This window comes from Neolamprologus brichardi, chromosome 8 (genome assembly GCF_056152115.1).
Source record: "Neolamprologus brichardi isolate AB-2024 chromosome 8, ASM5615211v1, whole genome shotgun sequence".
In the NCBI taxonomy this organism is placed as follows: Eukaryota; Metazoa; Chordata; class Actinopteri; order Cichliformes; family Cichlidae; genus Neolamprologus; species Neolamprologus brichardi.
The window spans coordinates 16,997,766-17,125,545 of record NC_142111.1 but is presented as its reverse complement, the minus strand read 5'-3'; the positions used below and the strand labels follow the sequence as shown (position 1 = coordinate 17,125,545).

The 127,780-nt window shown below is 38.8% G+C and overlaps 8 protein-coding genes across 10 annotated transcripts; 3 read left to right on the top strand and 5 right to left on the bottom strand.

The window, feature by feature from the left end:
* Positions 1-17,324: 17,324 nt before the first annotated feature.
* chatb (choline O-acetyltransferase b) lies at positions 17,325-29,363 on the bottom strand. 2 transcript variants are annotated; one of them, XM_006791077.3, is made up of 15 exons: positions 29,204-29,363; positions 28,563-28,683; positions 27,706-27,897; positions 27,104-27,222; positions 25,759-25,812; positions 25,468-25,648; positions 23,306-23,483; positions 23,023-23,192; positions 22,846-22,946; positions 22,608-22,736; positions 22,391-22,513; positions 22,153-22,294; positions 21,854-21,916; positions 21,297-21,434; positions 17,325-19,481 (listed from the first exon to the last, which is right to left on the bottom strand). In XM_006791077.3, exons 2-15 carry the CDS (start codon positions 28,605-28,607, stop codon positions 19,215-19,217), a joined length of 1,902 nt encoding a protein of 633 aa, XP_006791140.2. In that variant the 5' UTR covers positions 28,608-28,683; positions 29,204-29,363; the 3' UTR covers positions 17,325-19,214. The 2 variants fall into 2 exon arrangements, with proteins under 2 accessions (XP_006791140.2, XP_006791141.2); XM_006791078.3 differs by having other exon boundaries at positions 29,257-29,363.
* A 592-nt stretch (positions 29,364-29,955) lies between these two features.
* On the bottom strand, positions 29,956-32,821 carry slc18a3b (solute carrier family 18 member 3b). The gene has a single exon (XM_006791079.3). It carries the CDS (start codon positions 32,269-32,271, stop codon positions 30,703-30,705), a length of 1,569 nt encoding a protein of 522 aa, XP_006791142.2. The 5' UTR covers positions 32,272-32,821; the 3' UTR covers positions 29,956-30,702.
* Positions 32,822-38,650: 5,829 nt separating this feature from the next.
* Positions 38,651-44,744, bottom strand: rgrb (retinal G protein coupled receptor b). The gene is made up of 7 exons (XM_006791080.3): positions 44,368-44,744; positions 43,900-44,056; positions 42,236-42,357; positions 41,660-41,813; positions 41,396-41,513; positions 39,148-39,261; positions 38,651-38,903 (listed from the first exon to the last, which is right to left on the bottom strand). The coding sequence occupies exons 1-7, from the start codon at positions 44,441-44,443 to the stop codon at positions 38,763-38,765; spliced, it is 882 nt and encodes a 293-aa protein (XP_006791143.1). The 5' UTR covers positions 44,444-44,744; the 3' UTR covers positions 38,651-38,762.
* A 4,380-nt stretch (positions 44,745-49,124) lies between these two features.
* lrit1b (leucine-rich repeat, immunoglobulin-like and transmembrane domains 1b) lies at positions 49,125-52,461 on the top strand. The gene is made up of 4 exons (XM_006791081.2): positions 49,125-49,340; positions 49,660-50,120; positions 50,369-50,674; positions 50,808-52,461. Exons 1-4 carry the CDS (start codon positions 49,219-49,221, stop codon positions 51,884-51,886), a joined length of 1,968 nt encoding a protein of 655 aa, XP_006791144.2. The 5' UTR covers positions 49,125-49,218; the 3' UTR covers positions 51,887-52,461.
* A 1,006-nt stretch (positions 52,462-53,467) lies between these two features.
* On the top strand, positions 53,468-56,163 carry LOC102779169 (leucine-rich repeat, immunoglobulin-like domain and transmembrane domain-containing protein 2). The gene is made up of 3 exons (XM_006791082.3): positions 53,468-53,577; positions 53,795-54,576; positions 54,784-56,163. Exons 1-3 carry the CDS (start codon positions 53,468-53,470, stop codon positions 55,569-55,571), a joined length of 1,680 nt encoding a protein of 559 aa, XP_006791145.3. The 3' UTR covers positions 55,572-56,163.
* Positions 56,164-63,183: 7,020 nt separating this feature from the next.
* LOC102779453 (cadherin-related family member 1a) lies at positions 63,184-77,468 on the bottom strand. 2 transcript variants are annotated; one of them, XM_006791084.2, is made up of 17 exons: positions 77,283-77,468; positions 76,738-76,833; positions 76,236-76,381; positions 76,092-76,142; positions 75,737-75,826; positions 75,506-75,592; positions 74,181-74,297; positions 72,915-73,058; positions 72,748-72,826; positions 72,519-72,619; positions 71,293-71,496; positions 70,509-70,661; positions 69,781-69,945; positions 69,046-69,113; positions 67,521-67,749; positions 66,586-66,840; positions 63,184-64,606 (listed from the first exon to the last, which is right to left on the bottom strand). In XM_006791084.2, the coding sequence occupies exons 1-17, from the start codon at positions 77,341-77,343 to the stop codon at positions 64,064-64,066; spliced, it is 2,589 nt and encodes an 862-aa protein (XP_006791147.2). In that variant the 5' UTR covers positions 77,344-77,468; the 3' UTR covers positions 63,184-64,063. The 2 variants fall into 2 exon arrangements, with proteins under 2 accessions (XP_006791147.2, XP_087701231.1); XM_087845105.1 differs by lacking the exon at positions 63,184-64,606 and adding an exon at positions 64,614-65,246.
* A 3,862-nt stretch (positions 77,469-81,330) lies between these two features.
* ghitm (growth hormone inducible transmembrane protein) lies at positions 81,331-86,833 on the bottom strand. Its single transcript, XM_006791085.3, has 9 exons — positions 86,720-86,833; positions 86,285-86,446; positions 85,067-85,169; positions 84,396-84,507; positions 84,152-84,293; positions 83,843-83,951; positions 83,443-83,631; positions 82,111-82,282; positions 81,331-81,995 (listed from the first exon to the last, which is right to left on the bottom strand). Exons 2-9 carry the CDS (start codon positions 86,414-86,416, stop codon positions 81,908-81,910), a joined length of 1,047 nt encoding a protein of 348 aa, XP_006791148.2. The 5' UTR covers positions 86,417-86,446; positions 86,720-86,833; the 3' UTR covers positions 81,331-81,907.
* A 1,546-nt stretch (positions 86,834-88,379) lies between these two features.
* On the top strand, positions 88,380-93,116 carry chst3b (carbohydrate (chondroitin 6) sulfotransferase 3b). Its single transcript, XM_006791086.3, has 3 exons — positions 88,380-88,599; positions 91,528-91,738; positions 91,883-93,116. The coding sequence occupies exons 2-3, from the start codon at positions 91,659-91,661 to the stop codon at positions 93,096-93,098; spliced, it is 1,296 nt and encodes a 431-aa protein (XP_006791149.2). The 5' UTR covers positions 88,380-88,599; positions 91,528-91,658; the 3' UTR covers positions 93,099-93,116.
* Positions 93,117-127,780: the final 34,664 nt, after the last annotated feature.

Sequence of the window (127,780 nt, the reverse complement as noted above, 5' to 3'; positions counted from 1 at the left end):
TTCAACATTGGTTTGTTGGGAACCTGAATGTGTCATTATTTACTGTTTATTATTCTAATACATAAAACCAACATATGATTTTAAAGCTGGGACTGAAGAAAAAAAAACATCTGTAGGATTCAAACTGTAATGATACTTTTTTAGGTTGAAACAAATTATTAAAAGATTAAAATCCTGTATTTTGTGTTAACCCCCATTCAGCCATTGTTAAGTTTAATAAAGCATCAGTAATATTCAGTAATATTCAGTAATATTCCTTTGCGGACATGTCTGCCTTTTAGTGCTGATCTTGCAATGTAAATGCATATGCTCTGCCCTTTAATCAGATTTGAGCCATCATGATTCACAGCTGTATCTGTAAATGCCCTCTCACACAGCTGTATCTGTGTGTGTGTGTGTATGTGTGTGTGTGTTTGAACTCAGTGTGACCTAAATGTTTGACTACTTCTTCTGCGTCCTGTGTGGTGCCTCAGCAGTGGCATAGTTGCCATCGTTTGATGGTAATTCTGTCTCTCCTCCGGCTCTACACATGCTGAGATGGTTCCTCGTCCAAAGGCAGTTCCTTTGCTGCCCAGAAAATTTGCTTGCATTGTCTTTTATTTGGCCTAAACAGCCAGCAGCCAAAATAAATATGGGCTGTTGTATAGAGCGTGGAGGTAGTGGATAAATCCATTTAAACAGTTTTTATGTATTAGTGTCAGCTTTCTATGACCATTTTTGTACAGCAATTGATCCAAAAGAAAAATCAATTTTAATTGATAGCCAGCAGTAATACCTAAACTGACTGCTCGTTCTGTAAGGTCAAGGAGTGAGTGAGTGAAGTTATTTTTTGCTCCTTGTGTTATTTGATTGCCTATTTGTCACTGGAGTGTCATGTGATTGATACTAACTCGGCTTCAATGAAAGATGAAGGAAGGCCATCCCTTCTCGCATGCAGGAGTAGGAATGTGTTGGCTTCAACTTGTGTTTTGCGAGCATTTCTTTTTTTTAAAACCTCATTAAAGACATTTGCTGTACAATCATTCCACGCTGGAAAAAGAGTAGTTCTTCTGGCCATAATTGTGTATGGGAGAAAATGCATGTGTTAGCTTCCTAGCATTTCTATTGAATCCAGTGTCAGAGTTCTTAAAAATCTGCTGGATAGGCCTTTGCAGAAGAAAGAGCACATTCAAATGTGGGTGTATAAAACTGAGAGAACCTGCAAAGTGCTGACCACTTAAAATTGTATGAACTGTTCATTAGTGCCCATGTTTGCTGATTTTCAATTTTTGCCATGCATTTGGATTCACTACATCAAATTTAACTCTCTAAATGCACCATACAGGAAGTTGTCTTCTTCTTCTTCTTCTTCTTCTTTTTTAGTTGTGCTGGTTTGCTTTCTGGAGTTTGTGTTTTTGAATGAAGTAGTTCCTCGGGCCTTTAATTGCACACTTGTTGCTCCACTCACCCGTGAGGTAGATAACACCATCTGTTCCATATCCGCACAAGACCAATCATAATTTCAGAAAGAAAAAAACATATTTCGTTCCTTGGCAAAAATTTCAAAGCAGTGAATCTTATTAGGGAATATGAAACACACCTTTAAAATAGGCTTTAAAAATATTTCAAATTACTGTATTATTTGAAAAAAGCCACACGTTCAAGTGAAAAGTATTGATGTACATGTCAGTGTTGATCTTCGGGTACTTCGGGCATGTTACCGCATCAGACAGATGTCTCTATCGGGGTTTCAAAGGTGCCGGAGGCAGATGCTTCCCAAACATTTCAAAGGAGACATTTTCCTGGCTTTTGGCCTTGATCATTTTCAGGATATGATTAGATTCCAACACACGGTCACTGGGGAGAAAACAAAGTAACAAAAATAAGTTTAAGTAGACTTTACTCACTAAGACGTAGATAATGGATCAAAATATGGTGGGTTCTAATTTAAACATGAGAATATGTTGCACTGCAAATTGAAGATCTTTACAGTTTTTCACTGTTTATCGGACAAACCTGCAATTTTACATTTTTTCAATACTGAGATTAACTTTCAAACAGTTAAACCTTCAATAGAAAGCCATAGCTGCAGTTTTTCCTTTAACGTCTCCCATAAAATGCTTGATATGTTGTTTTGTGCATGTATGTGAAGGGTCTTTGACAAGGTGGGGACCATGGAGAATAGCACTGCGTGGTGACTCGAGGCAAGGACCCGTCACGTGTCGCAGGTTGACTCTGTTTCTGTCTGTCCATTGAGTGAAGGGAGTTGTCTGAAAGCGCTTTCAGGGCTTTTCAGAGTAGCTTTGGCAGAGTGAACCCCAAGGCTCTGCTGTGCACTGGGCTTGTTACAAAACTGTCACTGTTAGGGTGGCAGCACACAATGCAGTGGTCCCTTTGCTGGATGTAGGACAAGAAATGCATAGCTGACTGTTATTCACAGATAAATTAAGAAACCAAATGTAGTACTTGTCTTTGTTCCCACAGGGCGAGGGTTAAGGATTTCCTGGTTAAAATGTAATTTCCTGCTCAGCCTTTTTAAAGCCATCCGGTCCTTTAGGAGACATATTTTTTTAATCAACACATAGTAAATGAAACATAATAACATCTAGCAGCTACCTCAGATAACTCAGGGGATTTATGGCTTCTAATTGAAAAGAGCATCGAAAGACTCTTTTATCTTTGCTCTCTGCTTAAGATTATTCATGACTGAGTTCTTACCATGAGGTTAATATGATATATTAATGCGCATCACAAAAGAAAAAAGTGGATAGATTTACAAATTTTGGCAGGTGTTCTCGTTCTTTTTCATGCGACCATAATATAAAATCCTTATTCTCTTATTTTTTCTTTGCATAGCTGTCAGTGTTTTAATCATGGAAGTAAAATTTTATGATGTTTGGCTTCTGTCTGGCATAAGCAATGGTGAATCTTTGCTAGCATATATTTCTGAGTCAGTCGCCATATAGTTTATCTCAGTGTTGGGTAATTGTAAACTACAGACACAAAGCCTATTTGTTGTGCCCATCTGCGCTGTCTTGTAGGCCACTTCCCTTGACAAGTGTGGCTTGAGGAGCTATAAAGCAGCACTATTGTCATCCCTCAGCCCTGTCCTCTATTACATATGAACCTGTGGCTAAACTGACAAGCTTATTTACACCAGGACACATGTAGCCCAGATAAGGCCATCGCTCCAGTGCCAAACACTGCAAGTTCACAAACACATCTTATTGACATATTCCTAAAAGGCGACAAAGAGATGGAGAGTGGGATCCCCATTTCAGTTCACCAGTCATTTAGTTTAGATACACTTCCTTCACGCATAAGTGAATGAGATCTTTTCCGCTGTTGCTGCTCAATTACCTGAGCACCCATAAAAAGCCGCAGCTTCGGTCTTTGGAGTGAGATATTGTTGTGCTGCTTGTAGAAATCAGAGGATGATTTAAGATGAGCCCTTCCCTTGTGAGAGAGACTCGGCAAAGGGATTCTCTGTGTCACCAGATATTGCAAGCTGCAGCTGCTCATTTACCTCGGGACCATTACTTTGCGACGCTGACTCGCCTTCTCGGCACCTCCTTCATGTGCCTTCACGGCCCCTTGGAAGTAAATAGACACAAATGAGCCCAAGAATGTACAGGAAACACTTAAGCTGTATCTGTGAAAAGAGGTCACGCGGCATTATTTCACAGCTGTGCCGTCTGTAAAGTTTTTAATGCTTCTCATCTTATTTCTCATAAGAACTCTTCATGGTTGGATTAAGTTTATATCACAGGGAAGTCCCCTGTGAACTATATTGCATAATGTGTTCGTTGATCACAGCATGTGCATTCCCTATGGTATTGTCTGTATTTCAGCTGTGATATTTGCTTTACCAGCAGGGGAAGAATGATAAACAAAAATCTAAATTCCTTTCTGCTAGTTAGGTTCGTGGATTAAACGAGAAACTACTTCTACCAAAATTCCAGGTATCAGGTAAATGTAGCTTTGTAAAAGCTGACGAAATTAGCTTATATCCACAGTACTTATTTGGGGATTTGGATAGAAACTAATGGGAATGTATGGTCTTTGTTGATATAGCATAAACTATATTTATGGTAAGGTCACACACAGAAACATCGGTAACAGTTGAAAGATGAAAAAAAAAATGAATAAACAACAATACCGGTACATGTTAAAATAGCATTACCAAGTTTTTTTTCTTAGAATTCACCTTAAAATCTTTTTTCTTTCTCAAAATCTGGCCTTAATTATCTAATTTTGGTGAGCTGTGTGTGGTAGAGATATCTGGCTTTTCATGAATATAAGGATACTTGCTCTGCCTTTCCGGAAAACCTGGATCTGGATAATCAGAAAAGTCCACAAGCCTTGAGCCCCTTCATATAGGACTTTTTTATTTCTACAGAATGACAGAAGAAAGTATGCATCTACCCATGATGAGAGGCTCATGGTAGTGCATGACCAGTGTCCCCCTTATGTCAGTTAACTTCATGCTTCTGCAAAAGAAAATACTTCCTGCTTCAAATTGCACACAACAAGGTGTGTGGATTTCTTTTCAATAACTGTGCCATGATTTCTGGAAAAAAAAACATACATCAATGAAACTGCTTTTTCAGATGTACATTCCTGGACAATGCTGTTAAGTTAGGTTGGTAATGTCCCTTTAAAACACCCTCTGGCATGTTAAGAACTAAAATGTTACATGAAAATAAGAAAGTAAAGTTCAGTTAGATGAGAGGTTCAAAATAAGTTTACACTCCTCTTTCACAGAACAGGCAAATAAACACATTTATTTTCTTCCATCTGCTGAAGCAGCAGTTGTTTTTCTTAATGGGTCACTGTAATTGGCAGCGGTCAGGGAGCGAGCGCTGCTTCGTGGTGTGTGGTTTAGTTACTGACGTCTTGAGACCGATGGAGGCATTGGCAGCTGTGGGCTCGAGGATGCTGCTTCTGCTGACGGGGGCCTCTGTTCATCTCCTCTTCACCCTACACACTTCTGCTCCACAGGGACAGTGCTACTGGGACAAATGGCCACCTGGGATTTGAGCACTTAATGAAGCACACCTTTTTTTTGCCGCTCTTCTCCTCAGTCAACCTCTTTTTCCTAAGGCCAACGATCCCCGCACCTCACATCTGGCCTGGCAGCTAAGTAGATCTGTTGGGGGAATTTAGGGAATGAGAGAATTGCCTTATTGGAAAGCGTGTCTCACATGACCAGAGCCACAAAGCCTACATGCATGCGAACTCATGCCTTTTTATTTGCCCTCTTGACAGCATAGCCATTAGCTGCATGGTGGCGATTTTCACTTGTCAAGTGTTATGAGATATCCTTCAGAACTCATGGCCAGTTTGCAAATTTCTCTGCATTACTGAGATAGGGTTTGTGAGGAGAGTGCAGCTCTCCTAATGACTTCCTTCCATCTAACTTTTCTCCCTCCTGTCGCCTTGGATCCATTCATATTTTGCACTTATGCAACCAGCTCTCATGCTGAACTGGGAGGTCGTGCAGTCAGACGAGCGGTTGTTACTCCGATGTGAGGAGAGCATTTAAGCGTTTGTCTCTTCGCAGCGCTTTAGTGTATGATTGACTCTGGTCTTAAGATGATGGCCTGGCACAACCATTTACCTTCTTAACTTGCTCAAGTCATGGACTAAGACTTTCTGTTTCTTTTTGTTTGTCTCCTTAAATATAATAAGCGCATGCAAGTGTTTCAAAGACATAGAGACATTTTTATTGCTGTGAGGTGCTTATAGTAATGATTATGCTGATGACTGCAATGCTCAATGACTCTCAAGGTTTTTTCCTCCTCCCCGACACACAACTTTCTTCACTTTTTCTAACTGTAAAACCCTTACACTTACCGTCCCCACTATTCACGCCGAAACCTCCTTTATCGAGGCCACTCAAATTAGCCACGCCTGTTCGATGAAAGCACAACCACTGCTGGACTCATCGCAGGGCCGAGGCATAAATCATTCCCCCGGAGCAGGAGCCCGTGGCAGACCTGGACACACATCCACCAGCCGAGATTTACGCCGCACATCGGAGCATAGCTTCGCAATCTTGATCCTCTCCACCAGGTCATCTTCAAATTGGTTATTGATCTTCCAATCACAAAATGAATCATACGTTGCCAACACTGTTTAGGTGCTACGTTTACAGTAGCCCGGCTTGGATAATGTGCAGTCTGGGGATGGATTATAGTTTAGAAACCACGAGAAAACAAGTACCTGGGCTGAACAGAGTAACTAGGAAAATAAATTAGAGGCAGTGTGCTTTGAGATGAATGGGTGTCATACTGTCATCCAACAGAGCCTCATTATAACATTATCACAACAGCTGAAGAAACTGTTGACAGTTGCTGAAGTGAAGAGCTTGAAGTTAGCTGCTCTACTACAGTGAAATTCAAGTGTGTGATAAAGACTGGAGTCATTTCAACATTTTCATTCAGTAATAATTATTGCTGTTATTCTGCAGTCCGTCAGAAAATATGAGTAGTTAGTTCTTTATTTGATGGAAACAAATCCTTCGCCTAGCTTTTAATGTTGTCTTTCCTTCTCTGAAAAAGCTACTTAATCTAAGCTGAAATGCACCAAGTTTGGAATTTACTGTGAATGATCCTCTCACATCTACTTTAAATGGGACCGGTACTGTGGAATTAGTTCATTTCAGCTCTTGGCACATACTGTTCTGTGACATATTATTTAATGGGACCTCACTTCTCACCCAATTAGGCTTCAAGAACATGTCTAAATGTAGCTCCTGCCCTGGGATCAGCTTCCCCATAAATGCCAGTATGACCATTATCAGTATACCTTTGTGAGGGAAAACAGACAGCTAACTATAAACCCAGCCTTAATTGAAATATTGTAAGAATGGCAGTGGTAATGTCTTTGAATTCCCTCATAAATGTCAATATCTGAGACACAAGACAATGGGACATTTCTTTCCTGTCCCATTTTGGAGGGAAAATGTCAAGCTCATTTTCATTTTCAAAGCAGGCTGCATGAGTACTCAGGTTTCTGAATTACCTGATGATAATATTAACAGTGAAAGGACAAGTTCAGAGTAACTAATTAGCTGCTGAATGGAGTCATGTAATCTTGTAGCTACTTTTTTAAATATACATGTTGCATATGTCCAATTACTGATCCTCGTTATGAGCACGGTACACCGGGATTAGTGATTACAACAGTTGCATGATTTGTGATCCTCAGTGCTTCTGCACTCTTAAAGAAGTAATATTTGAAAATACTTTCTCAGTTTTCAAGAACTCTTCTCCTACTTTGCCTTCGTGTTTCTCTGTTACAGAGAGTTGCTTTTCATTTCTCTTGTACTCTGCCAAGCACACGAGCAGAAAAGAGGATATGTGAATGGACAGCTCCGCTCTACTCTCCCTCTCTAGTCGATAGCAGCTAGCAAGCAAGGTCCTGACTCTGTCGGCAGTGTGGCAGAGGCTTATTAGTGGTAATGTTCTCCCATCATCCATCTCCAGGTGGGCTTCCGCCATTGATCTCACCGCCAAGTCTTGTCACAGGCTGCTCCTCATGAAGTGAAAGCGCTGGTTGCCATCAGCAATCACTTTCCACAACCAATCGTAGTGTTCTGTCAATAGACCTTTGAGCTGGACAGCCAATATTGGACCTTTGAGCTGTTTGTCCCTTATTGTGGAGCTAAATTCAGCCAATAAACAGCTCAGAGTTTATTGAAAGCAAGCATATAGGCATAATACCATATAGCGTTTAGGTTGAAGAATTTACACCTGCATCCTCACTCAGTTAATTCATGACGTCATGTCAACAAACATAACGGGAAAAAAAGTTATTGCTTTAGTTGGTGCAGTTTACCAGCGTCCTGAGCTCTTTACAAACAATGCTTTTTCTGTAAGCACTTTATTTGTCAAGCCACTGCGTTGGCCTGTCAGATGCAAGTACAAATTCCTGTTTAGTCACTCTGTGTAAACAGTACATTTGTAGGATTATTGTAAGTGGTGCATTCATCAGACTGGGAGTGCATGTGTGAATGTTAGACACAACAAGTGCTTGCATGAATCTCTTTGAGATTCAGAGTAGAAAAGCACTGCCAAAGTACAAGTCCATTTACCATTAGTAGGAACTGGGTGATGTCAGATAGCGGACTGTTTTTAAGCCTTGTGCTGGTCAGTGGCATTTTAGTGTGCATCACTTTTTAGACCATCAACAGGGTTACATCCATCTGTATCCATATTTTATACACTGCTCAAAAAAAATTAAAGAAACACATCAGATTTCAATGTAAAAAAGAAAAAAAAAAGATAATAGATATCTATACTAAAATGCATTCGGAATGAAAGATTGTTTGTTTGAAATGAAAATTATCAATCTACAGAGGGCTGAATTTAAAGACGTGGCAAGCTAGTTCATTTTGGTAAAATTTAATTCCAGCAACTCAAAATAGTGCTCAGTAGTTTGTATACATGTGCTTGTATGCATTCCCTTCATGCATCACATCCCCACACCATCACAAACCACCATTCTGGTCATGCTGAAGGACGTTACAGGCAGCATTACATTCTCCAGTCTCTTTCACGTCTGTAACATTTGTGAAAAACACAGGGTGCCAATGGACTTGCTAATTTGGGTATTCTATAGCAAATGCCAAGGCCAGGCTTCATGGTAACAGGCAGTGAGCACAGGGCCGACTAGACACTGGGCTTTCAGGCCCCCATGAAGTCTTTTTCTGATTGTTTGGTCAGAGACATTCACACCAGTGGCCTACTGGAGGTGATTTTGTGGCTCTGGCAGTGCTCATCCTGTTCCTATATGCACAAAGGAGGAGATACCGGTCCTGCTGATTGGTTAAGGATCTCTACGGCCCTATCCAACTGTCCTAGAGTAACTGGCTGTCTCCTGGAATATCCCCCATGCTCTTTAGACTATGCAGCAAACCTTCTGGCAATGGCCTCATGCCACCATCAGTGACCCTGACAGTAACCAAAAAGAAAAGATGGGGAGAAAATGCCACTGGGCTCCACCTGTATTCCTGTTTTGGGGGTTGCCTCATTGTTGCCCTTCTAGTGCACCTGCTCTTAATTACATTAACACCAAAGCAGGTGAAACGTATTAACAACCCCCTCTGCTACTTAACTGACCAGATCAATATCCCAGAAAATGAATTGACTTGATGTTATGCTCTGATTAAAAAAGTCTTCCTTTAATTATTTTGATCAGTGTAAATACAATATGTGTGAAAAGGTTGTTCTCTCACAGCAAGAGAGAATTTCCTGTATCCCTGTCTCTGGTTTTCTCTGGGAATGCGAGAGGGAATGGTTTGCTGTCTCTTTGTGTTAACCCTGAATTGGACTGGCAACCTTTCCTTGGTGTATCCTGCCTCTCACCCTGTGACAGCTGGGATAGGGTCCAGTTTCCCCCTTGACCATAAAAGAGCTGTTTCATCCACATGAGTCCACATTTTTCTTTAGCCTAATTTTTATTCCAGATTTAATTGGACCAGTTCATGGAAGCTTTGCTAAATGGGCACTTGGTCGACCTGGTTCAGTGGTTTAACCAATGGAGAATTAAATGTGTCTCTCTCCCTAAAGACCTCGTCTGATGCCAATGAAATTAGGCCATCTGTTGAGAACGTGTGACTCAAGTGGCAATGCTGCAAACAGAAAACCCCATGCAAATGAGTCCAGTTACATACAGCTGTAATTGAGACTAATCATCATTGTTAGGGTTTTCTTTACAGCTATGTTAGCTTTGCACTAACAGAAATGAAAGCAAGCTCATTTGTATTTGTCTGTCTGACATTCTACTTCAAGATGAGGCTGTTTTGCTCAACTGTTAAGACTACTGGACCTGAAACCATTCACAGCATCTGAACAGTAATAGTTAGTTATCTGATATTTAATTATTAGACTGTCTAGTGCCAGGCATTTTGGTTGTTGATTAAACAGATTTTATTGCATGTTTGGAAGATTGAAAAAGCTACAGCTGCATCAGTAATCGAGATGATCAATTAATGTTATAGCAATTCGTGGCATACTTATTGGATTTTAGGGCTCAGTTTCCGAGTTTGCAGTGTGGTCACATTAACAGAAAAGAAAGGACGGGGAGGGCAGGTGTGGATGACAGTATCCATTCCCATTTACAGCAGCATAGCAACATATTAACTGTGCAAAGTAAATGTTTAAATTAGCAGTTCAAGAATATGTTAAACGATACCCCATTTAAACAATTCTGTGAATTTCAAGGCTTTTCTCTTTTAATTGAGGTTCTCCAGTAATGTGAAAAAGGAAATTTACTGTATTGCCACAGGAGCTGAGCACCTTGCAGTCATTGACCATGAGCTCCACTGTTCACAAATTATACAAATGTGAGACCATCTGTCAGCTAAAACTTTGGCAAACTGGGAAATGATCCCACCATAGCAGCTAATCTATAACAGAATGCTTGAAAATGAAAAGAATCAAGGTGTTGTAATGGCTCACTCAAAGTCCAGACCTCAAGCTCATTGAAATGCTGTGGTAGCTTTGCATAAACAAATGCCCGCAAACCTTAATGAACGCAAGCAACGTTGTGAACTAGTGTAGGTCAAAATTCCTCCACAGTGATGTGAGAGACTGATAAAGTCATGCAGAAAATAACAGACTGCATGCACTGATTGGCCAGTGAGTGGCGACACTCGATGAGTCACGAGAGCGTCTCCTTCACAAAAGTCAAAACAACCATAAAACCTGGCAATACAAAAGCTATAATTTCCTCATGGCACCTACACCACCAAAGTAAGGATAATTAGCAATACACAACATCAAATTTCTAAGAAAAAAATAAAATAAAATACTGACGCGATTTTAGTTTTAAGTTATTTTTATTTATGGAATAGTTTCCAGTTTTACTACATGACAGTTTTATTACAGCTTTTACGTGTATTTTCTTCTGTGAACAAAATATTGCTACTGCCTTTCAAAATAAATTAGCATAGGGTCCAGTTTCCCCCTTGACCATAAAATAGGGCGACCGTGGTTCAGGGGGTTGGGAAGCTCATCTTGTAACCGGAAGGTTGCCGGTTCAATCCCCAGCTCTGTCTGTCTTGGTCAAGGGCAAGACACTTCACCTACTGGTGATGGCCAGAGGGGCCGATGGCGCGATATGGCAGCCTCGCTTCTGTCAGTCAGTTCAGTTCAGCTGTGGCTACTCCACCAGTGAATGAATAGTGGAATTGTAAAGCGCTTTGATATATAAATATAAATGCAATCCAATGATAAGTGGTTAAAACAAATATGGGTGAGTAGAAGACTTGTTAAGAACTGCATCAGTAATCGAGATGATCAATTAATGTTATAGCAATTCGTGGCATACTTATTGGATTTTAGGGCTCAGTTTCCGAGTTTGCAGTGTGGTCACATTAACAGAAAAGAAAGGAGGGGGAGGGCAGGTGTGGATGACAGTATCCATTCCCATTTACAACAGCATAGCAACATATTAACTGTGCAAAGTAAATGTTTAAATTAGCAGTTCAAGAATATGTTAAACGATACCCCATTTAAACAATTCTGTGAATTTCAAGGCTTTTCTCTTTTAATTGAGGTTCTCCAGTAATGTGAAAAAGGAAATTTACTGTATTACTGCATCCATAGGAGTTAAGAAGGTAAGTAGCAGCCAGGCATTGCTAATCAAATGCAGTTGTTTAATAGATCATTGGAAGGAGTGACCACCTCTAAAAGCAAAAAAGTCAAAGTTGACATTTTGCAAATCTGGGGCATTCAGCTGTATTTTAACCCAATGACAGCAAATTCAACTTAAAGTCAAACCATGCATTGCTCAGTGAAACTGCAAAAAACCCAAGAGCTACATATCATACTCTACAGTCCTTACATTTTAAATTGGGTGACAGTACAATAAATTAAAAAAAACAAAACAATGCCAGGATAATTACTCTTCTATCTAAAAAGGCAGCATGACTTCGGTTTGCAAAGCTGCATGCAACAAACCATAAGACGTCTGGAGCAATGTCCTTTGGACAAATCAGACCAAAATGAAGAAACACAAACACAGAACATTAGCACAAACACCTCATGCCAACTGTCAGCACGGTGGTGGAAGGGTGAGGATTTTGGGTCTGTTTACAGCCACAGGAGCTGAGCACCTTGCAGTCATTGACCATGAGCTCCACTGTTCACAAATTATACAAATGTGAGACCATCTGTCAGCTAAAACTTTGGCAAACTGGGAAATGATCCCACCATAGCAGCTAATCTATAACAGAATGCTTGAAAATGAAAAGAATCAAGGTGTTGTAATGGCTCACTCAAAGTCCAGACCTCAAGCTCATTGAAATGCTGTGGTAGCTTTGCATAAACAAATGCCCGCAAACCTTAATGAACGCAAGCAACGTTGTGAACTAGTGTAGGTCAAAATTCCTCCACAGTGATGTGAGAGACTGATAAAGTCATGCAGAAAATAACAGACTGCATGCACTGATTGGCCAGTGAGTGGCGACACTCGATGAGTCACGAGAGCGTCTCCTTCACAAAAGTCAAAACAACCATAAAACCTGGCAATACAAAAGCTATAATTTCCTCATGGCACCTACACCACCAAAGTAAGGATAATTAGCAATACACAACATCAAATTTCTAAGAAAAAAATAAAATAAAATACTGACGCGATTTTAGTTTTAAGTTATTTTTATTTATGGAATAGTTTCCAGTTTTACTACATGACAGTTTTATTACAGCTTTTACGTGTATTTTCTTCTGTGAACAAAATATTGCTACTGCCTTTCAAAATAAATTAGCATAGGGTCCAGTTTCCCCCTTGACCATAAAATAGGGCGACCGTGGTTCAGGGGGTTGGGAAGCTCATCTTGTAACCGGAAGGTTGCCGGTTCAATCCCCAGCTCTGTCTGTCTTGGTCAAGGGCAAGACACTTCACCTACTGGTGATGGCCAGAGGGGCCGATGGCGCGATATGGCAGCCTCGCTTCTGTCAGTCAGTTCAGTTCAGCTGTGGCTACTCCACCAGTGAATGAATAGTGGAATTGTAAAGCGCTTTGATATATAAATATAAATGCAATCCAATGATAAGTGGTTAAAACAAATATGGGTGAGTAGAAGACTTGTTAAGAACTGCATCAGTAATCGAGATGATCAATTAATGTTATAGCAATTCGTGGCATACTTATTGGATTTTAGGGCTCAGTTTCCGAGTTTGCAGTGTGGTCACATTAACAGAAAAGAAAGGAGGGGGAGGGCAGGTGTGGATGACAGTATCCATTCCCATTTACAACAGCATAGCAACATATTAACTGTGCAAAGTAAATGTTTAAATTAGCAGTTCAAGAATATGTTAAACGATACCCCATTTAAACAATTCTGTGAATTTCAAGGCTTTTCTCTTTTAATTGAGGTTCTCCAGTAATGTGAAAAAGGAAATTTACTGTATTACTGCATCCATAGGAGTTAAGAAGGTAAGTAGCAGCCAGGCATTGCTAATCAAATGCAGTTGTTTAATAGATCATTGGAAGGAGTGACCACCTCTAAAAGCAAAAAAGTCAAAGTTGACATTTTGCAAATCTGGGGCATTCAGCTGTATTTTAACCCAATGACAGCAAATTCAACTTAAAGTCAAACCATGCATTGCTCAGTGAAACTGCAAAAAACCCAAGAGCTACATATCATACTCTACAGTCCTTACATTTTAAATTGGGTGACAGTACAATAAATTAAAAAAAACAAAACAATGCCAGGATAATTACTCTTCTATCTAAAAAGGCAGCATGACTTCGGTTTGCAAAGCTGCATGCAACAAACCATAAGACGTCTGGAGCAATGTCCTTTGGACAAATCAGACCAAAATGAAGAAACACAAACACAGAACATTAGCACAAACACCTCATGCCAACTGTCAGCACGGTGGTGGAAGGGTGAGGATTTTGGGTCTGTTTACAGCCACAGGAGCTGAGCACCTTGCAGTCATTGACCATGAGCTCCACTGTTCACAAATTATACAAATGTGAGACCATCTGTCAGCTAAAACTTTGGCAAACTGGGAAATGATCCCACCATAGCAGCTAATCTATAACAGAATGCTTGAAAATGAAAAGAATCAAGGTGTTGTAATGGCTCACTCAAAGTCCAGACCTCAAGCTCATTGAAATGCTGTGGTAGCTTTGCATAAACAAATGCCCGCAAACCTTAATGAACGCAAGCAACGTTGTGAACTAGTGTAGGTCAAAATTCCTCCACAGTGATGTGAGAGACTGATAAAGTCATGCAGAAAATAACAGACTGCATGCACTGATTGGCCAGTGAGTGGCGACACTCGATGAGTCACGAGAGCGTCTCCTTCACAAAAGTCAAAACAACCATAAAACCTGGCAATACAAAAGCTATAATTTCCTCATGGCACCTACACCACCAAAGTAAGGATAATTAGCAATACACAACATCAAATTTCTAAGAAAAAAATAAAATAAAATACTGACGCGATTTTAGTTTTAAGTTATTTTTATTTATGGAATAGTTTCCAGTTTTACTACATGACAGTTTTATTACAGCTTTTACGTGTATTTTCTTCTGTGAGCAAAATATTGCTACTGCCTTTCAAAATAAATTAGCATAGGGTCCAGTTTCCCCCTTGACCATAAAATAGGGCGACCGTGGTTCAGGGGGTTGGGAAGCTCATCTTGTAACCGGAAGGTTGCTGGTTCAATCCCCAGCTCTGTCTGTCTTGGTCAAGGGCAAGACACTTCACCTACTGGTGATGGCCAGAGGGGCCGATGGCGCGATATGGCAGCCTCGCTTCTGTCAGCTGTGGCTACTCCACCAGTGAATGAATAGTGGAATTGTAAAGCGCTTTGATATATAAATATAAATGCAATCCAATGATAAGTGGTTAAAACAAATATGGGTGAGTAGAAGACTTGTTAAGAACTTCTGAGACCAAATTGAAACTCCTATCTGTGGAAGAAGCAGACCCAAAAAGACATGGGGGCTCTGCCCGTTTCTCTGGTGGGTGCCACTTAGACTAAAAGCCCCTCAGTGGTTTGGCACAGTTTGTACTGCAGATGATCATCATCTCAGGCTGCAGGAGGTCAGTCAAATGGAAACTCAGATACTGGCTGTCATAAAAATAAATAAATAAATAAATAAAATAAACCAGGAAACACTTCTCCTTCCCTTAGCAAGATAGAAGACATGGACCGATTAGTTCTGTACTGTTACTACCAATAGTAGTATTTGCTAGATGTAAATACTTCAAGAAAGAAGTTGCTTGCAACTAATTTATTTCTTCAGTATGTAACCTGGAGACATTTGAGGCACAAGAGTGCCTCCTGTATTCCTGGGTGCTTTGATTCAATTAAACATTTTTCACTGTTTCACTGAATACAGAGATGATGATTTGCATTATTGTGGAACTGGACAGCTATGAGTGTGCTACCACTGACACATTGAGCTGTTTCATCCACATGAGTCCACATTTTTCTTTAGCCTAATTTTTATTCCAGATTTAATTGGACCAGTTCATGGAAGCTTTGCTAAATGGGCACTTGGTCGACCTGGTTCAGTGGTTTAACCAATGGAGAATTAAATGTGTCTCTCTCCCTAAAGACCTCGTCTGATGCCAATGAATTTAGGCCATCTGTTGAGAACGTGTGACTCAAGTGGCAATGCTGCAAACAGAAAACCCCATGCAAATGAGTCCAGTTACATACAGCTGTAATTGAGACTAATCATCATTGTTAGGGTTTTCTTTACAGCTATGTTAGCTTTGCACTAACAGAAATGAAAGCAAGCTCATTTGTATTTGTCTGTCTGACATTCTACTTCAAGATGAGGCTGTTTTGCTCAACTGTTAAGACTACTGGACCTGAAACCATTCACAGCATCTGAACAGTAATAGTTAGTTATCTGATATTTAATTATTAGACTGTCTAGTGCCAGGCATTTTGGTTGTTGATTAAACAGATTTTATTGCATGTTTGGAAGATTGAAAAAGCTACAGCTGCATCAGTAATCGAGATGATCAATTAATGTTATAGCAATTCGTGGCATACTTATTGGATTTTAGGGCTCAGTTTCCGAGTTTGCAGTGTGGTCACATTAACAGAAAAGAAAGGAGGGGGAGGGCAGGTGTGGATGACAGTATCCATTCCCATTTACAACAGCATAGCAACATATTAACTGTGCAAAGTAAATGTTTAAATTAGCAGTTCAAGAATATGTTAAACGATACCCCATTTAAACAATTCTGTGAATTTCAAGGCTTTTCTCTTTTAATTGAGGTTCTCCAGTAATGTGAAAAAGGAAATTTACTGTATTACTGCATCCATAGGAGTTAAGAAGGTAAGTAGCAGCCAGGCATTGCTAATCAAATGCAGTTGTTTAATAGATCATTGGAAGGAGTGACCACCTCTAAAAGCAAAAAAGTCAAAGTTGACATTTTGCAAATCTGGGGCATTCAGCTGTATTTTAACCCAATGACAGCAAATTCAACTTAAAGTCAAACCATGCATTGCTCAGTGAAACTGCAAAAAACCCAAGAGCTACATATCATACTCTACAGTCCTTACATTTTAAATTGGGTGACAGTACAATAAATTAAAAAAAACAAAACAATGCCAGGATAATTACTCTTCTATCTAAAAAGGCAGCATGACTTCGGTTTGCAAAGCTGCATGCAACAAACCATAAGACGTCTGGAGCAATGTCCTTTGGACAAATCAGACCAAAATGAAGAAACACAAACACAGAACATTAGCACAAACACCTCATGCCAACTGTCAGCACGGTGGTGGAAGGGTGAGGATTTTGGGTCTGTTTACAGCCACAGGAGCTGAGCACCTTGCAGTCATTGACCATGAGCTCCACTGTTCACAAATTATACAAATGTGAGACCATCTGTCAGCTAAAACTTTGGCAAACTGGGAAATGATCCCACCATAGCAGCTAATCTGTAACAGAATGCTTGAAAATGAAAAGAATCAAGGTGTTGTAATGGCTCACTCAAAGTCCAGACCTCAAGCTCATTGAAATGCTGTGGTAGCTTTGCATAAACAAATGCCCGCAAACCTTAATGAACGCAAGCAACGTTGTGAACTAGTGTAGGTCAAAATTCCTCCACAGTGATGTGAGAGACTGATAAAGTCATGCAGAAAATAACAGACTGCATGCACTGATTGGCCAGTGAGTTGCGACACTCGATGAGTCACGAGAGCGTCTCCTTCACAAAAGTCAAAACAACCATAAAACCTGGCAATACAAAAGCTATAATTTCCTCATGGCACCTACACCACCAAAGTAAGGATAATTAGCAATACACAACATCAAATTTCTAAGAAAAAAATAAAATAAAATACTGACGCGATTTTAGTTTTAAGTTATTTTTATTTATGGAATAGTTTCCAGTTTTACTACATGACAGTTTTATTACAGCTTTTACGTGTATTTTCTTCTGTGAACAAAATATTGCTACTGCCTTTCAAAATAAATTAGCATTTTGTTTTCCTTGTCAAAATAAAGAAGACTGGACTTTTCACTGCACTTCATAAAACACCATGTCTGATCTGCCAGAGACATGTTACACATTAATTACTTTTATAAAAATGTTATCATGGATGAGTGCAACATTAATTAAACAGGCTGCTTTGCTACAAATATATTCTTTTACATGTATCACCCAGATTAGACAGCAAACACCAAGAGGAAACACATCAAATTAACATCAAAGCTTTGAACATCAATAGATTGTAACAATTTATTGAAATTATTGAAAACAGCTTACATGACTTTAGTTTTAAGGCATTTTTTAAATTCTCTTTAACAATATTTCACTATATTATAAGACTTTCCACACAGACATATAAAAATACAGCTATTATTCTAAGAATAAACGTGCATGTGTCACCAAGTAATTTTTCTGGTCATAGTCTTGGAAATTGTGACATTCACTTTGGCTGATGATACACAGATACATATCCTATGTGTCATTTGCACACGACTAATATTCTCACACACCGCACTGCTAAGTAACCACGGATTTGCTTCGCTGTAACACAAGCCACCACACGAGATTAAAAAAAACCACTCACAATTTATATGTGTAGACAAATCTACATCCCAGTTTTAGTGAACATTTAAATGCTATAACATCATGCATGATATAGATCACCAGAATTGACTGAAATCTTACTCTGTTTTGTCTGAATATTAAAAATAGTCACTGTAGTTAATTTAAAATTACACAAGCTCCATGCATTTAATGAGCTGTTTTGGCAAATTGCACATATACCCTTGAGCGTTGATTTTGTGTTATTGCACAGAGAACCTACAGTGTAGCTAACATCAACTTCCTTCTACCTCCAAGTGCAAATAAAAAGCACTTACATAAGTGAACACAGTGGTATGCCTCAGTCATTAGTGGACTGTATCTTGCTTATAATGCGGCACTGTTTATAACACTTTACACATAATATAACTATTGCTATTAAATACAGTACATACATTATAGCTAGACAACTTTGAATGTGCCACTGAAACCATATCACATAACTCACTTACAGCCACTTTTCTGTGTTTGAAGGTATTCACACACACGTTGACATAAACATCTTAAAGTTCATCATCACACAGACTTCACATTTGCACAGCCTCTTTGGCAACCTGATGGCATCAGAAGAATAAAAACACATAACTTTAGAACATTTAAATCTTACAGCACACAACAAGTGAGGTTTGCAGAATCACATTTACAGGATGTTATGATTGTTATAAGTGACTTTTATTTAGTGTTTGTATTTTTTTTTTTTGCCATGTAAAGTATGTTACTAGTCTAAAATATACACTAGGATCATTCGGCTGAATCTCTCACTGACTGAGGAATTGACCCTCAGATCAGTGCTACAAAGCGGACATGGCTTTAGTTTCCTAAAGGCAGCAGACCAGTTAATGTCAGTCTACCAAGTCAAGCAGGGTCAGTGCTGGACCAAAATCATTCTGTTGTCCACACAGATCCAAGAGAAAACTTTTTGTTTCTTCTTTTAGTTTTCATATATATATATATATATATATATATATTTAAATGTACATGTTTTATATACAGTTACATGTGAACTTTAAGGCTTTAATTTTTGTTATGAAAGTAACACTATTGCACAGACAACAAAGACATGTGAAGGCATCTTAACTACTGAGTCTAATGCTAAAGTCTAACAGTGGTGAGTGGAGCAGCTGAGTGGGCGTACTCCCTCAGTATGGCTTACTTCCCTGATTTATGAGGCTGACTGGCTCCCTGGCTGGAGACAGCTAGTTTGCTAGTTGTAGCATTGCTTCTATTGCACAAGTCCCTGATTTCCAGCAGGCCCTCGTTCAAGGCTTTAACGAAAACGACCGAGCTAGTCTCTGTGTTGTCCCAGAAACTAGAAATGCAGAAGATGATGTGGTCTGACTGTGGGTCGTAACAGGCGCCATAACCGTTGGGCACTACTGGGCCATAGCAGCAGAACATTTCCACAGTGGTAGGAACCTGGAGTCAAGACCACATAATTATAATCATCATCATAATAATACTACATTTTATTTATAGGTGTCTTCTAAAACACTAAAGGACACAGTTGAAGACATCATAGAAAAAAAAGCCAGTACATCATAAAGTTAAAATCAAACAAAATAGAATTTTTTTAAAAAAAGATGTGTTTTAAGGCTGGCTTTATAGATAGGTAGAGAATCAACATTGCAAATTTGGCGTGGGAGAGACTTCCAGAGATGAAGCCCATTGTGGTCAGGTAATCAGATGGTATAATGAAAGTAACGGAGGCAGAGGATCTGAGATTATGTGAAGGAGTGGCCATGTGCAGAAGTTTAGAAAGATGTGGAGGTGCGAGATTACGGACAGACTTGAAGGTAAGAAGCAGATTCCTAAAATTAATGTGATATTTTACAGGAAGCCAGTGAAGCTGCCGAAGGACGGGAATAGACCAGATTAATTTGCTACTGTGGGGTGAAAATGTTCTGAGGGAAGCAAAAGCTAAATCTAAAGATGGTCTAACAGAATAAATTCACTATCAGGGGACGTCAGATTCAGGTGAAGTCTAGCAAAGAAACAAAATCAAAAAAAATGTTTTGGTTGGATAAACAACATCGTCATCATCATCTTCCTTTTCTTCTTCTTCTACTTTAAGCTGTTGAACTTAAGGGTCACCACAGTGGATCATCTACCATCTCACTAAACACCATAGCAGGTCTTATTACCGTCTTGTAAACCTTCCCTTTCACTGTTGCTGCTATCTGCACCCACCCACCTTGCATTCATCCCTTCTCTATCTCTTTTGTGGGCTGTCCATTGGTTTGGAGGGTTGACCATATAGGTATTTAAACTCGTCTACCTTAACCATGTCTCCTTGCAGCCTCACTGATACACCTGTCTCCGTCTCATTCACACACATCTGCTTCTTTTCCTTTTCATTCCTATTCTCAAACGCATACCTCCACCTCTCCAGGCTCTCCTCCACCTGCTCCCTGCTCACGCTACACATCGCAATGTTGTCTGCGAATATTATAGTCCACGGACACTCCTGCCTGACCTCATCTGTCAACCTGTCCATCACCACTGCAAACAAGAAGGGGCTCTCTCTTATTAACCTAGCTTCAATAACTCTTGCCCATTTATTTATGGTGTTGTTCATCAACTTTATCCCTCTGTAGTTATTATAGATGTCCACATAATTCTTGTTCTTGAAAACTGCTACCAGTACACCTGTTCTCCATTCATCAGACATCATCTCAGTCTCTAAGGTTGTGACAAACGATGTGGTGAAAAAGTCCACTGCCCTCTCTCCTCCGCATCTCCTTAAACCTAATATCTTTAATTAGGCTTCTGCAGTTTGGAAATTGGCACGTGCACATTTGCAGACTCCATTACTGCTTTAAAATAATTACTTTATGGTTTAGTGATTCTCTTTAAGAGGTCTCTTCATTGTTCTTGATTGTCTTTGTTGGTTATAGAGTGTGGTACTGAATGACAATTTGCCCTTAAAAAACTCCACAGCGGCTTAACTTGAATTAAATGCACACGAGTTTCCTCAAATTGCAGAAAACACAATAGCAGATTTATTTGTGCTTTACAGGTATATTAACGCATCATCTTTTTCTTTTTCATTCTTAGTTTGTGGAAAAGCAGAGAAACATCTGTATTTCTCTTTTTGTCTCCATGGAACATCTGGTGTTTCATCTGTCCCGATAAAGGGAAAAATGGTAACTTGAAGAGTGCAAGTTCTGCAGAGGATTTGTATTTCTGGTATCAATTATATATATATTTTAATAGCATATGATTATGTGGTACCTGACTAGTAGAGAGGATGAAGTGGTTACTGGCCAGATATGTCTCATCACAAAAGATTTCTGGCTTTTCCATGTTGAGCTCCTTTGAGATCCTCAGAAGTCCAAGGAGGTGATTGTCTATCGCCATTCCTGTAATCGCCTGAAAAACATATTTCTGACAATTTAAGGGTTTTATGAATAGTTACTTTTCCACCTCCATTCACTAAAACGGACTTCTTTGTCCCAGAAATGTGGCTCACTGTTCATTGAAATACAGCTGAGCCACAACCAGAGCTTCATCAAAGCTTTCACCAGCCTCTTACAGTCATTTTGGGGCAAAAAAAAAAAAGAAGAATTTTGGAAGTAAAACTTGTTCTAATTTATTTATTTTTTTGTCAAAAATTAGATGAGGAAATTATTGTAGAATTTCCATCTGTGCATTATAGATATCGAATCTAGAATCTAGAATCTAGAATCTAGAATCTACCAGTACTTTTAAAGCTAATTACATAGCATGCTTTATTGCACATGTCGACCATTTCTTGGCTGGTGTGGTGAGAACTTTGGATTAATACTCACTGCAATTGTATAACTTGTCTGGGCTTTAATTGCATCCCCCAGTCGCTTCATCTTTTCTGAGTCCTGCCAGAGAAGAAAAGTCATTCAATGAAAAAAAAAGTGGACACAGGACATTTGTTGCATCGAGACAGCAGCAAAGCCAGCCATTTTTCATAGATCCGCTAAATCTTCAGGGGGATCATCTGGTTGACTGACTTTTCCTTGCCAAGGTTGCCAGTCGCACCTGTTTCATTAGTGAGGCGCGATGAGCAGTAAAGTGGGAGTTAGTAATTAAGGCGGAAGTGAGAAAAATGACTCACAGAGAACGCTCCCCTCTCATCTGCCATAGACTTTACAAAGGCCAGGGCCTCGGCGGTCGCTGAGCGAATGTTATCTACGCGACCTTCTTGGAAACGCCGAATTGATGCACTCTCGTAAGTGGACACGAGCCTTCCAGTGCATCTAAGTGCAGGGCAGACATGATTTGAAACTGCACCTTGATGGCAAACAGTTCAATTAGAGATATGCTTATGATATCACACATTGAATATTTGTTACTTGAAAAATGCAAGCTGCAAGGAAACTTGTATGAAGGCATCTGGACTCATCTTCTGCTGCTTGATAAATTCTTTCCCATAATCTTTGAATTTGAAAACATTCATGTCGAGATTATTCATCAGCCTGAAGAAGAAAACAGTAGATTTTTGTGACTTCCTGTCTCAAAGAAATCTTGTACTTATTTATAATTGTAGTTGTGTGTTTGTGTTAGTCTTGCCTCTGCAGTCTCTCTGCAGATGCTGCTAAGAGTCCTTGGATATGTGGGTTAAATTTCCAGCGTAGCCTCCTTGGAGGAGGAAGCTCTCTATAGCTGGAGGACTTGACCATCTTGGAAGAACTTTCCATTCTGTTCAGAACAACAACACGTTTCTTTCAGACACTTCTGGCCTCATCAGCATTCATTTAGATGACCATATTCAGTGTGCGGCCTGTCTTGCTACAGTGGGCTAACTTACATATATTTCATTATGTATTCGCAGCACTGCACCAGAACGATCCCTTCAAATGGCGAATGCTCACACACCACTCCACATATCCCATCCATGCCTACAACAAACTGAGAAAATGGGGATTAAGTGATTACCCAAACTTTACAGTCATGGAAAACTGAAGCACCTGGAATATCGTCTTACCTGCATTGACTTGTCATACCAGCGGTTTGCACCGTTCTTTTCATGTCCTCCACCATGTAGCATCAACAGGGCCCTGTTGGTGTCACTGGGTTGCAGGCCGCTGGGCTCATCAAGACACACCACACAGATGCAGCTCTCAATCAGTGCCAGAGAGTCCCTGTTGATCTGATCTGGACAGATGAAAGAAGGAAACCCATGCCCTGGATTTGCTTTTTCTAAAAAAACACTTTTTTAAAATTTGATTAAAATGTTAAATTGAGTAAGAATGAAGTTGTGGTAAGACCTTTTATTAGTGCCTCTCTAGCTTGTGCCCATTCTGTCCTTCCATCAGAAGTCAAGATGCCAAAAGGGGGGAGCCTCTCCTCAGCGTTTTCAGACATTTTCACAATCTTCTCCAGCTGGGATAAGATCTCCTCCTCACTGAGCTGCTTGCTGTTTGCGACTACATCCAACACGAAAAACTAGTGAGAAAAATAAATTACAGCAATCACAAGTCTCTCAACTGTTCCATCAAGTACAGCTTCACCAGGATGATTCAACTCGACAGGAGAATATTTAAGTTAAAATATTTCCTTGCATGCTAATTGCACTTTATAGCTAACCTTACGGCTACTGTTTGAACAGCTGAGATAATAACGACATTAGTAATAATGGCAGGGACTGAGAAGGGCCAATTACCTGCTTCTCTTCCACGATCAGTTTAACATGCGACTCAAGGAAGCTCTCAGACAAAGAGGCCGATTTAATCTGCAGTAATTAAGTTAACTCCCTGTATCTCCATAGGGACGGGCCCTTAGAGGCTACAGATTGATGGCTCCCAGAATCATTTCCAGGGGAGAGTTCCTGAATTTTTCCATGTTAATTTGCAGTCTCGTTCTTAACCTTCATAAAAATCAATATATTAGCCATGGGCTATAGATGCTGCAGATGTTGGTGGCATGTGCTTGAATGTGGATCGGTGACTTTGATGTGACTCTGAGATGAGATGGTAATGAGTACAGGCTGTTTTGTACAGGGGATTGTGTTAGATGATAGGTAAGGAAAAGACCACACACACACATACAAGCCCGTTCAGCTATCTTAGTGAAGACCTTCATTGACATAATGGTTTCCCTAGCCCCTTACCCTAACCCTAACCATTAAAAATGAATGCCTAACCCTAACCCTTACCCTAATACCTAACCATAACCTAATTGTAACCCTGACACTAACACCACATTTTGAGCCTCAAAAAGGCCTTCAAACTTGTGAGGACCGGTGAGTGTGTCCTCACAAGTGACTGTTGGTTCTCACAAGTATAGTAGAATGCAGATTTCGGTCCTCACAAAGATAGCTAGACAGGAATACACACACACACACACACTTGTTTTAATATCTTAGTGAGGACATCTAATTAACATAACATTTTCCCTAGCCGCTTATCCTAAACCTAACCATCACAATTGAATGCCTAAACCTAACTATAACCTAATTGTAACCCTGACACTAAAACCACATCTTGAGTCTCAAAAATGCCTTTAAACTTGTGGGGACGGGTATTTTGTCCCCGGGACTGTTGGTCCCCACAAGTATAGTAGCACAAGTATAGTAGCAATTATAGTTTTTGGTCCTCACAAAAATATCTAAATGCGCGCACACACACACACACACACACACACACACACACACACATACACACACACATATAATTCTTACCTGCTTTATTTTAAAGCTGGGTTAAAAGCTGGGTTTAAAATAAAGCAGTTAAACTATAAAAGTCAAGTAGGAGAGCCTTATTGGGGATTTAAATGACTTCTGTCACCTGGCTCCTGCTGTGAAACTATAGCTTACCTTACCGCTACATGCTGTCTATTATGACAATTCCTGTTTAGTACTTCCTGGTCCGTCTTGTCCCAGTATGAAACTTTGGCCAGTTTAAATATTCAAATAGACACTGTCAGCCACAGATAGTCACACTTTCATAGCAGGCGCTGCTTTTTGAGAAAGAACTGACTCCCCTGTTACAGCAGAATTAAAATTAGTCAAATAACTAACAGGTCTAATTCTGTTCTATCTGTCCTTCATGCAAAAGGTCTATAAGATGATCCTCAGGAGGTGCAGTAGTGGGTACATTGGGTAAGTTTCTCAGATTCCTTTCAATAATGACTTTACTTACAATTATTATTTTTCTTAGCTTTTTTTCTGTATTTGAGAGGGGTGTAGAAAAGGGAGTCGGTTGTTTCTTTATTTACTGTTACCACAGGAAAAACAAAGGTATAATTTATATTTACTCAAGTAAAGGTGCTTAGACTAGTCCTTACTTTAAAATCTGACTTGAGCATCTCTGCTACATGGAAACTGACTTGTATGTTACTATATGTGTATTCTCTCAAGTGGACAGAAAACACTCTTTAATCAGCAGTATTACTGAGTGTGAGAAGTCTCCTCAACGGCCAGTGTCCTGACCTGATTCTTGCATGCCACAATCATGTGCTCCGGTGCTGAGGATGCTGCTTTCATCTGGACCTTCAGCGTGTCTGTCTTTAACCCCGGATAGCGGTAGGAGGTGAAGAGGCGATAGTACTGCTCCATGCACATAGGCATGACAGCTAGCTGGCCTCGAGTGAAATCCACTGGCAGCGATCGCCTGAGAGACATTTTTACACACACCAGATCACCTATGAAAAGACTTGTGATTCATTATTATATAATTTTGGTTTTAATCTTCAATCCACATAGCTTGCAGGTTGAACTTACGCATCAATGAGAGCCTTGTATTCCAAAACTCCACTGATGAGACGGGCGGCAAATCTTAAAAGAGCAAGAAGGAGGGTGAAATTTGAAAGTGGTATTGTTGTGAAACACCAAGGTTATACAGCAGAATGGCTTGTGATTGTAATTACATATACTCCCATCTCTCAAAGAACTAACAGTAACCACATTATGGTGAATTACTGGGATACAGTGTGAGAGTTGCGTGTGTTCATCTGCGAGAGGGAGAGAGCCGGTCTGTATGTGTGAGTGGGCAAAGGGGGAAAACGCAGCGGCTTGTCAGGTCTCATGTTGTATATCATTTGTCTTGGTGTTATTACGTTCAAAGCCAGATCAATACAAAGGAGGCAGCCTCAGTGCACCACACCCCTAAATGAGGCCTGACTAAGAGTCTCCGCGGAGAGCTTGGCCCTGTCACTCCCAATCTAATAAGTGGCCGTGTCAGTAGATTACCAGCTGCTTGGGGTGCTCTGGAAATATTGACTTAGTGGCTGTGCAAGCTGACAAAAGCTAATGTTGAGCTACAGGGCTGGATGGACCGGTGTAATTTCTGGCAGACCACAGCTCATTTAATAATGGTCAAAGATTCTTTCCATGACTGTAAAATTCAGATAATAATCTGAGTCTGCATCTATACAAAAGAACATAAAAATCTGTCAGCAGCTAAAGAGCTGATTATGTGTTTGCGCAGTATTGTGTGCAACATTCAGCATGTGAACTTACAGCGCACACTCACTTTATGCTCAGTCATTGTGTGACATATTAAGTGAGTTACTTTGTAGCTCTCCCACATTTGCTTGCAGCTTGACAGAGAATATTGGTTTTAAGGATAGATGATCAGAAAATAACAGTAATAATAAGTAAAAGAATATTTTCATTTACATACATTTGAAACAACTATTAAAAGGTTCCAGCTTGTGTTTTCTGGATCATATAGATAAATAAACTCATGATTTCTGATGGTTTTCAGATTACAAAAAAACTGTTATTTAAGACAGTAATTGAAAGGTAGATTCACTGTTAATAAAAGAAAGCTGTATTTATTTTTGTTCTGACCTATTGAGGCTTTTTCCCTCTGGATAAATATGCTTCTTTGACATTCATTCCCTTGATACACACCTAGAAAGACAACTTACAGAGAATCAAACTAAATTCTGATGTTTATCTGACTCAAATATCACCTGCTAAAGAATTTAAATACGGAAACGGAAACATCTGCATCTTCAATTTTGATTAGTTTGACCTTTTATTCTAAAAAAAACTTTGGTTTTACAACCTCAAAAAGAAGGGTGAATAAAAAAAGTCAGCATAGCAGAAGTCCAGAACATACCTGAGGGCGTCTTTATGATCTTTAAACATCTGCTTAGGAAACACCATGGCAGGACTGGAGTTGACTGGCAGGGCCAACCTGTTGTTCAGGTACATGTCCTCCAGCCAGTAGTCATAGACCTAAATGTGAACACAGGGACAGTTTTTGAGAAATGTTGCTTTGTTAAATGTGTTTGGACTCAAGTTATTACTTTCAGAGTTGAGACCTGTGCAGTGAAGTAAAAAGCCATTACAGTGTATCACTGCCAGATGAAAAGGAGAGTGGTGCTAGTGTGAGAGTGGGAGTGTGATAGATTTCACTGAGCTGGATGGCTAGTGGACTGACCGATCACCCAGACAAAGCACAAGCGGAGGCAGGGATAAATCTTTATCACAGAGTTTAAGACTTTTTTAACTAATTTTTTTTATCCTAAATAAAATAATTTACAGCTGCTTTCAGCAATTCAACTATCTAGCAAACAGTGCAAAAACACATGCAGGTATTTATATAGTCATAAAGTCAAAACAATACAGAAGCTCTTTATTGATAGAAGTAGGATGCGCACTGTAATTTTTCCTGTTCATGCACATAAACAACTTTTCATCTGTTAGGTGTGTGTTTACCCAGTTTGCCATCTTGTCCCTCCTCTCTAAAAGCTTCTTCTGGAGAGTCTCTCCCACGCCCCCAGGAGCCCCAAACTTCTCCACGATGGCCCTTGTTTTCTTAAACTGCTCCTCCTTCACCAGGTGTTGAACACACTTCAAGTAAGTGTCAAGGGTTTGTTTCAGCAGGGGAACGGGGACCTTTGGCAGCACCTGATATCACAAAAAACATCACTCGAAGAGTAACGGAAGGAAAGCAACTGTCAACATTTTAATGGGATTCAGTGTTCATTAGTTAAAGCAGTCGTTTATTATTAGAACCTAAGTTAATAATGCATTTTGACTGCTTCAAGGCCAATTTGAGAATAAACTACACAGTCTCCTGTGCATTGCAAATTACCCATGAGGTAAGTTCAAATTGATAATATTATCTGTGTGATGTTTGGTCATTTGCATGCTGTTGGTAAGCCAAGATTATAATATGGAGACGTGCAGTGCAAATGCAGAACAATGTATCTGCAAATTCTTGGAAATCTTTAGATATTTTCAGAAGGTCCTTAATTGGTATTTAGAAAATAAAATTTAATTAAGCACTGGTTTGACCCTGTAAACGCAACATTGTCTCTGTTATATTATAGTCTGCTGCATCATTTTGATCAAATTTCTGCACAAAATTAATGTGTGCTATAGTGTCTTGAACATACTTTCTATGTTCTCGAATGAGGGTTTTTTTTTTTTGCCCCTAGCGGCCAGTTAGGCAAATGAAGCTGGCGCTGTCCGTGGTGCTGAAATCCAGTACCGTTACTTTGCCAACTTTGCACGAAAAAGTAAAGCTGACGTAAAGAAGACAAGAAAGAAGCAGCGGTGTGTGTTCATACTTGACTGTCTTGGTCTCTCGCCGTCCCTCTCTCCAAGATTGGCATGATTAGTCCAGTCTCGACCAGTGAATATAACTCGGAATCTCCCCCCACCCCTAATAGGGTCTGGCTTCAGCCGTTCCTGCATGAAGCGTGTTCAAGGAGAGAAAAGAAGCAAAAAAAAAATAAAAAAAATTAGGCCTGTTGATAAAATGTAACTACACAGTTGTGTGCTGTCTGAAAGTGAGCCAGCAGGCTTCCATTTTTGATCAAGTTGCAGCCTAACGCAATTTACTTCTTGTGCTTGCATTCCAGCTGCGCCTCCTGACTCACTGCAGACAGATAAACATTTTAAAAAGCCCATTCCTATTTCCTTCCCTTCAAAAAATCCAAAACAAAATAAAGAGGTTTTTCTTTTACATCAATTTTAATATTAAAAGTGCTAAAATCCTAAAGAGACACAATGAAGAGGAGCATCATTAGATGCAAGTCTTTTTAGGGGAAAACAAGTGGACTGATTAACTAAAACTTAACTTGAGCAAAACTGTAAAGTAAAGAAATCTCCCCCCGCTGTGCGCCAAACAGGCTCAGAAAACTGAGATGATGATAACTTTTGAAATGAACACAAAGTCTCCGTTTGTTACAGTTTATCAGAGCCTTACCCGATCAGCGAAGCGATCAAAAGGTCAGAGAAGTGTGTGAAAGTTGGCATCACCTCCCACGTCCAAGCGGTGAAAGCCCATGTTAGAGGAAAACTCCGTTTAGACGCTGGACTGCTCCCCTGTCCCCACGCGTCGCCATACGGCTGTGGCTCCACATTAAAGCACGCCTTGGAAAAGATGCTGAAGGTGTTTGCGTTTACCTACCCCCTTGAGGCAAGAAACTCCTCCCATCGAAATCTATTCGCGGAACATATTATCTGACAGCTTGCTTCCCCCATCCCACCCACACCCTATAAAAACTTTAATATATATCAAAAACGGACCGAGCGTCTGGTTGTCATTCAGGTGTCCTGTGATCACCCTGCGGGGTCCACAGTTTTGTTTTTTTGTTTTTTAGATTTAAATGCTAAGCTTGTCTCATGGTGAGGTTATAATCGAGAACTAAATCAGTTTATGTGTGTTACACTTGAATTTGTTCGATTTTTATTTACGCCCTGTGACTAATGTGCGCCTCCTGTGTCAGCAAGCAAAAATTCAAAAATAAAGATGATTTTCCCGATCGTTTAAAAAAAAAAGAAGTAATGAAATCAAATAACACTTTTCTTGTGTTTTTATGTTTGCAGGAGGGGTGATGCGGATTTTTAGCCACTTTTATTGTCTATAGTTCCTATATTAATATCAAAACAAATCCGGCATTTATGTTGTTTTATTCATTTGAAATTAAAATTATGAAAATGAAATCACCACCGTCACACTGATCCAAACAGAGATTTATTAAAACCACAATTATTCAATTAATACACATTAGTTCATCTTAAGGAGACTGACATCATTAGCTACGTCTTGACAAAATGTTTCATACACACACACTCGCGCAACGGCATACACACTTTGTAGAGATCCACGGATATATATATTTTTTATTTGAACAATTTACATTGTGCGTGTATCCACATATGTACAAAATCCATTTATTATGATACATTTAATTTCAAACAAAATAAATACATAAAACAAACAGGCCTACTTATTAAAATCCACAATTTTTAACAACAAAAAAGAAAGAGGCCTTTGATGTGCAAGTGAAAAAAGTTTCCTCCGAGACTAAAAATATAGGCTATTTTGTGAAGGGGAGAAATGTGCTGCTTACAGTTGGTCCCATATAATTTTGTACGCACATTATATCTATTTATATAGTTTGTATATATAATACTGAATAGTACACACAAATTCAACGGTAGCTGAAAGATCTCTCACAAAACTCGAGTTATACATCCTTGACAAACGCTACATAGACTTGTTTGTTGACACAATGAAACCACAGTCAGAAAAAAGATGAAAGAAAACTTTGAAAAACGAGTCACACAGTTGTGACGTTGGTGACTAGGTGTTTATATTGCACATCGGTACTTACATAAAAGTTTAAATCACTAGGTTGTAATTTGTCTGCCTCACAAATCTCACAACTGTTTTGATTTATCGGTCGGATTGTAACCGGTCTAAGTGCACTCCGGGCCGGAGGACTCTTCTGACAAGGACCGCTGTGCTCTGAAGGGGTCAAACCCATTCTCATCTACCGACAGGCAATTCCCTGCCGAACTGTAACCCTTCTTCTTCGCTCTCCTCTCCTCCATCTTGATTGTGTCGTACAGCCCCTGCGGAGCTTCGTCTAGCAGGTTATCTCTCTCTGAGTAGGACGGTTTCATTTGGCACACGTTGCGCAGCAGCAGCAGGGCTGGTGCGTAAAGCACATTGACAAGACCCATACCAAGATTAAGTTGTACAAAACCGAGACTGTGCACTATCTGCCCGGCTACTATGGGACCCATAGCATAAGCGACAGAGTAGGAAATATCTGCAATAGCATAAACACTACCATACACAGAAACATGACGCACATCAACTAAAAATGCAAGTGTGGGCAGCAGGGCAGTGTCTACCAGCGCTATGCCAAAACAGATGCCGCACAGCGGGGCGATAAGCTGCCCAAAAGTTTTGCATGCGGGAACTGTGCAGGAGCTCGCCCCTATGATAACCATGCCCACAGCTCCGTAAAACCACTGCAAATTTGGATGTTGTGCTGCCAATTTAACCGTTATGTAAACACCGAGAACGTGAGGGAAGAAGGCTGGGAGCCAGGTGAGCCCCATTTCCCACTGAGATGAGTGCATGGTGGTTTCCATCCAGTTGGCTATAGTTGGCTCTAGAAAGGCAAGGGGGATGTTACACACTGTCAGTGCCCCGGCCACCACAGCTATGTAGGGATCAATCATGAGTCTGTATATGGGGGTGCCGACTGGCATGTTCTCTCTAGTCCTGTTAGAGAATGGCTTGATCACGGTTAGTAGCATTAAGCCATCCGCCAGGCAAATGCAGGCGAGCACGATGAACGGCACTCGTTTGCCGACAAACTCGTATAGGACGCCCCCGAAGGGAGGCGCCACCAGACTCCCGAAAGAGATGAACGCCAGAGCAATGCCGAGCGCCCTGCTTCTCTCTGCCTCCTCCGTGTATTTGTCAGCTATCATTGCGAGTCCAGAGGTGTCTGCGAAAGCAGAACCGAGACCCTGCAAACTTCTGGCCATAAAGAGAGTCGCGTAATTCTCCCCGAAAGCGAAGATGCAGGTAGAGACAAACATGACAGTCAGTCCAATTAAAAGTGGAATGTCATATCCCACCCGGTCTATGAAAGTTCCCGACAGGGGGTTAACTAAGAGCTGGAGGATGGCTTTTGATGCAAAAAGTATTCCTATCTGGATATCTAAATTGTCCTTGTTGCTTTTGTCCTGGCTTGTGCTGTTTGCCGAAGTGTTGGAGTGCATCACAACGTGGACGTGTTCTGACTGCTCAAGCTCCAGATCAGCAAGATAGTCTGGAATAATTGGCACGATTACCATGTAGAGCATATTGTCCAACAGGAGAGCCACGCAAACAATCACCAGTATGATCCGTCTTTGCTGGTGAGGATCCCGCATCGCGGTGCCTAACTGCTTGGTTCTTTCGCCCATCTCGGACAGTTTTACAGCGGCTGATTTGGCCAGCCCCGAAGAGCCTCCTTCTCCATCCATGGTGTGCTTTTCTTTAAAAAAAGGATTTTCGATTCAAAACTGTATTTGTGCTTCTTCCGTCTGATGCCGATCTTTTTAACACCTCGGATGACTCATTGGTGCTTTCTTTACACTGAAGTAACGCTCTCCGTCCTCACCTCGCCTGTGCGTAAAGGGAGAGGCGCAGATGAACTTGGCTGCCTCATCTGTGAAGATGGTTTTCTTCAGCTTTCTCCTCTTGTCCTCGGTTCAGCCACGTCCGATGATGTTTCATGATCTCCCGAGAAGTGACGTGGTGAAATCGTAGATTTTCTGCACCTTGCAGAGGTTTCAGCTTCTATTCTTACATTTCAAAGTTTTTGTTTGGAGAGATTTTGATTATTTGCACAACAGAGAACACTCAATCTCGCTTATCTCTGTTGTCATACCTCCTATCACCTGTGGCACTTTTGCGCTCTGCTCCGAGACTACGAGTGACTCCGTGGCCATTGGTGCACATTAACCCGCAGGTTCGGCGCTATTTTAGTCCCTTTTTTTGTCTCCTCTTTTCAGCAAGTGCTATGACGCATCACCAGCTTGCCCCCAAGTGGATCCCTTCTCCACTTGTCTCTTTTATGTTAATCTCCAACCATTGGCAGCAATCACTTCAACCAATAAGAACTGGTGAGCACTATTACAAAGGCGCAGAAGAAAAATCGTTTCGTACTCTCAGTGTGTGACTCTAGACTTTGGAGATATAGAAAAATATATTGCGCTTTGTCATCACCAGTATATACGCACAAGAGACGGTACATGTTTTCAGAATAAAAGTCTATCCATATCAATCGCACAAAACACAACATTTATGACATTTCTTAGACTTGCCAGTAACGTCATTGACCTTATTGTTTAAAGTTACTTTGTCGCACTGCTCTTTTCTGCACCCAAAAGACTCCAGTACCGTGGAGAGATTCCGCCCCCACGGGCTCTTTAAACGGCTAAGTTTGAGTCTCTCACTCATTTTTTTGAAGCAAAGATACTTTTTATGGCCTTCTTAAAAATGTTGCCTAAACTCCCAAAAGTCATGGCGCTTGTTAGCGTTTGCATTTACACGGAATAATGTCGCATGCAGCTCTCTGAGCAGACACTGTGCAGGGTACAAGTTTAACATCGGCGACACCTCGTGGAGAAAATTCATTGGTACAAACAACAGGAGTGGAAATCACTGCATTACCTTTACTAAGTACTACAGTCCTGACATTTTATACAGTTGTAGAATTATTTACAGGCTATTACTACCCAAAGGACCCATTAAAAGAATTTCAATTAAATGCTTTAGTTTCGGTTTCTTTCAAATATTTGTTTTGCGCAGTCCTATTGCTATTTAAGTCTGTTGTTTGTTGTATGACGCTACAAAAGAAACTGCAAAATAATTTTTTTTATAGTTGTTATTCTTACTTTCTGTCTGTGTGTGATTCTAATATATGCATTTTAACAAGACTTCTCTCTGTTTGTCAGTAGAGGGCGATAACGACCTACAAATGATTAAAATAACTCTATTAGCCTACAGTGAACAGGGTAGCGCACGCTAAAGGACAGACCACAAGACTGGCACCTCTTCGTTGCTACTAGAAAACTAATATTAATTGAAGTACAGCAATCTGGGTTAAAAAAAAAAGAATAACATTTAAATTTATTAAATTAAAATTTGCTAATACAACAACAACAATAGTAGTAATAATAAGAATAATAATTAGGCTCAAATAGTTCTTGGTCATTCCTTTAAAAAATAATTCTGCTCTATCCCTTGGAAACAGGGAATGAGGAGATGGGAGAGGTGGCTCAGAAGTTTTGCACAGGAAAGTGTATGAATATATATGTATGCACGTGAGTTGGATTATTTATTAAATATTGAAGATAAAAAGATAAAAAAAAGATTAAGCAGCATGTACTTTATGTAAGTGACTGTGACTAAGTGATTTACATACATATATGTATGTGTGTAGGCACACACACACACACACACACACACACACACACACACACACACACACACACACACACACACACACACACACACACACAGAGAGAGAGATAAACATACATATTACATAAACACTTTAAAAAAATGTATAATATTATTGCCTTATACTTCATTCATGCATAACTTGGCAGAGTTAAGAGTTTCAGCCTAATCCTCAGAGCTGAATTATGGATGATGACTCGGCCTCTGACGTGAAGACAGTACAACAGAGAGGCTTAATGGATGAGACTAGGGGCAAGGTTTTCTAGATGCCTAGTGACGCAGGCGTGATCTAATCCTTTAAAAATCGTTGCATGAAAAATCCACTTGAGATATGTTACATCTTTGACACAGTTCGTGGTCTAATGGCATCAAAATTTATGATAACACTTGTGACCCAGAAACTATTATGAACAGATAGTATTATGTAACACTAAGCCAAGCATCAGAGGTTGGGTTTTACTACCTAACGTGCTTCCTTCCACTCTCTGATATGATCTGACCTCTGGACTGTAGTGTGTAATATTTAATGGAGGGTTTAGTTGCCCTTTGGTTTTCTTCTTTGACAGGCAGCTTTCACCTTTGTCTCTTACATGAGTAAACACATGCTCAGTATTAATGCTGTAAACATGCAGGCTCTTCTTTAAACATCTTGGACTTTTATTTTCTAGGGATGTATTTATTTATTTATTTTTTTAAATTGAAGTTATTATTATCCTCATCCTTATATTAGAGAAAGCTGCCAAATAAGGACAGGCATCATTCTGTTTTCTAACATTGTCTGTGAATAGTAATACATTTAGCACACCTCTATTTTCTATTAACCTTCAGCTTGCCTGGTGGGTGGATCCCAAATCTTAACGTTTCTATTGGATGAAAAGGGTTGTAATCGCTTATTTGTTTTGGGGGAAGGCTCAGTCAGGCTTTATCTGTCTGTGACAGGTTCTACTTTCTTCTTGTGAACTTTCTGCTATTACCACTAGGGATGGGTATTGATAAGATTTTCACGATTCCGATTCCATTTTCGATTCTGTTTAACGATTCGATTCTTTATCGATTCTCTTATCGATTTTTTTTAAAAAAAAAAAGGAGAACACTAAGGTCAATTAGCTTAGATCTTTGTTTTATATCTTCTCTTTGAACAAGATAGAAATTTAGGAATAACATGGCCTTACAAACCCAACAGTGAGATCTTAAGAGATCCAGCATACGGCTCTTCAATGGGGTGTCACAGGGTCCCCAGGAAAAAAAATTGTAAATGTAAAATAATAAAATAAATATTCTTCTGTAGCAATAACAAACTATAACATAAATTATTCTGTAGCAATTACACAAGAATATCCAATAATGTCCCTGCCTACAATTAAACACATTCACTTACCTAAAATCGGGGCATCTGCTGTGGCAAATGGGTTCAAGCCTTTTACCACAAACTTAGTCACTGCGCGGTGACATTCGTCTATCCTGGCCTGAATGGAGACGGTACCGGTAGACTGCAGCGACAACTGCCAGCATCTGAGCCAGCCAGACTCTGTCTGTCTCTCTCATCATGATCACCTAAATGCACCTAAAGGCAGGTTTTGTAATAAGGCAGATCGCGCTAACATATTATGCACTGTTAGTTGATTATTTACCTGCTGCATTAACAGGAGAGGACGTGCAAACGTTACCGCTGCTGCTGGATTGAGGTTCACGAGTCCGGAGCGGAATTAAAAACATGACATTCATTTAAGGTTATAGCGTGTTTTGTGAGCAAATGCTTTTGCATATTCGTAGTGTTTCCTCCCTTAAATGAAATATCTACTTTGCAAGTATTGCAAGTTGCCCTGTTGTCATCCATTCTCGTAAAGTATAACCAAACTTTTTAGCGTTTGAGCCGCCATGTTTCCTGCCAGGTAAATGACGCTCCGCAACATGGTGACGTCATTTGGGGCGACTGGAATCGATAAGGGAATCGTTTGCAAAAATGGCAAACAATTCCAAGGAATTGAAACAGTGGGAACCGGTTCTCAATAAGAACCGGTTTTCGATACCCATCCCTAATTACCACAGTGTCTATCTACAGCTCTGACCAAATTAGATCACTAGACCACACACACAATCAGCCAACTGTTTCTAAGAACTTGATGCTGATCTTTTAGTTCTTTAATCTTTCTCAAGAAAAGTCCTGATCGCAGCAGGAGACGTTGGAGGAAGGACATGATTATGCCAAACATTTAACTCCTCCTAATGAGCAGACCTTGCTCATATACTGGAAGGAAATCCGATGCTAATGAGCAGGCTGCATAACAGCATTCCCGAGGCAGCTTCTGATTAGGCGATGCATTTTTTTCCCCTGCTCAAGCTTTTCAACTTACTTTTATCCCCACTTGTCACATTTTTACATTCAAGAAAAGATACAGAAAAAAAAATTCAAACTCACAAAGACATTTCTAACTTAGCACAATGTTCAGCCTTTTTTTTTTTGGTTAGGCATGCTACTCAAAGTGCAGCTGAAGCAAATGGGAATGTCATTTAATTTGCAGGTATTGTCACTGTTCATACTGTACATTAGTTCTGAGTTGACTCGAGTCTTCTGTCTGTCTGGACTATTAAAAACAAAAACGTTCCAATAGCAACTTTAAGAGATGCCTTACTGGGGTAAAAATTATCAGGGCTATGACTTCATGCAATTCAACATTTAAATACAGGGGTTTGTCATTCTAATTTAAGCAGCCAACAGTCTAATTTCAGGACTGCTTCACTGTTGCTCATTAGGCTGAGTCCTTCTCCCTTAAAGAAGGCTGCCATTGATGGTGAGAGAGTTTAATCCCCTTACGACCAGCCTGCGGGCAACAACGTCACACCTCGGAGGTTAGTGTGACAAGGATCGTCTCACAGTGGATTATTTCTGCTGTGGATACATTTAGCATCAGAACTGGAGTCGTTTCTTCTACAGCAGAAATGGCAAACTAATTTTACATCGTGGGCCACATATAGCCCACTTTGATCTGAAGTGCCTTGAGGCGACTTTTGTTGTGATTTGGCGTTATATAAATAAAATTGAATTGAATTGAATTGAAGTGGGGCGAACCAGGGAAACCCCTCCATTTGTCAGTGTAAAGAAGTTTATATGGACATTTAATCCAATTTAATACAGGGAAAAGAAGTGCAATTTCAGCAGTACAACTCAAGTTTTTCTACACAATAAAGAAATGCTGACATCTGTAAGCATGTCTAAAATGACAGAAAAAGCTAAATCTAAATTTACTCTAAAGCTTAACATAAATTTCTTTAGTAGATAGCGATTTTGTGTTTTGTTATTGTTTATCTATTACTTAATTACTTTGATGTAGTATGAATGACAGTAAAGGAGGTCCCTTATTAGTAGGAAAAACTGTAAAAGAGTTAAAAATCCAAAATCTATGCCCTCCTTCACATTTTCCAAAGTCATCAAGTGGGCCGGAAAAGAGTCCTCGATGAGCCAAATCTGGCCCCCAGGCCTTATGTTTGACAGCCCTGCTCTACAGTATGTGCCCCTTCTGTGGTGATCTTTGGAATATACGTGGCTTAGTAACTCAACCCACAAAGACATTTCATTGCTGGTATTATGAAATTGCCAAACCAATATAGCTTAAGGGTAACTGCAAAAAAATCACTAATTTAATCTGTTACAGGTAGGATTATGTGTTCCTGCTCTGAAGCGTCTATTCATGTGCATGCAGACAGAAAATGCAAACGCTTGCCTATTTACTAAAAAAAACTACAGCATTTGTTTTAGAACTATTCGGTGCACTGAAAAGTAAAAACAAAATTGTTAAATATGTTTAAATATATCTGAATATGTCATCAAATTTAGCTCAGTGTAGGTTAATATGAAATGAAGACAAAACACTACCAAACTCTGTGTGGTTTAGTGTATGCATTTCCTAATTTAGACAAGTAGCTATCCTGAAATGAGATTAAGTCCACGTCGCCTAAGAAGGAGCTTAATTGCGCAACGGGCTTAACACAGTAAATATTTCCTCACTGTACAGAGGGGCTGTATTATTTAGCTGTCTACAAAACAAAACCACTATTAAATAATCTGCTTATTAAAATACTTTAGATTTGACACTGACATGTGATAAAAGGCACATTTCTGCTTGCAGCAATTAGGCTTCTTGCTTACAAGCATCTCCATTAGTCGGATTAAAATAGAAAGCGCAAACAGCAGAAGAGGAGCAACATCTGTGTTTATTGTCAGTGGATTCACGTGGATGCTTGAGCAGTGCAGGTTAAAGTCAAGCTGCTGAAAAAAAGAATGCATGAACATTTAAGCTAAGTCCAACATGAGGTATGGTGGCTCCAAGCAAACAGACCGTCCTGTAATGTCATGTACTGTACAAATATGAAATATGAAAATAACACAACTGTACATCTCTGACCTGGCAATGTTTATTTCAAAACATCCTACTACATTTGAATGAGGAACCTATCATGAAAGCAGTTGATGATCTTGGATTTTCACCCGATTTTGCTGGGTTTTCTTTTACTTTGACTTCTTAATATCTGGTTCAACAATCTTCTGTCCAGTGAGGAAATGCCAAACTCCCCCTCGGTAGAACTCATTTCCAAATGAGTAGAGGAGAGCGTTAAATATAGGATTTGTCTTTGCAATAACTGGAAGCATCTACAAGGGAAAAGGCACACAAAAAAGCAAAGGTTTAAGTTGTCTCACATACTATGGCAAGTGTGACATTAAAATGATTGACTCCTTTCATTTTCTTGCTTGTGGAATAAGTCACAAGAATGACGACTGAAACTGCAACTAAGAAACTGTTAAACTAAAAGTCAACAATAATAAGAAGAAAGAGGTGTTTAACTGTTTCATTTTCACATAGTGTTAGGTTGCACAAAACAAAATAAATACATACCATTCTTAGCTTTGGAGAGATGAGCTTCACATTGTCAAAGCAGGCATAGACACACATGATGACATATGGGCCCCAGCACATCAGCAGTACCCTCACAGGCAAACTGGTGTTAAACTGTAAAATAAAGTCCATTGTGTTACATACAACAAGGCTTCAAAAACAGAAAGAGAGTGTCACAATAAGTCTAATAATGGTAGTGATAATGATCTTATCAAGCTTATGTGTAGTTGCTGAAACAAGACATGAAGTAGAGATGCATTTCAGTGGTTTCGTGACCAAAAGTATGTGGTCAACACAAGGTTAGAATGTGGCATAACTGCTGGATGAACAATTAATAGATAACAAATCACACTTGAATAGGATGGAAACCAACTCAGAGCCTTACGTGGGTTGCTTTTCAGACATTCCAACTTATGATTGCCATCTTTTTGAGATCCCCTGCATGAATCGCCACCTTATCACGGTGGAGGGGCTTGTGTTTCCCATTGATCTAGGAGCTATGTGGTTGGGGCAGTCTGCTCTGGTAAGGTCTGCCATGGCAGATTGCCTGACTCCTTACCTATGACACAAGAGTGGTACACATAACCTATGCAGCGTAACAATCCAGGGGTCCAGTGCTCTCTGCCCGGGATAGGGTTACTGGGGTCCTACCCTGGAGCCAGGCCTGGGGTACAGTCTCGAGGACAATTGTCTGATGGCCAGGCCTTAAGCCATGGGGCCCAGCTGGCGTCAGCTTGAAAAAGCAACATAGGTCCATCCTCCTGTTGACCACCCACAGGAGGGGCCCACAGGAGGTGTTCAGTGCTTAGTGGATTGACTGGCAGTCAGAGCAGAGGTCCTGGTACTCTGATCCCTGGCTCCCAAAACTGGTTTGTGGTAGATTCAATATCACCTCACTTATGAGGGACGAGTCCAAGCTGATATAAATATAGTCGGGCTCACTCAACGTACAACTTGGGGTATGGAACCAGTTTCCTTCTCACTGAGGGGTTTAACTCTGTTCCATGCTTAATGTTGTTTTTTATACTTGTATCCCTGTGGTTTGCTGCCTGTGTTTTGTGGTTTAGATTAGATCCAGACCGTTGTTTATGCCTATATGCCAAATGACAGTTCAGAGGACCCAGCCTTCTTAGAGTCCCTTGGTGAAGCTCTCTCTAAGTCGGACTTATTTCTGATTAGTGTTGGACACTGCCAGGGCTGCCCTCTGAGCTTTCTCTCAGGGTTGGTGAGGAGCTTGGTCATTCAACAGGGATTTGGAATAGAGCCGCTGCACCTCCACATCAAAGGGAGCCGGTTGAGGTGGTTTGGGCTGACTAGGATGCCTCCCGGACACCTCCTAGGTGAGGTTTTCTGGGCTTGTAATACAGGGAAGAAGCTCTGGGGCAGACCCAGGACTGGGTGGAGAGATTATGTCTTTGAGCTGGCTTGGGAACATCTGAATGTCCCCCTAGATGGGCAGGAGGAAGTGGCTAGGGTGAGGGAAATCTGGGCTTATTTGCTTAGACTGCTGTCCCCATGACGCCCAGATAAGTGCCATGCCTTTAGCAAGCCATAATTTTCATTTTCTATACAAATTAATCATTATCTCACATTTTTGGAGGATTTTCTTCCTTGCAACTTTGCTTCAGTTCATTGTCTGTGGACTTTAAGCAAAATAATACAATTTTGGAAATTAACAGAAAAAATAAATAAATACAGAATATTTTTTCAGAGAATGTTTTTCTTGATTTTTCCTCTGTAAATTGCTGTTTTTTTAATTCATAACCTTATTCTTGGAAATTACTTTTTTGCCTGAGTTTATTGAGTTTATTATCCTTTTGTACCTGAGAGCTTTAATAATAATAATGATAATGACTATTTTTACCTGCAATGGCCCTAATATTGCAACCGGTCTCACTTCTATGCTCAGCACAAAAAAACTACAATAAAGAGTGGCATGCAAATAGAAGAATGGAGAAATAATAAGCCTGTTAAAGAATAAATAAAATAAAGAAGAAAAAGAAAAGCACTCACCATCAGGTTTAAAGGTTGTGTTTCATTATGCGTAAAATTAACCTGCTTAAACTCGTGGTTTGATTAGAGCCCCTTTGATTAGAGCAAAATAACATTTAAGCTGCTTTCTTCTACACAGCCAGTGATCAGACTCTTTTGTACGACTGTCCAATACTTAACAAAACAAAATATTTTGAAGGCACAATTGGATGTGCTAATACACAATGATTTTTAGTAAAACTGCAGCATGTATTACCCGGTGGTGATGGATCTTCTTGAAATGCTTGTAGATCAAATCATAACATGAGTACATGTTAAAAGCTGGGAGCATCAGGTAGAGCACCACCAGACTTAGCATGTAGGTGATGTAGTCCCTGTTAGAAAAATAACCATGAACAATAAAGAATATGGTAAACAGCTGTAAAAGTCTATGTACTTGTTTTCCATGTGAACTGGCAGCTATAAAAACAGAAAAACTATTGTCCATGGTAAGATTATCTTTTAATATTTACACATTTACCTATCCCCTTTGGTGTAGTCCAGCGTGCAGCACGTCCTCATGGGCTCAAAGTCATAGACGCCCCATCCCAGTAGAGGAACAGCAGACCAGAAGATGGAGAGAATCCAGATGATGCTGCTGATCGTGACAGATGTGGTCCAGAAAAGCTTCTGTCCTACACAGTGTTAATTTTTTAACAGAAAAATCTGATTTAGTTTTAGTCACAAACTTTTGACGTGAGTGTAACTTAGTTTTAGTCTTATTTTGGGAATCTAAATGCTTTTATTTTAAGTTGACTAAATATCACAAGGTTATCGCCGATAAAATATAAAGTCGATTCAGTTGACAAAAATATGAAGAAATATAAAATGTAAACGTTTAAGAGTTGCTCCACATGGTTTACCAATCGGCTTATCCTCTGCCCAACATGAAACAAAAAATTAATAAATAAAAAGTTATACCATTTCCCAGGGGCAGATAAAATATGCATGTTTACGTTTTTTTTAAGACTGACTTTCTCTGAATATCTCATTTCAATTGTGTATAAAACTGCATTAACTAACATTTTGAACACCTATTTGTAGTGCCTTTACTCACTGGTGCAGTACTGGTGATATCTGTCCCAAGCGATTGCAGCTAAGAAACTGATGGATGCCAGTACGGATATCATCCCCTGGAAACCATGATAGGCACAACCATCTTGACCAAATGGCCAGTATCTGAAGACGACAAAGAAACATGTGTCATACTACAACTTGCAGAAAAATGCGCCTAAAATTACACAAACTTATATATAAAAACAAAGTGCTTAGGTATAAAGGTATACAGCTCAATAAAATAAAATAAAATAACCAGAAACTCTTTGATGTAGAGGCTATTCTGATCACAACCCATCATAATTCATAGGTTGTTATAATTTGTGAAGCACAGAAAGTTTTTTCGTCATTGACTTCTCTAATGAGAATTTAAATTGAAAGAAGTCAAAAAGTTTCACAAATAGTCATATACAGGACATATTAATGTAGATCAACACAAAATAAGTGTTTAAGTTGAGGAGTGTTATGGCTACATGGTCAGCAGTAACCATCACCATGCAGTAAACGGCATAAATATATGTGACCATATCACTGTTGTTAAGACAGTGGTGACAGAAAGGCCCTAACTGCAGCTTTCTAATGCGGGAGTCAACCAGTAGGATCACTCCCTCCATAATTATGAACAATAACGTCATTATCACCATGTAGGGCACATGTGAGGGAAAGCAAAAAGTCAAGCTATCACCTCATTTGTTTTTTTCTTTATCATTTTGTGCACACTAAATTCAAACTGTAAATAAAATCCATAAAGCTTATGTTGTGAAAAGGGAAAAGTCCCAATGTAACACCAAATGTGTCTCTGACCTTGAGCAGAATTTGGGTGAAGCATCAATAGGTTATCGTTGTATGCAGGTTTCACTAAAATAGGATCAATTCTCTAGAAGGAGAGGTCTTTGAATTGTGAATGGATGGATGCTTTGCCACATATTAAAAGCAGCAAACAACAAGCATATGAAATATCAAATGACTAATTACATTGGGTCAGTATACACATCTGTATTGTAATAAGTTGTTGTTTTTGTGTTTCATTATGTTCAACTGCACAAACTAAATAAAGTTTAACTTCATTTTATGATAGCTGTGACACTACGAGTGCAGTGGGTTGCTGGGTTCATGAAGGTTACAAATTATCCCACTTAAACTTAAACTTGATTCTAAAATTTGAAAAACTGGTTAGCTTGATAACTGGATTCCAATTAAACATGTGGACATTTTACAATAAGCAAAAAATGAGAAGAGAAATGCAAAAACCAAGTTGACTTTACTTAAATAAATGTATTAATTAACCCCCCCCCCCCCCCCCCCCCCCCTAGTTTGTAGAAAAACAACTGTCTTGCGTAACACTTTACATAATAATTTTAAGGAAAACTCACCGTTCTTAATAGGTCAAGCTGGAAATGTCTCACAACATCAGTACACATTAAGTTTTATAAATAGGAACTACTAATTATTTGATAGCAAGTATTTGGGCTGTTTGGTCACTTTCAACATATTTTCTTGCCAAATGTGAACAAAGTAGATTGTGGATTGGATTATGAAACCCTGAGACTTAGTCAGCTTGTGCTGGACAGCTTAATATGAAAACTTCTGCTGAAAGATTCAGTTATAAAGTGACTGTAGAAGGCCAGAAAATACATTTCTAACAGAGCATGCCCTGTTTATTACCTGAGATAACTTGCATAGGCAGCAGTGAGTCCATTAATATTCAAACTGAGGTCAGCTACAGCAAGGTTGAACACCAGGAAGTTGCTGGGATTGCGCATCTCCCTCACCCTGAGGAAAGAAAGGATGCTGATGGCATTGAGGAAGAACCCCAGCATCCCTAAAAGTGAAAACAAAACAAGGAATAAATTACGTTTCTATTATTTGGTTTCACATTTAACCTCTAGCTGGATTTGTCTGCATGGCCGATCTTATTGTTTTTTGGCCCACAAAGTGTGCAAACAAACAAAATGCAATTTAAGTAGTCTTGGTTTGGAACTTTTAACATCTAACTCATTTCCAAGCATTAACCCCCCCTCCCCCCCAACAAACAAAAACAAGGAATCCCCCTAAAAATACAGCTCTTCCAAATTTATTCATGGTTATCTGGGTCCTTCCTTCTTGTATAACCATACAGCACGCTTCACTTACCGCCAACAAGGAGTGCTGAACCGAATGTAAACATGTCAAACTCTGTGAATCCCTCCGGTAACGTATATGTTGCCATGATGAAGCACACGAATTAGACTTTGCAAAGAAGACGAGTCGTTTTCCTGCAGCGTAGCCACAGTCTGTGCCACAATAAGGCCTTATAAAGGTGCTTTCACGTGAAAAAGCATGAACGCGCTAATCTTAGCAAAGCCCTCTTTACAATCCCCCGAAGAATGTCCTAACAAGCAGACTTCCTGCACACGTTCTGCAAGTGAGTGGTTGCAAACACTTTGCGAGTTTTCTGCGCAATTCTGTCATCTAAAGGCTCTGAAAGTTTATTGCCGAACACTCCGTGGCGAAACCAACCTACAGCTTTTGTAAGCGATAAGAGAAAGGAAACATGGGAAATGTTGTCTTTTAACTTAAAAGAGTGTTGGACTCTTAAGCAGACTTTGACCGGCAGTCTGGACAGTTACACTGATAACTCTTAAATGCACTTTAAGGCTCACCCCACCTATTGGGGTGGGCATAAGAAGACAAGATGAAGCACATACTAATAATGGTGTATAAACACATGGGGAGTGGAGAATAGATGTGGGCGGATCTATGAAATTTTTGCAAATGAAAAAAAATATACCTCGAACATGCACTTTTTGTGTTGACCGTCCTGTCTATTTTATTTATAGTAAATAGCATATTCAAATTACAGACGTTGACCCAAAGTGCTTTAGAGAGACCTTTACATTCCAGGTTTCCAAAAAACTCCTTTTAAAAATATATGAACAGCCTAAAGGTGTGTTTTCTTGTCCAAAAAGGTTGAATCTGTTCATCTGGATGTAGCATTATCAGTGGGAGAAACGTTTCATCACTCATCCAGGTGACTTCTTGTGTTAACTAAGTATTGTGGAAAGTACTTATTGTAAACGTAAAAAGGAAAGTTTTCAGACTAATCTTCAGACTAAAAGTAGAGAAGGTGCCTTTCTCCTGAGTTAAAACTGGGAGCTGGCTCCACAGAAGCCTAAAAGCTGAAGGCTTTCCTCCAATTCTACTTTTAGCTCTTTTCGAAAATCACAAGTGCTCTGTTACGATAACAAGGGAGTTGTTCAAGAGCTTGTATGTGAGAAGAAGGATCTTAAATTCAATTCTGGGTTTAACAGGGAGTCACTGTTGGGTTTTGGATTAATTGGAGGCTTTTCAAGCAACTTTGGGAACAACCGTAAGTTGCTTAATATCAAAAGCCAGTACCCACTTTCATGACTACATCAGGCTATCTCTTTTCTTTCTGCTGTAAAAACAAAATGTTTTCCAGACCGGCCTACACATCACTTTCAGGAAGTAGACCTCTTTTACCTTCAGAACTGTTTTATTTCCTTTTGGCATAGATTCAGCACAGTGCTGGAAAAAATCCTAAGAGATTGTGGTCCATATTGACAAGATAGCATCATAGTTGTTGCAGATTTATTGGTTGCATGTGTGGGATTACAAATATCCTGTTCCACCACATCCCAAACGTCCGCGATTGTATTGAGATCTGGTGAGTGTGGAGGCCATTTGGATACTTGCTGTCATGTACTTGCTGTCATGTTCAAGAAGGCAGTTTGCGAGGATTTGAGGATCTGTGACATGGCATGTTGTCATCCCATGTCACAGCTGTCCTAAGTTACCTTTGGTTATTGTGGCTGCCTAAACCTTTTAAAATGTAACATTTGGGTAGAGTCTGATTGCACCACTAAGCTAGCCACAGATTACCACAACCTCATTAACTATGAAGTAATGAATTGTCCCAATGGACTTATAATACCCTTTTCTAAACTGTCCATATTGTCTTTTCTGTAAGCTGTGTTCAGTCCACACACACAAAAAAGCTATGACATGTGTACTTGTCATCTGCTGGCATCTGCTGCTCTGGAACATTTGGGGCGGTAAAAATGCCAATATTTCACAGATAAATTGACAAGTTGGAGCATCTGAATCACATCGCAGAATATTTGTGTGCTGCCCTCAATCCCAACAAAAGGCCTAGCGAGGTGTTTGTTAGAAGCTGGTGGAGTAGTGTGATGCCATTCAGGAACATAAAGCAATGCCAGTTTCTCAATTTCAAAATATTTAATAGCACAATCTGTTAATCTGCTGGGGCTGAGTGTGAAGAAAATAGGCTTAAAATATGAGCGTTGAAGTAACTAAAGAGCGTTTTGAGGTTGAATAAGTTTTAGTCCAACAGCATTTACCAGCTGCATTACGACCTGCACTGCCAGACTTAACATAATGCCAGAGATCAGGACTGTAGCTTTCTTTAATTTAACTGTTTAATTAACATCATCTCAGTCAGAGAGTATTCGTCGTGTTTAGCCGCACACAAATGAAACTGTGGCATAAAACACAAGGCTACAACTCCCTACAAAGGCTAAACATTGATCCGTTGACAAATAGTTAATTACTGCAGCATAATCTGTTGGTTTCGCAATGAAACAAAGGCTTTATTGTTGAAATTCCATTTGAACAAATGACCAGGAACTGAAAGCATTTTTAAAAATATATTTCCTAATTTAAAACTAGAAGCAGTTAAATGGGATAACTCCTATTTTCTAGACACTGGTCTTTTTCTACCTTTTTCTCATAAACAGCTCAGATGGAAATGCCCCTGACCCCAGTGCCATACAGGCGCCAATATACTGTGTTTACATATAGCACCTACTTTAGGTATTGTACTTTCAGGCATGTGAAAAGAAAGGTTTTCACAGGACTCTGCAATCCTGTGAAAAACTAAGAACACCCAAAGAGCAAGAGCTTGTAGAACCACCGTTATAAACAATAATAGTAATAGTTTTCTGTGTGATTTTATGAGTCTCTCATGTTGTTGTGGAGGAATTTTATCCCACCCCTCTTCAAAACAATGCTTCAGCTCACTGAGGTCTGCAGACATTAATTTCTTCTTTCTTGAGGTCCTAACACAGCATTTCACTTTGACTGGGCTATTGCAGCATCTTGATTCTTTTCTTTTTCACTCATTCTGTTGTAGATTTGCTCGTGTGCTTGGGATCATTGTCCTACTGCATGACCCAATTTCAGCCAAGCTTCAGCTGTCGGATAGATGGCCCCAAATTTGACTGTAGAATACTTTGTATTGCTTGGTAGACAGAGGAGTTCATGAACTGGTCAAGGACAGGATTTCATGAACTGTGCATTTTGGCAAATATCTTTCCTTCCCTGTTGAAAGGATATTGTCTTAGAAGTCTTATTATTTCTTTAGTGTGCAGGCTGCCGTGTTCTTTTTTTTCTTTTTTAACATAGAAGAAAAAACATTTGTTACCTGAATGATCCTGATGAGCAAACTGCCAAAACATCTGCTTTTATAGAGGTGCTCGAACTTGCTGATCGTGACAAATCAAGAGCGTTTGACTGTCAGCCCCTTGCTGCTACTTGCCTTCTTAATTCTTTTGTTTTCAAATAAAATCTATGAATAGAGTCCTGTGAAAACGATGTTTTTTTCCCCCATAATGTAGAGAATTGCTTCCATTTTGACTTAATATTTTTTAAATTAACAATTGTATTTATTTAAAATGTATATTTTTGGTAATTAAAAATGAAAAATGTCATTTTGCATCAGTTTCTTTCATTATTATAACACTTTCCCGTTGGTAGATCATTTATTCTTGTAAATAAATCTTAATTGCTATAAAGGCATTATTAAAAGATGCGCCTTACACCCCAATCCAAGATGTGGGGTCATATGGGGAAATGTTATAGGGACAGATGCAGGGTTGGAGGTTTTCCTGTCTGGGACAGCCCTCTTGAAAGAAATGGAACAAAGTTGTATTATCAAGAGACTGAGAGATGACTGGATTAAAGGATTTGAAAACCCTGCCGAGCAGCCATGTCTTTAAACCTCTTTACCTGTGAAAAAAACCCTCAGACTGTGACAATACATCTGTCATCCACAAAGTATGTCATACTCAGATAGCCTGCATATGATGATGTATGAATGTACATGTGTTAATAGCACAGAAAAAAAAAATCACAAAGCATGATGCAATCCAAGTTTTTATTAATGTTTGTTTAGCGGGGGAAGTAGATTCATGCAGTCTTGCAGAGATTAGAAATTATCTCCATAAGAAAAAATGTTTTAAAATTGTATTCAAACCCACTGATTACCTGGATGGAGACAAGCAGTGCAAGTGTTTAACAATTGTTTACACTCAGTGACTTCCCACTGCCATCTAGTGGTCGCTCACTGCTACTATTTAACTACAGTCTGTAAATGAAGTTTCTAACAAAAACGACGGTTTGAGGACATTTAAACCTAATCGAGAGGAATTTTTATCACCTTGTGTTTCATATCATAATTTATTCAGTTTGTTTGTTTTTGGTGAAACTTGGTCAATTTACGTGGAGCAGAAAGCCTTGAGATGGATAAAAATGATAAGATACGAATAACGTTTTAAATGTGTTCAGATATTTCCCCTTTTACTCGAAGAAAAAAGAAGCAAATGCTCACTCAGGTAGATTTAGCGATTGTAGTTCGTCCACCTGCTACTTTTTTATGTCCTATAATTGCAGGCAGTTGTGTCATAACTGTCCATCCAATCATTGCTTGGAAAGTATGTCTAAGAATGAAAGTAAAAACGCGGTAACCTATCAGCTTCCAGGAAGCAATAGCCTAATCGTGAGAATGAAAATAACCCAAGTCCTTCCCTAATCCCTGCCTATCCTTTTTATCTCAGGATTCAGACCAGTTGGAGCAGAGTGGATCTGTGAGCGTGCAAAACGATGCATCCCGCGTCCTGTTAGACCGAGTAGCGGCGCGTGCTTTGTAACTGTAGTTTAGTTGCATAGTGTTCAGTAGCTTGCAAAATGAGTCGACATTTTCCTGCAGCTTTTTGTTTGGCTTTAGTTTTTCTTCCTCTGATGAGCAGTCCGTGTCCTGCCCAGTGCAGCTGTTTCTTTCACAAACTAAGCGACGGATCAAAAGCGAGGTAAACTCTGCGAATTGAATTCAGAGCACAATTATTATGCTTTGCGATAAAAGTGAGAATATAGCTTTGCTCTATTCAGTGACTCCGTGTGCTGGAATTAACTTGGATTTGTTCCTTAATCCCATTTGCTTATAACTCAAAAATAGTCTGCTACGTTTTTTTTTTTTCTTTAATAAACTGAACTTTTTAAACTTATTTTTTATTTAAAACTAACGTATAAAATATGCTTTCATCTTGAATTTAAAAGTATCTTTAATATTGTTACTGCTACATGTTCTGTAGAGGTAGTCATATTTTTTTTATTGTTATTTTCTTGCAGAAGTGTTCTTTGCAATGATCCGGAAATCACTGTGGTTCCTCAAAATTTCCCAACCGACACGGCAAAGCTCCGCGTTGAGAAGACGGCAATCACACGGATTTCTAGCAGCACCTTCCACTACCTCAACAGTCTGGAGTTTCTCTGGATGTCTTTCAATTCCCTGAACTCCCTGACTCCTGACAGTTTCCGGGGTCTTTACAACCTTAATGAGCTCAGGCTGGATGGCAACTCCCTTACCTCCTTCCCCTGGGAGTCTCTGACAGACATGCCAAACCTGAGGCTCCTGGACTTACACAACAACAAAATCTCCAGCATGCCCGCAGAAGCCATCATGTATATACAGAACATAACCTACCTGGACTTGTCTAGCAACAGTCTCACAACCGTTCCTGGTGAAATTCTCACAATGTGGCTAAGTGTGAAGCCACCCCAGGACGCTGATTCTTCTAAACTAATACTTGGTGAGGATTGAACTTTGATGTATTAAGATTTCTTTGTAATCTGCCTTGTATGAGAGCTACTTCTTTAAAGCTCAGTTAGGGATTAGTCTAAATATACTGTGTGTGCAGTGTGTCAACTTGTTAGGCTAATTATGTTTATTTATACTCAATCCCAGGTAATGGTCTGGTCTTAAAATGACTCAGTGTTGGGTAAAACAACTTAATTTATTGTTTTCACTAATAAAGTCTTTCCATACATTCCTCTGCAGGTCTTCATGATAACCCGTGGCTGTGTGACTGTCGACTCTATGATCTGGTTCAGTTTCAGAAGTCCCCCTCGTCCTCCGTGGCTCTCATTGACACTCGACTGAGATGCGCTGATCCCGAGAGCCTATCAGGGGTTCTTTTCACTGAAGCAGAGCTGCAGAGGTGCCAAGGCCCTCGAGTGCATACGGCCGTGGCTCGTGTTCGGAGCTCACTGGGCAACAATGTGCTGCTGCGTTGCGGCACAGTTGGAGTCCCCATCCCCGAGCTGTTCTGGAGCCGTGCTGATGGCAAGAAAATGAACGGCACCGGTGACTTTTGTTGAATTTGTTCCAGATGTTCTTAGATTTGATTTATTTCTGCACACTTGTCAATTACATTAAAGTTATTCTTTTTTTGTCAATCTGCTTATCTCTGTGGATCTCTACCTTTTTGTTTTTTCAGTTCAGCAAGAGATCTCAAAGGAAGGCATCATTTGGTCGATTCTGAGCGTGCCTGCTGTCTCTTACCGGGATTCTGGGAAATATGTTTGCAAGGCGACCAACTTTGTGGGCACGGCAGACGCTGTCATCTCCTTGGTGATCACAGATTCCTTTCGGTCAGAAGAAGCAGGAGGTGGCGGTGGTGGTACTTCTAAGAGATCAAGGGGGAAGAAAAATGGTGGCATTGGCAGAGCGGCATACCAGGAAAAGCTTATTGCCAGATACGTTCCTCCACCTACATCTACAGCTGCACAGCCCATCATTGAACCTCTTAATGCCAAGGGGGTGACTGGGAAGTATGAGATTGAGAGCTACAGCATCTCTGATGGCGTTTCTCAGGGACGAGGCAAAGGTTCGGATGCACAGAAGCCACTGGACGTGCAACAGGATGCTTTAAGTAACTTATCGGCCAATGCCTCATCGTTACAGCAAGCTCCTGAGAAAAGGATAGTGCGTTCTGTAAAGGTGATTGGTGACACTGACCATACTGTCTCTCTGAACTGGCGAGCCCCTACAGCCACAAATACCACAGAGTTTAGCATCCTATATGCTATATTTGGTGAGAGAGACATGCGTCGAATCAATGTGGGCTCTGGAAGAAATAGAATCACAATTGACGGCCTTGTGCCAAAGACAAAGTACATTGCCTGTGTTTGCGTCAAAGGTCTGATCCCAAAAAAGGAGCAGTGTGTAATCTTCTCAACCGATGAAGCAGCCAGTGCGAGTGGCACTCAGAAGCTCATTAATGTGGTGGTGATAACGGTGGCATGCGTGATCGCTGTTCCTCTTACACTGATTGTGTGCTGTGGGGCAATAAAGAAACGTTGCCAAAAGCTGCTGGGGAAGCAATCCAAAGAAATACAGGACTCGTACGTCACGTTTGAGACCCTCGGCCCTGGGACCAAAGCTAAGGGGATGGAAGGCGAGTATCTAACGAGGCTAAATCCTGACGAATCCAACAGGCTGCTCTCAGCGAGATCTAGTGTTGACTCAGAGGCCACAGCCAGGACTGAAGGGCTACCTAATGAGTACTTCTGTTAAAACCAAACATTTGCCTCAGTTCCCAAAGGATGCACTTTGCACTGCCGTGCTCCACTGTTAGAAAGATTCAACTGATCCTCTTTTTAAAGGAGTATCCAGAGGACACTGGTAGCTCTTTTAGGACTGGATCTTTTCAAATAAATTACAGCCTTGTGGGAGTAAAAGCTACCATTCATTTGGTGGGAAACAACAAAAAGGGAAAATATACACAGTAACACAGTTGTAAATTTACAAGTGGTGTAGAAATAACTTTTTTTAATTCATCGTGCACTTTTAAGAATAAGAGAAAAATCTCTCGATGCCCTAAACTCTCTTAAACCCAATACATTCACTTTTCTTTGTTTTTTCCTAAGATGTAACTTATGCTTTGTGTGAAAATCTTTATTCTACACGTATTTAGGGAAACAATAGTTTATTTAGCCTGTTTTATATGTCAGTATGATATGAATGTGCCAGGTTTACTGTTGGGTGAAAAACCTGAAATACAGTACATTTTGTAATGTATTAATATTTGTAACCTAAAATATATGTGTATGTATGAATGTACTGTATAAAAATAAATATTTTTATATTGATTTATGCTTACTTTTTTCCTACATCTTTACTTTCCTTAAAAACACCCACACGTATCCCCTGTATCTATAAACTGCTACAAAACATGCTTAAACTAAGTAAATACAATGAATTAATACAGCTGTAGGCAAATCCGAGGCAGTTTTTGTAGCATTAATATATGAATCACTACAGTTGATACATATAATGGCATAAATTTGGACTAATATTCATATTTTCCATTGGATCAGTCTTTATCATTTTGATTATGTGTGCTCATGGGTGCTCCAGCATCTAAATTACCTACTAGTACAGTCTCTGTATGATGAACTCAGCATTCAAGCAAACTGTAGCAATAAATGACGATTATGATATGCATTATGTAAAAAACATTTCCTGAAATGCTGAACACGTGGCTAATCTGTTTATCTGTTAAATTATAATGCGCACGTATAAAAAGCGTGGGTATTAAAGGATATGAAACTGTGTGAAACTGCAGAGCTATAGTGTAGATGTTTGTTTTCACACTCGCTTTGGTATATGCTGATTTGGCCTTTATCAACCTGATAGACAAACAGTGTTTAGATTATTGAGGTCAGTCCTCTCCGGACATCTGTCTCTGTCTCTGTGCAGCCCTCCCTCTCAGTGTTGCTAAGCCTGACAGGCTCCGGCCCACTTAACACAGATGGGCCTCCTGTCATGTCAATGCTGCTGCTTTAGTGGGGAACAAATAAATTAAATTAGTCTGATGCGAAGCATTTTGGGGTCATATCTGAGACAAGAACTACTATCAAGCCGAACTCATAGCTCTCGACTGAAAAACACTTGTGAATGTTAACTCTTTATGTCCTTTTGAAAAGATTTAACATTGTGTTTAGTGGACCATTGCTATAAATACACCTGTGTCTCACATGTCATTTGGCCTCTTAAGGGTTACGTCAAGGGAGATTAAGGTAATGGGCTTTCTTTCACGCAGCCCATGAGCATGTCCTGCCCTGACAGGCCTATTTCATATGCGTGTCTAGGATCATGGACGCCTTTTATGTCACATTGCATATCACTTTGGTATTCCAGTTCATCTGTTTTGGATCGTCAACTTGTTTGTTCGGTTGCTCCTGCACAGATGATATCTTAGGAAGGTAAGTGGCCACTAAAAATATGCTACATTGTAAAGCTAGGTTGTATATTTGCTATGAGTCTGTCCTCTTTTGAATAAGTTACATGCAACAATAAACATTACTTATAGCATGACTAGTGTGAAATGCCCAAATAAACACTATCCAAAATTTGTGTTTAAGCTAAGTGTACTACACCAGTATCTTTGTATAGCACAAATTTTCTTGTCTGTCATTTTAGGTCTTTACTATGTATGGAAACATCCATGGGAGAAATCCCAGTGGACATCCCACATGATTTTATTAAAATCCGAATTGAAAAATCCCACCTGACTGAGTTACCCCGAGGATCCTTCTCAAAAGTGCCTGCCTTGGAGTTCCTCTGGCTAAATTTTAATGAGATCGCTCTGATGAACATGAAAAGCCTAGAGGGGCTCGCTAACTTGACTGAGCTAAGGCTACAAGGGAACAAGCTGACTTCAGTATCATGGACAGCATTTCAGGATACACCAAACCTCAAGATTTTGGACCTAAAACACAATCTCCTGGATGTGCTACCCGAACATGCTCTGAGATATTTACCTGCGCTGACCTACTTAGATTTATCCTTCAATCAGCTTAGTGTCATAGCAAAAGAAGTCTTCATGAATTGGCCCCTTTCCCAAATAGCTGAGAAAGCCTGGGCAAAAGAAGGGATGGTGTCAAATGTGGTTTTGGGGCTGCATGATAATCCCTGGTTGTGTGACTGCCGCCTCAAAGGCTTTGTGGAGTTCACCAGGGCAGTCAGCCCTCCCATCATCCTGATGAACTCTTATCTGATGTGTTCAGGTCCAGCTCTCAAAGCTCACAAGTTTTTCCATGAGATTCAGTTAAAATCATGCATGAGGCCAGTGACTTCTGCCCCTGAAACCAACATCACTTTACCTCTGGGAGCAAATGCAACCCTAACATGCTTAGTGAAGGGCAGGCCAGAGCCGACCATTCAGTGGATGTACAGTCTGAAGATTATAAGAGGATTTGTTGGTAAGATTTTTTTTTAATCACTACCATCCATTAAATTGTTGTGAACCTGCTGTTGGAGCACTTAGCAAAGTATATATAGTGAACTCCCAGGCTGCAGTGTTTTGAAAGAGACAATACTTACTGCATAATATCAGAATACCTGAGCATGTCATTACCAGATGTAAAAAATCCTGTGATTTGCTCTGATGCTCTGTTTTCACCTTGCAGCATCACAGACAAACATCGATGAGGAGACCTTCTCTTCCCAGCTCCTGATCCCCTCTCTTCATCTGGCAGACCGAGGACTCTACACCTGCACGGCCAACAATTTCATTGGCAACTCCTCTGTCAACATTACAGTTAACATCGCCTCTTCTGATTCCTCCCTTCCTCTCCTACCGCCTGTCCCTATGCTGTCATCTGAGGAGAATGCCTACATTGAAATACACATAGCCAAACAGACAGTTTATGGAATCACCCTAGAGTGGCACGCAGCAACTGAAAACCCTGCAGAAACTTGGTTCACCATCCACTTTGGTAAATATGATTCACCAAAGAAGGAAATGATCTACATTGGCCCGGGCATCAACAGTTACTCGGTCAGTAATCTGCTTCCTGTCACCAAATACGAGGTGTGTGTGACCCTGAAGAACCTCCCACCAAGGGAAGGTCAGTGCATTGTGTTTGTAACAGGAAGTGACATTAGAGAGATGGAGCAGAAAGAAAGGTTAATCCACATTATAGTTATTGTGTGCGCAATGGTGCTGGCTGTGCCGGTTGGCATGTATGCCTGCACCACAGAGGCCAGGTTCAGCTGCGTGGACCGGTTTGTGGATCTGTGGAGGATGCACAGAATGCATGATGAAAACCTGCAGGAGGGGGCGAGGCAGGGCACTTTTGACAGCCTGCAGGCAACCAGCGATGAAGCTTTGTGCAAAAGTTCGGTGGAAAAGCCAACAAAGAGACGGAGGTCTGAGGATAAGTGCAAAAGAGGAAGTGCAGCTTATCTGTACTAGCATCAAAGTCAAGAACTGCAATCATAATACATTTCTACATGAAGTTTATTTGTAGTTTAAGTTTGTGCCTCTAAATGTATGTGTTACAGTTGAATTACAAAGCTAGGTATACTATTTTCTAAAATACATGCACCATTATTTTTCTGGTTCACACTTTGAAGACTCATCTGACCATGTAAGTAAAAACATTAAAAAAAAATTAAAAAAAATTTAATTGTACATTTATTATGTGGTAAAATAACATATTTGTTCATGGGGTAAACATTTTTTCCCTTTCAGTGTTGGACTTTTGTTATAATTCTTCTTTTTGACTTTGCTGCTTATATAAACTCAGATGCACACATTCACTTTGAATGTATGTATATTGCAAGCTGTCACCTGAAAATGCAGATGCCTTTCTTCCTTGTTAAATGGAGGGTTTATTTTCTATTTTAGTGTCACTTTGTGAAATAAAAAAAAAATCATGTGTAATTAAGTTATCATGCAGTACTGCAATATGATGTTGTGGATTGTATGTGTGTTTCTGGCCTGCTTTGATTTACTTTGTCTTGAAAATGTTTTTAATCTTTTTGTGTTTTCTCTTAAGGACTGCAAAGCTATGACTGAATGAAATGCGTTTGATGCAGATTAAAAAGAAGTCAAAGACAAACGCTGAGACATACTCAGATTTTTTTATCACAATCACTCAGAGGATTTGTTACATAAGCTGTATTTTCCCATGAATTTATACATACACTGTTAAGCAGATTAAAGTGATTTTCTATCTGAATCCTAGTCAGCAGAACATGATATTTCCATTTAATGCCTCTGAGCTGATTGTGTCCACACGGTGACTGTGCTTTCACATGATTTTTACATGTGCATCAGTTACTGCATGTTATAAAAATGTTATGTTTTAATAGATAAATAAAACAATTGAAAAATGCTATTATTTAGATAATATATTAATATATAGTATTTTTTCCAGACATAGTTGTTTCAAGAAGTTAATCACCAAAAGGTGATTAATTGATTAATAAATTGATTTAATATAATATGTACAGCCCAGTTAAAAAGAAAGCGATGTTATATGAAAAGTAGGGACAGTAGTAGTAAAAGACTGGAAAAGTTATGTAATGCTGACTTTTCTTTTTCTTCTTCTTTTTTGTTACCTGTTTTTTTCAGTATAGCAAATTATTCCAAATAAATGTATTCCTAAATAAAAAAAAAAACAAGGTTAATTCAGCTTTGATCAATTTTAGTGAAGGTTTTGCTTATTTTAGAAGAACAATGGGAAACCTAAATATACATTCATTATAGCAGCTAGTATTTTTTTGGTGGTTGCTAGGCAACACAATAGCATTATAATATTGGATCTTCATAAGTACCTGCAGGAACCTAAGATGCCAACTCTTGATCCTGTTGTAGGAGTTGGCTAAAAAAAAAAAGAAGAAAAGACTGATTTTGTGTATTATGGAAAGATACAATACAATACAATACAACTTTATTTGTATAGCACGTTTAAAAAACCAGCGGTACACCAAAGTGCTTTACAATAAAAACAGGTAAATGAAGACATGATTAAATAAAAGACTATTAACAAAGTACCACATATGTCATCAGGCTGAGGACACTAATTATACAGCAACAAAAGGGAATATAAGAACAAAGTTACTAAGAACAGATAAAGCTAAAAGGTAAAGTACATAAATAAAAATTAAACCAAATATAAAATAGGGACACTAACTAGATGGAAAAGCTATGTTGAATAAGTGAGTTTTTAAACGGGATTTAAAAGATAAAATGGAGTCTGATGCACGGATATCGATGGGAAGGTTATTCCACAAATTAGGTGCAACCAGGGCAAAAGCACGGTCACCCCTAGATTTAAGTCTAGATCTAGGCTGAGTCAAGAGTAATTGGGCTGAAGACCTGAGGGCTCGCCCAGGGATCGACAAGAAGAAGACTGACAAGATAACAAGGGGCTAAATTATTTATAATTTTAAAGGTGAGCAACAATATTTTAGATTCAATTTTATGGGTAACCAATGCAAATCAATAAGAACGGGGTGATAGAGGCATGCTTTCTAGTGCCAGTCAGGAGGCGAGCCACCGCATTTTGGACAAGCTGGAGTCTGTGAAGGAGAGCGGAGTGAAGACCAAAGGAGAGAGAATTACAGTAATCCAATCTAGAAGTCACAAAAGCATGAATGAGCTTTTCAAGATCGTTATGAGGAACATAGTGCTTAGCCTTAGCAATAAGGCACAGTTGGTAAAAGCTAGATTTGATTACTGAGGACACTTGTTTGTTAAATTTGAAAGAGCTATCCAGCAGGACACCTAGGTCACTAACTGAGTCAGAGAAAGAAGTGGCAAAGGAACCAAAGGTATCAGCTAATAAGCCCCAAGGGATAGGGTTGCCAAACACCACAATTTCCGTTTTCTTATCATTCAGGATAAGGGAATTGCCTGAAAGCCATTCTCTGACTTCTCTCATGCACTCGAGAAAGCAATGCAATGAAGGAGCAATGTCGTCATCATCTAATTGAAAATATATTTGTATATCATCGGCATAGAGGTGATAAGAAATTTTTCAAAGATTAAGCCTAGGGGGAGCATATATAATGAGAATAACATTGGGCCAAGCACAGAGCCTTGGGGCACACCACAGGATAAGGATGCAGTTGAGGAAGAATAAGTACCCAAGGTAACGGAGAAAGACCTGTTCAAAAGGTATGATTTGAACCAGTTAAGGGCTTCACCCCGAATGCCCACAGTGCGTTCTAACCTCGTTAATAAGATATTATGGTCAACCATATCAAAAGCTGAGGACAAATCCAATAAGACTAATACAGCAGAATGCCCTAAATCAGTAATTAAGAGAAGATCATTAAGGACTCTCAGCAAAGCTGCTTCGGTGCTGTGGCGTGGTTTAAAACCAGACTGAAATTTATCACAGATGTCATGCGCATCCAGGTAAGCCTGGAGTTGCGAAACAACTATCTTCTCTAAGATTTTGGAGAGAAACGGAAGTTTGGATATCGGCCTATAATTAACGAAATCACAATGGTCAAGACACCTTTTTTTGAGAGCAGGTTGCACTATAGCATGTTTAAAAACAGAGGGAACATAGCCAGAAGACAATGATAATTTCATTAAAAATAGAATACTGGGCCCAATTACATCAAAGCCGTCCTTCACAATGCGAGGTGGAAGAGGTTCATATGCAGAACTAGTAATTTTCAGTTGCTTGACAATTTGCTTAAGTGTACAGAGTGACACTGGCTCAAACTGATGAAAAGCAGAAGCACATTCTCCAGTGAGAGCAAGGCTCACCACTGGGGGGAGTGAGGATTTGAGAGATAGAATTTTATCAGTAAAGTATTTTAGAAATTGTTCACATTCCAGGCATTCTGGAAAGATTGAGAAAAAAAAGGCCAAGAAAGTCTTGAAAAGGACTTGTACTAGTTGGCTAGAGGCAGAAATCGAGCTGGAAAGGATGTGCAGTAGATTAAGTGAATAAGGTTAGAGATGCAAATATACTAGTGAGTGAAGACATGGTTTTCAGAACATACATGAGGGTAGCAAGACTGTGAGGAAGAGTGCTATTGGAGTAACAGATGGAGGTAGGATTAAATCAGGGATTGTCCCTGAGCCCCTTCTCGGTCAACCTGTCCATCATCACTGCAAGGTGATGAACAGGTTGACCGATGAGGTCAGGCAGGAGTTTCTGTGGACTGTGATGCTCACAGATGACACTGTGATCTGTAGTGAGAGTAGGGAGCAGGTGCAAGAAAGCCTGGAGAAGTACAGGGTGGGCCATTTATATGGATACACCGTAATAACATGGGAATGGTTGGTGATATTAAAGTCCTGTTTGTGGCACATTAGTATATGTGAGGGGGCAAACTCCTCAAGATGGGTGGTGACCAGTGTTGGGGAGTAACGGAATACATGTACCGCCGTTACGTATTTAAAATACAAAATATGAGTAACTGTATTCCGTTACAGTTACCGTTTAAAAAGGTGGTATTTAGAATACAGTTACTTTGTTGAAATAAATGGATTACACTTCCCTGTTTCATATTGTGGCGGGTCAGGCCTGTTTGGGTTTTGTTTGACAGCTATGTTCTGTTGTTCCGGGTGGCAGCGTTACGGTTGCCATGGTTACAGGGTGACGTTCTCTCTCTGCGTGTTTCCTGGGTGAGAGAGCGCCTGTTGTTGTTGTGCTAAGCTAATAGGCAGAATGCTACAGGTATAGCTCTAAAGAATGTAGCATCATAGGCAGTGTAGTCCGTGCTGCAGGGAGAATGGACTGCCATACACGTTATGCGTCTGTGAGCGAGGGAGTGAGAGAAAGGAAAAGTACGAGCTGTCATCGAGCAAAAACGGGAGCTGGAAGCATGTAAATATAATAATAACCACTGCAGCCAAGAAGAGTGCCTGACGAGCCCAGTTGTAAGTAAGCTATTAAGACTCGACTGTACACCGTGTTCGTGTTTTCCTCCAAAAACAATAAGTTCCGTTGGAGCAGCCTTTCAACGCCTCTCTCTGTCTCTCACTAGCAAAGTTGACCCAGACAACAAAGTAAAGCTAGTTTTCGGCCCGACACAGAACCCACCGTATTAGCCAGAGGTCCCTTTACTACGGTTCGGAGCCGCGGACCTTCAGTAACAGTAATAAATCACAGCAATAGTACATTCATGTAGTTGTAAACAGCATGATAATATATTAAGTAATCCAAAGTATTCAGAATACGTTACTCTCATTGAGTAACGTAACGGAATACGTTACAGAATACATTTTGGGGAATGTATTCTGTATTCTGTAATGGAATACATTTTAAAAGTAACCTTCCCAACACTGGTGGTGACCATGGTGGCCATTTAGAAGTCGGCCATCTTGGATACAACTTTTGTTTTTTCATTAGGAAGAGGGCCATGTGACACATCAAACTTATTGGTAATGTCACAAGAAAAACAATGGTGTGCTTGGTTTCAACGTAACTTTATTCTTTCATGAGTTATTTACAAGTTTCTCTTTGTTCACAGCCATTGACATGTCGAAGAGGTTAACACGTGAGGAGCGGATCAAAATTGTGTTGATATCTGGTGAATGCAATAACCGGGTCATTGCAGCAGATTTCAATGCAAGACACCCTTCTTGCTTCATTTAGCAAGAGCCCACAGCGTAGCACTTGCCGCATGTCACTGGAGAGTGGCATTAGTCGAACATCCCTTCGGCGGATATTAGCTACTCACAAATGGCACCCTTACAAACTCCAGCTACTGCAGCATCTCAATGAGGATGACCCAGATCGGCGCACAGAATTTGCAGAATGGGCAAAAAAAAAAAATTGGAACAGGACCCTCAGTTTACGCAGAAGATTTTGTTCAGTGATGAGGCAAACTTTTATGTGAATGGTGAAGTTAACAAACAAAACCACCGCTATTGGTCTGACACTAAGGTCCAGGTCCGAACATTCCTAGATGAACAGTTTCCTGGAAAGTGGATTGGTCGTCGTGGGCCAGTTGGATGGCCCCCAAGGTCTCCCGATCTGACCCCCTTAGACTTTTATCTTTGGGGTCATCTGAAGGCAATTGTCTATGGTGTGAAGATACGAGATGTGCAGCACCTGAAACTACGGATACTGGATGCCTGTGCTGGCATTTCTCCTGCGGTGTTGCTATCAGTGTGAGAAGAGGGTTGCATTGACAATCCAACACAATGGGCAGCACATTGAACACATTTTATAAGTGGTCAGAAACTCATGAAAGAATAAAGTTACGTTGAAACCTGGTAGGCTGGTAGAAAGGTAAAGATGCAAGGAGTCGAGATAGTGAAGTTGGATGAGTTTAAATACCTGGGATTGGCTATTCAAAGCAATGGACAGTGCACACGAGAGATAAAGAAGACAGTGTAGGCACCATGAAGCCGGTGGAGATGAGTGTCACGGGTGAATTGTGATAGCAGCGAGAATGAAAGGGAATGTTTACAAGAGGGGTGTTAGACTTGTTATGATGTTTGGTTTAGAGATAGTGACCCTGACAAGAAGACAGGTGGTGAGGCTGAAGATGCTTAGACTTTAGTTGAGAGTAGGGTTTAGGTTTAGGTTTTATCCGATAGCGGTGCCAAACCGTGCTTAAACGGTGCTCAAACCGGTGCTTAAAGAATGGAGAACACAAACTTTGTCCAAAAACCTCTCATGTTTAGCTGTTTTCCACTTTTTCTTTGGTCATTTTAGCCTTTTTGGCCAGGGTGAAGGGAGTATCTGCCATCAAACAAGAAGACAGCTGCATGTAACTACGACGGTGTTTGCTAGTTCACCTTACATGTATTAATTTAATAACGTGGTTAGCCTACTCAACGTAAATTATACACGAACAACATTAAGCACGCTATGCGTCGCCAGGTGTTTCATCGGATTTGAGGTGTTACTTCATTTGACAGTATCACAGTATCACCTTAAAGCACTTGTTGCAGGCTGCTGAGTTTGCATATTTTGCTGTGAAGTACAGCCAGACTTTTGACCGCTTCACCTTGGGCATTTTTAATCTGTAGCTCTGCTCTAAAAGAACGTACGTACCTGGACCCACCTACTATCCTCGGAAACGTAAAATGATTGGCTAGAATTCAAAGTGTATGACATCTCAGGAAAAAAAAAGCACCGAAATAAAGCACTGAAATGTGCGCTGCTTTTCGGTCTGGTTACTACCGTTAATGTCAGAACCGGTGCCATCATGGCACCGGATACCGGTACCCATCCCTAGTTGAGAGTGACTAGAACGGACAAGATTAGAAACAAGTCCATCAGAGGGACAGCTCAGGTTGAGCAGTTTGGAGACAAAGTTAGAGAGGCAAGGCTGAGATGATTTGGACATGTGCAGAGGAGGGATACTGGAGATATTGAGCAAAGGTTAGACAGAAGGAACAGAAGAAGACCATAGAGAAAATTTGTCAATGTAGTGAAGGAGAACATACTCATGATTGGCATGGCAGAGAGTGCCAGGGATAGGATGGAGGTAGACAACCTACCATCATAACCCCAATAAGCTCAACAATTAAAAGAAGGTAAAGACTTCTATGCACTGGTCAAACCCATGGCTACAACTGTACTGGAATTTGGACATGGAAAGGGTGGCCACATGTTACCACTTACTGCTGTAGTATTAGTCATGGTGGTTCATCGATAGCCAGGTTGAGTTCCACCCTCAGCCATGAAAACAGTGACATTTACATTAGAAATTCACAACAACAACAAGAGACTAACAAAGCACAGCTGCTATAACATTCTGATTTACATTACATAACAGACTGACATTAGTCCCACGCTTGTTTGCACTAGTGATCCCTCCCCTTGCATTGCTACGATCTTCATAAGGCAAGATTAACCATAAAAACTCTAAGTACCAAAACATCAAAATTAAGTGCTGTACTTAAGCCAGTCCACTTAAGCCAATGCATTATTTGCAGTGAACTTTTCAACTATGGGGACAGTGTTGCTGTGCAAAAATAATGTATGTATTGTTTTCTTTATTTTAATCAGTGTCTTAACTTTTGTGTCTTTACCGCAACCCAAAAAACCTAAAAAACTAAATCAAACCACTAGGACAAAATTGAGCACAGACCAAGATATTTTTGAATATTTATTCAAAATCAAGACAGTACAAAGACAGTACAAATATGTTACTTTGAAATACCAGGCAAGTGTTATTTATATGTAACATATATAGTTTTTCTAAACTTATTTACAATAGTAAGCTAAGATAGAGTCAGGAACATCATATTTCTTGCAGTGATGACACTGTATTTGCCTACATTTGAAGGCATTTAAAAGTAACATGGAAAGTAGCAGTGCAAAGACCCTACATTTTTGACACTACATTTAAATACCCATATGAATTAAGTGTCCAAGCAGCTTATATAAATAGTAATCTGAGCTCAAAAATTTCAAGCATATGACTGATTTTTATCAACAACATCCTTCAAGAGGAGTTAGACAGTCTAATTTTGACTTTGCTGTATTTACTGCATCATGATACAGCTGCGGTTTTGCCATATTTACAGAGCTGTACAATTAAAATAGATCCACATCCACTTATATAAAAGCATTTTTCTACAGTTACTCACTCAACAAAATAAAAGCAAGATGCTCTTACTGTGAAAACCTACAGTGGCACATTTTCATCATACAAAAGAGCAACTTCTCAGCTTTCAATTTCTTGTAATGCTTCTTAATGTTAAAATGATAATCCTCCTCAAGATGGCAGTGTGGTGAATTATCTAGTACTGTACTGCTGACTCAAGCTGTCTCCTGTTTTTATCTAAAGCAGGTCAACTGAGAATACGCTGCAGCCCACTTCTATCTTGTCTTAAGACATAATTATGTAAACCACTCTCTTCTTTTGTTTGCTTGTAAATAACATAAAGGTAGGCTCACGTAACCTCATCCTCACACAGAACTCGGATGAAGTGAGTTAAGAGCCATCAAAGAAGATATTTGTGCATTAAAGTTAATAATAACCTTGGTTGTTCTCGTGCATTTTCTGCTCAAGCTTCATTTTAAGCTCCGACACTAAAGCAGAGCTGATGTTTCCCTCCTTACGGCGGCTGGACTTAGCCTTCTTGGAGCCTTTGGATGCCAGTGCGCCAGATATTGTTGGGACTGCACGTGGCCTTTCATTGGGCCGTGTGTTAGAGGGAGGTGGAGGCGGAAGACAGGGAGCAATGGGAGGTGGAGGCTTCAGCCGGAGGCTGCCTGTTTCCTGCTGGAGGCTGCTCTCCGGGTCAGTTATGAGGAACTTTTCTCCAGGGTTGGTGAATTTGATAACAGGTATCTTGAAGGTCAAAGGCTGCTGGTCCCTGGGTCGCCTCTTAATGATGCGGCGTGCTGGCATGATCCTGTTGGACTTTGAGTTGCGCATGTACATAGCCGTAGAGATCAAGACAGTCCCTCCTACCAAAACACTAATGATAAAAGTGACCATGCCTAGAGCTTTTAAAGGATTGTCCCTACTTTTCATTAAAAAAGCTGCCATAGGCCCCTTGAGAGGAGTCTGTAAAAGAGCATAAATAAAACAGTTTGAACCTGAATTCCAAGTATTTGTCAAAAGCATGCAAACATGAAATTGGATGCCAAAGCACTGACAGAGGAGGCCCAAACAACATATCTATGAACACTCTAGCACTTTCACACTCACACCCAGACATCCATCCTCTGCCCTACAATACAGGAAAGCTAGCAACTACATATGTCTCTAATGTTTAGGAATGCGTCTGGCAGTGCGATGCATTAGGATTTCTCTTTGACTGATGAGGGCTAAACAATAATAATGACCAGTTCATGGGACCAAAAAAGTTTGTGGAAGTAAAAATAGTAAATAATAAAAAAGACTTTTCTTTCAATGTACTCCAGTACTCTTTTACAGACCTAACCCAGCCAATAAACATTATTTTAATGTTCATGAATGAAAATGAAGGACAGGCATTGGTTATTTCTCACTTGACTCTGCGGACCACTTTAATGTAGTTACTCTCAGGGTTGATTCGGGACTTTTTCACTGAGTTACAGTACAGGATGGTGGATATGCAGATTGTTAGTAAAACGAGGGACGTGAGAATGCTCAAAAAAATTCCAAAAACAGTCAGCGGACGCTTGCTGAGGCCCATGAAGTATGAAACAACTCGACCTTTTATCTGAAAAGCACGATACACAACACACAAACAGAACCAAAAACATCATGGAGAGTGAAAGAATGGATTCAGGATGAAAACACAAAAAGTATTAGAAAAATATGGATCAATGCAAATGAACAAAAACTTCAAAGGATAATGCTAATGTTTATATCAATATTTCAAAGATCAAAATGAGTGTGAATTTTTCCATCAACAAGTAAAATGTGTAGCCATGACCATATATACTCACTGGCCACATCATTAGTCACACCTTGCCAGCACTAGGTGGGCTTTGGCCCTTTTGCCTTCATAATTGTTGTAATAATCCAAAGCATACATTCAAAAAGGTGCTGGAAACATTCCTCAGAGCTAAGTATTGATTTGATAGCATCACACAGTTACTGCTGATTTGTTGGTGTCAAATCCAAGATGCAAATCTTCTGCTCCACTATATCCCAAAGGTTCTCTATTGAATGACTGTGGAGGTCATGACCAAGAAACCAGTTTGAGATGATTTGAGGCTTGTGACATGGCACATTATCCTGCTGGAAACAGCCATCAGAAGATGGGTACATATTGGCCATAAATGGATGGACATGAGCAGTAACATTACTCGGATAGGCTGAGGTGTTTAAACAATGCTCACTTGGTACTGAAAAAAATTCACCACATGATTACACCACCACCACCACCACCTGCTGACACAAGGCAGGATGGATTGATGCATTCATGTTGCCCATGCCAAATTCTGACCTACCATCTGGATGCTGCAGCCACAATTGTGACTCATCGGTTTAGGCAACATTTTTTGAGTCTCCTCTTGTCTTATTTGGTGAGCCCAAATGATTGGCTGATTAAATATTTGTGTTAACCAGTAAATGAAAAAGTGTAACTAATGAAGTGGCCTTTGACTGTACAGTGGATCATTCCCAGAATGGTTAAAACTGTCTTTTTGTCCAAATAATTTTTTATGATAAAACTTTCTTCTGAAAGGGAAAGCTACAAATGTAGAGTTAATTGGTTTTAAAACTCTATAATCATTCATATTTAAAGCCACAAATTAGATCACATTTAGAACCTGATAGTCCAGTTAGAATTAATGGATTTTTTTTTCACTTCTTAGTGGGAAACTTTATTGTTGGTTCTGATCTTTAAATAAACTATAAGAAATTACCAGTGTTATCCTTTAAAGTAGATGAACTTAGTGAATTGTGACTAGCTGAAACAAGGACGCTGATTTAGCAGAAGCATATAGTAGCATGGCAACAGTTCCTATTGACTCATGTTAAAATGCATGTCTACAGCTCAGCTCTGGGACAGGAAGCACTGCAAGCATGCTCCGAGTCGGAACAAGTCTTACCGCCTCTGTGATATCGATGTTGACCACAGCTGTTGTGCTGAAGGACGGAGAGCCTCGGTCCCTGGCTTGGACCACCACAGACCACTTGCAGTCCTTCTGCTTGGTGATGTTCTGCACAATCTCCATAGACTTAATATAAGGCTTCAGCTTGATCTCGCCAGTGTCAGCATTGATGTCAAATGCATTGTCAGGATCTGCGGTCATGATGGAGTATTCAATGACGTTGTTTGGAGACTCCGCATCTTCATCCATGGCCTGTAAAAAGCATCATGCATCAATAGCGTTTAGTTAAAATGTAAACGATTAAATCTTTATTCTTAGGCTGTGATGTTTCTGTAAAATGCATTAGATTTGACATATTGCATGCAATATGTCGTTCTTTAACCTAGCTTTGGCACATATATGCATACATTTTAAGATGAGTCAACTTATCATCTGTAGTACTTATGAAATAAAAAAAGGCTATGGAATTGTTGTTTCCCTATTAATAATTTTAATTAGTCACACTGATTACTTTCTAAGAAGTGTTTTAAACCAGGTATTAATGCAGACACATCCACTGCAGGCTTCAGATTTTCCTTAGATTTGAAATCAAATTTTATTTAATTTAGTTACATGTTTCTAGTTAATCCACACAAGTGAATACATTTTAAACAGCTGTTTTTTGTAGACTTTATCAGAAAGGCGCAAATAGTGGTTTTTGTATTTATAGCCATGGAATATTAACAAATTTAGAAAGCTCCACACACCCAAATTTTAGTCTTTTGATGCCAAATTATGCAATCATAACTTTTCTAGAACCAAAGCTCAATACATTGAATGTTTAGTGTTATCTAAGCTCCCAAAACATTCAGTTTACAACAAAAAAGCTGAAACTTGGTGAAAGTAGAATCACAGATTAAGCTAAAAGAGATCAATTTCAAAGCAAAATGTACCTCTATTTTGACAGGCGTGCCAATAATCATCGTCTTCTCCACGAGCACTTCATCAAATTCTGGAGCGTGGTCGTTCATGTCAGTGACTGTGACAAAGACTTCAGCCAAGCTGTACTTCCCCTCTGAATCTTCAGCCTTGACATAAAAGTTGTACTTTGACCTGACCTCTGCATCCAGGCTGGTCCAGGGCTGTGTGGTGATGAGGCCTGATGAAGCGTTAATGGAAAACCTGCAGTTCAGATCACACAGTGCATAAGTCACAACCACAGATGTCCATTTAGCTTCATCTCAACTAACCAGGCGTTTCTAATACAGGCATCGTAATTCACAGCTCAAGTGACAGATTTTCATTGCTCCCTGTGAATCTCTACATGACTCACACTTTGCTATAAAAAACAACTTTACAGCCTTCGTTGGATAGACGTGTTGTACTGTAAGGCTTCAGATGTTAATCCAGTTGATTTAAAAAACGTGTAGGAAAAACAAACTTGTAAATTTTTGCTGCTTATGCTTATTTGTTTGGGTGAAAAATCCTGAACCCTGATTTGCAGGGAGAATATGTTTAATGAGTTGCTTCCTTAAAGACAGATCTCCAGCATATGAAATGCATATGTACATCTGTAGAGAAATCTGATTTACACAATAAGTGCCCAGTTTTTTTTCAATTTTTTCTTATTGTTATACACTGTTTTCTGCAGATCTAGAACCATAAAGCTTCTAACTATTTTGTAATTTCAAACATTGTGAATGTATATTTGAGATTTTCAGACTTCTCAGAGGTTGTTTTAAAGTGATCACTAATCAGGAGAACTTGACTATACCCTGTAGGGCTTAATTTTTTACCAGCTGTTATATTTCTCTAACCTAAAAACACATTCATAACAATTTCAGGGATACAATAAGGAATAAATACTTGCTCGTACACACAGCAGGTTTACTAATTTTTAAGCTTGCCAGGAGCTTTCTGAGTGCCTTCTAGTTCAACATTGGGCATGCAGCCATTTTATTCAGCAGACTTTTCTGTCTTGTTTTTCGCTGTGAAATTTCACAAGTTTCCTTGGAACTGATAACTTTCACACAATTAACTCAGGTTGCAGCCTGCAGACAGGCATAAATTCTCACTTTCCCTTCGCTGTGTGTTGCCTTGCTTCTCAAAGCTGCCGTTTCTGTGGCTCCAGCTGTCACATTGCATATTAATTGGCTCTGCCTATGTGAGATGGGCCAGGGTCTCTATTTTTAACCTACCAATCCAATTAGGAGATTAGCCAGCATCTTACAGCCATTTTAGAGCGAGCTGTTTGTGCAGCAGAGGGGCCAATCAAACCAGTTTCCCGCTTACCTCAAAGACACAAAGATGACTCAAGACTAGTGTCCTGTTGGCACTAAACACCCTGAGCCTCTGAGCATTTTTGACTCATACTTTCAAAATAACTTTAGGCTGTGAAATGCATTTTGTGGAAATGCCAGAATTAAAGATCTGATCAGAATGAACCTAAATTGGCAGCAATGAAAGGTTTATACTCACAAATCAGATCCTGATCCATAAATCGTATATTTGACTTCACCCCAAGACCCGGAATCTGGATCGTTTGCCTACAGAGAAAAAAAGGAAGGCGATTATACACCTGCATACTCCTACATACCACACATACATACTCATGCTTACACAACAAAATATTAAAGAATTGCACTTTAAAAAAATTTAATTACCTTTTTGGAAAATTACATCATAATAGTGTATAGATATGTAACTTAAATAAATATGATTACTTTAAGGTGACTGAAAATAATTTATTGTGTCATTTATTTTTACTAAAACCCCCTGTGGACAACTAGATAGGGTCTTAAGCTCATATAGAGTGTGTTGCGAGGGGATGTTCAGCAAGCATCGGTCAACATGATTAACCTTGAAGCAAAATTAAGCTTTTTACTTCTCACTGCTTAACTTGGACACATTGCCTGGTTGCAGGGTTTCTACAGTATGAGGACAAGCAAGGGACAAATGTGCCAATTTTTTTTTTAATAATCCCCCTCGATGAGGAGTAACATAGGACATATGCCAGATTGTGACATGGAGATAACAAATTTCATAACCAGGAGTAGCAAACTGAAGCAAGAGAGCGCTAAGCCTATTTTTGTCTGGCACCAGTCTGCTTTTATCTAATGAACTGTGCTGAGCAATATGCATTTAATAGAGGAAAGATGGATTATATAATCACTTTGATCAGGTTAAAGGTGAGTTTAACTGTGATTGACTCACTGTTACAGATGAAACACTGGAGCCTCCAGGAGAGTTCTCAGGGACCCTGGCGATGTAATACTCAGATGTGAATTTAGGGATGTTGTCATTTGTGTCCAGCAGGTTGATCACTATGTCCGCTGTTGCGCTGAACCGTTCAGGAGTGTCAATCTCCACTGCCAGGAGCTGCAGGAAGACACACTCAGAGTGATTAAATTAGTGCTGAAAGCTTTAGTCAACTCATAATCAATGAGTTCATGGATAGACAGATATCTAAAGCCACACTGGCTACTCTGTGAAACTGTAAACCTAGCAAAGAAAATATTTTCAGATTTGATTTATGATTTTTAAAATTAATGTCACTGCAGTCAGTGAAATAAATCAGAGACTTACTAGGGCGCTCATGTTGTTATTGCTTATCTACAGTCATATTGATAGATAGATTTTTAGCCTGGGTCCTTTATAAAGCACAAATGATTGGAGTAAATTATCTTTGTGGCAGTTTACAAAAGGTGAGCTATGTATTTATGTTGCAACATTCGCAAAGTATTAGTATACAAGCAAAGCTTAAGTTAATGAAAATGCAGTTAATTCATTGGCTAAAGCCATTAATCAAAATGACAGCAGGTCTTCATCATATTTCCTAGTAATCAAAAGAGATTACCCACCCAGTAAAATAACTAACAGGATTATTTCTTCGACACTTGTTAATAATAACTTGTTGTAATATTGCCCATACAGCGCCTCACCTTAAAAGAGAGAGTTGGCCCCTTTTCATAGTCGATGCCGGATGTGTCTTCCACAATGACGGTCACCTGTGCTTCATTCAGGACTGTCTGGGGAACCACACGAAGCACTCGGCTCGGCCCAACTAGCCTCAGTTTAAATTTGGCATTTGCTCCCTAAAAATGTCAGCACAATACAGAAATCCATTACATAAACTCACTGGTTCTTTTATAACGCTTTTCTACTCTACCTAAGCACTAAAAGCACTTTATACAACATGTCTTATTCACCCATTCACACAAACACTTCTTTATGCTTAAGTGCTTTCTGACATACATTCATACACACTCACACGCTTGGGGTTCGCAGTTAGCCCAAGGATTTCGCATGCAGACTGGAGAAACCACCAACTTCTGATTATAAAATAACTTGCGCTACCTCCTGAGCTGTTGCCACCACATAAATAAGAGCATAAGAGGGTCATGTAATGCTACATGAGCTATTATAAACAGGTAGAGGAGACTAACCATGGTGGCATAGTGAGTGACATTTTTACTTTCAATACATTTGCTGGACATTTGCAACTTTGGGGCTGCATTATTGCACAACATGTTTGTTTTCACATATTTAGTTATACTTTGTATGTAATTTCTTTAAATGGATCTGTCAACTGGCTAATATTCTCTAAATTTTTATATTATTGCACCACCTTTGATCACAGTTATTGATTAGTAATGGCACACTGCTGCATGTCCAAGGAATGAATCAAAGATGAGTTAGATATTTGCAATTTGGGAATTCATGTACCTGATCAGAGTCATTGACTGTGATCTTGAAGCCACGGAGGATCTCCCCTGCAGGTGGATGCTCATACATGGTGACCTCAAATTTGTTCTGTGGCCCATTTTCTCCATAAAAGGTTGGGGGATGGTTGTTGAGATCAACCACACGGACAGTCACTGTGGTAACATCATAGTCCTGGAGCTCATTGTTTGGGCCTACCTCAGATGCCTTCAGTTTAAAAAATACACAAGTAAATAAAATCATAGTCAAGGAGAGTAAGAAGCACTGGTGAAAAAAAGTTTTCATAGGACTCTATGCAGTCCTGTGAAAAACTATTCCAGAAGAAGATCAAATGCATTTATTTAACCGATCATCAGTGAGACCACCTCTGTATGATAACAAGTTTTGGAATTTTGCTGGTCTGGAGCATTCAGGTGTATGTTAACACAATGTAGCAACTTTCCTAGGAGTGGACATCCCAGAAAATACACCCCAAGGCCAGGCAAAACCTGACCAACACGTTTTAGAAGGTTTGCCAGAAGTCTCTTCTGTCTAAAAAGAATATAGCAGAACAGCTTAGGTTCGCAAAGTTGTGTCTGAAGAAACTCCAAGACTTCTGGAACAATGTCCCTTGGCTAGACAAGATCAAAGTGAATGTTTGGCCATAATCCACAGCACCACATCTGGTGAAAATCAAACACAGCATATCATCACAAACACCTCATACCAACTGTGAAACACGGTGGTGGAGGGGTCATGATTTGGGCTTGTTTTGCAGCCACAGGACCGGGACACCTTGCAATTATTGAGTCAACTATGAACTCCTTTCTATACTTTCTAGAGTCAAATGTGAGCCCAGCTGTCTGACAGACAAAGCTTGGCCAAACTTGGGTCATGGACCACGATGATGATTCTAAGCACAGCAATAAATCTACAACAGAATGGCTGAAAAAGTAAAGAATCAAGGTGCTGTAATGGCCCACTCAAAGGCCAGACCTAAAACTGATTAAGATACTTTGATTGGCACTTAAGAGAGCTGTGCATAAACAAATACCTGCAAACCTCAATGAACTGAAGCAATATTGTAAAGAGTGGACCAAACTTCATCCACAACCATGTGAGAGACTAATAAAGTCGTACAAAGAAAAAAATCTATCCGTTCAACTTATGGCTGCTGAAGGTGGTTTCAAAAGCTACTGTGGTGAAAAGTTTCTTTTAAACATGAAGATAAGTAGAAAATAACTTGTTACCTTGACTTTGATTTCATACAGCTCATTTTTCAGCAAAGATGGAAAAGTTGTCAGGGTGATGCAACCACTTGTGCTATTTATGTCGAACACACCATCACTACCTGAAAGGTGTTGATAGAAGTTTTGTTTGAAATCTGATCATAATCTAAAAGAAGATACAGTAACACACCTTTGCCTTACGAACAAGCAACTAAATCTTGCACTTTTCTCTTTTTGCTATTGTTCTTACCATTAATAATGGAATAATGTATCGGGTTAGGATTGCCTTGGTCACCATCTTTAGCATACACTGTGTATATTTCAGAGCCCTAGAAGTAAAAAAAGTACATCAACATAATGGAGACAAAAGCAATAACTGTAATCAAATTTACTTAAGTGAATGCGACAAGAACTTACAGGAACAGAAACCTCATAGATGTATCCAAAATATGGTGTTCCTACAAAGTATGGAGGCATGTCTTGGGAATCAATAACATTAATTGTTACTGTGGCTGTGGAAGTCAACACCTGATGCTTCCCCTTGTACTTTCCACCTCCATCCTGTGACAACAACAAGGTGAAAGTAAAGTTACCACATGGCATAATTAGCTACACCTTTATATTTAATCAAATACATGGTTAAGTTTATTTTACATTTGACCATGTTGGAATTATGGGATCCCTGCTACATGTTATCTGTCACAACAGCTTGAAGCCAGCTCACAAACAAAAAACACTAAAAATTTAGTTTAACCTAAAATATACATTTTTTTTTATTCTAACCTAATAAATGCTATGTTACTTGCACTTTAAAGAGATGTCTTGCTTGACAGTTTGTTTTTTCTTAACTTGCTAAAAATCACAAAGTGCAGAAAGAACATGCATAAGATTTTAGATACATGTTCATGGTTTAGTATAATTTTAGAAGCAATTATTGTCTGATTTGCCACTTTAGTTCAGTGCATTGAGCATGTGACCACATGCCATACAGCTGAGATCTGCTGGCTCGGGTTCGAGTCCAACCCACGGTCCTTTGCTGCATGTCTTCCCCTCTTTCTCTGCCTCTGTTTTACTGTCCTATCTTCACTGTGTCTATCGACTAAAGTTGAAAAAGGCCAAAAAAACCTAGGAAAAACTTGCACCTTAATAAAAATCAAAAGTTAGGCAATGAAATTCATTTTTAATTGGGAATACTATAATATAATATTTTTCATACATCATAGCTTTACCTTTTTAATAACTGTATTATCTACTAAATGTTACACAGCCAGGTATTTAAGTAGCCAAGAGCCGAGGCTACAAAAAATAAATGTTGTTTTTGTTGTTGTTGTTGTTTTGTTGATGTTGTTTTTTTTTTAAATATGCAGGATTTGGTTCTATATGAACAAATTGTATCAGAAGGAATGTTATTGATAAACTCCAATAACTAATTTTTAGATTTCATGTAATTTTCTACTTAGAATTAAATAATTTTAAACTGCAATTTCATTTATCTTTTTTAAACCCCATGATTGATGCAATTGCATGTCAAAAATACATGACTTTAAAGTTGAAAATCCTTTACATTTGAGGACAGAAATACCTGCAAACTAAGCTACTTACTGTGTTTACATGTATTAAGACCACTTGATTAAGCAAATAAAGCCGCAACCCAAATGTAAAAGTGTCACAGTGACCTCTCACCTTTGCAACTACTGTCACAAAATGCGTTGGTGTGGTCTCAAAGTCCAAAGTCTCACCAGGTTTGACTCTGAGGATCCCACTGTGTCCATCAATGGTGAACTTGGTGAATGGGGAGGTCTGATAATATAACAGTCACAGTTAATAAAGATAGTAGGAGTGCTTTATTTCGACTTAAATTTAGCAATGAAAACCAATAAAGCTAATTCTGATATGGTACCGATCAGTTTTAGCCTGGCTCATTTTAACCTTGGCATTTCAGGGTAGCTTTGTCTCACAATTGACACATGGAGACTAACAACCACTGTGCTGTCAGCTGTTGGCCCAGACCAAACCTAAGCCCCTATTAAGCTTTCAATGCCATGCTCAAATGTAATTGAAATTTAATCCACTAAAGTAACACGATTTCCAGACTGCTCTATGGTATGAGATTAATCTTTCCCTGCATCACTGTCCCATCACTCAAATGCCCTTTTCCTCCCTCCATCACGCGCAGTGCTCGTGATGTCAGGTCGACCTCTGGTTATCCCATACAACGCTAGTTAAAAGTTTGCTTATTTGCTTATAATAGCATTGCAGTCTTGGTAATAAAAAATGTAATTGATTTTTAAATGGATTGCAAAGCAGAAATTGAATCAAACCATAGAAGAGCTTTAAAAAAAACCTAGAACAAACAGAAAAATTAAGATATGAAAAAAATGAAATGCTAAAATTATGAAAAAAACCCCCAACTTGTTAACAGTTTTAAATACATTTTGGGCTCTAAGAGGATAAAGGTGTTGGCAGACTTCAGGGAGTATTCCAGGATGTGAGAGTTAAGAGAGCGGAAGATGTAAAGAGGTGTGAAGCTATAAAGAACCCTCTCTGTGATTAGTACTCTCTTACAATCAACTCAGTATTCATCTGGACGCCATGTGCAACGTGGCTAAAAAAAGCTTTAACTTTAGCCTAGGTTACACTAGGTCACTTTTCAGCGCACGTGCTGCCGTAGAAGCCTAGCTGCTACATTTTGGAGAGTGCTTTTTTCTGACTGATGGCTCAGTAAACATAGATGTAGTAGCCAGAATTAATCAAGTATGATATTTGGATCTTTGTGCATTATATAGTTTCTAATTTGTGATATGTGGTTGGCATTTTTCACCTGAGTTTAAACAAAACTTCTTAAAATTCACAACAGCTTCTTTAACGTGCCTGAATTTTACTGGTGACTTTTTGCATCTTTACTTCAGTTCAACTTCAAAAATATTTGCAATTTGGGAGTTACTACTCAAGTTGTTTTGAAGTTGCCATGGTAACAAAAGCACATTACAGTGAGGCTGTGAAGTTACCTGTAGATAATAGGAAACACTTCCTCCTGAGCCCATATCTTTATCCACTGCTTGGACTTTGTAGATGCTACTTCCTGGAGCAGTGTCCTGGGAAAGGAGCAAAAAGTTCAATAATTTTCAAACATTATTGAATTTTGATTATTTAATTAGTTTGACACGTTTATTACATTCAGGAAAAAAAACACTCTAGAATGCATGCATGTAACTGTATAGTTATTTTATATAATATACCTCTGGAACATCAATAATAAAAGGCAAATTTAGAAATTCAGGTGGCTCGTCATTGGTATCCGTGACAAAGACTCTCACTGTCTCAACGACCTGAAACACACGTGAAAAGCAATGACAAATTTCCAAAACAGCTGCTTTTGCTACAGCTTATAATAAATGACATTGTTTGCAGAGAAATAATCTAAATAGCGATCAGAGAAAATGTCATGATGCACAGTTAAATAGATTTTACAGGCTGTCATGGCACTTTTTTGAAGTACTATTTAATCCTAATATTTATGATAGAGTTTCCAGTTAAAATGCAGTATTAAAATGTGACTGTAAACTGAATTGCACTGTAGATTATAGAGCTTACTTTATTACGGCCATCCGTTATGCTCACGTGCACTGAGATTTCATCTTGTTTCTATGAAAAATAAAGATATCACGTCACTTTGAGCCAAAGTGGGTTTTTTTTTTTGTCTGTTTCCAAACCAGGAGTCTTTATTAAAATGCCTACCTCTCTGTCGAGCTCCTGAATTAGAGTCACATTTCCTGACTTTGGGTCCACTCTAAAATATTCTGTAGAGCCCTTTTCAAAAGTAAGACCATATCGTACTGGATCTTCCTCCGGATCTGTGCCATTCAAGACATATATCTGTGTTCCTATGACAAAAGAACACATACAGGGACAAAACCTTTGAAATGGGGCAGAAACGTGACATGTCTATATGCAGCACTAGTGTAAAAGGCACGTTTGACAGGTTAGGTCAGATGAGCCTCTACCCATAATGTTTTCTTCCCGTAAGACTGTGATGTACGTCACAATCCAAAAGATCTTATAGCGATTAGCTGGAGCCTTAGCACCATGTGAGATCATTTCATACAACACTTAGGCACTTAAAGCACACATCTCAAACTACACTAAATGTAAAAACATGCTCAAATTATACCAAACTTAAAAATATTAAATTATAACAATAATAATTTTTAAAAAATATGTAATTTTACGTGAGCCTTACCAACGGGTGTATCCTCAGAGACGCTGAACAAGGCCATATTTCCATTTGTACTGCTGGGACCATTATCGTAAAAATATGGAGCATAGTCTGATTGCCCTTTGTGATTAAAAAAAAAAAAAAATAAGAAAGAAAAAGACAATTGACATTATTCGAGCAGAAGAGAGATATAAAAGAAAAACAATGACCTAATCTAAAAGGAAGCTGCTCCATACACTGTATAAATCCCACAAATGTCTCTCACCACATCAAATTATTTTTCTCCTTAATTATTATTTTACAGTGAGAAGAGTTGCACTCACTTGCTAACAAGGGCAGGAATTGAAAGCAGGGAGGAAAAAAGAGTTAAATTAGAAATAATAAGGCTGTAGTATTAAAACCCAGACACAAACAGCATTGCTTGTTGAAATTTATGAAGTACAAGCAACATGAAAGTCCACACTAAGACAGACATGGCCTCTCTGTGTTAGAGGATTAACCAGATAAGTGCGGAGCAAGAAGTCTTAACCACACACAACAAAGACAGTAAAAGAAAAGCAGAGCCTTACCCGAGGTGAAGTGAAGCATAAGGAGAAACAGTAAAGCATGCGTTTTCTTTTCTTTCTTCATCCTGGTGGGGAGGTAAGGCTTGGCTGGCTCATGTGGAAGGCTTGGTGGAGGGAAAGCGAGCAGTGAGTGTCGTGCCCTTCTTGAGGCGTCTCAGCAGGCTCAGAAGTAGGAAGAGGCTGGGACAGCGTCTCAGGCACTAATCCAGTGACGCATCCCTTCTCTCTGCACACATCTTCTACCACACTGCTCTCACTCCAAATTCTCTTGGATCATTGAGAGACGAGAGTTCAAGTTTCACACAATATGGTGTGATCATCGCACCTCGCCACACATTTGACAGGCGCACACATGAGGCACAGAATCCATGTTTAGTCTGGAAACATTGATAGGAAATGTTTGCAGCTCAGATTTTTGTTTGGTTGTTATTATCAGCGGTTTGTTTTGTCATGTTTTTTGTGCTGAGACAGGGCAACTGGCAGGTCACTAGGTTTCCTGGGGAAAGTAGACTGCAAGATCTAAAGAAAGCTTATTGGCTGTAAGTGCATGAGTGCAGCTAAGGCTAGTGTTGGTAAATGAGCAAGCAAGGGTGGCAACAGCGGGCAGTTTAGGCCACCTTGGCTATATGTGACTAATGGGCTTGTTAAAACCCTATAAATAAAAAGGAGAGAAGCCAATCACACCATGTGGCCGAACAAAAAACAAAAACAAGAACAAATGAAAAATAAAATAAAATAAATAATACAAAATTAAAACTGTAATATGTCCTTCCAGTATGAATTACCAGCAGACAAATCAGGCGAAAGACAAAGCATAATGCTCGATTCAGAAGAGCTGATTTTATGAAAGTAAAAAAAAAATTGACACTGAAGAGCAGGGTGGAAAAATCGAGTATGACGTTTTGAGCTTGCAACCTTGACAACAGTTAAAGAGAGAGTTTTGCACCATTTCATGTCACGTGAGTGCACGTTTGCCTGTCATTTGAGCTACCGTGTTAACTGTATTCCAAGGTGTAGAGTGTGCACTTTGTATTCACAGGTATAAAAATAGTCCCTGGCTGAACATTTTCATTTAAGGCAGAAAAATGTTAGCGCACAAGCATAGAAACTCAGCATTATTAATTAGATCTCCTACATTCACAATAATAGATGTACAGTAGCATTATATATTTTTTTTAATTATATTTTTCTCTTTTAACATTTTGATTAAAGAGCTTGAGGTGGATTAACCAGTAGAAAAACATAAAAAATTATTCTGATAAGTACCACTGTCAAATACCAAAATAATATAATATGAAAGAAAAGATCAATATGCATATGCCCTATAATGCATTATATTACAGGATCATTATTATTTATAATGAATTAGTTTGTCATTCTAATGTAGCTGAGTATGATTTTATTTACTCATTTTGTGCATAGCTTATAATAATACTAATAATACAGCATAGATGCCTTTTATTAAATAAATGGTAGAATAATTAGTAAATAAAGCTTTAAAATAAATTTTAATGGCAGCACGGTGGCACGGTGGTTAGCACTGTTGCCGCACAGCAAGAATGTTCTCCCCGTGTTTGCGTGGGTTCCCTCCGGGTACTCCGGCTTCCTCCCACCGTCCAAAGACATGCAGCTTGTGGGGATAGGTTAATTGGACACTAGGTGTGAATGTGCGAGTGAATGTGAGTGCGAATGGTTGTCTGTCCCTGTGTGTTGGCCCTGCGATAGATTGGCGACCTGTCCAGGGTGTACCCCGCCTCTCGCCCTATGACAGCTGGGATAGGCTGCAGCGCTCCCCGCGACCCTGAAAAGGATAACCGGAAGCAGATGGATGGATGGATGGAGTTAAAAATGTGAATCAAACATTCAAACAACTAACATTAAATAAAAGCACTTAAAAATGTCAGTAACTTCTGTTAAGTAAGTTATCTAGCTTATCCGGTGGTATTGTACAATTCACAGTAGTCTTGTCCAGTGGGTTTTGCAGAGGAGATAACTGGGGAGGGGCTATACCACCCCATGCCCCACCTGTGGACATAGCCCCTGCTTAGAGAGCAATAGACCTAACAGATGCCATCCTTAGAGTCATGCTGCTTGCTTGAACAATCATGTTTTTTAAAAACAAAACACTGACACCAGAATAAAAATAGCAGTGATGACGCATCAGTTTCTACCGTGTCACGGGTTGAAGTGACAAAACGTCCAGCACAGATTACTGTCATCTGAACTTTTAAACACAAACTGCTTCATGCCTATTTTATGCAGCAACAGCCCTGGAACTCTACCAAATATTGGTCATCAATCTGAAAATGACTGGCAGTTACCAGTTTTTATCCCCAGTAATGGCAGGTTTCTGCAAACTGGAGCTTTGTGCAGGCTCATCCATTATTGCCCTATTTATCCCTCCCATCTGTGGGATTTTTCAATACACAGTATATATGAATCATACGTGTCCTAAACGTGAACATTATGTGAGATTTAAAACCATGCCTGACAGCTGCGTGCGCCACGTGCATGTGCTTTAATGAAACACCTGCATATTTACAGATGTTAGCATCTGTTGCAAGTGCCCTGGTTTGAAGGTTTAATTTTAGATGAACAGCCAGATGGTACACAAGAGGATTACTACACTAAGCCTTTGTCATCTGCTGCAACACACTGACTGTTTATAGGGAAATACAAGGTGGACTCCCGCTGGTCTCAGTCTGGTCTGAATTGGGGAGAGCTAAATAAACATAAAAATATTTAAGTTTGAGGTTATTTAGTTGCAATTTTTTTAGACCACAGCTTACACCAATTAAATGTACAAGGTGCCCTAAGCTTGTTTTACAGGTCACTGAACTTTATCGCTCTGACTTACTGGCCAGAGCAGATATTTTTACTGCACTGTTGACATGGCACGTAAGCACAGGTGTTACTAAGAATAGCAGCATTTCATTGTGTACGAGTGCACCTGTGGGCTGTAATAGTAACAGAAACCTCTAGAAAGAATTCAACCACGGTTCTACTATTTATCCCAGTGTTTCTGTAAAATGTAAAACTTTTTCTTTGATAAGACTCATATTATCTATAATATTAATGTACTTTTTGTTTGTTTTAGGGTTGTTTTTTGTTTGTTTTCAGTGGGGTGACAGAGGTGGAAGGCACAAAGAAACTGAATATCTGATTTTCATTACATTGGATCCCAAAATTTGCTTTGTTATCTAATAACTTTAGTCAAGTGACAGAACATGCCTTTTGGAACCTTAAATAGAAACTATAATCCTACTTAAGAAGAGCAAGTTTTAGAATCAAAATATACTTAAAATTATGGCCTAATCTTAAGGGCTGCAAAATCTGAAACAGTCACACAGCAAAAGATCTATCTGTGCATGTTCATGACTCCCCCCCCATAAATTTCATAGCCGCATGAATTTGCATGCTGTCCAAAGGAGGGACATGTCACCGTAACAACCAAGAAACCAGAGCTGTAGAAAAACTGTTGTATTTCAACCCAAACTGTGATCTTTTTCTAAACCTAAATGAGTAGCTTTTAATTCCAAAACTCCACAAAGCCATTTCCCAACACTAACCAAGTTCTTTGTTAATGTTTAAACTGAACCGAGTTGTTTTCAGTGCCCCAACTAACATATTTGGAATAAATAAATAAATATAAAATACAATGAATGTATGAAATACGGAACATGCCATGAAATTCGTGTTCTGAATGAGCAATCAACAGATTAGAGGTCATGACAATTTTACAAACTGCCATGACAGTGTGTACAGCAACGGAAGTAGAAGTACTCCTGTAGAATGTCCTTTTTCAATATCATACCCTGAAATATAAACCACATATCCATTACTCGATCATAATTAACTCATAATTACTTGATCAACAGTTTATTAATATGCATTATTATAATGCATATACAGCACAAGTACAGTTATTTGACTGTGGGCAGTATTGCATGTCACTTAACTAAGTTATCATTCCCAATATGTGATCCAGTGCAGACAAAATTCCAAAAAATCTCCATCAGCAACATGTGCCAAAAAACATCACATGGACATATTTACTTTGTTTAAATTACTTTATTTCTCCCCCCCAAAAAAAACACATTACGAACCTCTTTAACCCATTACATAAGTGCTATACCAGAGAATTTCTTCAGCAATTACATCCAGCACAGTCTGTTTATTGTACTGTGAATGTGGTCCAATCTATGGTTGACATATGTGGCCTTTTGGTTGTTTTGTGACATTTTTCTGTATTTTCACTCCAAATAAAACCTGAAACACCACCAAGTGGAAATAAATAGAAAACAGAGAATAATACAAATGACTTCTGTGGGATGCAAAATTAAACTGACAGATTTAACTCATCCGTTAAAGCGCCCCAGGATAAACCAGACACTTTCAAAAATCAAAGTAAGATCTCTGTGTTATCTTCTTTACTTTGACAGGTATCTTGTACCACACAGTGCAATCCACATCTTTACATGCTTTCAAAGCATTCATGTTGATCTAGCAGTTAGATAGGATTTGTCTCTATAAGATAACATCAGTCATCTGGTTTATGCTGCTAGCAGTAAACACGACTGTCTCAGGCTCCATGGAAGATAAAAGTGAAGCTCGAGTCATGATGGTGTTTACTTCCTCCTGCCGCTACCGCCGTTAGCTAGAATCATCACCAGCCTGATGAAAATATTCAGTGTGTCCATGTAAATCCCCATACACCTGTAAGATTAAATTAATAAATGCATCAGATCCACATATCGGTACAAATAGATTACCAACAATAATCTTCAAAACCAGTTATTTTTAGTGTACTTTAATTCCTGAAGTGACTTACGCATTGATAGGGTCATATTTCTGTACGCCATAGAGTGGGTGTGTCTCTGCCTTCTTGATAACCTTCTGTGTATCATAGAGGAGGAACATACTGAACAGGACCAGGCCTCCATAGACAGCAATGGAGTAGAGCCCTGCTCCGAATGCTGAGGTGGGTGGCAGGAACATTGATCCTGAAGAAGACAAAAGAAAGTTCAAATTGAGTCTGACAAGTACAATTTCTGTGCAGCTGTCAACTAAAAGTTACAATATAGAAAACTAATAGGTAGGTAATGATACAGCTATAATACTGCCCAACACACATATGCGAGTATGAATCTGATGCCTGGCTGTAGCTTCTGTAAAAACATTTGAAACTTGTAGCTGGCTGTCACAGACCTTAACTTGGGAGATTCAATTGTTAACCACCTTGCAGTTATTTATACATTTATATTAATTCATAAATATGTCTTAACTGCAAAGTGAACTGAATTTTGAAATAACTTAGCTTTTCTGGACAGAGACGCACACTATCCACCCCATTTTCTATTTACTTCTTATACCCAAACTACACCGTAGGTGTACACCTTCTCTTACAAAGTACCCAATAAGAAGATACAGAGAAGACTGAGAAAGCCCTTTTACAGATACATTTCCCAATATACATTTCACTTCACCGACTCCACTACGGTTTAATTTGAACATATATGTTACCCCTGACAACACACAAACACTGTGCTATGTATTACTTTTTAGCATTTAATTACTGTATAGTATTAAAATGCATTTCTACACAAAAATGATATCTACTGTAATGTCATGGGAATCAAAAATCATTTGGATGAAGAAAGAAAAACTAATTTACTTATCAGATTAGGTTTTGAAGCTGTATTTATATTGTTATTATGAAAATGTCAAGCTTTGTGTGGTTCTACAGGAACAAAAACACAATAAATACAGTCAAAATCCTGCATTCAATACTTTGCTTTAGTCTTAAAGCATTTAGTGAAATGATGTGCATTTAGAAATTGTTTATCATAATATAAGTACTTCACCACAGAACCACTTTGATGCAAAAAGGACACTGCTGTTTAAATATGTGACACCCTATAAATAGAGTGCATTACATTAGGTTGGAGATCAGACTTTCAACAATGACAAAAAACAAAAAAAAAACCCAACACAACAACAACAACAAAAAAGCAGCCGCTCCCTTATACTTTTCAATGAAACCACAGAGTGAAATACAAAGATAATATTATCAGGAACATTTTCAGCCTGAATGCTCACTAGCTTGTAATACTCATAGCTATCTATAAACAGGATTGATGAAATAAAAGTGCTTTATACTAACCAAGAGAGGAGGCAAACACCACTCCAAATCCAACAGCCAATGGCCCTCCCATATTGAGGAACTTCTCACTTGGGGCACACATTGCAACAGTAGACAGACCTCCCACGATGCCCGCGGTGTACCAGGCAGCCCTCACCATCAGAGGCCCTCCCAGGAGAGTGAGGGGGGCAATCACAGCTCCCATCACACCTTATCAATTATTGAAAAAACAGTTTTAAAAAAAACCCAAACGATTTATTTTAAAAAACAAATGATATTAGTGCTATCAACTAGTGTATTGTTGAAGCAGCTTTTTCCTCTAACCTGTTCTAAGCCTGCCTTCTAGTGTTCACCCAAGGCAACTACATACCAGAGACAACAGGGCTGAGAAATTTCTTAAAAGATATTTAAAAACACAAACCTGCGTGGAGCATCCAAGCAAGATGTTTTGGCACTGGGCTGTGCTCATATGAAATGGACCTGACCAGCATACCCGCACCAATCATCGCAGCAAAAGTTGCTCCAATTGCCTAGGTGGGAACAAACAAATCATCATATTAATAAGTTCAACGGAAAAATTCAAGCACATCAGATAAACTACGGTTTAAAAATTGGTATATGACTAAATAAGATCTGTAATATGTAATTCTAAGGTTAAAAAAATAATAATGGTGCAGTGAAGTGAAGACCATTAAAAAACAAAAAACCAAGCAAGTATTGTAAAGCTTACCAGCCAGGATCCTCTCATCATCAGACCCATTAAAGCTGGGGTCCTACTCACAGCTACAGCTGACAGAGCCGTCAGCCCAACACTGCCTGCAAAGTACATGTAGGTAGAGTGGATCCTGTCCTTCACATACTGAGGCCAGATCCTGTACAAAGATGAAAAGAAGCCTTTAGTTTGTATGATTTCTACTGGTCTGCATTTCAAAATAAAATTCAAGTGCTGTTGGTAAAATAAATCTGTTACTCACATTGCTTTCTCTATGGCACCGATATCATTAGCCATGCCAAGTCCATAATAGCACAGAGCTCCAAGGCCAACTGCTGCACCTCCAGCCAGTATCATTCTCCCCATGCTATCAACTTCAGACACATAACAAAAATCATTTGAGATACATTTTATATTTTCGCCTCAGAGGAAACAAGGTTTACTATAACAAAACCATTTCATACCATGAGATCTCACATTTTTCTAAAAATGAAGTTGCATTGCAGGATTTACATTTTAAAATACTTGTTATTTATCTAATACTGGGTTTTGAGTCCCGTCCCCAGCCAATTAATCACAGGTAAGACAGGTTTTTTTCCTCACCTGAATGTATGACATATGGTGTAAACAGTATGTGCTCCTGACAGATTTGCACCTAAGATAATGAAAGCTCTTGGTCCCCTTTCGACATTTGTTAAATCATCTATCAGGAACCTTGGGCTAACCTTGGTATTCCACTCTCACTTTGGATGTTCATGTCAAATCTCAGGTTCAGTCTTGCTTTTATTACTTAAGAAACATTAATAAATTAAGTCATCTTTGTGTTGAAACTTAACAGGTCACCCTTAAGTCAGTAGACAGCATAGAATTCAGGCTATATACGAGTAGAAAATATGTAACGGTGCCAAATGAAGTATGTATCAAAGCATTTACTTTTGATGGCTGTATCAGTGGCTGGTTCAAAAGCTGCTTCCTTTAGCTGGTCTCTGGTTGTCCTTGCACGGCGAAACCCAAACCTGGCCTTTGAGGAATAACCCTGAAAGAAGCAGCAGCAGCTTTACATGAATCTTCAAATGTTGAACATGAGTTAGGGTTTCACACCCACCATCAATCAAAAGTGGGGAAGCAGCAAATACCCAGTTTCAAAAAAATACCATGTTTACATAACAAATTAGAGCAGTGGCAATCTGACATTTGCACTTTTACTAGTCCAGCAGCAAGCACCAGTTCTTTGCAGTTGCACCCCCTGTGATCATTACAAACTTATGACTAAAATTTATAAGGTGTTCTACCAATATTATCCAAGATGAAAAATTAAGCATAGCTGCATTTTTAGTACTTTACAAAGCAATGGTTTTCAGGCATGTTTTGCCCATACGTGCATTGATCTCTACAAAACAGCATCCTAAATTTCTTTTAAATTGTATTGGTTAATAAAGGCAGACCATCTGAACCGATTGCGTGTTGCTTTGCAGTCCACTCAACTTGATTATAACTTGCCTCTACCACCTTATCAGACAGCTTCATAAAGTCGGTAGAAGTCCATAAAACTCAGTTCCAATACTATTTTGAAGGCCACAATTTTTTTCCAGCACAGATATTTACTTTCTAAGTTTTTCTTTGGCTTGATTGGCAACAATCATAAACACCTCCCAATAAACAATGCTGACATCTGTGAAGCAGCTGAAGCCATAACATGCAAAACGATGAAAATGTGGCCCAAGTGCAACCCACAATTTATATTAAAAGCACTGACTCAGGTGTCAGCATTACTGCTACAACTCAGCCATAGATGTGGTCCAGATGTCAGGTGTGCTTAAACATACCGTTTATCACAGCTGTCAGACCCAGCACATGTACTAACCCGTGTAAAAAGCCTGACTCATGACATCTGGACTACACAACAAAGATTAGGCCCAAATGTGATGGTATATTTTCTACTGACATTTTTCCTTTATTTTACTTCACTATGTATTAATTGGTGTATAGCTGAGACGAAAGCCCAAATACTTGCCAGGAGGCACTTTATTTGGGAAACACTGCTACAAAGTCTGGCTAATGAAGGGTGAATGCAGCAACCACAAAGCATAGAAATGTCAAAAAGGCTGTGTGTGTGAGAGAGAGAGAGCCTGGCGATAAAGTTTACAGTACCTGCTGGGGCCTGAACAGGGGTGAACAGGTCTTCAAGATGGGTGACCGCAGGGCTGGGGAGCCCTGAGTAAGCACTGGTCGGAGCCCAGCAAGCGGGAGAGCCTTCAGGCACGTTAGCCTCGCCACCAACATTGTCACGATATATTACTGTCCCGTGTCACTCTAAAACACAAACACGGAGAAGAAATGTTTTGAGAGGAATTCGTGTGACAGAAAGCTGAACTTTGAGCTAAGAGTCACAAAAACAGTGTAAAATGTGCTCTTGCACTAAAAAACGCCACAAAAATTGAGCTAGCTAATGCCGTAATATCATGCGACTAACCCTTAGCCTAACGACCGCTGAACAAACACACATTTAACTACAGACTAAATATGTCTTATCTGTTATATGGCTACAACGTTCAAAATACTAAATAGAAAGTAAATGTTACATACCGAGAGAAATGTCGTCTATCACCTTTCCAGAAACAAGTGCGCAACTTTCTGACGCCACAGTTTTGTAACCTTCCTGAAAATTCTTTACTTATGCGTCATCACTAAGCGACAGATTTGATGGGAATTGTAGTTCTAACGCAGTGATCCTCAATATTGCGTTGAAGACGTTATACCTTTTCGGCGGATAAAGAGAAAACGATCTTAATGCGAATAAAGTACATGTAAAATTTCCCGTAAACAACCTGCGGCTGCAAGAGTTTATTCAACAACCTATCAGATGTTAAGTCTCCATGGCATGACAGTGTTATATAATTTGCATTATTACATCATTTTTTTAAGGTTTACTACTGAGAGAGCAAAAAAAGAGAGCAAAAATGTGTTATGTTGTTTTTAACCGATCAAAGAACAATTAATTAAAACAATGCATTTTGTTTAGTAATTATTATCAACAGTTCTTTAGAGGGTGGCATTTTCAGTTTTTATCTCTGATGTGCTCTAATCACACTGCTATTAAAAAACTGTTTATCATCTTTTCTCAGAAAAATACTGAATGCATACCTAACAACTCATTATGATGAGTACCAATCAGATTTCATCACCAATTAAACCCATCAACAACCTAAAGACCTAAAGATCACCAGTGATTAGAAGACTCATGATCGACACTGACTTCTTGACTTCTTAATTCAAAGTCTTTATGATTTTGTTGATTTAGATATGTCATCATGTCTAAAGGGTAGAGGTTTCTACATTTCGATTAATAGTTTGAGATCAGGACAAATTTAAAAATTCAATCAGTGGTTCCTCAAATGTCTGTTCTTGGTCCATTACTCTCGAATCTTCCTGCTCTCTCTTGGCCCTATCACAAAGAATAATAAATAAAGAAGAATAAAATATCCAATGCGGATGATACTGATAACTGTGTGTGTATTTACGTTTATTTTTTGTAAACTTATATTCCTCTGGGGTTTTTTTGTTTTTACTTTAATGTTACTGTAAATTTTAAGTTTTTTATCTTGATATTAACAATGTTAAGCTTAAATGTAATGAAATGTGTCATATAAATAAAACTGACATTAAATTGACACTTCCATACTGTTGTGTACTCAAACCACTTTGAAAAGGTCATATGTTGAATTATTACGTTATTCATGTATACAAAAACAATATCATCCTGCAAAGAAGCCATACAAAATTGCTCTTTAGGTTACTCTAAAGTAAAAATGTAAAGTAAGATTGACCCAGCCTATCTTTAACGACGCTATTATGATATCATATCATATAAAAGAAAACCATGTTTATTTGCAGCCCACCTTGTTCCCTCTGTAACCGCTCTGTTATACTTTTCTCCACTAGGTGGAGTGCTCGCCCTTTTTGTTGCGACGACATTAAAAACTAAAAAGTAAAACCTAAAACTGACCCCCAAAAGGAACACATAGGCTATTATTTAGGTAGCACCGCTATATTTAACCTATATTGTTTACCATGTGGTTTATGTGTGCAAAATTAGCTTTTTACTTTAAAGAAAAGGTCCGTGAGGGGCCGTGGCAGTGCGCCAGTGCTCCCTGAAGCTCCGCTCCTTTGGACCAAAGTTTCCCGTGTGATTCAGTGAGTCGCAACTGTTGGATAGATTTGTCATTCAGATCAGCGAGCAGTCTGACCTGCAGCCCCCTCAAACATGATTTCATCTCATCTACGAGTTTTGCTTACTGAAACTAGGCCAGCCTCTCCTTTTGAATTCGATTGTTTTCTGTCATACAAGTGAAGCAGTCTTGGCAAAGTAATGGAATTAATTTCTCTCCGGAGTCGCTCTTTGAGGGAAGGCTGATCAAGTGGATGAAAAGCGGGACGCCTTCAGAGACCGCAGTTCATTTATAATGGTGGGTACAGAGAGCGGACAAGCTGTTCTTTACATATTCGCATGATATTTTAGAAATGAATAAAGAAAAACTAACACGTCATTAACACTTGGCTACAACGACATCACTCCAAGTGACTCGTGACTTTTCATTCAGTTTTTTTCTTTTTTTATTAAGAAAGCATGATTTCGGTTTGTCCTTGTGACCCTTTAATGCGGCACATGATCTCCAGAGAGACTGCTGCTTCTGTCTGACTTCCTCCCCCCTTTGCCCTTCTGTCTTTTAGTGTGGCGTCTTTATAAACTAACAGATAAAGTTGCCGGAAAATTAGCACAATTTATTTACAGTAAAAACCTGCCCTCTGCCTAAACAACTGCATGCATGTGTTTATGGCTTACAGATGTGTTGCATGACCCCCACAGCTGCTCTGAAATAACCACAATGACTAAACACACATGCATATCCCCCTGTATAATCTTAATTAAGGGGGTATAGGTCATGTCGTGGGGAAAATGGGTTGTTTCATTCTTGTCTATGCGTTTCCCCTTGATTTTACTCAGACCGTTACCCTCAAACTAAAACCAGTTAGGACAACTCGAGTGATTTTAGCAGTTTCTACAGGTTTGTAGCCCAAACTCATTCACTATTAATTCAATAAACTATTGGAAACGTTTTTAGTTACTGAGTAAATAACTTAGAGTACAATATTTCCTCAGATGATTATAAAAATCTTCCCATAATGACTTAATGCAACTAAATATATACAAAAAAAATTCCCACTGTAATCCCTTTATCTTTTTTTATCTATCAGAAAAATGTGTTGGACACCGCAGTGCACATTTGCAATGCAATCCGGAGCAAGATGGGTTTGGTTGGCTGGTGTTTAATTTGTCTCCACATAAGATTTACATTAAATAAGAGGCAGCTATTAAAAGCATTTGTAACAAGATGATAAATGGTGCAGTGGCAGTTTTGTTATGAGCAGATGATCAAACGTGTCATATGCCTCAGTGGTTTGTGAATATTCAAGAATGTCAGTTTCTTTTTTTCTGCTTTACCCAGCAGATGCAATAGGCTGAGATAATTGGTGTACATCTAATTTACCATATAAATGACAAAACATCAGACTACTTATTTTCTTGATGAATGGTTGATGTTGAATATTTTTGTTTATTTTGAATCATATATGAGGAGAACTACACACTCAATCCCATAGAACTGTAAGTGTTACAGAAAGAGACATTTTTGTTGCTAATCATCCTCTTGTGTCTTATCTCACTCATTTAATTTGGTGCAGTTGTCTTATCTGACCAGTTCTAGATGACTTGGACCATCCACGAGCTTAGTCACTGACCCTGTGACGTCTGAATGACCTGAAAGTTTATGTTCTGCAATCTCTACCCAAAGGAAGGTTTAAACTCACTCCATGTGTAAAGAGGCCTTTGTGGTTGTGGCATGCGGCAAGGTGGTGCAAGACAGCGCTGAGTTTTCCTTCCAGTGAAAACGTGTCTCAGTACACAGGCTGTTCACCTTTTCATTACGTGCCGTTCCACGTCAACAGTGCTCTATTGGAGCTGTAAACTTCCCATTCCCACTCAGAGAATTTCGCAGGGAGTGTCTAACCATTCCCCATGTTTAGACTGCAGTCATCTGAACTGGCTTCTGTTCTCAAACATGGCCCTGGACAGAAGTTGTAACAGGATGTGAGAAGCGGACCTCCAGGTGTGAAACACAGAAAGGCAAAGATATTAAAGAATTGAGAAAACAGTGGTCATCCAACTGGGTTTCCAACAGGATTTGGCATCTTATCCTTGCCTGATACAGTTAAATGAAAAGGTTGGCCTGTTACTTATGGATCTTAACCCCCACCTCCACCCCACAATCTCCCAAAAAACAGCAGTTTGATGATGCTTTGCAAATATCCTCCAGGTGGAGGCTGCCTCATTTGCTCTTGCTGTGGTATTGACCCAACACTAGCAGACAAGGTAAGCAGGATTATGCTTAATTCTCAAGATTAGTCAGGGATCTGAGTCAAGCTACCATTATCTTAAAAGTGAACCAATATTAATCTTTCAAGAATGTGCAAGACATTCACAAATAGTCCCCATTAAATCCACCCTTATCTTCATTTGATTACCCACCACTTGCCCTCTGCAGACTTATAAAACAACCGAATGGCCTCCAGGCTCAGAGCACGGCAATTTATGGTTCAGTGACAAGCAGGATTTCCCCTTTCAATTCCACGACTCTGCAGTCCTGTTAGCATTTGGACTTCTATTAGTCCTTGTGTAAGATATCCTCCTGGTGTTGACATGGAGGAGTAGCTGGCATTTTGGACTGTTCTGTGATCTACATCAGTGGGAGGTAAAGGATCTCACTCCAAGCCAGACAACTCTGGAGTTTTTCTGGCAAGCAGCTTGACAGCTGTGGGATTGCAGTTTAATTGACAAAATTGTCCTTGATTGCAGTCTGTACCCACATTTCTTTGTGCCTTAATAGTTGTTTATCCACTCGTTTTTGAAAGCAACTTCTACAAAGACTAACTCATAAATACAGTTTGCACCATCCCTCAAACTTGCAGTGGTGGGTGGGCATGTACCTGAAACGCACTGCTGGACTTAAAGATAACAAGTACTTCCTCATGGCAAGGACTAGCTTAAATTCCAATGGGAAACAATGTGTTATACCTTTTTGTATTTTTAACATCTTATTATAGGTGGGGGTTTTTTCTTTAGTAAGTGACTCTCATCATAGTTTTGCAGAAAACAGTGGTGCTGTATGCAGCTAACAAATTCAGAAATAAAAGAAGAGCGGAACCTCTGTGACTCAGCATCACAGTGCATTGTTAGGTTCCCCATTTACAAAAATAGTAAAACGAGTGTTCTACCACAGCCTTGCTCAAATGTGTAAAATTTGTAGCTGACAGTTTGATGTTTATTTCATTTGCAGGATAAAACATTTTCTACAACAGGGAACACAAATAACTGGATGGCTCTTTAAGAACACAACTGGTGACTTGGCGAGATTGGCAGAAGCTATTAAGTCTGTAAAAGCATATCCAGGCTCAGCCACATCCAAGAATGAAGATCAAATACACTCTACCCATTGTCTTTTTTATGGCACTTGTTATCATTGAGAAAGAAAACAACATTATCTCAAGGTAAGTCAATTTCAATCATGAAAGGAGGATTGAATTCTTTTCTGAACGAGATATTAGATATTAAAAAAATGCTTTAGATGTCAAGGCTCTGACTCTATGTTAACCTGAAATGTAACATGCGTTTGGTTTCTCTCATGCTTTCAGGGTGTCAGATAAGCTAAAGCAGACCCCCCAAACCTCTCAACAACCCAGCAGTTTGTCCAACGTACTGCTGAAGCACAGTAGTTTCCGTCTGTCAATCAGCAAGAGGAACGTCACGCTGATGAAGCCGCGGGTGGAGGACTACAGCGAGCACCGAGGGGCATTGAGAAGGGGTAGAAAACACATTCTCCTGCTAGCCACAACTAGGACGGGCTCTTCATTTGTGGGCGAGTTTTTCAACCAGCAGGGAGACAACATGTTTTACCTGTTTGAGCCTCTGTGGCATGTGGAAAAGATGTTGACTTTGGACACTGGAGGCACCAATGCTACAGCGGCAGCCAAAGCATACCGTGATGTGCTCCAAAAACTCTTCCTGTGTGACTTTTCTTTGCTAGAAACCTTCATCGACCCCCTTCCCGTGGACCACATCACCCCAGCCCTCTTTCGCAGGGAGTCCAGCAGCTCTCTGTGTGAGAAGTCTGTCTGCAGCCCTGTTGTCAAAGGGGTTTTTGAACGATATCACTGTAAGACCAGCCGCTGTGGTCCCCTGAACCTGACAATGGCGTCTGAATCCTGCCTTAAGAAAGAGCACATTGCCATCAAGTCGGTACGAGTGCGCCAGCTCGAGACTCTGCGTCCTTTGGCTGAGGACCCACGTCTTGATGTAAAATTCATCCAGCTGGTTCGCGATCCCCGGGCTATCTTGGCATCACGTATGGTGGCCTTTGCAGCCAAATACAAGAACTGGAAGGAGTGGGCCATGGGTGGAAATGTTCCTATTGACGATGACGAGGTGAGGAAGTTAAAAGGAAATTGCGACAATATCAAAATGTCTGCCGAGTTCGGCCTCAGACAGCCGTTTTGGCTGCGCAGGCGATACATGCTGGTGCGGTATGAGGACATTGCTCGGTTCCCCATGAAGAAAGCAACCGAGATGTACAAGTTTACTGGAATCCCATTCACTCCACAAGTGAAATCCTGGATTCTGAAGAACACCCAGGCCTCGAAGGAGACAAGCGGAGTTTACTCTACACAGAAAAACTCATCTGAACAAGTGGAGAAATGGAGGTTCAAGCTACCATTCAAGATAGCCCAAGTGGTACAGAGAGTTTGTGGACCAACAATGAAGCTTTTTGGGTACAAATTTGTGAGCAGTGAGGAAATGCTAACAGATAAATCTATCAGTCTCATCGAGGACAAAGTGTTCAGCTTTTTATAGACTTTAAAAAATGTTAACTCCAACACTTGATGCAGAAAATTTCAACCTTTCTAAAGCCTCTGTGATAAATTATTTTTATGAAGATCCTGATACGGAGTGATATATTTTCTGATAATGTCCTATTTAAAGTTTTTTTTTTTTACTATTTAAAACAATTTGACAAAGAAAATAGACTGTTGAGCAGAAAATACACATGAAACGTTTAACTATGAAAGCAACAGTCTGGAGTTTTGATAAAATCTTAACATAGAGCACATCTTTGTTTTTGCACTCTGCACAATTTCTTTTCCTGTCTTACACAAATGGTGCTTTCAGCTCGTCCTGCAAACCACTCCCATATTTGTTCCTTAGCAAATATAGAAAGTTATTAGGGAGAGCTTTTGAGCAACAATGAGCTGTTTCAAACATTTCCAGGAACCTCAATTTGTTATTTTTGTAAAGTAACTCCTTAGTTAGTAACATATGCTGCTCTTATGCCAAAGAACCTTGCAGAAACCGCTTTGTATAGCAATGCTCATATACTTGAGAGGAAATACCAGTGTCTTGCCAGGCAACTTCACTTTCGTGTCATTTACAGGTAATGTCCCATGATGATTTATTTATTTTTTCCATTTGCTAAACAGTCATTTATGACAAAGTGTCTGAATGTGCCCCACAGGTTCTACCCCACAATGCAGGGGTGTTTTTGCACATGTATGCTGTAGTTTTTTGTACATGAAAATGTGTTCAGGAATATAAGCACCCATCCTGTAAAACAGACTGTAACAGTGCTACTTTATGTTAACATTCCAACTGCAGCTGGTTTGCAGAATCGTGCAAAGTTTGTCAGGAGGTCTCTGTCTTTTGAAACAAGCCTCTTGGCTGGTGGTAACACGCCTTGACGCTCTGGCCTGTCAGGCAATTTGTTGACACAGAACCTGTTCTTTTTTTTTTTTTTTTTTTAAAGAAAAAGCTTGTTGCAATAAATCTTTACAGTTGAAAAACGTTTTATTTCTGAGGAGGACACATTTTTCACATGAAAGCACTCCATCCAGGAGTGTTAAAATTTAATAAATTGTCTGAAAAGATTTTACATTCTGCTGACAGGAGCATATTGAGCATGAGCACATCCCATTTTGTCATCTTTGTCAGATATTTTTTAAAAAGAGGCTAAACAATGACAGTGTAACAGGAAGCAAATATGGCACATCGCAGCCATACATACACAGATGGTGTAAAATAAAACAACACAGATGGCGTAAAATAAAACAAACACAGTAAACAGCTCTCCTGTAGAATCCCACTTCAATCAGTGTTAGCGGGGGTTTGCTTGTAGCTACATCCTGTATTTGCTTATGTAGCAACATTAATTTAGCAAAGAGCGATGAAGGATGGACACAAGTGGACACTAAAAGATTCTTTGCAGTCTTTAGAAAAAGATCACAGTTAAATCGGTGTTTTCCAGATGGTTTCCGACAATATTCTAACATCTGAAGAGACTTTGTGTGGGTACAGTGGGCACAGTTGTTCACCATTAAAAAAATCCCCTGGACTGATTGAAACTTTGACCAGATGTTGGGGCTAAATGAAAAATCAAAGCATTTATCACGATGGTGCCATGCCAATGTCAGGTTCAATGTCAAGTGCATATATGGTACAGATATCTGTGGATATAAGGGACAGAACAAGTCATACCAATAGATAAAAATAATGAAATAAAAATGTATTCTTTTTTTTCCATGAAGCACTCACACTATTGAGATCCTGTTTCTCTTTATTCTATCTTCTACCTTCTACCTTATTATTCTAGTTGCTTAGTTCTTTGCTGGTTAACTACTCCCTCAGTTTTCATCCGATTTTCACCATTCAAATTTTAAACTGTTCTGCTCTTTCTGCTAATGCCTCCTATATTTTTGGTGCTAGTAACTTTTATACTATACTATAAATATTAAGCTTTTTATGGCATTTTTGACCCATTTAGATGAATAGGACCACATTACAAGTGTGTTTGCTGATTTAGCTTACCTGGGGGAGCTGTGTTCGAATCCCACTCAACATTTTTTTCAGTAGACAGGTTAATTTTTTAAACTCTTTTCAACCAAAAATTTCAGCTTCTTCACCTCTTGTCAGCACAAATTTCAGCTTCTTCACCTCTTTTCAGCAGATAGTTCTTCAGCTGTTTTCAGCAGATTCCACTACACGGCATTCACACTGCATTTTCGTAGGAAATACAAGTTTCTCATTTCAGTCTCAACCCAGTTTTTATTGTTGTTGTTTATGTCTGGCCTTTTTATCTCTGAAACAATCAGCGCTTGAGATATAAATAAGAACCAAGCAAGAGTGACTTATAAATGATACTGCGCTATATCTCAGTGAGCAGATTCAAGTTAATTTGGCTTCATTCTTTCACCTTTTATTTCTTCAAATGGTACTTTGGCAGGGTGTTACTTGAATTCCTCACAGCACTTCTAGCAATTGCCTTCCAATGCTCCTTTTCTTTTGAGTTTGGAAAGCTTTTTTTTAAAATGAGAAATCTGTACATGTAAGTAATCCACAGAGAAAAAAAAGTCAGTAAACATTCACAGTTAATTTCATTGTTTTAGTTGTGAAACATGACCACTCACTTATTTCCCGTATGAGTGGTTATCTAAAGTGACCATTGCTTTGTTGTCATATCTAAATATTTAAGCTTTTGGTACATTATGTTTGTCTTTAAGGAGGCAAGGAGGAAGGATACTGCAGTGAGAGCTGCCTTGGCTTCCAGTGTGTTTACCACTGTGGGCCCAGCTATTTAAGTCTTTCAACCTAGTAATTACCCGAACTTTACATATAATGTGGTCCAAGTCATTTTTGTCCACCTGACCACACCCTCTTACAGAAATGCACAGAGACAGTTTATAAAGACTCTCTATCTATCTTTTTATATTAAATAGAGAAATTTAAAAAAAAAAAAAAAAGGATCATTCATTTATCCATTCCCCCTCTACTGTTGAGCTAAGCCACCTCACTGCAAGTGCATTCACTCATATTAACAGGTCATTATCTGGTTATTTTGGTCGTTCTATTTGAGTAATAAAGAGCTGCCAGGTCTGCAGCATCTGAGTCCAAACCTAATGGGTTCAGTATTCATAAACTCTTTTAGTGGAGTGACTTTATGTGGGATGTGTGGAGGGTGGAGTCACTGTATGGTTGGGGCAAATATAGAATAACCACTTTCCAGTGAATTAAAGCCTTCTCAGCCCCCCTCCTCAGCAGTTAAATAAGGGCATTTAGGTAACCACACCCTCACACTCTGTTATATGGTGCTTTGCCACATCAACCATGAGGGGTTTGAAATATGCAAAACAACCCTGCGCCGTTGATCCGAATGATAGCGTGTTGTAAGATCTGTGACAAACAGACACAAAATTGAGGTAATTCAGACATGTCTCAGAGCGACATATAAAACTGTTGTAGGCGATAATGATGGTTTAGCAGGAGACATAAATCTAAATACACAGCAAATTGTCTCACATTGAGGAATGCAATTCATAAAACTCAGGTTGTTGCATGTGATAATGAGTGACTACGTGAAGTGAGAGCAGAATTTCACTCAAGAACTCATCCAGTACACAACTTATTAGCTGTTAGGAGCAAAGCTGGAAGGTTTATCTGTCATTTATTGACACTGCAAAGCCAGACATTTTCCTATTTTGTCTGCTAACCTGGGGATTTATGACTGCTTTCATTTCTTTTTTTTCCACCACATACGGCCAGGGACAGACATCAGAGATCTATGTACGTGTCCATTGATCTTCCAGTAAGATGGTAGGAAATGCTTTATCTGGCCGTGTCATGGAAGACTTGTGAAATCACAATGTACTGAACTACTGAGCAACATTTTCAAATTTCTGCGTGACATAACATTTTTCAGCTTTTTTTTTTTTTTAGTTTGTTTTTCAGGAACTCCATTGTGGCTGACCACAACATAAAAGCCTTTGACAGAATGGAAATTAATGCCCGTTTTACTGGATTTAGACTCTACAAAACATGTGAAAAGTGACTGAGAGATGTGAGCATGAGCTCGCACTGTCTGACCATTATGGTCAACAGAATGTATAAAGGCACAAAATTACAATAATTGTGATGAATTGTGGCAGCTTAAAAAATGCAGTACCCAGTTTTCAAAACAGTAAAGTGTCTAGTTTCTTTCTCTGATGTGTTTTCATAAATGTAAAAATACTCTGACAACAAATGAATTCATAAAAAAAATCAAAGCAGAAGACAACTTTGGGTTGTGTTTTGACTAATACATTTTTTTATGCTTGGTTGGGTTTTTTTTTGTTTTTGGTTGAATGACCCTTGGTTGCCAAAACATTTGGTTACATTTGTTATAGGCAATGTGACAGGTGATGAACACCAGGGGTTTTCTTTCCAAATACAGTACAATCTTTGACTCCCTCATTTTGTTTTCTTTTATTTGCATTTGTTTTCACTGGAACACCCTTTATCGTTTAATTGTGACCTCAGTATTTATGCACAGTACTGCCAACCCTTACCCGTTCCCATAGGAAAACATAAAGTATGGCTCTCATTCCAAATTTAGATATCCATTCTAGTTTAGAGCAGCTTAAACATTTCATGGATATGTCAAACTAGTGTGGCATTTACTTTCAGTCGGGCCCCTGCAACACAAACAATGGGTTTGTGGGTGAGGGGAGATTTAAAGCAAATACTTGGGGTGAGGTCTGCAGGTGGTGCAAAGAAAAGAAGCTGACAAAGCTATGCTTTGGTTTTTCTGTGAGTAAGTATCATGCTAATACTCATGCATTCTTTTTTCGTTGCACTTACTATGAAATATGGCTTTTAAATATAATTTACAACCACAAAACTAACTTGTGGTAACACGTGGAAAACACCGAGTGTTCACTTTTCCTTCCTTCAGTATACTTTGTTTTTTTAGGCTTCACAGAGGATAAGTTTACACCATAAACACTGTTGGAAAACAGGACTGTGTGGGGGACATTAACATAACATAATAGTTAAACTATGAGAACTGCCAACAGGAGCAGAATTTAATCATTCACTAGATCAATCAACATCAAAAATCACAAAAAACACTGTCATTTCTTACAAGTCTCTACTTTTTGTTCTTGAAACGCAGCAGAGCTAAAGTAAAATGCACCCACTGTAAGTGCTACCATTTGCATTTTGAATTCATGTTTGCGAAAGAATGGCTTCCTATGCCACAAAGCTTCAGTCTTTCCTTACATCAATACCTCCTTTTGTGCCTGCGCCAAGCTAGAACGAGGAGGTCTTTAAAAAGAATTTAGAGCTACTGAATGGGTCACTCCATTTGTCCCACTCTGCTGGCTTTGCTCCAAACACAAAGTGCCTTTCTACTGCCACTACTAGTCACAATAAAACAGGCATTACAGTTGAGGTTTTATAAGGAGCAGGGGTGGCTAATGAGAAACATTATGCATCCCCGAATCTCCTCATTTCCTATAAGAAGTGGTGCTGATGCATTTACCACTTACAGATTAATCTCCAGCTTCAGCAGTGCAAAGACAGGTATGTTTTGACAAACCACACGTCATGTGTGCAAGACCCATGTGATTCTACTGCATGGTTTCCTGAGAAGTTTGCCCAACAGACCAAAATAACCACAAGGGCCAGACAGAGACTATACATTCTCACAACTAGAAAATGTGAAACTTTGGAATAAGAAGGAAGTCTAAAATGTTTTATATTCACATCCTGTGTATGTATGGCAAGAAAGCAAACCACCTGCAATCACGACAGGTAATTTCAGGACATCCAATCAAATAAAATCCAAACAATGAAATTGCTGAAGAAAGCTTTATTGCAGACAGACAGCCGTCTTTTGTCCTGTTCTATCTCTGTCCCTCTAAATATACCCTCTCTTAAACTGTTTGAGGAGTCAACACGGGAGAAAACAAGCCAGCCTTATACAAAGTGGTTACTCACTGATTGCAGGAGCAGGAAAAGAACATTTTCATACCTTTCCCTCTGCCACTTTTCACACACAAAGCCACCCTATTTCTAGTGCAAAGGACTGTGGTCTTATATGGTATGTCGGTGACGATAAAGCTGGGTAAAATACCCACTTGAGAAAAACATGCTATATATAGGGAGAGCCAATGCTTTGAGTGAGCCAACATTTACCTTCTTTTATTGAAAGATTCTTATCAAAAAATTGAAGTGCTCTGTGAACAGGACATTGGAAAGATTTACTGACATTATTCCCACCGCAAGAAGTAAGCTTGCCTTACATAAGCCAAAGTGGTTTACAGTAACAATAGTGCAGCAGAACTGCTGCGCTGCATGTATACGCTACACTGTATCCTTTACAAAGGCCAAGAGTTAGTAAAAAATGGACAAAAGATATGTTTTCATACAGTGCCATTCAACAGCAGCTATACTCTATGCTAACTTTAAATAATGTGACACCATTGCTAGTGCTGCATGGTTGTTCTCAGTCAGTAAGGTAAGGCACCACTCATAAAATAACAAAGAACCTTTCTTAACTATATATAGGCACTTAGCACCAGCTACAGCTAAAACTAAATTTAGTTAGTGACCATTCCTCGGCTGTTATTTATGAATGAAAACATTATTTTTGATAAAATTACATACTTGGTTCAGTTAATTATTCTGCAACTTAAAAAGGTTGTTGCTACTTTGAATCATGAGGTTTTTTCCAAGCTAAAGAACTCTTAACTAAAGCAGTCGTTTGCTGCCAAGTTGGCCTCTGGTGTTCAAATCGTCTGAGTTTGACTGACATTTTATATTTGAAATGTATTTTTCTGAAGTAATTTAAAACATGTTCGATTCATTTTTGTCTTAAAACTCTTTAAAAATGAATTTCATCATTTTAAGTTATGACTATAGATGCCATAGCAAAGTGTACTGGATTATACTACTGTATGTTTAATACTGTATTATTATATGTAAAATAGAGAGCTGAAAGAAAATTTAGAAAGTGCATTTGTCATTGTCTGAATTATCAGAATTGTATATGTAATATGTACGTGGGTCCTATGCTGTTAATTATCTTGGGGATAAAATAATAAACCCACAAAGTCATGAAAATAAAAGCACTGAACATCATAAACTATATGACATGCAGTTTGCCAGTCCATATGGAAGCACCTCTCTACCTCTGTTGTAGAGAAGTGTAAAAGGCAGGTTTTTGCTGCGGTGCACATAAATGTCCCTGCGAGGACAGATTCAGGTGTGCACACTTTTAAACGCATAAGTCTCTTATTGTTACATTGATTATTAGCAAACTGGACAAGTGCTACACATACTGCGCAAAGCAATGCCCCTTGAAATACAAAAACATCTGCGCAGCAATAGAATATGCAGAACAGGTGGTAAGGCCAGGACCCTTCATTAATGCCTGATGACAGATAAGCACCAGTGTGATTAGCCTCTTGAGATGACAGACAGTGCAGGGTTTTTTGTTACATTATGTAAACCATTAAAAAAATGCTCACTTTAAAGGTTCTAAATTCATGAGCTACCAGAGCATTGATAAATGGGAATTTTAAACAAGCACTCTTCGGAAGTGATTTATTGTGTACACTTTAACAATTTAGGAACCTGATTCTCGGTTCCTAAATTAGAGATTAGGAATCAAGTCACTAATTCACTCTCTTTTCTACCTAACCAACAGCCATTCCTACCTTCATATCTGTGGTCCTTGGCCACAGAAAGTTCAAGAGTTGCTTTTCCCTATTTACTTGGTAAGTTTGTGCAGGTAAGAGGCCTCTCTGAGGGAAAAACACACCTCTCTTTACTTTTCCAATGGCAGAAGCTGAGCTTAAGATGATGGAACCCCTTGTTCCTCTTTCTAAGTAATTTGTCACAGTTGATCTTGATAGTAAAACACCAATTTAGTTTAGATCCAAGGTTCACAAAATCTTTCTAAATGTACAAAGGAGACTCTGATCGATAGTAAATTATAAATAAAAAGTATTTTAATGTGTTTTTGTTTTGTTTTTTTTTGTTTTTTTGCAGTGGCAATAATGAATGTATCCCATACAGTAACTTAGGAGATGTGTGGTTAAATTACATCATAAGAAAACTAAACAAAGCTCTAACTCTGGACACACTGACCTCCCAGATGGCTTGAAAATGACCAGTTTCTCACAGGCAGATAAGTCAGCACCCATGCTCACCCCTGACTTTCGTCTTTCACAGACGCTGCTAATCTTTGGCAGACTGACATGTTACCCTACGGCTGATAATCTGACAGAAATAGGTTTAAACAGTAGAAGCTGTAACTGTGGCAATGAGGTCTCTCCAGTGAAGTCACATAGTTAGTGTCTGGCTAAAGGAAACAAACATAAGTTTTATATGGAGTTGTTGAAGTATTGCTTTTTTTAGGCCAAATTCACATCAACATTTATTTATCAAAATCTGTTTTGTCAGTTTGCAGTTTAACATACCTCATAGTTTATGTACTCAAACTAACAGGATATTTAAGTGTATACACTAAATTATATTCACTGATGTTACAAATACAGTTGTTCTCCATTATTACAAATACGTAGCACATAAATGTGGTTGTTGCTACTTTTAAGATCCTTAAATATACAACAACTCACAATATCAGTGAAGTTGAACTAACTCATGAAACCATTAAATGTAGACAATAGACATAAAAAATAAACTTCATCTGTCTTATAAATATTATAAATAACAATTTACATGTCTTCACAGTACAAATATAGTTCATATATAATATAATATAATATAATATAATATAATATAATATAATATAATATAATATAATATAATATAATATAATATAATATAATATAATATAATATAATATATGGTCCATGGGCTAACATCAATAAAAATAAATAGACATTAAAAGTGTGAATCTGCTTTTTTGCTTAAGCATTTAAACATTTATTTTCTTGTTTGCTTTGCAGCCGTTTCCTTAGCAACATCTCTTTTAAAGTTAGTTTATTAGCTCCTAGTTTTTCTTTTCCCAGCCCGCAGCTGCAAAAGCACCAGAAGCTGGATATACTGCTGAAGTATTGATGATACTGTTTTACACATGATGTGATAAAAAGCAGAATTTTAAAAAGTGAGTAATCAAAACAAAGATAAAACATAACACAGCCCAACTGAATCTCTTTACAGACTCCTTACTGGGCTGCAAGGGCATGGCTGCACCTCATAAAAGAGATAATTCATATGTTTGTGTTTCGGCTGCACGTAAACCTAAAATGAGTAAACACCCGTTGCAAGCACCACAGCACAACTGCAGCCCTTAAAAATGCCTCAAGACTCTCAGTTTATGTGCAAACTTTAAATACAAGTGAAATCTTCAACCTTCAATTTAGGCTGCCCCTGGTTTTTACAAAGTCAGTGATTTAAAAACAAAAATACAGAAAACAGCTCAGAGAAGGTGAACAAAGCCTCAGTGCTATATACAACACCATAAGGTTGGCTTGGACGACATGCTAACAGTTTACCAGAGAGACCACCAGAGCAAACCAGAGAGAGAAATCTGCTTTTTTTTATGTGGTCACCACAGACAAAACATGTTAAGTATTTTAAATTTACAAGGATTAAACATAATAAAAGAAAGCCTTTATTTCCTGTGAGAAAATTAACCTTCTGTCCCTGCAGAGGTCAGCATGTTCAAATATATTCCCCAATAACTAAAACTGTTTTCCGGCAGCAGAAGAACAATTCATGCCCACTAACATATATATTTTTCAGTTCTCTAAGCCTCTCTATGTGACATCATGATGATCCCCTCTCTGACTACTTTTATAGTTCAATTTACAGCCTTATATGCCCTCAAATATATTGTGTTGACAGATATATGAGAAACTGTGAAGCGACTATGCTGAGTTAGGTTGACTCCTCAAGCTCATAAACAAAGAAAAAAAAGAAACATTTGATCTTACTGCTACCCTTTCCCCCCTTTCAGTTTTTAACTGGACTCTGAGGATTTCCTGCTTATCCTGATGTCCGCTGTAATTTTCTGATGTGCTAAGTTTGCACAAAGGCAGCAGCTACTCCAAGTCTTAATTGTGATTGAATAAAAATGGTCCTGGCTTCCCTGTCTGGACCATCTGCATGTTTTTTTTCTATGATTGCTTCCTGATTTTCTATAGCAAGGAAGTGTGAGGAATTACCTCTTCAAAGAGATGTGTGACCCACCAGCACTAATCCCCAGTTAATGGCCAGTAGAGGCAACAGACCCCGACAACCTCACAGCCTCCCGAGGTTTTTTGCACTTAATTCCCCTGCCAGGTTTTAAAAAAAACAACCTGAGTCCCACCTTATGAAAGCACATTAGGGTCATGCAAAATTGTTTTAGGGACAATTTCAATGCCAAAATCTCTATCCTCTCCTGCTAAAGTGCTAAAGTTCAGGGTCACATTTGGAGGGATAGTGCAAAGAAAAATCTGAAGGAGTGGGTAATCATTACTGTTACAGTAAGGCTGAGGCTGCTGGAGTGGCTTGTTCCAGTGACGCTGAGGCACAGCTCTCCCTGGTGGCCTCAAGCTGAACCAAAGGACAGTAATTAGACCCAAACCTTTCCGGTTTACACAATTAAGAACAGACTTCAGCCAGTCTTTATTTTGCTCATTTGTTTGCTCATTTTGTTTGCTCATGGCAAACACGTTGAGCAATATAGACACTGAATCTGAGCTTTCCAAAACAGGATGACTGAGTTTTTGAAATGTTAGAAAGTTTTGCTGACACCAACAAAAGGAATTCTCATTAAATATCCCCCCCATTACACTGCAATGCTAATTTCTTGCAAAGAACAACGCCAATTAATAGTTTAGCACTTCAAATTTGAATATTTACTCTAATACTAGCGCAGTTAATTGGGATTAATATAGTGAAACATGGATGTTTTTACTGCACACATGTAGAACAGATGCCACTGAGCCTTGGGGAAGTGCAAACACTTCACTCTCACATCGCTGATCTCTCTGGCTGCTTTGCAATGATTTAGCATTTGTTCAAATTATTCAGACATCTCAGTTTGTGCCATGTGACCTGTCAGTGCTCGTTACAGGACGGATAAGGCTGAAGAAATCTGACACGTCTAGGCCACTGTATGCACTGGCTGGTTTGAAAATGCCTATGTTTTAGACTACGTTTGATAAATTCAGGATTCTTTCTGTGAAAATGATCTTTAAATGTATTCTAATAATAATAAGATCAGATTGAATAATGTGAAAAAGAAATAATTTCATGAAAAGGTAATCTAATATCCCCATGATTCAATGTTTTCCAAAGTGTTATTTATTTATTAATGGCTACAGATGAGATTGTGATGTTGATTTTAAGTATACGTCACATCGTAATTTCTCTCTGACAGTTTGATTGGTTATTTCTGGATTATTTGTACTCCTCTTCCAATATTTATGTCCTCCCTAATGGATATCAAGACACTTTTCAGCTAATGTTAGAAGGGAACCCACCAGAGCTCAGCAAAGAGACCATCTATTGGCCAATCCACAAAATGCTGAATCTTTAATCACTTCACCTTTTAGGTGATTCATAATTCAGTGAACTGGGAGTGAAGCATTTAGCTTTTCCTGGCTATGGTCCGCTAAGTGAAATGGTGTGGAAAGTGTGAGGTCATTAACCTGTTACAGGTATGTTCTCTCCTAATATTGGGGATAATGTATTTCACCCAAGTGTGACAAAAAAGAGGGAAAGCTCGTTCACAGGTAGGTTCTGGGCATTCGTTTTTTTTAGAAAACTTCATTTCAGAACATTAGGTTATGAAAAGTTAATATCGTTTTTAATTAGGAGACAAATCCCTTCATATCTGGGTGAGATTTTACACTCTGCTGCTTGTGGACCGATAGAGGAAGAGCGCAGGATAATTTCATTATCCTCCTGTGCATATCAACGTGTGCTCATTTATAACACTGAATTCTTATACTTAATATGTTCTTTGCAACCAAGCCTAAATATTCAACTTTGATAAGATTGCATTCAAACAACTTGGTTAAAAAAATAAATAAATATATGATAAAAATATACGATAACAGAATGACAATCCATCTGCTCTTCTTTGCTTTGGAGCAGAACATTTTGCTTTTTTATTGCTTATTAATGAAAATGGTATTTATTGTGCAGGACACAATGGCTAAGTGATAACTGTATCACAATAATTTGAACATATTGTTTTACTAAACTGCATCGACTCCAACCATATGGTAATTAAAACATAAACAACTAAAAGGAGATTTGTCAGATGCTATACATTATGTCGGACCGCAACTCATTGCACTGAACATTAAACTATGTTTACGTGATGCTTACATTCATTGCATCTTATTGGGCTTTCCGTTTTATATGTCTTGTTCTCAATAAAATAATAAAATTGTGCACATGTGCTCTACATGCTGCAAGCACAGAACTGGAAAAATATTTTCATTGCAGATTAATGCAGTTAAAAATGTGTAAAACTAAATGTTAAAATTTAGTAACAATGATTAGAATACATTGTTTGTATATTTAATATATATTGGGGAAGAGCCCAATTTTTAATCATTAACCTACTTTTTATTTTACCTACATATTACCTGCTATGTTTAATTAATTTAATTTTGGGTATCATATATTATCTTTCTAATGTATTACTAGTATGGTACATGGATGCTGTAACACCACGGCTATGCTTTATATCATTTGAAATGTTATATGATTTAGATAATGTCAATATGTTTGGCATGGTTTTATATTTTTTGCAACTCCTGCATACATCTCACTTCATGTTTTCGCAACGCTCCCTTTGACTCAGTACCGACAATGCCATAACTCCTGATGTTTATCGATCCTTCAGCCTCTGTTGAATTTATTTCTACAAGTCTATACAAATCTGTTTCTGTGCAGCCTATTGTACCAGAGGGGTTAATGTATTATACAAAGTGTTCAGATCAGGGATTAGATTTTCCCCCAATTCCATCAGTCAATTCTCTGTGCTCTCCGGGGCATTCATCATTTTGACAGTTGCAGATAAGGCAATTATTTTCCTCAAGAAACTACAAAATGTAGACAAGTGCTTCTCTGACAGTGTGTCTGTTTGAGGGGGGAACACAAATATTATTCCACCAGTCACTGATGGCACATATTGCTTGCTACAAAGCAATATCCTTTGTAACACAGAGGAAACAGATGTTATGAACATTTCTGTGTCTTAATGCATTTCACTATTTCATTTTTTTTTTCAGGCACGTTCCATATAGCAATCCAGTAGGTTGCCTTTACGAATGTTTTTCAAGATTCAAGAAGATAAGATTACCCAGTAATAAAATATCTGCTATTTAACTAAAAAATAAAAAGTAAATTATAAAAACAGAAAGCATTAATTAATGCCTTATTTATATTTTATGTATTAACATTTTACATCGTTTTGAGCAAAATTTCTACAAGCACACAATATCCACAACACTTTATGAGAGCTGTGCTATCGGCATGATTGGACACATATGTTAAAGCTGTACCACATCAAATGAGTGTTTGATGAAACATAGAGCTGTCTGTGATCTCTTGTACAAGCCCCTGGGGGGCAGCAGAAGACCTTGGTTTCCACAGCAGTTCAGCTGCTTAGCACTGACTTACACTGCTGTCACCTACTGCTGAGGCTCAAGTAAGGACATGATTCAGGCTGCTGATAAATCTTCTCAAAACAAACAAAAAAAAGTTTACTCTCACAAACACAAAAGCCACAAATTTAGATCAATGGTGTTTGTCTTTGAGTTCATATATAGCTAAGCTAGCTTTGAATATTACTTTATCATAATTATCAGTAATGGATTATTTACTGGCAATATATTTAGTATTATGTGTTTATACAAAAAAAATCAATTAATCAAACAAACCTCATGCATTCAATAAATGTAAAAGTTAAAATTAGCTTGTCTCAGTTGAATAAAAAATCAATAAGCATCCTAATAAGATGTAAAAACGAATATTCTTTGATGATACAACCAAAACCTGTCTCTTTGTCTGTAATTTCCGTTTTGCTAGTTTGCAGAAGAAAACCCAAATGACACCTTATACTTCACTCATTGTGGATTACGGTCCTTATTTCTCATATTTCTTTTCACATGAATATTATAAGTGTTTTTACTTTTCAAGTGGACTGCTTTTCTAGGTGAAACTCAGAGTGAGAGAGCAGAGCCAGAGTAGAAGGATGACGTTAGGCTGAGCTCGGGTCTGTCATCGGATCAAAGTGGGAACTTGTTCTCTCATCGCTGTCAGCACGTTTTAATGATTGTTGAGCCAAGCCAAGCTATTCCTCCCTAAAACTTTCCCATGCTGAATGTCTGATAGATTCATAGCTTAATCATTAACTTGCACTTAATTCGTCCTGAGCAACACTGAGCTCAAATTACAAGGGGGATTTTGGTAAAGGTCAGTCTTCTCCGTCATTAAAAATGCTAATAATTTAAAAAAACACAAGGTTAACTAAACACTGAACAGAGGTAATTCCCAACAAAATGTAATTTCAATTGTTACCGGTGCTATGCTTAAATCTTAAAAATTTTGACAAGTGGAACACAAATCTGCTATAAGTGTTTATAAAAAGACTGTAAATAAGGATATTAAACATCTAAAATAAAAAGAACTTCATGTCCACCTCTCTATTATTAAGTACTAAATTATTTCTAGTAGTATATATCAAAGCCCGACTACAACTAAAACTGATCTTTATAATGTTCACTATCATAAAAAACTAGTAAGTAATTATTTGGTAATTCCTTCAATAATAGAACCAAGAATTACTGCATTAGTAATATGAATTATAATAAACTAATAGATCCATAACAAAGGTATTAATACAGCTTTTATGACTCTTCTCTACTGACTTATGTTTCAAAATATTGGACTGTAATATTTTGCAGTAGAGGCGGCAGGGTTGTACAGAAAACAATGGATGATAAATAGACAAAAGAAACAAAAAGACTAAAAAGTTTGTGCTACAAATAAGAAAAACAGTGTCAACAGTGGACTGACTGACTGTTTCACGAGTCCATCTGAGCTGAGTTACAGTGACAATAAATCAAAACACAGAAAGAAGGCCAAGGCCTTTATGGGGAGTGCCACCCATATATTGACTGCACATCATAGCAGCCCTCATGTTGTAGGCTGGATTTTAAATCACATTTCTAAAAGATATATGAGACTTTTGATGGGAAAGACCTGCCTCTTTTTTAGCTGTACCATATTTGGATTTTCTTCTTCCTATTTAGAACCCAAGTATTCCTAAATCTATTTAAAGGTTAACAGACCTTTAAGTAATCTAATCCCTTGTACAGCAATAATTTAGAAAAGTATAAAAACGTATAAAATCAAAATGAGCTTACCCCCTTTTTTTTTGCCTGAAAGTGTCCTGCCGCCTGCACTGTAAATCTGACAAAATGCGTGTTACATGTAATGAATCAGTCGGTTGATGTAAGCTTCTATAGGACTGAAAAAGAAGTTTCAGGGAGAGTAAAAGAAAGAGAGAGAGGGAGAGAGAAAGGGAACAGATGAAGAGAAGAGAATTCAAGCTGAACAGGGGATCAACCCCTTCAAACTGTCCCAAAAAGATCTCTGTCCCACCAGAAACTTAGATTTCTCAGCCTTCCAGGGCTGCAGAGATAATATGAAACCTCAATACTTTTGCAGCACGTGGCATCAAAACTAAACGTGAAAACTAAATTAAACTAAAAAGAAAATGAGATAGAGAGTTAAGATTCTTAAATTCTTTTTATACAGCTGCTAAAATGTTCTTATTGCATTATTGCATGGTAATGATGTTAGAAATTCATGACATACTGAACACTTTTGTTTTTGTCCCTGGATTTTCTTCCTTGGTATGTGCGAGCTTTGGTGATTTGAGGTGATTTACATTTTACAAGTGGAAGTTATGCAGTTGCTGTATATTAACTAACTACACTACACTATATATTATTTATATCATAATGAAAAGAAACAAAACAAAAAAGTTTTTGGTGCTGGAAAGACTTTACAACATAACAACCAGTAAGTCTAGCATGTAAAAAATTATTGGATTCAAACTTTAGAATACACAACTGAAGATTAATTACTTTCTTGTGGGAAAATAAATAAATGATGTATGTAATGTAAGTAGGCAGCTTTTGGTGTGTTTAAAAAAATCTACTTTCCTTGAGGGTCTTTGTGAAATGTCTGGCCAAGCCATCGTTTTCTAGAAACCCTGCAGTTTGCTATTCCTTCCGTAAGTTCTCCTCGCTCAACTCTTTGGGTGATGCACATTTATTCTTTCAGACAGGAACACTTTGTGACAATTAATGCCTCTACACTGTCTTTGCATAAGGAAACATATTTACATTTCCACTGCATGGATTGTGCTGAAACTATTACTGTGTCTAGGGTGACTTATGGTAAGTTTACAGTCAGCGGTTCAGAGCACAAACAGATATACACACATATATTTAGACAGAGCTAAACAAAAACACGTGCATGCACACAAAATGACCACGGACACACACACACACACACACACAAACACAAATACACCATCCTTCAGAACCATTGATCCCGTTTTGAATAGTATATTTTTTTCCTTCAGTCTAGATAGTCTTGCTACTGCCCATGCTGTTAGTGCGCCAGGCATTTTCAAACTCTTTACATCCATTACATTCCACTAGGTAAATACCTAATGCTGGAAACATTTGTCAATGTATGCGCCTGGCTGAACAGAATAGATTATTGGGGGCTGAGTAAAATACACTGCATTTCCAAACAGCACTATGCCTGTGACATATTAAAAACTTCACACAAGACCCTATGCAGTTTCCGCCTGCACCAAGGCTAGTAATATTTCAAGGATATAAAACCTGCAAACAATAGTAGACATACTTGGTAAGAAATAGGAATGTCACTGTTTAAAATGATATCAGCAGCTAGGCTATTTTTGCCCATTAAGCAACAGTACACCATTCTCAGACCCTCTTAATACTTGCTTTAAAAGAAAGGGGCGATTAGCAACACCCACTTTATTTAAACTGAGCGGACTTTATACTGAAAGATCGTTATTCAACTAAATCACCACTGGATGTAATATACAATCAGTTATTGCAAGTACAGCATATTGAAACTTTTTTACTTACTTGAGGTGAAGCTTAACATTTTCTTGTCTGCTACTGGATTTCAGTATGCTGCATGTTTAAGTATCAATTGGTATCGCGCATTTAACTGCAGCTATTGTACAAGTTTGTATTTTCTTTCCTTTATAACTTGTCTTTCTGTTTCATATAATTTGAAGTCAAGTGTGTTTCTGGTTTTTAATTTGTATACTTTATACCTGCCTGGGGAAGACTTAAAAAGGCCCCAAACTTAATTTTGTCCATTAAAACTGGATCAAAACTGAATTAGATCATTCCCTTTTCCTTCTCTTTCGATGGAACCCGTAATAGAAACATTTTAAGCTATTTCTTGAATTACCACAACATTCAAACAGGGATAAGTGGCTCATCTTGGTATCGAAATACACCTAAATAGTAATGGGTTAAGAGCAGTTTTTGTCTCATTAACTGCATTAGCACTTCTCTAAAATGGCTGGTATAAATATGCATGGAGCAGTGGGACATCTCTAAAATGAGAGGTACGGAAAACGATAATTTTCTTCAGCTTCAAGTAACAGGAATGAGCTTAATAGTCACAGCTATGTATAAAACAGAGACGGACATTAAAGTGATGAATTCAATGGCTGTCCCTTGTAGGCCTAGTTATTCTTAGCCCCTCTCTGTTCTCTGTTACTGAGATATTTCAAGTAATTTAGGATTTGGTTTAAGGTGTAAGGTGGGGCCGAATGATTCATTAGTGTAGTTTGATACAGAATTGTTAAGATTACACAATGTAATGCTTTTAAATATTCAAAACATCTACTTTTATTAATAACATCTTGCATACATAGCTTATCTATTTATTAACATATTTGCATGTACTTTAATAGCAATAAAAAGCCGTATGCAAAGTCTAAAACTCTTTATAGGACTCGGCAGTGTTGGCAATAGCCTTCAAAAAATGTTCATCCCGGTCTAAAAACTTTTTGTCCAAATATTTTTTCAAATAATCTAAAAACAAAAAAAGCCCTTTCTTTAGTTAAGCATGCATTTTCTTCATGCCTCTTTGATCTTCAGTAATTAAAAGAGAATGGGACTCCTGTGGCAGACCCTCTTCAACAAAGATACACAATAAAGAGCAGGAGCTAAGAGTGGACAGGGGTGATACTGGGTCTCTTATTTGGGTGCATTTCCATTCATTCCTTCAATATTCCATTCCCGGTTCTGCTTCATAGGTTTGTCTATTGTGGAGCACTGAATGGGAGAGCGCAGAAGCGTCTCTGCTTCCGTTAATTAGAGCTCTATGCAGCTTCGGCGTCTTGAAGAGTCAAAGTTTAAGCAGTGGAAAAAAGAAACCCTCTGTGTTGCTCCAACCCCAGTCTTCTATTGTGTCTTCAAAGACATGAAAGGTATAGTTTACCAGTGTTTTATGTGTAGGTGGATGCGATGCTGGAGTGGCCACAGCTAGGAAAACAATGAAAAAGTGTATATTATATGGGTTGGTGGATACTAGTTTGGAAGTTTTAAAAGCCATATAGATTTTAACTTTTTTTAAAAAACTTATATGACAGTAAAGTCCTGTGCATCTGACTGTGAAGTTTATATGGAGGTAAGAGTCATGGGGCATCCCGAGGACTATTAAATGCATACTGATTGTGCAGAAAACCCTACTTGTCTTTACAGATGAAATGACCAATTGTTCATGCAGGCTTAAGTGATGCACGAGGAAAAAAGAGAAAAAAAAGTCCTGGGGTCTGTTATGACATGTGGCTATGGGTGTCCTTTTATACCTTGAGATTCCCTTTGCCTCATTAGTTAACACACTTTCTTAGTTTTGAACAATACCTTAGCTTGAGTTCTCCCAGCAGAAATCCCCCGCTCAGTCGATATTTCCAGGGCCTGCAGCAGAGTTTCAGAGAGAGGGCCCTTTCTCCCCTGTCCTAACAGCTTTAATACTTGTAATTATCTCTTGCTGGGGGAGGCTGGAAATTGGATTAGGGTGGTGAGTCTCAGCTGAATGAATTACCTCCATCTCCCCACTTGGTGGGCCACACACTGATAAAGTGCGGAAAAACGGATTTGGATTCAGCCTTAGCATTCATGGCTTCCTTGTGGAAAAATGAAATTTTCCAACAGAAGGGGCCAGTGTGCCAGCAGTATCTGTCCACAGCATGTTTCATCTGCTCCTGCTCTTCTGGAAATGCAATTACCTGCGTTATCAGGGCCTAAATGGTGACAGTTTGGCAGGGGAGCAGTTTCACCTGCCAAAGGCATCATTCCACACTGTTTTTGTTGCACTCGGTATTCTTTGAAATGATTCCCCCTTAAATCTACCAGTAAAAAACAAAGGGATTTGCTGATTTGTTTACAGGTATAATAATACTGTTGGTAATAGCAAGGTTAGGAAACTCAGTATGAACAATATTAACTTTTTCAGTAATTGTGTTATTTATTGCGTCTTAGAATGTTTCTTATTGTTTGATCAATTAAAAAAAATCTCAAGATACTTTTTAAGCATTTGCAATCTTTTGTAAATACCAAGAATCTATAGTCGAGAGCAGTAGAAATACAGAGCATAAACCAAAGAAAAACAAGCGGAACAACCAATAACACTTTTCTGTACAGTATGTGCACCTTCCCTTGAATGACTGCACATACAGTAAAGGTTGATACTAAATTATTTACCAACATCAATTCAGGTAATGTTCTACACATGTTGTTTCTCTCAGAGGGGAATGAGTAAGCTTTTCCTGAAGGTCTACTAAATCAATATTTGGGAAGACTTGCCACTGCGCAGCTCTTATATGTCAAACAAAAAGGAAGATTTTACACTATTTTTTTACACTACAAAGTCTGTTTGCTTCTCATCTTTTTCTTTTTTTTAAAATATAGATGCAAGACAAATGATTTTGAAATTGGGATTTTATTACAGATCATCAAACACTTCCCCGAATGTTGTGATTAAATGAAGCAAAAATGACTCCAGAATAAGCCGAACGAAAGCGATAATGCTCTGAGGAGAAGTTAAAGACTTTCACTTCGGTTGGAATCGAGCCAACTTTGTTTTCCCGTTGTTCATTAAGCAGTGGTTTAAATTCAGTTTCATATTTAATTTCCCGCTGTGTCATTGTAAGGAATCAGATCAAACGGAGGACAAACTAGCCCTACACACCCAATTCTTGCTATCAGACACCCCCCTCGTCTTTTTCACTTCCCATTCTTTTAACCCCCCACTGAGGACAATCCTTGAAGGTAGATAAAAAGAACAACAAAAGATAATTAAATCTAAAAACGGAGGGAAAAATCTCTGCTTTCTCACTCTAACAGTTGGGGATAGATTTCGGCACAGTAAGGGTTTGGCTAATTTATACAATGGCCTGATGGGAGTCCTTCAACATTTACACTCTGTAACACACACTGTAACATGGATGGGTAAAGAGAATATTACACTTGCCTATAATTGTTATATGTTCCTATTTTTACTGTCTTACCTTATCACACTTCCCAGCACAAATGAAATACACTTCATTTGCATTTGTCCAAGAGGACAAAAAACGAAACTCATAGTAATTGAAGATTATCAATTTGAAGCCCCGCCGTTATCGGAGGAGTAAAGACTGCTCTGACGTGCCTTGTTGTTCCAACTCAAACCCGCGTCCCATCACTGACAAATCTAAAATTATAATACAGTAATGCTTCATATAGACCCAGCTATTTAGGCGTGAATTTAATATTCATTGCTTTTGCAGCTTGGTTGGTTTTAAGGTGCTATCACCCTTATCCACCCTCCTCCCAACCCCACCCACTCCCAACATCGCTGCCATCTACACTACTACATCCAAACAGGGGCAAATGGCAGTCACTGGGACAGACGTGCAAACACACATCCAGCCGTCTCTTTGTCCCTCCCTCCTTCAGTCATTTTCCCCTATTCTCTTTCTCTGGCTGCCTCTCTCTGTCCCCCATCACTCTCCCTGTCCTTGTTTTTGATCTTCAAACGCTGGTAGGGATAATGACTACAAATCAGGGATGAAGGTGAGTGATCACAATGTGGCCCACCCATCCCAGCTGGCCTTTTTACTCCCCTCATATGATGCATCTTCCTGACTCTTTTTGAGAACCCACTGAACTGCACCACAAGGGTTTCATATGTGGCTCACAGGGGACTGAGTACAGTTGGACGGATTCAGTGTTTAAGACTTCCTAAACGGTTTGATTCACTATGTGCAGGATGAAGACTTAATGACAATTTTTAAGATAATAGCTCACTATACTTACATGTAATTTCTGTAATAAAATCTATCTGAATAAAGGTGTTGTTGTTTTTTATATTTAACAATCTAGAAGAGAAAGTTACTATTGTAATTATGACAGCTGTTTTTTGTGTTTCAAAGTAAAAGCATGCAGGCATCCAGGGATGCTTAATGGAACTTTAACGGATGTATAGTAGATCTTACTCTTGTAAAATTAAAATCCTAAGATGCTTTTATATGGACGGTAGATGCATAAAGGTTAAAAATGTCATTTTGCCAGGTGCTTGCTATATGTGTCATAATATATATTACATAGTTTTTCTTTTTGGATCTGAATTAGATGTTATTTTTAAATGGGATTGTGAAATTAAAGATTTTATTATTAAATAAAATGGGCGATCGTGGCTCAAGAGTTGGCAGTTCGTCTTGTAATCGGAAGGTTGCCGGTTTGAGCCCCAGCTCGGACAGTCTCGGTTGTTGTGTCCTTGGGCGAGACACTTCACCTACCGCCTACTGGTGATGGCCAGAGGGGCCGATGGCGCGATATGGCAACCTCGCTTCTGTCAGTCTGCCCCAGGGCAACTGTAGCTTGCCTCCACCAGTGTGTGAATGTGAGAGTGAATGAATAGTGGAATTGTATAGCGCTTTAAGGTTCTTGAAAAGCGCTATATAAATGCAATCCATTATTATTATAAAAATTATTTGGTCTTATTATTGCATAACTTTTGAAAATTTGCCATTTTTGCATGTTAATAGGTGGTTGCTAGCTAGCATGATGGTATCATATTGTCTGATAAAGATGAGAACTTTCAGGGGGCCATGATGTGCTTCTGTGCCAAGTTTGGTTACTCAGCTCCTAATGGTCTGGGAGGAGTTAGTGGACAAACAAGCAAATACACAGGCAGACAGCTGCTGTGTATTATAATACGATTATTGTTTCCTTACTGTATTTATGCCGGCTCAAAGGTCCAAAACTCTATAGACATTTACAGTAGACCTCAGATTCTAGGTTCTGTCACGTTCGTTATCATATACACTTTTAAAACTTGCCACGAGTTCTATATGTGTCTCTCCATAGTAAAACTACTAAACATGGCAAAGAGTAATAACTGGTTTAACGATGAAATTCCTTTTCAGACATGAGGTATCTAATATTGTAGGCATTATCAGTCTATTAAAGGGTATTAAGTGAATTGACATTTAGACACAGGTGATTTTTTTTGTCATATTTCATCAGGGTTTATTTAGACAAACCCACAACAACAGTACAGAGAGCTGTGCTATGCTCACAACTCACAACATTTCCCATACAGTATGTGTAAAAGATGTGATGTACTTGCAATGAGTGGACTGTACCCTAGGGATTTGTATTTATGCTATAGAAAATTCATCTATATCCTCCATTGTCCTGGAAAACCAATATAGCCTTGTGTATATGCTGCATGTTGCAGCAGCAGCTGTCCTCACCCCTCACACACAAACTCTGACAGAGCGATATCTCTTCTTGATTGGGAGTAGCAAAAATGCATCATAGATAAATGATTTAATCTTATTGTAAATTAAAAACTGAGTCAGACATACACAGTTTTAATACTGTTGCACCGACCTTTCTGCCGGCGCAACAACACATAGCTCAGTTATGAAGAGAGTCACTAGGTTTGACCTTTAATTGCTGATGTGACTTTTATGGAAAAGTGACCAGGGTGATCATTAGGATGTGAAACCGACACAGTCAGAAGCCATCAGGTTAATGGTAAGGAGAGCATGTCTGAAAGGGGCTTAATTAAAAAATGTGGCAACTTCAAGATCTCCTTTCTGTTTAGACATCAAATTAAAAAATGCCCTAGCACCAAGAGTCCTATCCTTTCACATCATAAGTTTCTAATGGGCAGTTTAGATGATTCATGCCAATCAAACATCTGGTCTGCATTCCCCTTGTCAAGAAGAGCACCTGTTGACCTCTACCTGACCTCTACAGGCAAGCAGTAGTGGGAGAGTGGGACTATGGTTTCCAGTTTCAGGCAGGAGAACAGAAAAGACTAGGAGGTAGTTTTATGACCACTGTTTACCTTCATGGAGGCCTGCCTCTTTTCTTCTTCTTCTTTTTTTTTTCTTAATGTGCCCAGAAAAAAAATGTTTCACTAGGGAGCAGGAGGTGAAATTTTTCTCATCCAAATGGATGGCAATTTCCCACCATTTAGCACCTGAAGGTAATTAGCTTGAAGAGATTGCGGAGTGAGAAACACGTTCATGGAACATTAACTCTCGTACATTCTCCAGTTGCAGAGAATTAATAGGAAAGATTAAAGTTTAAAGAGAGCAAATGCCATTACCACAGAAACCACCTCTCTGTGGCACATCTTGGGCTAACTTTTTCCCCTCTTCATAATAAGTCTGTATTTCACAATGGCATCAGGGTCTGGATTACAATAGCAGGTAATAAGTGGTAGAAATGGGACAGTTCTGCAGGTCTGCAGTGAGTGGGGGAGAGGCTCAACAGCCTGCAGCTTTATTTTTCTCCATAACAGCATGCTGCTTGCGTTTTTTAAATGCTGATGCACTTTGCAAATACCTAAATTAGGATCATTTCTCCTAATCCAATATTAAACAAATTAATAGACAAACCTCGATTTAATGAATAATGGGATATCATTCAGGTGCAGTTCTGAAAATAAACAAAGATAAAGCCTGTTTTGGATTTTAGAGCATAAAATGTGAACGTATACTTGTGTTTGTTCTTCATGGGGCAGCAAAGTTGGCCCCAGCATTTCTTTTATTAAATATGACCAAAACTATATGATAAATCATACATTCAGATTTTAGAGCCGAAAGAAATTAAATTGAGACATGGTGGAATTTATTGCCCAGAAAATCCCATTCTACTATCTGATTTGAAAAGTCCAGTCCTCCAAGCTCTAGAAAATCTATTTTCCACATTTTAATACCCTGCATAACAGTCCTCATAATTCATTCGAGTGTGTTAAGCACAGTTTTATTAGATCTGAAACAAATTTTGGTGGGGGATCCTATAGGCCATTAACCATGGAGTAATTTTATCCTTGTTTCCTTAATGATGCCATAATGGCAAGTGAATTTCTTAACTAAAGACCAAAGAACATTTTGAAGGTCAGCTTCATCTGCAGACTCCTTCATGCGCTTCTCTGAGAGATTGGAAAAGTCTGAGATTTTTGAAGAGTCATTAATAACGCTAAAGCTGAAGGCCTATTTGCGTTCTCACTTTCTACCTTTTAATGCTACAATTTATTCCTGTTCTTTCTCTCCTCTTTTCCTTGCTTCCCCCTGTTTTGCAGTTTCTCTCAAGCAGAAAGAATGGAGTGCTGATTGAGAGGGTAAAAATGGCAGCGCAGTGACATACAGATCCCAGATGTGGTGCCTCAATAATTCAAATTTTATGCCTTTGTTATCACTTTAATCATTTTCTTTATTCGTTTTGTTTCAGCGAATGGAGAAACAGTTGATAGGCCAAAATGCCCTGGGAACAATTTTTATTTGGTGTGTGGTGCAAAGTCTAATTAGAATTAGAATTTTGCTGAGGCTTGAAATGGTTGGTACTTTATCCTGATCGCCTTAGATATTGTTCGAAGTCAGTCATTTGTCATAGCAGGGCATGCTGGGAAGCTGGCTGCTAATCAAGGCTCCATCTCATCCACTCCTTTTCTGCTGCCATTGCACCTCTGTCCAAATAAATGCTGTTAGCTAAGGATGAATGCAGTCTTGGCTCTGACACCGAATCTTACAAAATTCCTGCCATGCGGCTCTCAAGCCATGTTAAACGAGACTGGAAGAAATTAACAAATTACATCTCTTGCTTTCATTAAGTACCGCAAGCCATATGATTAACTTCCTAACTGAGACTGTAAATGATGAAAAGGAGAAGATTTAAGTGGCTCGGTGTAATACCTGAAGTAAAGCAGCATGAACTTTTTGGGACTTTTTTCGGGAGAAGAAGGGCCCCCTTCATAATCCAAATAAGTCACAAATCCTTCTGGTGGGTCTTTCCTGTAAAATGACACACCTCTGAGCATGGCTGCCCCCCTCCTTCCTGCTTTGAAGATTAGCCTCGTAGATAAATTAGACCCAGGACAAAGGAGCTCTTGCTGCCATGCGAAACCTCGCTGCTACTGGTGGATGGCCATAAGCAGTGGCATTTTCTGTCACTGTCTGTCAGGAGCTGAGGAGTATTTCCCCAGAAAGGCACAAGCCTTTTATCAACTGGATTGGACAAGAGACTTTTAAGAAATTGAAGCTGACAACCCTTAACATTTAGAAGTCTACCTGTAAATCACTTTTATGCAGACATATTCCAATGCTTTGGTGGCACATACCGTCAGGGCCAGAGCCATTGTTCCCAAGTGTCAGGCTGACTGAAGCTGTCAGTGCAGGAAAATCCTCTCCAAACTAAGACCTAAGAGAGATACCCAAGTGGCAAAACCACATTAATTGTGTGGGCCAGTGACACCAAATTTCCTTTGATTTCTGCGCTAATAAATGTGTAACTAAATTAACAAAGAAAATATATTTTTTATTATTATTATTAAAACTATAACTATGGCAAACTGTGACATTCATATTAACCAGTAGGCCTTTTTCTTTGTGGCTAAAATGCCAGTAGAAAAGATCTAAATAAACTATCTGAGACTGAGCAAATTCATTAATAAACAGCCAATACGAATCTCAAAAGGGCTGCTTTGTTCAGATCAGCTCTACATGAAGAATTGCCCGGAAGCCACAACCTCCCCTGGGATCTTTCTTCCAAATGTTCAGAAATTACCTTTGGTGGAAAAAGACCTAAAATGGCAAAATGTGCCTTTAATAGCCAGAGACATTTTCTTTTTCAGCAACAAGTTTAATTGGAAAGAAGTAGAATTCACTTTGAACGGGCAGAAAAAAATAAATCGGTGTGACAAGATGATCGATTACCTGTAACTCCACCTGACACAGAAATTAGGGTTTTTTAATGATGGGCTGCCTCTTCTTGGACATGAAATTCAAATGCTCTCCCAAAGTCTACCTTCAGCCATCACTTGTCTCTTGCGCTTGTACGCTCCAAACGCAGGCACTTTGTCTTTGTCACCGGAGAAAGGACATTGTTATTACCGACATGCCTTTGTATTAACCAATTTCATTCCTCTACAAGTAACATCTCATTGGTTTTACCTATGCTGCTGGCTCACATTTATTCCCGGCACACAAGTTACACTATATTTTTATGCATTCTTTTAAAGTTAGTCACTTTTTAAACCTTTTATGAGTTATTTTACCTATATTTTTTGGATTATCACTTACCTCTTATTCTACAGTATTCTGAGGAAAAATAGGCTTTGATATTATTTTTCACAACAAATGAAATTGCATTTAATGCAAAGTGCAATGCTGACTGTGTAGGATCAGTGATTAGCTACACCCTTCCCTTCCTATGTATTTAATATATTTTGACACTAAAATAACCACCCATGAAGGGACACTCATTTACAGTTCATAAAATTCACATATTTCTCATTTATGACCATAAGATCAGTTGAATGTGACACTTGATCAAATTATAAGATGAAGTGTGCCAGAGGACTTGTGAAGCTTACGTGGAGCTTGTGAAGCTCGGCAGACAAGTGGGGAGGGGGGCTGCAAGTGGGGCTGGTTGGGGGTGAGGTGTTTGCAACTCGGTCGCCTGTGAGAGTAGTGATGCAGCTCCCAGCCGGCTGTCCACATGGCTGGAGGTATTGATCCAGTTATCATTGCTAGATCATCACTATATAGACTCAGCAGCACAGAAAGCTGGGACACTGACTGAGCTGATGGGAGGCTCACTGACTGTTTGCCTGGAGGGGAAAAAGCCAAGATGCTGCGCTGTGGGGTGTGGATGAAGAAGTAGAAGAAGAAGAAGAAGAAGAAGAAGAAGAAGAAGAAGAAGAAGAAAAGCTTCTAGGTCAGGGCTAGCTCAAATCTTTTTAGGGGCTAGAAGTGGCATCTGAATTCTCCACCCAACCCATTAGTCTAATGTCCAAACATACCCCTAATTTTGAAAGTTTAAAAGAAAAAAATGGGAACAACTTATTGTAACATATTTGTTCATTGAAATTGACACGTAATTTCTAATTTCTTGAAGTCGAAATGTTTTATTTCTTTGCTTTTTCGCATTTTAGTTAAATGTTTCTTATATTCGATACATTTAACTCAATAAAGTCACAGCATATTATATTGCTCTGACAAAACCGAGTTGTCACGCATGGAAATCTAGAATACTACCTGGGTTGGTTGGATTTTTTTATTCATAAGTGGTTTCTTATGAGTGTAATACCTGGAGCTTGCTCAATTAACTTTGCACTCACTCAACACAAAAAGTTGAAACATGAGGGGAAAAAAAGAATCAATCCATCTCCAGGAGCTAAAGATATTATTACATTTTTTTTAATTTATTATTAATATTTTTTAAATTTTTGCCATCTTTAAGTATTCAAACAACATGAGCAACTTCTCAAACATGCAATTGCTCACATGGACAAACCCTTTCCGAGTAAAGATAGAACATGCAATAAGAGAAGCAAATTGCCCAGGACATGCAAAGTAAGGCTTCCTCAGAGCAAGGGCTATAAAGCTCATCTCACCTCACTGAGTTATATGCTGAAGCCCAGATATTTCATTTGCTTGATCACTTTGCCTCATCATAATCACTTTTATACAGATTTATTGCAGCGTGGGTCACAGTGCAGTGGAGGTGCAGCATTCTCCAGCTGTTTATGCCTCCTAAGAGCTTTCTGCTCACATGGTCTTTGTCTTATTTAGAACGAAGAAAATGTGAAATATGACGGGCGATGGTGCCCTCATTTGTTCTGTAGATTGCCTCACACACACCTCCCCACATGTCGGTGCCAGTCTCGGTCTACCAACAACTCCTATTCCTCCCCCCATGAGACAAACCCCCAACCCCCCATCACCACCACTTCCACCCGCTACCCCCAAGTGTTCTGTTGTCCCTGGCCTCCACAGTGAGGAGGAGGTGGGCACAGGGCTGTGGAGCACAGCCGCCACGACCAGCATTGCCTCTGAAGGATAATGCTGTTTATTGCATTTGTCAGGCGAACACAGCAATACTTTGTAAGTCTATTGCCCACTTACTGCCATGTACTTTAAGCCGGCACTGATGTGCCTCTTTTGTGTGGTTCGGCCTGTGCTATTTGGCAAAGTGACTCATGGCTGACGGTTGGAAACAGAGCTGAAGAGAATTATAACGCGTTACATTTTCCTGGTCTTTGTCCCGCGTGTCTTTCTTTTATACCAGTAAATATTCTCACTCTCTTTTTATGCACCCCTTTCTATTTTCTCATTTAAACAGCTAAAGATCAACTAGCACTGATGATTCAAAATAAATAATTCCATTATTTTATTTTTTTAAGCCACAAGCCCTAGTATATGAGTCCCAGTGTAACATTATTGATGAGATCATTATTATGTATAGGATCCCTCAGTGAATAATAACCCATTATCTTTCATTTTTCCTGTTTTTGTCACTGGATGTTGGAAAGGTTAGGCAATTTATTTTAATGTTAAAACTGTCAGGCTCTTGCACAGCCATGTCTTGGTTCCCAATACATTCAGCACTTGGGGCCATGATTGGTTTTAAAGTAGGCTACATCTTTGAACAAGCTATTCCCGCAAATCTCAGTGCAATTCTTTTTGCTTGGCTTTTTATTGAATTGACTTCAGGTCACATTAAGACAAAGTACCGAAAGCCTAATAGTTAAAGGTATTTAAAATAATTTGAATTTGACCCGTGCTAAATACAACAACTGTGCCGTTGAAGTCTTCATTTTTAACCCTGCAGTGTTACAAAACATAAGGCAGCTTGATAGTGATATAAATATACTCCCACTCATAGACAAAGGAAGAGGAGAAAAAAAAATCCTCTGAACGCTTCAGTGCATTTAAATTTATACAAACTCTCTCCTTGACAGTGATGAATGTTACACTGTATTCTACAATATGTTTAATGCATAGGCCTGTTAAGTTTTCTATTCCAGTGCAGCGCAATGGAGTCACCTCTATAGTTTACCAGATACCACGTAACATTACCAGAGCCACAACATGAATATATCAGTCAATATCTGCATGCATGTTTTCTTGTAGATTATGTATTTGATGGCTCATGGTAGGTTTGAAAGATACACTGTTAAAACAATCTATGCAAATAAATCTGTAGCTGTTTGATAGCTGGCATATACAGATATCAGAAATAGCAAAAGAAACAATATAACTATATACCAAACCATTTTACTATCACTTATCAGCAAGCCTTTGCCGGCTGTAATTTGTACTTCATTATAGCTGCAATGAGACTGGGATTAGCTGACTGACAGAAAAAAGAAACTAGATGACTCTGATTTTCTATCAACAGATAAATTAGAACCAAAAAATGATTGTAAATTACTAAAAATATCCTGTAGACTAAATATACTTTGCAATTTTGGAAAATAGTAAAATCTATGATGTTGCAAACACTTCCATACTGCAGCTACCTCACCTTTGTGGGACAAGTAAAAGTACACAAAAAATAAACAAATAAACAAACTGAATCACCTACCTTGACTTGCTGACAACGTACACTATCTTGCAGCTTGTCAAATCACTTTGTCATGTTCAGTTTTGATATTTGAAGTAGTTTGCTTACAATCTTATAATGTCTTTTTCACTTTAAGTATTTTAGTTTTATTTTATTTAGTTAATTTAACAAGGAAATAATAAAATTGGTAAATTTAAGTAAAATACAATCAGTGCAATGCATATAGGACTTCTTGATACAGTTAATTTGCATTCTTTGGCCTTGGCTGGAACTAAGTACTGGACAACACTAAGCTCAACACTTAAACCAAAATAGTGACAATACAAACAATAAAGAAACATAGTTAAGCTCCCACTACTGACAATTAGGATTAAACAGGGAAAACAATAGAAAATTGTATGTTTGAAATTTTTTCATTAATATAAATGCTCTGAAACATTTTCTAATATATATATATATATATATATATATATATATATATATATATATATATATATATATATATATATATTTTATTGCAGGTTATTCCAGATCTGTTGACCTTTAACCTAGACTAAGATGGCATCATTTTGAAGTAAAGTGAAATAAAGAGAGGAGTAATTTGGTTGCTACTTTCAATCCTATTTCTCGCAAAACATCTTTTTAACTAACTTCTGATACTTTAAATAAAACATGTAAATTTCTACATTAACAAATAAAAGTACATCTTATTTTTTATTTATTTTTTATTTCATTATTTTTGCTGGCATGTCCTCAATGTTAACTTTTATAGATGCATGTAAAACCCCATTTAGCATATTGATACGATACAGAGCTAATGTTAAACTTTGAGTTAAACTAAATTTAGTTTAATTTGCAAGAGCATTTTTTTTTTATTATAACAGTCACTGATTGAAAGGACTGGTAGGATGATTGTCACCTGCTTTGTTTGAAAACTTTGAAACTGTAACATCTACCTATATTTATTTTACATGTACTGTCTTTCTTTATTCCAAATAAAAAAGTCTAAACAGAAATCGCAGGCTATTTAACGCAAGCACCTACGGGTTTGCCTGAGCGAAAATATTCACGAGTTCTTTAATGTAAAAGAACAAATCATGAAACATTTTGACAGTTCATCTGCATCACAGCAGCAACGTGGCAAAACTGAAATGTAGTTATTGTAACACATTGTTGGTGTGTTTGTTCAGGTATCATGCATGCACCATCAGCAATGAATGTTTGTATAGAGGAAAGAGAGGGAGGGAGGGAGAGAGAGAGGGTGAGGGACTTATCTGTTCACACAATACATAGTCACTCAGGCAAAGCTTATAGATTCAGGGGAATGGATTCCATGTCAGGATATCACACTTACCAAACCTTTAGAGTGTGGCACCTTGTATCCAGCCCTGATTTGATGTTGACACAAATACTCCCTGGCCCATATAAAATCACCTCCACAGACAACGCTTTACAGATGACCCGCTACAACAAAAGAGTATAAGAGAGGTCAATTAATTAGATCCCGAGTAATAAAATCTGCTGAACGAAAGAGCCACGAGCAACATGTCTGGAAGCTAAGTTAATAACCAAGTTTTATGACCTCGATACTGATCCAATATAACTACACATTGGTAGTGTAAATACTATTAAGTGTGGATGTGCAATTAAGTAAAACCTTTACGAGTGTTTTGATTTCGCTGTTGTGAAAAGAGTGGGAATATACTGAAAAGTTTGTGTGATTACAAACTTGAAGGTGACAGCAATAAGTAACGTTTTACAAGATTACAGAGATGTAATTTATAGCGTATTGAAATACAGAGGCTATTATAAATGCAAGAGGCAGTGCTGTGACCTCTTGATGAGCAGACAGAGTGGTAAAACAACAAAGACATATTTATTTATTTATTTTTCACCGTTTTATCACAGCTAATTTCTGAATTATACTTTAGTGGGAAATCAGTGTCTTAACTTACAACGTAACCAGAAATACCCTTAACGCTATAACCTAACACTCACCTCCTGAGAAATGTAACTACACGTCGGGTCAACGAGTCCACAACTGTTCTAATTCTTCCCCACAGTTTTTTCATTTTTCAGTGACAGGATAAGTATAAAGAATAACAATCACAGTGTAAATATAAGGACTCACAAATGTCATTGAGGTCCTAGAAGGTGATTGCTGAAACTGCCAAAATGAACAAGTCCCAACAAAGTTTTTTAATATCTGCCGGTACAGCATAAACAACATTAGGACACGACCACACAATAATTCACATGTACCCACACAAACAAATGTAGGCAATGTTGTTGCCCACTTTCGTAGCTCTCTATAAAGTCTCCCTGCCGAAGTCTACATCAGGGATAAGTGTAGTAAATTGCCAAGGCACTGCTTTAAATTGCACCACAGCAGCAGCAGTTAAATTAGGGTTAGTAGTATTTTCAGCTACAATACAATTCAAGTGCATTAAACTGAGTGTAAAGGCAGGATGTACTCCTGCTCTCTGTTGTTTACCTGTTTGGTTGAATACAGGTGAGTGTGAGTAATTCTTGTTGTACCTTTTTTTTTAATGAGTTTACAGCAGCACACCCAAGAGTTCAATAAAAAGTAACCCTGTGTATTGTTAAGAGTTTTTCTTTTCTGGGTCACTAAGGGTAAAATTTGCTTTTAAAGAGGAACAACAATTTTTTATCACCTTTGAATCTGTTTATAGCAACACACTTTCCTCTTGGTTTTTATATGTATATATATGTTTATCTTTATCTATATCTATCTATCTATATATATAGATGTATAGTTTTTCAGAACTTGTCTTTCTTTATCTGTTGCTTGAATGTTGACATATTCTTTGATGTTTCTATGTGTACTAGTCTTACAACGATGCCCCAGCTCACTGTTAAAGCAGCAAACCACAGCAGCGTTATATTCCTTCTGTAGTTTTATGAGCCATACACAGAGGCAGGGTGATGTAAGGGCTGCTGAGCCCTTCAGACTAAAGTAAAGACTGTAATATGTAAACAAAGCTGCTCATAGGCATACTGATTTACAGTCCTCCCTCCCTTACCTACAAGCCTAGCTCAAAGCTGAACTGCTCCTACACTTTAGTGGTAGTGTGAACTCTTAATATTTTTTTCTTGCAGCTTCGGATTCAGACAATTTTGTTTTTCCACAAACATGCAAATACATTTTTTAATCCTCCCCTACAGAAAAAAGAGCTTATGTTGTCAGAGATCAAGCATATCCTCCGCCTCTTGATATGCCATCTGTATCTTCACCCCTCCTCGAGATTAACTAAGGTGGGGTAACCAAGCCACGAAAGGTTTTTAACATCTGTGCTGGGCTGCTGTAAGTGATACTGAGGAATTATAATTAAAGGTTCCGACTGAGGGAACAGTGTTTAATGTGGAGCACCCCTCTGCTATCCATCTGAAGTAATGGGGTGCAATGCAAGCACCCGACTGCCACTCCCCAGGCCCCGTCTCACACTCTCATCTTTACCCCAACTCTGATGGATGGGGAGGACCGGGGGCCAACTCTACAACGACTTCGACTGATAATGTGCCGCACATCTCGCTCTTGCTTTTGGCTTTCTTCTCATTTAGCTGGCATTGTGCGACGTGTACCACGGTGTGAACGATGGCTGGAAGAGTGACTGATTCCAGATTGCGCCGTGTCTTAATTGAGGGAACGGGAATGTGATGAGGATGATCTAAAAGAGCCCAAATGACAAATATCGTCAGGGCTGACTTTCAGCAGATTGACCTTTTCCGATGATAGTGAAAGAAAAATAAATGTCATAATGCGGGATAAATCAAGCGCAGATCGTTGCATTAACATAAGGACAGGCTCTTAGGTTTGATGGAGCCTGGAGATGAAGTCTGTGATAAACATGATCTCCTTATACGAACATAATGCCCTCCAATGATGCACCTACAAACCTGCATGCTATAGCAATAAGGCAATCGTGTGATTAAAAGGAGGCATTTTCAAGCAAACAGATGCAGAACTCAGGATTTAAGTCATGTATAAAATAACACAAGCCAATAATCATCTAAAGCAAAAGAAATTCTAGCTCCTTAATGCCACTTTTATCTGTTTCTCTTCTTATATTTCACATTGAGAAGAGAATGACTGCCTTCAATTGCTTCAAATGGTGTTGCTCATTTTTCATGTCTGCTGGAGAAAATCAGTTGTGACAGGTAAATTCTGACAGTACAGAAAATCTAGCCTCAGCCATTAAAGTTAATATTATGTTTCTTTGGCAATCCCTCATCATTTTTGGGCCTCATTGACTATTTTTCTTTATAAGATATTAAGTATTCAAACCTCATTTACATCCTTATTTTTCAATTTGCTGCCGCAGTAGTTTAATTTATTCCATATAATTTCTTTTTCTGAGAGGGACATTAATCATTGCCTGTTCCTTTTAGTGCCTCTGGGATTTTTTTTAAATCAATAAAATAAAGGCTCTTCTTTTGCTGAATATGATAAAACATTTTGCCAAGGGATATCAGTGTCCTAGCCAGCCAGCTTCCTGCTTCTTGTTTTATTCATTTTAGGCTTTCCAGGCTTGTTTATTTATCTGTCGGCCTGTGCTTGTCATACACGCATACGGTACACAGAAGGAGAGGTCAGCTCATTCAGCAAAGAAAAAAAAAAAGGTGAAAGTGCAGCCAGTCGTTTTATCATTCCCAGTGAGTGGCCTTCCCCTTGATCATCTTCATAAGACACCACGTGATTTTTTTTTCTTTCCATTTTTAATAGCTGATGTGGGATAGTCAAGTGTGAAGAAG

Coding starts and splice junctions, on each gene's coding strand:
- slc18a3b (XM_006791079.3), bottom strand. CDS start 32,271: ATGGATGGAGAAGGAGGCTCTTCGGGGCTGGCCAAATCAGCCGCTGTA.
- LOC102779453 (XM_006791084.2), bottom strand. CDS start 77,343: ATGAAGAAAGAAAAGAAAACGCATGCTTTACTGTTTCTCCTTATGCTT. Junction 76,834..77,282: donor TATGCTTCACTTCACCTCGG/GTAAGGCTCTGC, acceptor TTAATCACAAAG/GGCAATCAGACTATGCTCCA. Junction 75,593..75,736: donor TTATTATTGATGTTCCAGAG/GTATATTATATA, acceptor CTCCTTTCCCAG/GACACTGCTCCAGGAAGTAG.
- chst3b (XM_006791086.3), top strand. CDS start 91,659: ATGAAGATCAAATACACTCTACCCATTGTCTTTTTTATGGCACTTGTT. Junction 91,739..91,882: donor GAAAACAACATTATCTCAAG/GTAAGTCAATTT, acceptor TCATGCTTTCAG/GGTGTCAGATAAGCTAAAGC.
- chatb (XM_006791077.3), bottom strand. CDS start 28,607: ATGCCAATCTTGGAGAGAGGGACGGCGAGAGACCAAGACAGTCAA. Junction 22,514..22,607: donor TCTGCAGAGAGACTGCAGAG/GCAAGACTAACA, acceptor TTTCTTCTTCAG/GCTGATGAATAATCTCGACA. Junction 19,482..21,296: donor TCATCCTCTCTACTAGTCAG/GTACCACATAAT, acceptor TCTTGACTCCAG/GTTCCTACCACTGTGGAAAT.
- LOC102779169 (XM_006791082.3), top strand. CDS start 53,468: ATGGACGCCTTTTATGTCACATTGCATATCACTTTGGTATTCCAGTTC. Junction 53,578..53,794: donor ACAGATGATATCTTAGGAAG/GTAAGTGGCCAC, acceptor CTGTCATTTTAG/GTCTTTACTATGTATGGAAA. Junction 54,577..54,783: donor GATTATAAGAGGATTTGTTG/GTAAGATTTTTT, acceptor TTCACCTTGCAG/CATCACAGACAAACATCGAT.
- rgrb (XM_006791080.3), bottom strand. CDS start 44,443: ATGGCAACATATACGTTACCGGAGGGATTCACAGAGTTTGACATGTTT. Junction 44,057..44,367: donor TTCAGCACTCCTTGTTGGCG/GTAAGTGAAGCG, acceptor TTTCACTTTTAG/GGATGCTGGGGTTCTTCCTC. Junction 42,358..43,899: donor GCCTATGCAAGTTATCTCAG/GTAATAAACAGG, acceptor TGTCGTCTTCAG/ATACTGGCCATTTGGTCAAG.
- ghitm (XM_006791085.3), bottom strand. CDS start 86,416: ATGTTGGTGGCGAGGCTAACGTGCCTGAAGGCTCTCCCGCTTGCTGGG. Junction 83,632..83,842: donor TGCTTGGATGCTCCACGCAG/GTTTGTGTTTTT, acceptor ATAATTGATAAG/GTGTGATGGGAGCTGTGATT. Junction 81,996..82,110: donor AAATATGACCCTATCAATGC/GTAAGTCACTTC, acceptor TTAATCTTACAG/GTGTATGGGGATTTACATGG.
- lrit1b (XM_006791081.2), top strand. CDS start 49,219: ATGAGTCGACATTTTCCTGCAGCTTTTTGTTTGGCTTTAGTTTTTCTT. Junction 49,341..49,659: donor AGCGACGGATCAAAAGCGAG/GTAAACTCTGCG, acceptor ATTTTCTTGCAG/AAGTGTTCTTTGCAATGATC. Junction 50,675..50,807: donor CAAGAAAATGAACGGCACCG/GTGACTTTTGTT, acceptor TTGTTTTTTCAG/TTCAGCAAGAGATCTCAAAG.